Raw genomic sequence first — 142,709 nt, 5'->3', positions numbered from 1 at the left:
ACCCCCCTGCCCCAGACCCGACCCCCTCCTCCTTCTCTCCGAGCGAGCACCCCATACCCCCTCCTGCGCCCCGAAACCCCCTGCCCCCCCCGCTCCGGAGCCAGCACCCCATGCCCCCTCCTGCGCCCCGAAACCCCCTGCCGCCCCGCTCCGGAGCCAGCACCCCATGCCCCCTCCTGCACCCCAAACCCCCCTGCCCCAGTCCCGAACCCCACCTCCCATAGCCAGCACCCCATACCCCCTCCTGCGCCCCGAACCCCCCTGCCCCAGACCCGACCCCCCCTCCCGGAGCCAGCACCCCATACCCCCTCCTGCGCCCCAAAACCCCCTGCCCCCCCCGCTCCGGAGCCAGCACCCCATGCCCCCTCCTGCGCCCCGAACCCCCCCGGCCCCAACTCCCTCCTCCTCCTCCCCGAGCCAGCACCCCATGCCCCGTCCTGCGCCCCGAACCCCCCTGCCCCGTCCCTGACCCCCGCCTCCCGGAGCCAGCACCCCATACCCGCTCCTTCGCCCTGATCACCCCTCCCTGAGCCAGCACCCCATACCCCCTCCTGCACCCCGAACCCCCCTGCCCTGGCCCTGACCCCCCCCTTCTCCCCAAGCCAGCACCCCGTACCCCCTCCTTCGCCCCGAGCCCCCCTGCCCTGGCCCCGACCCCCTCTTCCTCCTCCCCGAGCCAGCACCCCATACCCCCTCCTGCGCCCCGAACCCCCCTGCCCCAGACCCGACCCCCTCCTCCTCCTCTCCGAGCGAGCACCCCATACCCCCTCCTGCGCCTCGAACCCCCCTGCCCCAGACCCGACCCCCTCCTCCTTCTCTCCGAGCGAGCACCCCATACCCCCTCCTGCGCCCCGAAACCCCCTGCCCCCCCTGCTCCGGAGCCAGCACCCCATGCCCCCTCCTGCGCCCCAAACCCCCCTGCCCCGTCCCTGCCCCCCACCTCCCGGAGCCAGCACCCCATACACCCTCCTGCGCCCCGAACCCCCCCGGTCCCAACCCCCTCCTCCTCCTCCCCGAGCCAGCACCCCATGCCCCGTCCTGCGCCCCGAACCCCCCTCCCCTGGCCCCGACCCCCCCCTTCACCCCGAGCCAGCACCCCATGCCCCCTCCTGTGCCCCGAACCCCCCTGCCCCAACCCTGACCCCTACCTCCAGGAGCCAGCACCCCATGCCCCCTCGTGCGCCCCGAACCCCTCTGCCCCGGCCCAACCCTCCCCTTCCCCGAGCCCGCACGCCATGCCGCCTCCTGCACTCTGAGCCCCCCTGCCCCAGCCCCGATCCCCCCTCCCAGAGTCAGCACCCCATACTCCCTCCTTCGCCCCGAGCCCCCCAGCCCCGACCCCCTCCTCCTCCTCCCCAAGCCAGCACCCCATGTCCCCTCCTACACCCTGAACCCCCCTGCCCCGGCCCTTACCCCCGCCTCCTGGAGCCAGCACCCCATGCTCCCTCCTGCGCCCCGAACCTCCCTGTCCCGGCCCCGACCCCCCCCTCCCGGAGCCAGCACCGCATGCCCCCTCCTGCGCCCTGAACCCCCCTGCTCCGGCCCCGACCCCCACGTCCCGGAGCCAGCACCTCATACCCCCTCCTGCGCCCCGAGCCCCCATGTCCCGTCCCTGACCCCCGCCTCCTGGAGCCAGCACCCGATGCCCCTTCCTGCACCCCGAGCCCCCCTGCCCCAGCCCCGACCCCCCTCTTCCCTGAGCCAGCACGCCATGCCCCCTCCTGTACCCCGAACCCCCCTGCCCCAGCCCCGACCCGTGCCTCCAGGAGCCAGCACCCCATACCCCCTCCTGTGCCCCAAGCCCCCCTGCCCCAGCCCCGACCCCCTCCTCCTCCCCGAGTCAGCATCCCATACCCCCTCCTGCGCCCCAAACCCTCCTGCCCCGGCCCCGACCCCCCCCCCCAGAACCAGCACCCCATACCCCCTCCTGTTCCCTGAAACCCCCTGCCCCAGCCCCGACCCCCCCTCCTCTCCGAGCCAGCACCCCATACCCCCTCCTGCGCCCCGAACCCCCCTGTCCCAGTCCCGACCCCCACCTCCCGTAGCCAGCACCCCATGCCCCCTCCTGTGCCCCGAACCCCCCTGCCCCGGCCCCGACCCCCTCCTCCTCCTCCCCAAGCCAGCACCCCATGCCCCCTCCTGCACCCCCGAACCCCACCTCCTGTAGCCAGCACCCCATACCCCCTCCTGCGCCCCGAACCCCCCTGCCCCAGTCCCGACCCCCCCTCCCAGAGCCAGCACCCCATACCCCCTCCTGCGCCCCGAAACCCCCTGCCCCCCCCGCTCCGGAGCCAGCACCCCATGCCCCCTCCTGCGCCCCGAACCCCCCTGCCCCAGACCCAACCCCCCCTCCCGGAGCCAGCACCCCATACCCCCTCCTGAGCCCCGAAACCCCCTGCCCCCCCCGCTCCGGAGCCAGCACCCCATGCCCCCTCCTGCGCCCCGAAGCCCCCCGGCCCCAACTCCCTCCTCCTCCTCCCCGAGCCAGCACCCCATGCCCCGTCCTGCGCCCCGAACCCCCCTGCCCTGGCCCTGACCCCCCCCTTCTCCCCAAGCCAGCACCCCATACCCCCTCCTTCGCCCCGAGCCCCCCTGCCCTGGCCCCGACCCCCTCTTCCTCCTCCCCGAGCCAGCACCCCATACCCCCTCCTGCGCCCCGAACCCCCCTGCCCCAGACCCGACCCCCTCCTCCTCCTCTCCGAGCGAGCACCCCATGCCCCCTCCTGCACCCCGAAACCCCCTGCCTCCCCCGCTCCGGAGCCAGCACCCCATGCCACTTCCTGCACCCCGAACCCCCCTGCCCCAGCCCCAACCCCCTCCTCCTCCTCTCCGAGCGAGCACCCCATGCCCCTTCCTGCGCCCCGAACCCCCCCGGCCCCGACCCCCTCCTCCTCCTCCCCGAGCCAGCACCCCATGCCCCCTCCTGCGCCCCAAACCCCCCTGCCCCGTCCCTGCCCCCCACCTCCCGGAGCCAGCACCCCATGCCCCCTCCTGCGCCCCGAACCCCCCTGCCCCGGCCCCGACCCCCTCCTCTTCCTCCCCGAGCGAGCACCCCATGCCCCCTCCTGCGCCCCAAACCCCCCCGGCCCCAACCCCCTCCTCCTCCTCCCCGAGCCAGCACCCCATGCCCCGTCCTGCGCCCCGAACCTCCCTCCCCTGTCCCTGACCCCCGCCTCCCGGAGCCAGCACCCCATACACCCTCCTGCGCCCTGAACCCCCCTCCCCTGGCCCCGACCCCCCCTTCTCCCCGAGCCAGCACCCCATGCCCCCTCCTGCGCCCCGAACCCCCCTGCCCCAACCCTGACCCCTGCCTCCAGGAGCCAGCACCCCATGCCCCCTCCTGCGCCCCGAACCCCTCTGCCCCGGCCCCAACCCTCCCCTTCCCCGAGCCAGCACGCCATGCCGCCTCCTGCACTCCGAACCCCCGTGCCCCAGCCCCGACCCCCCCTCCCAGAGCCAGCACCCCATACTCCCTCCTTCGCCCCGAGCCCCCCAGCCCCGACCCCCTCCTCCTCCTCCCCAAGCCAGCACCCCATGTCCCCTCCTGCACCCCGAACCCCCCTGCCCCGGCCCTTACCCCCGCCTCCTGGAGCCAGCACCCCATGCCCCCTCCTGCGCCCCGAACCTCCCTGTCCCGGCCCCGACCCCCCCCTCCCGGAGCCAGCACCCCATGCCCCCTCCTGCGCCCTGAACCCCCCTGCTCCGGCCCCGACCCCCACGTCCCGGAGCCAGCACCTCATACCCCATCCTGCGCCCCGAGCCCCCATGCCCCGTCCCTGACCCCCGCCTCCTGGAGCCAGCACCCGATGCCCCTTCCTGCACCCCGAGCCCCCCTGCCCCAGCCCCGACCCCCCTCTTCCCTGAGCCAGCACACCATGCCCCCTCCTGCACCCCGAACCCCCCTGCCCCAGCCCCGACCCGTGCCTCCAGGAGCCAGCACCCCATACCCCCTCCTGTGCCCCAAGCCCCCCTGCCCCAGCCCCGACCCCCTCCTCCTCCCCGAGTCAGCACCCCATACCCCCTCCTGCGCCCCAAACCCTCCTGCCCCAGCCCCGACCCCCCCCTCCCAGAACCAGCACCCTATACCCCCTCCTGTGCCCCGAACCCCCCTTCCGCATCCCTGACCCCTGCCTCCCTGGACCAGCACCCCATACCCCCTCCTGTACCCCAGCCCTCTGCCCCATTCCTGAACCCCCTCCCGGAGCCAGCACCCCATACCTCCTCCTGTACTCCAACCCCCTGCCGCATCCCTGACCCCCCTTCCCAGAGCCATCACCCCATACCTCCTCCTGCACCCTGAACCCCCCTGCTCCATCCCTGACCCCCCTCCCAGAGCCATCACCCCATATCTCGTCTTGCACCCTGAATCCCCCTGCCCCAGCCCTTACCCCCTCCTGCACCCCAAGACTCTGCTGCAGCCCTGAGCCCCCTCCTGCACTCAAACTCCCTCCCAGAGCTTGCACCCCCTCACTCCAACCCCCTGCCCCAGGCTCAGCCCGGAGTCCCCTCCCACATTGCAAACCCCTCAGCCCCAACCCAGAGCCCGCACCCCCTCTCCAACTCCAACCCCAGCCTCGTGAAAGTGAGTGAGGGTGGGGGAGAGTGAGTGATGGAAGCGGGGGATGGAGTGAGCGGGGTGGGGTTTCAGGGAAGGGGCGGGGGCCTCGGGGAAGGGGCGGGGGAGATCCTGGCTTGCCCTTAAATTCAAAAAGTGATCTTGGGCATAAAAGTGTTGGAGACCCCTGGTCTGGATGATACTTAGTCCTGCCATGAGTGCAGGGGCCTGGACTAGGTGACCTCTGGCGATCCCGTCCAGTCCTACACGTCTGTCACTGATATAAAGCGGAGATCTTATCTAGACAGTGAAATCTAAGGTGTTTGTATCACTGTCAGCCACCAGGTACTGGGACATCTGTTTTCAGACACCCAGGATATCAAGCTCCCCAAGACTGTTTTGGGAAGGGAATTCTATTAATTTTCTTTTCCAATGAAAATTCATCCCCCAACGTTTATAGGAATCGTTTATCCCTCAATGATTCCTAGAAAGCCTTCGGTCAAGTGACACTGAAAACACTCACTAATGCAGGGGGTCTCCAAGGCCAGTTTCAAATGCTGCTCACGCCTGCATTTCTTAAACATCTAAACGGCACGGAAGTTTTTAAGGGGCCCTGGGAGAAGAGGAGAGGAGGGTGGAGGGGACACACCCAGGCCTAGACCCTCCACAGGAGCAGTGAGCAGGGCCTTTTCAGCAAAAATAAATGCCCGATGTGTAGTGGCAGGAACTGAAATGAACTTTTCTCCCCATCTCTCACCATTTCCTTTTTGTTCCTCCCCCCCAGAAAAATCCCCTACCCCCCAAAAGTCAAACTCCCCTTCACGCCCAGCTGTCTGTAGCCCGATAAAGGTAGAATATCCAGTGCTGGACTTAGCTAGTGACGTGAACGGTGCTGCAGAACTCAGGTGCTGGCTGTCAGTTTTAAAGGAGAGGGATGCCTAAATGAGGAGAGGGAAATAACTGATGAGGAAGGTCTGGGTTTAAAGGATCAAGCCATGAAAATCGGGACTGAAGCTCCATTCTGTATCCATGGGAAGGTCAGGGTGGCCAAAGAGATGGCAGTGGTGGGATTCGAACCCACGCCTCCAAAGAGACTGGAGCCTTAATCCAGCGCCTTAGACCGCTCGGCCACACTACCTCCTGTAAGCAAAGATGGCTGCCTGCTCCTCTCCCTATGAGGGCTTGTCTTGACAAAATTAGGTCAGCACTGTAGACTGGAGGAGGGACCCCCCAGCAGCTCAGGGGGGTTCTAGTAACAGAAAGAAAAGGAGGACTTGTGGCACCTTAGAGACTAACCAATTTATTTGAGCATAAGCTTTTGTGAGCTACAGCTCACTTCATCGGATGCATGCAGTGGAAAATACAGTGGGGAGATTTATATACACAGAGAACATGAAACAATGAGTGTCACACCGTACACACTGTAACCAGAGTGAGCAGGTAACGTGAGCGATTACTAGTAGGAGAGAAAAAAAACTTTGTGTAGTGATAATCAAGGTGGACCATTTCCAGTTGTTGACAAGAATGTGTGAGGAACAGTAAGGGGCGGGGGGGGGGGAAGTAAACAAGGGAAATAGTTTTACTTTGTGTAATGACACATCCACTCCCAGTCTTTATTCAAGCCTACTTTAACGGTGTCCAGTTTGCAAATTAATTCCAATTCAGCAGTCTCTCGTTGGAGTCTGTTTTTGAAGTTTTTTTGTTGAAGAATTATGACTTTTAGGTCTGTAATTGAGTGACCAGAGAGATTGAAGTGTTCTCCAGCTGGTTTTTGAATGTTATAATTCTTGACGTCTGATTTGCGTCCATTTATTCTTTTACGTAGAGACTGTCCAGTTTGCCCAATGCACATGGCAGAGGGGCATTGCTGGCACATGATGGCATATATCACATTGGTGGATGTGCAGGTGAACGAGCCCCTGATAGTGTGGCTGATGTGATTAGGCCCTATGATGGTGTCCCCTGAATAGATATGTGAGCACAGTTGGCAACGGGCTTTGTTGCAAGGATAGGTTCCTGGGTTAGTGGTTCTGTTGTGTGGTGTGTGGTTGCTGGTGAGTATTTGCTTCAGGTTGCGGGGCTGTCTGTAAGCAAGGACTGGCCTGTCTCCCAAGATCTGTTTGAGAGTGATGGGTCGTCCTTCAGGATAGGTTGTAGATCCTTAATAATGCGTTGGAGAGGTTTTTGTTGGAGGCTGAAGGTGACGGCTAGTGGCGTTCTGTTATTTTCTTTGTTGGGCCTGTCTTGTAGTAGGTGACTTCTGGGTACTCTCCTGGCTCTGTCAATCTGTTTCTTCACTTCCGCAGGTGGGTATTGTAGTTGTAAGAATGCTTGATAGAGATCTTGTAGGTGTTTGTCTCTGTCTGAGGGGTTGGAGCAAATGCGGTTGTATCGCAGAGCTTGGCTGTAGACAATGGATCGTGTGGTGTGTCCTGGATGGAAGCTGGAGGCATGTAGCTAAGTGTAGCGGTCAGTAGGTTTCCGGTATAGGGTGGTGTTTATGTGACCATTGTTTACTAGCACTGTAGTGTCCAGGAAGTGGATCTCTTGTGTGGACTGGTCCAGGCTGAGGTTGATGGTGGGATGGAAATTGTTGAAATCATGGTGGAATTCCTCAAGGGCTTCTTTTCCATGGGTCCAGATGATGAAGATGTCAACTACAATACCCACCTGCTGAAGTGAAGAAACAGATTGACAGAGCCAGAAGAGCACCCAGAAGTCACCTACTACAGGACAGGCCCAACAAAGAAAATAACAGAACGCCACTAGCCATCACCTTCAGCCCCCAACTAAAACCTCTCCAACGCATCCAATGAAGTGAGCTGTAGCTCACGAAAGCTTATGCTCAAATAAATTTGTTAGTCTCTAAGGTGCCACAAGTACTCCTTTTCTTTTTGCAGATACAGACTAACACGGCAGCTACTTTGAAACCTAGTAACAGAAAGAATATCTTACTCGCAAAGATGCAGCAGAGAATCTGATGATTCCAGGAGCCTGGGGAGATGGACCTGGGGAGACAGGTCAGGTTGCTAGGAAGATAACAGGATGCTGACCCCATCAGGAAAGGGATAGATAAGAAGACAGAAAAGATCCAGTTGTCTCTATATCAATCCATGGTACGCTGTAAGGTGTTTGCAGCTGTCCCTCCATCCATCTGGGAGGGAAGCCATGCCCCCTTGCTACAAGTCCTCTGGAAGGGCACAGTTCAGGGGGGAATTAGCACTGGGGTCTCTGCCACTCTGCAGGGTAGCAAAGTACTTAGCGTAGGGGGCCCCAGCCCGCTGACGGGGGGGTGGGAGGGGAGGGCACCAAACAGAGGGCTCTGGCCTACAATCAGGGTAGGTCAGCAGTGTCCATAAGCCCTGGCCCTCAGGCAGGGCGAGGCAGCAAAGTCAGGAGGCTCTGGCCTGTATTCAGGACAGATCAATACTGCGTCTATATGCCTAGACCCTCAAACAGGGCCGGGGGGTTCTGGCTCTGGCAGACTGCCAACAAACACAGGTCTCTTTGCCTATGCTGGAGAGGCTGCCAACCCAGGGGTGGGGTGGCAGGAGTAGGGGGATGCGGGGCCACCCGACTGCACCACATCCCATCCCAGGGCAGGAGGGAGACATCCTTTCCCTCCGGCTGGAGGTACTGCCTTTTATACTTCCAGTTTCTCTGCTGCCCCTCTGCTTGCCTCCGGCAGGTGTGGGTGTCCCGGCTCTGCCCACCGTGGGGGGAGGGCAGCTGGGCGGGAGGCCATGCCCCCTCGCTACAAACACCCACATCTTGAGTATGCATGCAGATGTGGTTACCCCATCTCAAAAAAGATAGATTGGAATTGGGAAAGATACAGAGAAGGGCAACAAAAAATGATGAAGGGCATGGAACAGCTTCCATATGAGGAGAGATTAATAAGACTAAGGGGGGGATATGCTAGAGGTCTGTTAAATCAGGACTGATGTAGAGAAAGTAAATGTGGCAGTGTTATTTACTCCTCATAACACAAGAACTAGGTGTTAGCCAATGAAATTAATAGGCAGCAGGTTTAAAACAAACAGAAGGAAGTATTTCTTCACACAACGCACAGTCAACCTGTGGAACTCCTTGCCAGGGGATGTTGTGCAGGCCAAGACTATAACAGCATTCAAAAAAAGTACTAGAGAAGTTCCTGGAAGACAGGTCCATCAACGGCTATTAGCCAGGATGGGCAGGGATTCAAAACCATGCTCTGAAGTGTCCCTAGCCTCAGTTTGCCAGAAGCTGGGAATGGGTGACAGGGGATGGATCACTTGATAATGACCTGGTTTGTTCATTCTGGCTACTGTCAGAAGACAGGATACTGGGCTAGATGGACCTTTGGTCTGACCCAGTGTGGCCGTTCTTATGTTCTTAGAAAGCGTGTGAGGGGCATTGAGGGTCCAGATGGGGAATGTAGGAGAGGGAGAGGGAGCTGAGCGGGAAGGTCTTGGGGAATTTGGGCTGAAGCAGGAATCACACAAGGGAAGGGTTTGGGGTGCGCAGGACAGGATGGAGCTGGATGGGGAGTGAGTCTGGGGTCCCAGCTCACAGTAATGTCCCAAGCTCCCCAAGTCTCACTGACAGCTGAGCTCTTCCTGCCCATTGAGACCGTGGGTGGTGGGTGAGTTTGTACCCAAATAACTGACAGAGCCAAGCAAGGAGCAAAGAAATGTTTGCTTCAGTCACTAGGTCTCTGTTTCTATTGCTCACTCTCCCCTTCTCTGACATGTGCTGGGGGTGGCTAGGTTTGGAGGACAGATTTAAAGCCATCACAGCACCCTCCAGTGTGACACTGACATGATCAGATTCCGACCTTCCACTGACACTTCACCAACAACCGTTTCCCTGAAGTACGTTGCTGATTATTTCAATGGCTCCGACACTGACACCTGCTGCCCCATCCGGCTGGTTCATTGCGCCCTTTGGAACCTGCACCTAAAATCACCCCCTTCCTGGGCGCAAGATTCAAAACTGCTCAAGGAAACCCCATTGGGTTTCAAGTGCGACACGGGCAGGGAGGTGAGGGGACAGCACTGGGGTCTCTGAGCTCCTCCTTTGTCACAGGGAGTGGGGTCTCGTGGGCTAGAGCAGGGGGGCTGAGTCAGGACTCCTGGGCTCTATTCCTGGTTGTGGGGGTGGAGTGGGGACCACTCGGTTAGAGCAGGGGGGCTGGGAGCCAGGACTCCTGGGTTCTATTCCTGGCTGTGTGTGGGGGAGTGGGGCCTCGGCTAGTGGGTTGTCAGGCCTAGGAGTCAAAGAGAAAACACCTCCCTCTTCAGCATCAATGCACATTGAAGAAGCAAATGACTTCTCATTCCTTAGGTTCTGGCGCCATCATGTGGCCGTTTCATTTCACTTCTTATTGTTAAAAGTTTTGGGTACTTTGCACAGAAACGTTATTTCCTGGGGAGAGACGGAGAAGCTGCACTGATTTAATCCTCCAAAAAATAGAGAAGGATTAAAATATTCCCCAGACAGCTCAGTCCCCCCCGTCCCCCCTCGCTGCTGCCCGTGCAGCTCAGTTCTGCCCCACAGCCCCTGCTGGGTGCAAGCCCTGGGCCTGGTGTGAAGTGAATTTAGGGATGTTGTTTGTTTTTCTCATTTTAAATGTACTTTATTGTTTCCATGGCAAAAATATTTGTATGAGACCATGAAAAAAGGAAGAAACCGGGAAATACCCACAGGAGAGAGGGAGGTTTCTGAAAGGCAGGGTAGAGATGGAGATTTTCATGAAGTGGGGAGTGGCCAAGTAGGGCCTTTAGCTGGAGCAAATGGGGAGGTTTCTTGTGCAGTTTCATTTTATCCAGCCCTCCCCATTCCCTCCCCCTGCATCCTGTAGTCCCTACTGCCCCCTCCCAACATGTGATCTAGAGCCTCCGCACTGGCAAAGCCACCTGAGACAGCCCCACTGGTCTGGCCTTCCTCCCCACTGTAAAACTGCAGCACCCCCAGCACTCCCTCTCCTGGCCGGATCCCCTGGCAGCCAGAGCTCTCTGCAGAACTCCTAGGTGTGTGTGCAAGGACGGCTACTGGCTTCTCCTGAGAATGCAGCTGAGAAATGACTCGCCCTTCCCTAGACTGTCTCCTGTGGGCTCTGAGAAGCAGGCTGGGGCCTGTACGATAAAATCCATGCAACATTCCCCTTTCATCCCAGCCCAGGGATGTCGTTGGTTCCCTGCTGTCCCCTGGCTCCCACTGGCCGCACAAATGAGGCAACCTCAGGCTTTTCCTCTCTCCTCTTCCTGGAATCAAGTTCATGTTTTTACCAAGAGTTAAAGCAGCCCGAACCCCCAGAGTCTGGATTAATGTCACAAGCTCCCAATGTCTCCATGGAAGACAATTTTTAAATCCCAGATTATGATGAAGCGGGACTGTTCTTAATGGTTCCTCTGAATAGTGTGGGGGTGCCTCAGTTTCCCCTATGCAGTTCTTAAGTATCTAGGGGGTGGGGTAAGGGTGTATGATCATTACAGAGCCCTAGAGGGCAGGTGTGTGCAGGGGTCTGGACACAGACTGGCCGACACCCTTTTTCCTGGCAACTGATGGCCTGGGCCCATCCCCCCTGCAAGGTGAGAGCTGAAGGGTTGGAGAACAAAGGAATCAGGTGACCTCCTGGCCAGGGAAAGGAACAAAGCCCAGAAGAGGAGGGGCTGGAGGGAGTTTCAGTCTGGGGCTGGCTGGGACATGGAGTGAAGGGCAGACGTGGTTCTCTGACTCACTGCCCCCCAAAATGGACCCAGCCGAGAGGTCCCATTCTCTGCACCTGCAAGCTCTGTTTTAGACCATGTTCCTGTCGTCTAATAAACCTTCTGTTTTACTGGCTGGCTGAGAGTCACGTCTGACTGCGGAGTTGGGGGGCAGGACCCTCTGGCTTCCCCAGGACCCCGCCTGAGCGGCCTCGCTGTGGGAAGCACACGGAGGGGCAGAGGAGGCTGAATGCTCCGAGGTCAGACCCAGGAAGGTGGAAGCCGGGTGATCTGGGTGTCCTGCAGACAGGCTGCTCACAGAAAGGAGACTGCCCCAGAGTCCTGACTGGCTTCATGGGGAGCAGTTCCAGAGCATCGCCCGGGGACTCCGTGACACAGATATGTAGAGGGGCTATTTCCCGCCTCTCTTTCACACAGAAGCACGATTTCCTTTGCACGGACACAGGAACAGCAAGATCTTTCTCTGTCCCTTGTGCAAAGCAGGGTGTCAAATTCCATCGAAACTTTCTCTTCTGCAACAGAAACAATGGACAAACCAAGAGGGCCAGGGCACCTCCAGCCCTGGCAGCGAGATGGTCACTCCCCGATTGCTTTGTGCCGCTGTTGTTGTTTCATGGAATCTCTCGGGGATGCGGCAAAAAGCTGAGTTCACTCCATGTTGAGGGGAAAAAAGGACTTTGAACACTGTGCCCAATGTCACAAATTGTCTTCCATGGAGACACTGGGAACTTGTGACATTGATCCAGACTCGGGGGCTTAGGGCTGCTTTAACTCTTGGTATTTCTCCTTCTGCCCCATGGCTGGAGCTCCCACAGGGAAACCATGGTGGGTGGCAGCCTCCCTATCAGCACCTCCTCCTCCCTCTGCAACTAGATCCACCTCATGAACCACCGACACAGACGAATCATGCCGCGGACAGAAGAGAAACTGGGAGCGATTCTTTGCTGTCGGCCATAGAAACAGTGACCCGATTCTACCACGTGCATGTGCTGGGGAAAGCTGGGCTTCACAGGCAGGTGGAAATAGGAGGTCCTAGAAACACCTGGAGCGCCCCCCCCCCCATTTCTGCCACCAGGGTCAGGTGTTGAGCTGCTCACAGCACCCCCCACCACCATGACCTTCCAGCGGGGGATTGCAGCACCCCCCACCCAATGCAGGGGAGAGGACTGAGTGTATCTCTGCACCCTGAGTCCAGGGCACACACTCTCTCTGGCCCACACATCAAATCTGGCCCTGCTGCAAAGTGACCCCTATGAACCAGCAACCTCTAGGACAGCAGGACTGGCCCTCAGAGCAGGGAATGTGTCCCCCACGCTGCTGTTGGGCCTTTACAACATCCTCTGGCAAGGAGTTCCACAGGTTGTGTGAAGAAATACTTCCTTTGGTTTGTTTTAAACCTGCTGCCTATTCATTTCATTGGGTGACCCCTTATTCTTGTGTCATCAGGAGTAAATAACACATTCTTATCTACTTTCTCCACAGCAGTCATGATTGTATAGACTTCTATCCTATCCCACCTTAGCCATCTCTTTTCCAAGTTGAAAAGTCCCAGTCTTATTTATTTCCATGTTCAAGAATCTGAGAAAGCTGAGATTTTCTTAGTGTTTTAGAGAGACAAGGAAAAATCTCAGGGCATATTCAATTAGAAATAGCCAACTAGAGAGAAAGTGGGGCAAATGTTTAGGATATTTTATATCAATCTTTGAGATTTGCAGAGAATATGTGTCACAAACGACGCAATTGATAACATGAGAGAAACACACCAAGATCTGAGGGGATTCTATTTTGCTATTAATGAATTAGTAGAAAAGGGGGACAGTTTGACTGGATTTTATATGACTGTCCAATACATAAACAGAAAGTGATGGTTCCCCCCACTGCTGCCACCATTCACATGGGTAGCGGGGAGCCCTTTGAGGAGCTGATAAAGAGGGCAAGGGAGGGGGAGCTGGAAGGCTCCCTGGATGAGGGAAGGGGGCAGCAATGGGCAATGGGCAGGTGACTGGCAACTGAGGGCTGGGGGCAACTGTGTCGGTAGTTCGGGGGCAGCAACTGGGATTGGGAAACCAGGGTCTGAGCAGTCCCCGTGGGGGACACGTGCTCCTCCTTTCCCCGCCCCGGCAGAGAACCGGCATCTCCTCCCACCCCCACTCCAGGGGCAGCCAGGTTTTGGGGAACAATTTCCCACCTGAACAAGGACAAATCTCTGGGGAGAAAATGGGTGGGAAAATCTCCCCCATCGGAGCGATCTGAAATGGACATTTGAGAATTAGGGAGAGACCAGGGGGAATGAGGAGAGATGAGAGAGCGGATCATTTGAGGGGAAAGGGGGGAATCTCCCCGGATTTTATAGCCACGTGTGAGATAACGAGAGAGAAAAGGGGAAGAACCGGAGGGAATTTGTATCAGGGTGTGAGAGGCAAGTTGCACAAACAGGGAAAGGATCCAATTAACAGCCCCCGCCCATCCCACTGACTTCCCCTCCCTTCCTGACACCTCCCCCACACCCTTCTTCCCAGCGTTGCCCCTGCCCCGTCAGGGTTACGATCCCCCTCCAAGTCTGGCCTGCAGAGCCTCTTGGCTGGGGGCATCTCCCTGTGCTGGGCCCGCTGCCCAGGGTCCCCCCTCGCTCTCCCCAGCTGCTCACCGCACCCGGCTCCGGACTGCTCCAGGCCCAGCTCCACCACTCTGCCCCAGCCGGCTGCTGCTGCTGCCTCCAGCTCCCTGGGCTGCTTCGCTGGCCCCTCTGGTCCGGTTGCTGCAGCTCTGCTCCCAGGACAGGTCTGCTCTGCAGGCTGCTTCTGAGACTCTGCTCCCAGCACGGACCTGCTCCCTGGGCTGCTTCTCTGGCCCCTCTGGCCCAGCTCTGCTCCCCAGCCCAGCTCAGGACCCTGCTCTATCCTTAGCTCAGCCCCACTCATCCTGACCCAGGCAATTCCAGCTCACATGGAGGATGGGACCTCCCTGGCCTCCAGACTCCCTGATTAGCCTGTCCGCCTTGTCACTCAGGCTGACCTGGAGCATTGGCCTCTCCCCATTGTTCCTGGGGACTGTCAGTCTCAGGGTCCTGATTCCCCATCGACCCTTCTCCTTTCTTTTGGGACTGAGAGCTAGCAACCAAATCACCCCGACTGAATGTTAGTGTACTCTCTATGCCATTATTTAAGTCATGTTCTCTAGACCTTTCATCATTTTTGTTATTTTTCAATTTTCAATCATTTTTCAAATGATTTTATAATCATTTTTCATCATTTTTGTCCGGACTTTCTCTAATTTCTCCACATCTTTCCTGAGACGTGGCGACCGGAGCTGGACACAGTCCTCCTGTGCAGGCCTAAACAACGTGGAATGGAGCGGAAAAATTACTTCTTGGGTCTTGCTTACAGCACTCCTGCAAATGCAGCCCAGAATGTTCAACAGTTCTACACCGTTGACTCCTATTTAGCTTGTCATCCACGATAACACCCAGACCCCTTTCGGCAGTACTCCTTCTTTGGCAGTCCTGCCCCATTCTGTGTGCATGCAACTGATTGTTCCTTCCTAAATGGTCTACTTTGCATTTCTCTGTGTTGAATTTCGTCCTGTTTACTTCAGACCATTTCTCCAGTTTGGCCAGAGGATTTTAAATTTTAATCCTGTCCTCCAAAGCACTTGCAACCCCTCCCGGCTCGGTATCAGCCACAAACTTTATACGTGTACTCTCTATGCTATTATCTAAATCATGGATGAAGATATTGAACAGACCAGGACCCAGAACTGATCCCTGCAGGACCCCACTTGATATGTCCTTCACACTCATCTGGCATAATCTACCATATGTAAAACCATATTATATTTTATTTGTATTATTGTTTACTTTTATGTCTGTGTGACGGCCCTCACTCAGGGTGGCTGGTAGGGGAGCGTTGCCTAGTGCTCAGGGCTTAGGCCTGTGAAATACAGGTGGGTTGTTGGTAGGGGAGCCCGGGCCCTCCCAATCCACCAGGCTCTGACCCAGGGCCCTTCTAGGGCGATCAGTGCTCTGACAGCCTGGGCTGCTAAGGGGCACTTCCTATCACCTGGCCCTGAAATTCTCCCAAAGTCGCTGTCTGGATTTAGGAGGTATGAGGGTTGTCTCACCAGAAGGCACCTTCTCACATCTGTCTGTAGTGAGGTTGTTCTCCTTTCCTTTCAGGCAGCAACTGCCTCCTCCTAGGATACAGCGCAGCCTCCCTGGGCCAGCAGAGTCCTCGGGTGGTATAGGGGAACCTGGGCCCACCTGCTCCCCTGAATTCAGAGATGGCCCTGGGAGGCTGGTTCGCTTCACTTACCCTTGTGACAGCCTCAAGTCAGCCTCCCTAGGTCACTCCCTACCTCCCTCTGACTCTGGCCAGGACCCTGGCAGAGGGCAGGGCCTCAAGGGGAAGAGAAAGAGAAGGGACCAGGGAGTACTAAAGTCCACATCAGCCCCTCCACTGGGAATAGTCTGGTGCTACCAAAAGGGGCTGGCCAAGCCTGCATGTTGTGTTTCACTACAACACTATCTACAACCACACACAAAGACTTCACAGCTGGAGCCACGAGGGAGGCTCTGTTTAGGGTGAACCCCTGAATCAGGGCAAGCTAAGCACAGTTCTGCTGCTCTTTACTCCTACGATAAGCACAACATTTCATTAGCCCTGCATTCAAACACTCAAGTGATTTGTAACCCAAACCAGCCAAAATTAATAACTTGGGCAAAGCAACGCTCTCTGCTGAGCACCTAGGCAGAGTAGGCGTGCCTATGCAAACATGGTCTGCTCCTGAAGCCTTTGCCCCAGCTCATCACTAGATGTCAGAGGAGAGCTCATTCAGACCCTGCTTGCACTGAGGAATTGACAAGGGGTGCTTGTGATTCAATTATTTCCCGGGATTGAGAAGATGTACTTGGTACAGAGGGCTTCTGTAACGGATGAAATAGTGACCCACCAAAAGATGTTTTTAACACATTAAGAATTGTTTGTTGTTACAGCTAGTAATAATGACAGGGTTACAGATTCCATTTTACTCTTTGATTAGGTAAACCAAGGCCCATCAAAGAAATTCCATCAGTAATTAGGAAAACAGAACTCCTGGGAAAGGACTTTCCCTCCTGTTGCCGGCACCCAGTGCCGAGAGGCTGAACAACAGCTTGAGTGGTTCGTTACCCGGTGTGCTACACCCAATAATCACAACGGGGTGGAGAAGCAGAAAAGTTTATTTGCAGCTGCAAAAAGGTACAGGGAGAATAAAATCTCAAATCCTGCACACAGAGCAGGAAGTTACACAGGCTTTTATACATCCTTTTTCCCAGCATACTTATCCAATAGCAAGCTGCCCCAAGTATCCATATAGCCAGCCAATCCAGTTCCCAGCTAGTTTCCTGATTCTCTGTATCATTTGTTAAACTATACATAAAGCTGCTTTATTCAGCATTGTTCTTCCATATCTCCCCTGTTTGGCCTTGCTTAGTTTCAGGCAGTCTGACTCTGCAACATACTGTTGCAGATTCTCAGCATAACTGCTGCGAGTGCCTCCAGGCGGGGGGGCCAAGGACACTTGGGCCTAGTACGCAGAGCTGCTGCGAGTGCCTCCAGGCAGGAGGGGGGGCCAAGGACACCGGGGCCTAGTGCAAGGGGCATTCATCGACACTCGTGGTCTTCCATCCCCTCGAGTTACCTAGTGGCCATGCCCCAGTGTTCCCAACACTCCCAAAAGAAGTTTCTTTTCCTCACACACTATTAAAGGAAAGAGGATGGGAAGTGTGCCAATGAACACTGCCAGCTTTCCACTAGGTATGGAGGAAGGGGCCAATTTACCTTCTCTTTGCCACTTACAAAGGGTGCTAAAGTATATCTTCTTTTTGTATCGTGTGGTGTTAATCGTCTGTTACTAATCTTTGATTCAGTTGCACTTGAGCCTGTTTGACAATCTTCAATCGTTATATTCAAACGTGGAGCAGCATCTCCAGTCCATTAATATTGAAAGTGGCTAGCAATGGAGGCTTTCAGAGTGAGCTTCATCTGCTGCAAAGCAGATTCATACTCTGCAACATCTGAGCAGCAGTAGGCAGGGCAGCTGCTGTGTATGAATGCAACCGTGACTGCATAGGGGGTGTAGCTCAGGGGCTGGCTGCAGGCTTTGTACGTGTGAGTTCCCAGGTTCAGTTGTTTGCATCACTAGGAGCTGCTTTTGTTTCATTTCCCATCACCAAGCTGGAGGCATTACCTGAACAATTTAGGGCTCTCTTTTGGGTACTCAGAAAGTAAGTGACCCAACTTTACGGCTCTGCGGGCTCAGGGCTAACACCCATTCCCAGTGGACTCAGGGCTCTAAGGATCTGTGGGGTCTTTTCCCAGTGAAAGAGGCTTACACAGTAATATCCTTAACCTCTATTTATTAACAACTGATCAACAGCATACACCTGCTAAACATACAATGTTCATAACTCCCTATAAGGCAGACAAACTTTTCCTGGTGGATAGTCAGCATCAGGTTGTCTGGGGCTCCAGCTTCTGCATGGTATGTGTCAAGGTTCCTTCCCCTCTCTGAACTCTAGGGTACAGATGTGAGGACCTGCATGAAAGACCCCATAAGCTTATTCTTACCAGCTTAGGTTAAAAACTTCCCCAAGGTACAAACTTTGCCTTGTCCTTGAACAGTATGCTGCCACCACCAAGCGTTTTAAACAAAGAGCAGGGAAAGAGACCGCCTGGAGATGTCTTCCCCCCAAATATCCCCCCCCAAGCCCTACACCCCCTTTCCTGGGGAAGGCTTGATAAGAATCCTCACCAATTGGTACAGGTGAACACAGACCCAAACCCTTGGATCTTCTTCAATCAGAAGAATTTTAATTAAAGAGAAGGTAAAAGAATCACCCCTGTAAAATCAGGATGGTAAATACCTTACAGGGTAATCAGATTCAAAACATAGAGAATCCCTCTAGGCAAAACCTTAAGTTACAAAAAGACACAAAAACAGGAATATACATTCCCTCCAGCACAGCTTATTTTACCAATCATTAAACAAAAGCAAATCTAACGCATTTTCTAGCTAGATTACTTACTAACTTAACAAGAGCTGGAATGCTTGCATTTCTGATCTGTTCCCGGCAAAAGCGTCACAAAGATAGACAGAACCCTTTGTTCCCCCCCCCTCCAGATTGGAAAGTATCTTGTCCCCTTATTGGTCATTTTGGTCAGGTGCCAGTGAGGTTACCTGAGCTTCTTAACCCTTTACAGGTGAAAGGGTTTTGCCTCTGGCCAGGAGGGATTTTATAGCACTGTATACAGAAAGGTGGTTACCCTTCCCTTTATATTTATGACAGTATGGTTGGCAGGGTATGATGATTTTGGCAGCTTTGGTCTTGGGCTGCATCCTAGAATTACGTTCCAAAGAATTTGGACCCCAATTTTTATAGTGAAACTTGAATCCTGTCTATTTGTATGTTAGCCAATTATTTTTATGAAATAATTCTTTAGACAATCCTAACCTATTGCGAAACACTTCTTTGACCAATTGTTTCCACCATCTTAGTTGGTTCCAATCTTGCAAAATTAGTTATGCAACCACCAGAATCAAAGTAAAGAATCAGATAGAGACCATGAAGATAAATAATAGGGATGTAGGGCCATAATGCTGAAATACTAGAGAAGTATGGATTTCCCTATCACAACTGTGAATAAATGGTTCCTTGCTGGACAGAATGCTATCAAATAAGGTTTTTTTAAACATCTTAAGATCTGTTACTTTAGCTGATGATGGTGGGTACTATTAGGCAGGCACGCCTTTTTAACAGTCTGATGTTACGTGGTTTTGGGGCAACAGACGGACCGTGAGGATGTGACTCTCTGTGACTGAGTTTATGGTGGCTGTTTTTATGGCAGAAAAGGGCCTCAGGCCTTACAGAGGCTTGCCCTGGGATAGGGAGTGAAAGGGGAGACTATTGGCGCCCCCAAACCACTGCTGCCACCACGATCAGGCAGGGAGATGCTCGCTGCTCTTCCACCACTGCCCTGGGGCAGTGTGCAGGCGGATTGTATCTCTGTATCCTGAGGCCGGGATACAAACCACCCCAACCTCAAACTCTGCTGCGCAGGATTCAGCCCAGCCTCTCTGAGCCAGAAATCCCCCAGGAAAGAACAATCTGGTAGGGAGAGGAGAATGTGTTTTTCCATGTGGCTTTGAGGCCACAGGATGGTCGAGGGACAGCCGAGCTCCGGGTGTAACAGGTATATTAAAAGAAATCACTCTATGAGACTGAATCTCAGCAGAGAGAGTGCATGTTTTGTGTAGCTGAGATCCTAGGTTCAAATCCTGATATCTCCAGTATCTTTTTATCTTTGCCCTCTGCTCAGATGCCGACCAAGTGGTTAAGACATGGCACTTGAGAATCCAGTGGGGTTTCCATGTGTAGGAGGATCAAATCCAGCTCACTCACGGGGGCAAGCTCCAGCACCATGGCAGGTCAGTGGAGTATGTGCTCCAATGACCTGGTGTCACCTTTGGAAAAACCCTACTGGAGGTGCTTCCTGGGATGATGGCTCAGGCTGAAGGAGAAGGGATGAACAGGACGGTTTATTTATCTTCATAAATGATCTGGAGGATGGTGTGGATTGCACTCTCAGCAAATTTGCGGATGATACTAAACTGGGAGGAGTGGTAGATACGCTGGAGGGGAGGGATAGGATACAGAAGGACCTAGACAAATTGGAGGATTGGGCCAAAAGAAATCTGATGAGGTTCAATAAGGATAAGTGCAGGGTCCTGCACTTAGGACGGAAGAACCCAATGCACAGCTACAGACTAGGGACTGAATGGCTAGGCAGCAGTTCTGCGGAAAAGGACCTAGGGGTGACAGTGGACGAGAAGCTGGATATGAGTCAGCAGTGTGCCCTTGTTGCCAAGAAGGCCAATGGCATTTTGGGATGTATAAGTAGGGGCATAGCGAGCAGATCGAGGGACGTGATCGTTCCCCTTTTTTCGACATTGGTGAGGCCTCATCTGGAGTACTGTGTCCAGTTTTGGGCCCCACACTTCAAGAAGGATGTGGATAAATTGGAGAGAGTCCAGCGAAGGGCAACAAAAATGATTAGGGGTCTGGAACACATGAGTTATGAGGAGAGGCTGAGGGAGCTGGGATTGTTTAGCCTGCAGAAGAGAAGAATGAGGGGGGATTTGATAGCTGCTTTCAACTACCTGAAAGGGGGTTCCAAAGAGGATGGCTCTAGACTGTTCTCAGTGGTGGCAGATGACAGAACGAGGAGTAATGGTCTCAAGCTGCAGTGGGGGAGGTTTAGATTGGATATTAGGAAAAACTTTTTCACTAAGAGGGTGGTGAAACACTGGAATGCGTTACCTAGGGAGGTGGTAGAATCTCCTTCCTTAGAGGTTTTTAAGGTCAGGCTTGACAAAGCCCTGGCTGGGATGATTTAACTGGGAATTGGTCCTGCTTCGAGCAGGGGGTTGGACTAGATGACCTTCTGGGGTCCCTTCCAACCCTTATATTCTATGATTCTATGACGGATATAAAGGGACACTCAACTCTTACAGATGAGACACAGGCACCTTAAACATTGCCTCTTTCTGGCAGCAGGAGCCAAATGCAATGTGTTTGGGAAGATGGGGATGAATAGAAACAACGCTAATGGCCACATGATGGTGCCAGAACCTAAAGAATGAAAAGCCCCATGATTCCTTTCCACCCATTGACTGTGAGAAGGGATTTACTTCGAGTCCCTTTTTTTCTGTGGCTGGTGAAATACAAGGACAAATCAATTTCAATGATTGTGACACTGGATTTGAGGATGCCTTAGTCTTATTAAAAACGTAATAATGAGTTTACACCCGGGTGTCCTTGCATTAAACAAGGAAAGAAAACAGAAGTAAGGAACCAGAAGTTAACTATGGACAAAGCATGAATTCACAAGTAGCCTTTTACTAGAGAACGGAAGAGTAAGAAGAGTAATGTGTGATAGGCTGGGAACTGTTGTTGTCTTTATCAGTGTATTTTGTAGCTTCTGGACAGTTAAGGATCTGCACAGGGATCGGTTACAAAAATTAGTAAGGCAATTACAAAGTGGTACAATGTGGAATGTAATGTACATGCATCGGTCGCTGGAGATAATCTTATTGGTATATGCTTGTGGAGCTGTGGTAAATGCCTCTACCCACCCTCCTGCATGTGAGCTTGACCACCTCGGTGTCCTATTGCTGTGTGCTCATAATAAATAAGAAGAAGAATGGTGGTTAAAAAAAGCTCAGTGACAAGTCTGGATTTGAGCTAATCTCTTGGGAAGTGAATGGAAAAGGTCTCAGAGAAAAATCCCAACATACCTGAGTTATTAAAGGTGGTATCTTCCCAAAGGCAATTCCTATTTATTCCTCCAAGAGATGGGTGATATTGGGCTGGAAGGAGTCTCACTAATCTCTGAGCCCCGCTCTCAGTTCTCCTTTGTTTCCACCCCTTCTCCCCTAACAAACAGAACCCACACAAACAGACACACACACACATGCCTCCCCATTATGAATATCTAAGCATGACTCAGAGCCCACCCCCTCATGCTGTCGGGTACAGACCCTGTGTCTCATACAGACTGGTTGTACAGACAAATGTACTAAATGATTCTGTCTCAGAGACTAATGGCTCCTATCTCCTTCTTTCTCCTCAATGCTCTGAGACAGCCACGGTCCAGATGGAGCTTCCCCTGCAGCTGCTCCCTTGTGAGAACCAAACGGTTAATTTAGAGGGAGATGGTTAGGCTCTGACCTAGGCATCTGATCTCCAGCCACATCCTCTATGGCTCTAGCCCATGCTGCGAAAGGAAAAAATGACTTGATATCCCTTTGAGACATTTCATTAAACTAAGAGCCAAAACCAAGAACACACGTCATGAAGGCTGAAGTACTAAACCTCACTAAATTAACTATGGCTTGAACGCACATTTATGAAGTTAAGGCCAACTCAGTAAATCAATGTGTTAACAATGATATTGCATTGGATTGAAGTAATCAATTTAATCAAATCAACAGATACTAAAACCTTATAAATCCTAAAACAGCAATCCAAAGCATGGTCTATCCATTTACTGATAATCCCCAACCACAGCAGAGCAATCCACATGGAGCTGGTTGAATATTTCAACACTGAAACCAAACGATTGTCCATATTTAAACTACAGCCTCAAACATAAACCAACCTTCCTCTTTAGCTTTCACTATTGTGTGGCTAAATCCTTCAGTGTCCCCCTACAACACAGATAAATACTTTACTGATGCTTTAATGAGGCCTGGTCTACACTAGAAAACGAAGTTGGCTTAACTATGTCACTCAGGGATGTGAAAAATCCACCCAGAGTGGCCCAGTTAATCCGATCTAATCCCCAGTGTAGACCACGCTAGGCCAAAGGAAGCATTCTCCCATTGACCAAGCTACCACCTCAAGGGGGGGGGGGGTTCTGCAGTTGTGCTTCTGTAGCATTTGAAATGCTGACAAGCCCTGAGAAATGCTTAACAGCCCTTGATTAGCAATGTGTCATAGAATCATAGAATATCAGGTTTGGAAGAGACTTCAGGAGGTCATTTAGTCCAAGCCCCTGCACAAAGCAGATCCAACCCCAACTAAATCATCCCAACCAGGGCTTTGTCAAGCCTGACCTTAAAAATGTCTAAGGAAGGAGATTCCACCACCTCCCTAGGTAACGCATTCCAGTGCTTCACCACTCTCTAGTGAAATAGTGTTTCCTAATTTCCAACCTAGATCTCCCCCACTGCAACGTGAGACCATTGCTCCTTGTTCTGTCATCTGCCACCACTGGGAACAGCTGAGCTCCATCCTCTTTGGAACCCCCCTTCAGGTAGTTGAAGGCTGCTATCAAATCCCCCCTCATTCTTCTCTTCTGCAGACTAAATAACCCCAGTTCCCTCAGCCTCTCCTCGTAAGTCATGTGTTCCAGCCCCCTAATCATTTTCGTTGCCCTCCGCTGGACTCTCCAATTTGTCCACATCCTTCTTGTAGTGTGGGGCCCAAAACTGGACGCAATACTCCAGGTGTGGCCTCACCAGTGCTGAATAGAGGGAAATAATCACGTCCCTTGATCTGCTGGCGATGCTCCTACTAATCCAGCCCAAAATGCCATTGGCCTTCTTGGCAACAAGGGCACACTGCTGACTCCTATCCAGCTTCTCGTCCACTGTCACCCCTAGGTCTTTTTCTGCAGAACTTCTGCCGAGCCATTCGGTCCCTAGTCTGTAGCGGTGCCTGGGATTCTTCCGTCCTAAGTGCAGGACTCTGCACTTGTCCTTGTTGAACCTCATCGGATTTCTTTTGGCCCAATCCTCCAATTTGTCTAGGTCACTCTGGACCCAATCCCTACCCTCCAGCTCTTGATTCTTTACATGCTTTCAGAGAGTGAAGAGCACATGTTCCATGATTTCATAGGACAGAGTTTTAAGGCTATTTTGAGTCAGGGAACTATGCTATCGGGTGCTTTCCCTGTGTGGATTTGACAGGGGGATCAACACACATGCACACTGTGACCCTTCTCAGGGTGCTGAGGGCTATGACTCTCCTTGTTGCCACCTGCCACTAGTAAGAGGGACTTTTGCCTTTGGCAGCTGGACGTTCGTGACCAAACTCACCCAGCCTGTCAGGCACTCAAGCACCCTTCTCTGAGCTGCATCAGCCCTGCCAGTTGACAATAGAGGCACCCGAACCCCTGAGTTCCTTCAATGTGTCCCCCTCTGGGGTCCAGCCCCGATCACCAGATACTCAGAGAAATCCCAGATCCTCTGTTCCCAAAGCAATGGCGTACCCAAGGTTACCAATTTTACTGTAGACCCAGTGGTCTACATCACACATAGCACTTGAGTACAGTTATCGAACAAAGGGAAATTTATTTAACAAGGGAGAGAGATTTAAACAGAAACAAATGTAAGTGATGGAAACAAAGAGTTACAAACAAAACCAAACCCCAAAACTACACTTTTTAATAGTTACCTTTCAAGTAGATTCTCACCTCACACTTCAGTCTATTGCAGTGATTGCTAGTCCCTAGGAGCCAGGGCCCTGCCTTTCATGACGCACCACTGGTCATCAGGGATTTCCTTGGTGAATGGACCCAGAGTGTTTTTCTCCCCCCTGTTGTAAACTGAATCAGTCTTTTGTCTTTATTCACAGAAAGGACGATCTCCTCATTGTCATATTGTCCTTGTCACTTCCACAGGGTTTTGATGTCTATAGTTTGATAGTTTTCCGTTGGCTTTTCTGGGTTGGTGCAAAGGTTGACAATGGAGCAATATCTCACATAACTGGTTAGCAAGGGACGGGTGACAATTCCCTCCCACTGGAACGGGCCGTCCTCACCAAGACCTAGGATTGGGGTGACTCACTTTCATGACAATACCGTATAGGCGTAATTTTCCATGTACTTACATTACTCCTTAAATATGACTCATACACACCTCTCGCAGTGACTAGGAGTAACAAATATTTACAAGCTTTCAGTAGAGATCTCACTGCTATGCTTCCTGGATAAATATCATAAAATCAGTGTATTCAGTGTGGTGAGTTTCTCAGGTCTGAGACAGGAGTTGCTTGTGAATAACAGTGACCCCTTTGCCAATTGGCACAATGAGCTTTTGTTGCACACGCATGAGCTATACTGAGATATGCAGTCACACCCTGATATAATAGAAAGGCCAGCATGTCTCCTAGCTATTAAAAACAAAAAAGAGGGAAAGGAACAATAAGATACTAAAATGACAATGGTTGGAACTCTCCGTTTCTCTCAGTCTTTGGGTGGATGGGTTCTAAGAGCTGTAGCTACAGTTGATGAACCAGGCGACTGGACAGCTGGCCCAGCCCTCCATACTAGTAGCTTTTTCACACACAGGGAGATGGGTCAAGATCGGAACTGATGTCATGCCTTGCTTCCCATAGGGGATCAATCTCTCTTAGGCTCTGTCTACCCTTCAAACACGGAAGTATTCTTCTGACAACCTAACACTGTCTACACTGGGGCTCAGCTCACAGTAACTACTTCTCTCAGTGGAGTGGATTTTTCACACACCCGAGAGATGTGGCTATGTCAACATAGCTTTTCAGCGTAGACCAGCCTTTAGACGGCTTTTTGACCTGAAAGGCAATGGACTTCAGCCTTTTCCTTGATATTTATGGTTCATGATTGCAGCTTTCCTACCTGTTGGACACATCCTATGACAGATGTCATGCCTCTCCTTTGCAAATTAGAGAAGTGGGGAAGTCAGTGACCCTACAGTCTAAGTGGGCAAAAAGTTATACTACTTGTCTCCTTGAGTAGTTTTCCTTTTAATAGAAATTGACTTTGAAGCTAAGCAAAAGAAGTTCTATTTGAAATACAAAAAATTAAAATCTATACTGGGCCAATATTCTCTTATACACTATTTCTCACACACATTCTCCCATACCAACCTTTGGAGTGAGGTTTTCTACCAGAACTCCTTACACTACAGGGGGTAAATTAGATCAAATGAACTTTTCAAGATTCGCCATCATTTCCTGTACAACTAACAAAAAAAAAACAAGACAACTTTCAGTTTTCCAAAATAATTCAGATCATCACACAATTAGCCTCTTATTCTTTAACCAATAACTTCACCTATACTTTCATTTTCATTGGAACAACAACATATTCCAAGACCACAAATTCTTCTCATATACGTTAGTTTTCTTTTAACCCCCATTGCCAACAACTGAACTTGGCTCAAGTTGTGGTTTGTCCCAACGTAGGTCTGAACCACTTCTGTGAGTTCATATATCTCTGGTTCTTCTGCCATGTGCGTTGGTGGAAGGGGTCTCCTAGGTGGGAATGTTTGCATCATGAGGAAAAATACCTCTCTTTTCACACTTTTTAATCTTTCAAAGTAGGAGGAGGTAGAGGAGAAGTGATGTAAATGAATAAAACACAAGAGAAAACTGACGTCTGGTCTACACTAAAGACATTGATCAGTATTCCTATTTTGCTCAGGGGTGTGAAAAATCCACACCGCTGAGCTACGTAGTTACACAGCCCTAGCCCCTTGTGTAGATAGCGCTACGTCAGCGGGAGAGCTTCTCCTGCCAACACAGCCACCGCCGCTTGCGAGGCCTGGACTAATCAAGTCCGACGGGAGAGATCTCTCTCCTTGGCAGAGAGCATCTGTAATAACAATGCTAGACCAGCACAGCTACAAATCGGTGCAGCTGGGCCAACATCAGCTTTATTGTGTAGCCGTCGCGTCAGACACAAAACCAGAGAATCAGGACTCAGCATGCGAGTATCCGGAACTCTGAAATTGGAGCCTGACACGATCGTTGCCTCATTGGTTTCCATCATTTCTACAGCCTGAAAGTCCTTGTTACCCACTCAGGCAGCCAGTTTGGGATCCACGGGGAAGGAATGTCCTATGAAGCACTCACTCTTTGGATCCAAACAATGAAGGATGATTGTTCTCAGTCTAACCCTGACATCCTTTGGAACGGTAATCAGTGACACTGAACTAGTAAGTGGAGTTGTACAAACAATTTTCCTTGGGTCATTGGTCACCAGAGCTTCCTTTACTGGGATGGAAACGAAGCACTGGGTGTGGACTCTTTCAACTCCAGTTCTTTCCAAACCCTTAGCCTTGGTTAGGGTAAATTTACACTTCTCTGAAGTAGAATCCTTTACAAAACCACTCAAAATCTCAGCAGTGTTAGTAAGGAATGGCTTCCAAAAACATGCCCAGTTTTTCTTTAATTTGGTAGCACAGTTCCCAGCAAGGGTCTGGATATAGGGCTGGATCAGAATCTCCATTAGTTACCAGAGCTGGAGTTTCTATTAAAAATAGCTATTTTTCTGAAGCTATTACATTTCCAACACTGATTTTATGCACATTTTTAGCACCTACAAAGGATAAATTCAACAAAACCCCCACTGCTATTTTCTCAACATCTGTGTCACAAAGGCAGCATCTCCCATACCATAGGATTAGCTAGGAGAGATCTTCTCCATGTCTAGTTGGCAGCCGGTATCAAGTGGAGTGCCCCAAGGGTCGGTCCTGGGGCCGGTTTTGTTCAATATCTTCATAAATGATCTGGAGGATGGTGTGGATTGCACTCTCAGCAAATTTGCGGATGATACTAAACTGGGAGGAGTGGTAGATACGCTGGAGGGGAGGGATAGGATACAGAAGGACCTAGACAAATTGGAGGATTGGGCCAAAAGAAATCTGATGAGGTTCAATAAGGATAAGTGCAGGGTCCTGCACTTAGGACGGAAGAACCCAATGCACAGCTACAGACTAGGGACCGAATGGCTAGGCAGCAGTTCTGCGGAAAAGGACCTAGGGGTGACAGTGGACGAGAAGCTGGATATGAGTCAGCAGTGTGCCCTTGTTGCCAAGAAGGCCAATGGCATTTTGGGATGTATAAGTAGGGGCATAGCGAGCAGATCGAGGGACGTGATCGTTCCCCTCTATTCGACATTGGTGAGGCCTCATCTGGAGTACTGTGTCCAGTTTTGGGCCCCACACTTCAAGAAGGATGTGGATAAATTGGAGAGAGTCCAGCGAAGGGCAACAAAAATGATTAGGGGTCTGGAACACATGAGTTATGAGGAGAGGCTGAGGGAGCTGGGATTGTTTAGCCTGCAGAAGAGAAGAATGAGGGGGGATTTGATAGCTGCTTTCAACTACCTGAAAGGGGGTTCCAAAGAGGATGGCTCGAGACTGTTCTCAATGGTATCAGATGACAGAACGAGGAGTAATGGTCTCAAGCTGCAGTGGGGGAGGTTTAGATTGGATATTAGGAAAAACTTTTTCACTAAGAGGGTGGTGAAACACTGGAATGCGTTACCTAGGGAGGTGGTAGAATCTCCTTCCTTAGAGGTTTTTAAGGTCAGGCTTGACAAAGCCCTGGCTGGGATGATTTAACTGGGAATTGGTCCTGCTTCGAGCAGGGGGTTGGACTAGATGACCTTCTCGGGTCCCTTCCAACCCTTATATTCTATGATTCTATGATTCTGTAGGGCCTGGGTTACAAATGCTTTGGGAATGAAATACATGGGCATTTTGCCTAGTTCAAAATCACTTACCGTGGAATTCTCTCCCCACATCATCTGAGACAACATTGCCTTAAACAATTGAACTACACTTGATTGATCATATGCACTTCCTTTAGTTAGTTCGGGTTCTGCTGTTGTTCACCATTTCTGAGTGGAGATTTTAAATCACGGCTGTTTCTTTGTTAGCATGTCCAGTAAATTGGAGAGTTCTCTCCTGTTGACAGAACTGCACTTGAACTGTCTCCATGGGGATGGGGGAGGGATGGGGAAAAAGGAAAGCTAACGTGAGAAATGATAAATTTAGCAAATGGTCATTTGTCTTAAAAGTCTCCAATAAATCTGGGCTACATCCTGTCAAACTGAATTAATATCCAGTTGGGTGACCAAACAGCCTTCAAAGTCTGCTGCAGTTTCCATGGTATGTATCCGATGAAGTGAGCTGTAGCTCACGAAAGCTCATGCTCAAATAAATTGGTTAGTCTCTAAGGTGCCACAAGTACTCCTTTTCATTAAAGAAATGCTGCTTGAAGGGTTTGTTGAAATATAGTTGTCAGGAAGAGAAACGTTAAGGAGTGTGAGAGAATGGGTCCTCAAACTAATTAACTTAGAGCTCCTACTGAGCTAGGAGATTGGTAAATGTTAGTATGCAAGTAAGATATGTATGTATATTTATCAGTTTCTGCTTCCTTTTGTCTCTTATGTTAAATTGGCTTTCCCTTATCTGTTTAAATAAGTTAGCTTGAGCTTTTGCAGGAGGCTCACATATCTGGGTGCATTGGCAAAGCGCTTTCCTTATAAACAGAGTGGCAAATTTTGTGAGTCTTGAATCTGACTTTGACACTTTTATGCCTCATTCCCTGTAGTCACTTAAAATCTTTTTTAAGTTAACAATCTTGTTTTATTGTTTTATCTAACCAGTGTGTTTGGATTAAAGTGTGTTGGAAACTCCATTTGGGATAACAAGGCTGGTGCATGTCATTTTCCACTGATGAAATGACAGACTTCATATGAGCTGGCGTTGTTCAGTAATGTGCTGGACAGTGCAAGATGCACATTTCTGGGGGAAAGTCTGGGACCAGAGACTTCTCTGGGGTTCTCCTGTGGTGCACGGTAATTTGAGAGTGGCTGACTAGCAGCACGCAATACTGTGTAGCTGGGAGCGAGTTACATGCCGGAGACTGTGTGTTAACTGCCCAGGAGTGGCTGTTCTCACAGTAAAGTAGTGTAAAAGGCACCCCAGCTTGGGGAATCCAGCATGGATTCACCAAGGGAAGGTCATGCCTGACTAATCTAATCGCCTTCTATGATGAGATTACTGGTTCTGTGGATGAAGGGAAAGCAGTGGATGTATTGTTTCTTGACTTTAGCAAAGCTTTTGACACGGTCTCCCACAGTATTCTTGTCAGCAAGTTAAGGAAGTATGGGCTGGATGAATGCACTACAAGGTGGGTAGAAAGCTGGCTAGATTGTCGGGCTCAACGGGTAGTTATCAATGGCTCCATGTCTAGTTGGCAGCCGGTATCAAGTGGAGTGCCCCAAGGGTCGGTCCTGGGGCCGGTTTTGTTCAATATCTTCATAAATGATCTGGAGGATGGTGTGGATTGCACTCTCAGCAAATTTGCGGATGATACTAAACTGGGAGGAGTGGTAGATACGCTGGAGGGGAGAGATAGGATACAGAAGGACCTAGACAAATTGGAGGATTGGGCCAAAAGAAATCTGATGAGGTTCAATAAGGATAAGTGCAGGGTCCTGCACTTAGGACGGAAGAACCCAATGCACAGCTACAGACTAGGGACCGAATGGCTAGGCAGCAGTTCTGCGGAAAAGGACCTAGGGGTGACAGTGGACGAGAAGCTGGATATGAGTCAGCAGTGTGCCCTTGTTGCCAAGAAGGCCAATGGCATTTTGGGATGTATAAGTAGGGGCATAGCGAGCAGATCGAGGGACGTGATCGTTCCCCTCTATTCGACATTGGTGAGGCCTCATCTGGAGTACTGTGTCCAGTTTTGGGCCCCACACTTCAAGAAGGATGTGGATAAATTGGAGAGAGTCCAGCGAAGGGCAACAAAAATGATTAGGGGTCTGGAACACATGAGTTATGAGGAGAGGCTGAGGGAGCTGGGATTGTTTAGCCTGCAGAAGAGAAGAATGAGGGGGGATTTGATAGCTGCTTTCAACTACCTGAAAGGGGGTTCCAAAGAGGATGGCTCTAGACTGTTCTCAATGGTATCAGATGACAGAACGAGGAGTAATGGTCTCAAGCTGCAGTGGGGGAGGTTTAGATTGGATATTAGGAAAAACTTTTTCACTAAGAGGGTGGTGAAACACTGGAATGCGTTACCTAGGGAGGTGGTAGAATCTCCTTCCTTAGAGGTTTTTAAGGTCAGGCTTGACAAAGCCCTGGCTGGGATGATTTAACTGGGAATTGGTCCTGCTTCGAGCAGGGGGTTGGACTAGATGACCTTCTGGGGTCCCTTCCAACCCTTATATTCTATGATTCTATGATTCTATGAACTGAGGGGAAACAGCTATTCAAAAGTCCAGATTGTACTGTGGTTAATTTCACAGACACTCAATTTCAAAGAGTCTCCTAAAACACAGAGAAGTTAAATCCATGTCCCAGAAATCGAAGACTCCAGACAGAGGACAAGTCTCCCTGGCACTGCTTCTTGCTGACAGAGAGGTCTAGAGACAATGAAAGAGACCTGGGGAAGCTGGGAACAGTAAGCATGGGCTGGTGGGGTCAGTGGAGAAAGGGAACAGGAAGAACAGGGGTATCACTGAATGCAGGATCTCAGCAGTCCTAGATGTCAGGATAGCACATAGTGCAGCCCATTGGAAAACATAATCCCAACTATACATACAAAACGATGGGGTCTAAATTAGCTGTTACCACTCAAGAGAGGGATTTTGGAGTCACTGTGGACAGTTCTCTGAAAACATCCACTCAACGTGCAGCGGCAGTCAAAAAGCGAACAGAATGCTGGGAATCATTAAGAAAGGGATAGATAATAAGACAGAAAACATCATACTTTTAGCGGCCTGGAGATCGTGAGGGGGCAGCCAAAGAGCCTGGCGGGCCAGACAGAACTGTTAGATGGGCCGGATCCAGCCCGCATTTTGCCCGCTCCTGGCTCAGAAGCTCCTATAGGAACGGTGCGTATGATCATTGCAATGACACAGCCTGACCTGCAGGGACTGGCTTGGCGGCTGCTGCCCCTTCTCTCCTCCCCGCTCCCTGAGCAGGGAAATGTCCCCAGACGGTCGGCAGATGCCCTCATCCCTTCTCTGGACAACGGCTCTCTCTACCTCTTCTAGCCAGGACAGCAGCCGCTGCTCCTGCTCCTCCAGAAACCCTCGCAGCTCCTGCCACTCCCAGACCACCTTCTGCCTCTTGGCTGCCGTCCGGCTCTGCAGCCACAGGGAGAGGGCGGGTGGGTACCGGGGGAGAACCATAAATGCCCCTCCCGGCGGGTGGGGCAGTTATTTCCCAGAGCACAGGATCTCTTGTGGTGGAGGATGGGAAGGTTATTTACCCCAGGAATGGTGGAGGAATCAGGGCAGGGTGGGGGGATTTTTCTCCCCAAAACCTCATCAGATTGTCCTGGGCCAAACTCTCCATCCCTGCAGCCCACATTTCATCTCCTTCCTCCCCATCCCCCCCAGGTGCTAGAAAGGCTCCCCGGTCACTGTGACACGCAGACAGCCCGTGGGCAGGGGCTCTGGGCTCACACAGACTGACTCTCTCCTGCCCAGCAGCCTCCCGCACCCTAAGGGCATCATGTCACCCCCGTGTCGGACCCTGCCCTCTCCCTGGGCTCCAGTGGGGACGGTTCCCTGGCTGAGGCTGGCAGGCCGGGCCCTGCATTCACCGTCACTCAGGGCCCCGGGATCCCAGGCGAACCTGGGCCCTGGGCACCTACCAGCAGCTCCTCGCTTTGCTGCTGCTCCTCGGCTTTGGCTGCTTCTCTCTCTTTTCCCAGAGGGGCCCGATGCTCTCGTGGGGGCTCCTGGAAGAAGTGGGGGAGGGGGTTACAAACTGCTGCAAACGGCCTCACAACGGCCAGATTTCAGGGCCCATCCCGCCCTGCAGATGCCCGAGCAGAGTCCCTGGGACGCACTGGGACTTTTTCCCCCCAGGCCTTGTTCAGCCTCAGCCAGGAAGCTCTGAGGGGCTGGTGAAACGGGGCCCAGGTTTCCCAGGGAAAACACAGGACCCCTTGGAAAGGTGACGGGGTGCAGCCCAACCCCCAGCGCCCAATGTCCCCTGCGCCCACCCAGCTCCCAAGCAACCAACTTCCGGCATTGCCCCCAACTTCCCCTCTCGAACCCTCCCCACCCACAGCCCTCACCATTAACATCAGTGCCGGATCCGAACATGAACCCCCCCCCCAACCATATAGCCCCAATCCCCAGATCTACCCCCCCAACACACCCCCAATCTCCCAGCTCTGCCCCCCAAACCCCCAGCTCTGCTCTCCCCAGACACCCCCCCAAACTGCCAGTTCTTTCCCCCCACACTGACACCCCCAAACCCCGCAGCTCTGTCCTCCCAACACCCCCAAGGTTTGTATAATTTTTGGTGGTGCCCAGAACGGGTCCAAGTCCTGCCCCCCAAAACCACCTGCCTAAGGCTCTGGGTGGAGTTTGGGTGCAGGAGGGGGTACAGGGAGCTGGCTCTGGGAGAGAATCAGGGTGCGAGCTTGGGCAGGGGGTTGGGGTGCAGGAAGGGTTGCGGGGGGCGGGCTCTGGGAGGGAGTTGGGGTGCGGGGTCTGGGCTGGGGCAGAGGGATGGGGTGCAAGAAGGGGTGTGGGGGTGGGCTCTGGGAGGGAGTTAGGGTGCCGGCTGGGGCAGGAGGGGGTGAGCTCTGGGAGGGAGTTTGGATGCAGGGGGCAGGGTCTGGGTTGGGGTGCAGGAGGGGCTGCGGGGGGCAGGCTCTGGGTGGGAGTTTAGGTGCAGGGTCTGGGCTGGGGCAGGGGTGAAGGAAGGGGTGCAGGCTCTGGGAAGGAGTTAGGGTGCGGGCTGGGGTGGGGGGTTGGGGTGCAGGAAGAGGTGCGGGGAGCGGGCTCTGGGAGGGAGTTTGTGTGTGGGCTGGGGCGGGGGGTTGGGGTGCAGGAGGGAGTTTGGGTGCAGGGGGCGGGGTCTGGGCTGGGGCAGGGGGTTGGGGTGAGGGGTGCAGGACTTTCCTTGGGCAGCTCCCGAAAGCGACCTGCAGCCCCCTCCGGCAGCAGCTTCTAGGCGGGGGGCCGGAGGGGTCTCCACGCGTGCTGCCTGCAGGCACTGCCCCTGCAGCTCCCGTTGGCCGCAGCTCGGGGCAGGGGCACCACGCGGAGAAATTCCCCCCCGGTGCTGCAGGGATGCGCCAACCACTTCCCGAAGTGGAGCGGGCGGGCGGGAAGCCGGGGGTGGCGGCGGGGGCCCTAGGCCCTTTTACATGGTCCGGGGGCAGCAGGCGGGGCCAGGGGGGACACTCTGGGGGAGGCGCGCAGGGGCGGCAGCCGGGGCCGGGGGAGAGAACTGGCTCCGAACTTTGGTGGAGCCGGGCCCCACGGGCCCGTAGCACTCCCCGCCCCTGCCCAGCACCCGTGCTCTGGGCTTGGCAGTTCAGAGACCGGGCACCTCTGGGCTTGCTGCATCAGTCAGGAGTGTAAACGCATTGCTGGAGCCCCGGCACCTCGTTCATTACAAATTAAGGCCTGTGCCCGTTCGCTCCCGCAGCTGGATCGGGCCCGGCATGTGCTCCCAGGGCCCAGCCGCGTGGCTCAGTCCGGCTTCGGGACTCGCGGAGAGCGGGAGGGACAGCCCCTGCCCAGCGAGCGCTGCCTGGGTGTTGCGGACACAAAAATGGGTCGGACGCTGCCCCGCTCCTGGGCTCTGTGAATAGAAGGGGCTGCTGCCTCCGCGGAGCTAGGCTGGGCAGCTGCTGCGCCCCCCATGGGGCTGTGCAGCGGGGAGACCGTCATTAACCCCTCTGTGCCAAGCAAGGGGGATTTTTTCCATATGGAACTAGCCCCACTAGGGCAGTCCCAGGCTCTGCCGACACCAGCCCCTGGGCAGGGCCAGCGTGTCCCTCCGGCTCCTAAGCTTAGGGGCAGCCATGGGGGCTCCATGCGCTGCACCTGCCCTGAGTGCCAGCTCCACAATTCCTGGCCAATGGGAGCTTTGGAGCTGGCGCTTGGGGCGGGGCAGCGTGTGGAGCCCCATGGCCGCCCTTACGCCTAGGAGCTGGAGAGACAGGCTGGCTGCTTCCCGGGAGCCGCCCGAGGTAAGCACCACCTGGAGCCTGCACCCCTCACCTCTTCCTGTACTGCAACTCCCAGCTCTGAGCCCCCTCCCACACCCTGAACCCCTCGGCCCCAGCCCAGAGCCCCCTCCTACACCCCAAACCCCTCATCCCCTGTCCCACCCCTGACCCCCCCTGCTGGAGCCCTCATCTCCTGCACCCTGAACCCCTCATTTCTGGCCCCACCCCAGAGCCTGCAGCCGGTGCCCTCACCCACTCCCGCACCCCAACTCCATCTGCCAGCCCAGTAAAAATGAGCGATGGAGGGAGGGGGGACGGAGTGAGTGGGGGCGGGGCGTCAGGGAAGGGTGGGGCTAGGGTGTTCGGTTTTGTGCTATTAGAAAGTTGGCAACCACTAGACTGTCTCCAGCTGGAACTAGCCCCCTGGGGCAGCCCCGGCCTCTGCCCACATCAGCCCCTGGGGCAGAGACTCCAGGCGACTGAGCGGGACCTGGAGGGGGCAGGAAATGACTCTCTGCACCGGGGGCCCTGGGGGCTCAGATCTGCAGCCCCCGGGAACCTGCTCTCTGGTTCTTAAAAGTGATCGGAGCTAGTTAATGACAGTGAAGCTGCTATTCAACGCCCCTGCCAGGGTCTGCTCTGGGGGCACAACTGGGGAGGGGTGTCGGGGGGATCGAGAGCGGGCCCCAGTGGGGTGTCCCCTGGGTGTGTCTGGGGTGGCGGGCAGGGTCAGGAAGGGAGGAATGAAAAATAAGCCAGAAATGGAGGTGGGAGGAGGCAGGGAGGCTGAACTATCTCTGTGTAGGCAGGAGATTCCAGGGGATTGATGAAATTCTCCCTGGTTTGCCGCTTCCCTGTCAAATCCCGATCAAATTCTCCCCTGTGCTTCCCTTTACTGCGTAACCCTCACATAGGGATGTAAAATCCCCCTACATTCCCCCTTTCTCTCACATTACTGGCCCTTTCCTCATTCTCCTCCTCACACGTTACCCCATTTTCTCTCTGATTTTCAATTAAAAATCTCACGCTGGGGATGTTTTACCACCCATTTTATCTGGGGGAAATTGTCCTTGATTAGGTGGGAAAGCATTGCCCCAAGTCAGCCCCTAACTGGGCAGGGGGTTAGTGGGTGCAGCTTGGGGGACCCCAGAGACATGGCTGCCTCTGGGGTGGGAGTTGGGGCCATGTCGGTCCCAGGAGATGGGAGAGACGGGGCGGGTGAGGGAATATCTTTTATTGGGCCAAATTGTCTCTCTCACCAACAGAAGTTGGTCCAATAAAAGCTAATACCTCACCCACCTCGTATCGACAGTGGGTGGCTGCCTCTGCATGGCGATGGGGTGCTCAGGCCCGGGACAGGCCCAGGCCGGGCTTCATTTGTAAGGAAAGAGGTGCTGGGGCTCATGCCATTTTTTTTTCCTCTCATAACTGACTCACCAAGCACCAGAGCGGCCGCGGCTCTGAACTGCCAGGCCCAGAGTGGCTCAGCCCTGGCAAGTCGTGGCACAAATTAAACACTGGATACAGGAGGGGACCAGAGAAGCAAGTGTACAATCCTTTCAGACTTTCCCACTTTCCCCTCTAGTTGTTTCAGATGGATATAAAATCCCACAGATCTTGCTTTTCTCTCTCTCTCTCTCTCTCTCATTATCAAATAGTTAATCTTCGACTCATTTTCCCACAAAATTTTCAAAGATTGATATAAAATACCCTCAAATTTTGCCCCTTTTTCTCTCAAGTTATCAATAACTATTTTAATATATCCTGAGATTTTCTCTGTCTCTAATTATAAAATATTAACATCAAAACTCCTCTCATTTTGCTCTTTTCTTCAAATTCTGGAATATGGATATAACAGCCTTGCAAACTATGTTCCTTGCTGTCTCTTTATTAAAAATTGAGAAAAAATTAACTGAAAAATTACCTCTATTCATTATTGACTATTGATATAAAATCTTTCCCACTTTCCTCGTTTGCAAACATTGATCCAACATTCCTCAGATTTCCACCTTTCTCCCTTTAGTGACTGAACTAAAGTCAAGTCTCAAGAGTTTGCCTTTTCCAGGTAATTATCAAATGTCAATTACAAACCCTCGCAGCTCAGGGGCTGTTCCCTTCCTCTTTTCTTTACAGCAACTTCTCCTTTTGTGGAGGGAACCGGCTGCCCTGAGTCCACAGTGGAGGTTACAGGGAGTTATATCCCAAATGATCAACTTTCCCCTGTCGGTGGGGACTCATTCCTTTCCCCCTTTATCGCCATTCAAGTGTTTGCTGAAGAAAGAGGCTTGCCCCATATTTAGTAGGTAGCAAAGCCAGAGCCCTCCCCCAGCTTTGGGGCATCAGTGGCTTCCTGCTGCTAACAAGGCAGTTGGCTGGACAATTTTCTATTCCCCATGGGGCAGGGGATGAGGGGCTCACTCCCCCCAGTGCTCAATGTGTAAATGTAAGGGGACTGTTGCCCCCTTACTAACATTCAGTGCAGGGTGTTTTAGTTGCTAGCCCCCAGTACTCAAAGGGGAAGGGTTGATGGGGAATCAGGACCCTGAGACTGACAGCCCCCAGGAACAATGGGGAGAGGCCAATGCTCCAGGCCAGCCTGAATGACAGGGCGGGCAGGCTAATCAGAGAGTCTGGAGGCCAGGGAGGTCCCATCCTCCCTGTGAGCTGGAATTGCCTGGGTCAGACAGAGTGGGGCCGAGCTAAGGAGAGAGCAGGGGCCCGAGCTGAGCTGCGGGGCAGAGCTGGGCCAAAGCCAGAGAGAGCAGAAAAGCAGCTCAGAGAGAGCAGCCCCTGTCCGGGGAGCAGAGCTGCAGCCCCAAAGCCAGAGGCACAGCCCAGAGGGAGCAGACTTGCCCTGGGAGCAGAGCTGCAGCAACCGGAGCCAGAGGGGCCAGAGAAGCAGCCCAGGGAGCTGGAGGCCGAGCAGCAGAGACCGAGTGGTGGGGCTGGGGCTGGGGCTGGAGCAGTCCGGAGCTGGGTGCGGTGAGCAGCTGGGGGGACCGAGGGGGACCCTGGGCAGCGGGCCCAGCACAGGGAGACGCCTCAGCCAAGGGGCTCTGCAGGCCAGGCTTGGATCATAACCCTGACAGGGCGGGGGCGACACTGGGAAGAAGGGTCCTGCCACTTAGAGCCTGAGAGCGTGTGGCCACCGCCAGAGCAAGTGTCCAACCCGCAGCATCCCTGCAGCACGGCCAGGGCTGGAGAAGGGGCCTGGGACTTACAAGGAACAGACTGTGAACGGCCCTGACGTTCCAGAGACACTGTTTGTGATGCTCCCTGCCACAGAGCAGGGTGATGTGTTTCCTTTAACCTTTCCCATTTCCCCTTATCCTTTTTCAAATTAATTGTTGATTAAATAACTTGCATTTGCTTTAACTTGTACGTAATGGTCAGTGGGTCAGAGAAGTGCCCAGTGCAGAGAGAGTACCCCGGAATGGGGACACCCTAGCCCCTGTCCTAGGTGACCACAGCAGGGTTGGGGGTCGAGCCCCCCAGGAATCCTGGGCCCAGCCTTGTTGGGGTTACGAGGACTCTGCCAGACAAGAGAGGGGAAGGGGAGTCCTCAAGGGCAGGGAGGCCACTGGGTAAAGGAAGTGGGAGCAAGGACTCAGATCCTTTCGCTAGCCCACTTCACCGGGGTCGTGCAGAAGCCAGGAAAGTTCCCCACAAGAGCAGGACTATTCCCCCGCTTACATAATCGAGGTCTGGGAATCACCATACTACTGTATTAACCCCTCACATTCCCATCCCCGATTTCGCCAGGAGTAGTCAAACACCCCATGACAGACACTTCCATGAGGGTGTGAGGCAGCAGGGAGGGGGGAGTGTTGACCTGGGAATGTGGCTGGGGAGTTTCACTGGGGATGGGAGACCTGCGAGTCTGTCACCTGAGCCAGGAGGGGGCGGGGGAGGTGACACCTCTGCCCTGGAAACTGGACAAAGGCTGCAGGAGGGAGCCTGCTGGGGGCGGGTGTTGGTTTCAGTTTGGTGTGGGTGGTGGAACGCAGGGAACCCCAGGGCTGGGGTCTGAGCTCCCTGCCCCCCAGAAGGACTTGACTGAGGGGTCCTGGTTGTACCCACAAGCTCAGTTTTAGACTGTGTTCCTGTTGTCCAATAAACCTTCCGCTTTACTGGCTGGCTGAGAGTCACGGTGAATCCCAGGAAGAGGGGTACAGGCCCCAGACTCCCCCAAACTCCATGACAGAGGGGTTATGTCATCCAGTGTTGAGATGTAGCCACCTCTGGGGTGGGTCCCTGGTGACTGCTATTTGCCAGTGACAGGGCATGGAAATTGCCCCTCCATGCCTTACATTCTCCTGTTAAAGAAGCATCCCCCAGAGCTCCCTCTGGCTGTGTGACTGCCCCGGCAGTGGGTGCTGGTAACTTCCTGTCCATTTACCAAATACAGAAACAAACCCATCACTGATTTTCCTTCTCTTCCCCTTCTCAAAACTGCAGGAAGTGTGAAGACAGACACCTGTGTCCATCTGGGATCAGTGGTGCCCAGGGTCAGAGCAGCCTCCTGCAAATCGAAGTCGTGTTTATTTTGCTGTAGAAAAAAAAGGTAAGAGAAAAATGATTCTGAAATAGCAAACCGCCTTCACGCATGGCTGTCTCACCTAAAGGCCCATCCCCTGACAGTCAGCTAGGCAGGCAGACCTTCTTCAGACACCCCAGCAGGGTCCCTGTGTCTACGTGTCTTTCCCCCAACCAATTACCTGAATAGCCACCTCCCTGTCTTGAGGGAGTGCCTTTTTAAGCTGCCCAGTTCTTTTGACCGTCTGGGCCCCAGGCCCTGGCCCGGCTCATCAGACTGAATACTGGAGTGTGTCAGGAGAATATTCAAAGCTAAGAGTTTGGGTGTTGTCTCCTTACAGCCAGAGGTGAAAGTAAGCCGGACTGGACCGGCTTCCCCAGGCCAGCGATTTAAAGGGCCCGGCGCTCCCTGCAGTAGCCGGAGCCCCGGGCCCTTTAAATCGCTGCCTGAGCCCCGCTGCCGGAGCCCTGGGGTAGTCGCGGCAGGGCTCCAGCGGTGATTTAAAGGGCCTGGGGCTCCCAGCCACCGTCACCAGAGTGGAGCCCTGGACCCTTTAAATCACCGCTGGAGCCCCGGGCTGCTGCCGTTATCGGGGGGCTCTGGCAGCAGGGCTCGGGCAGCAATTTAAAGGGCCTGGGGCTCCAGCCGCCTCTGCAGTTGGTAGCTCCAGGGGTGATTTAAAAGGCCCGGGTATTTAAAGGCCCAGCCTCTTCTGGCTGAGGCCATGCCTATTCCGGTTGAGGGCATGCCCCCTGCTCAGGAATTAAGTTTCACCCCGCTTACAGCCCCCTATTAAACTAAACCAAATCAATCATACCATCATCACCCCAAGAGTCCAGACAACACACAGCATTCATCCGTATTACAGAGCAGGGGCAACTCCATCTCAGGGGGGCTGGAGAAACGGGACTAAGGGGAGGTGTGGGGTGGAGTCAGTGGGACATAGGAGAGGGGAGTTGGGCAGGGGGGATCAGGATTGGTGGAGGAATCCCACCCAGTTTACACACAATCCTTGCTGAGGCCCTGCTGGTTTGTAGCCGGCACTCCGTCCATATTGCATTCCACTTTCACGTTATTCTATATATTTTCCCCAAATATTATTATTTTCACTCCTCTTCTCTCTCCCTGACTCAGCGCCTGCCCCGGCCCTGTACAGGGAGATGTCAGCAAACCGGTAAAGTGTCTGAAACCACTATGGCTTATTGCTAAAAACAGCCAAGTGAGCAGGCCGTAAAGTGGCCATGTAGCAAACTCAGCTTGACCAAGGCAGGAGGGGAGGAGGTTTTCAGTGCCATAGAAAGGGCAGCTTGGCTCCGCGTCCTTCCTGATAAGAATTGTGTTGAAGTTGCTGATACATGCATTTTAGAAGAGCAGGATGTGGCCCAGGAATCTCTATTGGGGCCTCAAGGCTGCAAACTCTGGAAAACCCACACCTGGTTAATTGATAATCAGAAGGAGCCTCTTGCTTGACCATTGGAACTGCTTGCTTCACAAGTTTTCTTTAAGGGACATGTCATTCTATTACTAATGTATAAATAAGGGGGGGAAAGTTTGAGGTAGGGGGACTCTTCGGGACGGGACTCTCCCTCTGGATGAAGCTTGTGTCCCCACCGGTAGACAGGCTGCCGCTGTGCCCCTCGAGACCCACACTCAGCTTCGGTAATTATCAAGGGTTGGGGGTGTTGTACTAACCTGTTGTGGACGTGTGTAAGTGCTTGAGACTAAGTAAAGTGTAGCTTTAAGTGAAAGCACTCTTGTGTTGTCCTGTTTGTGCCAGCCATCTATTGGTCGGACGGCCGTGTCTCCCCTGGTTTATTTCCTGACGCCACCTCGCACAGAGTAAAAGTTACCAAGGAGGCCACCTCGGTGCATAACAATGCTGGAATCTGGATTCCTCCCTGGGGAGCACATCCTTTATCTGTCCTTCCTGAACAGCCCCCGTCCTTGGATTACTCTCTGCTGGGAAGAGGAGGGGGGGAAGCAGTTTCTGAGGATTCATTTACCACCATATTTTGTGTTTAGTCATAGATTTCAAAGGCAGACGAGATTGCTATGAACATCTGGTCTGACCTGCTGCATCACAGAATCCTGAAAATTTTACCCAGGGACTCCTACATCCACCTCAACACCTTATGGTTGAACTAGGATGGTTCATTCAGAAAGTCATCATGTTGGGATGAAAAAAACTTGAAATGACAGTCGGAAAACTGGCCCATATTTAAAGTTTAAATTTGGTCATTTCTACCTCTCAATGTAAGGGGACTGTTGGCCCCTTACTAAAACTTAGTGGTTTTTGGTTTGCCCTCTCGCAGTACCAAAAGAACATAAGAACGGCCCTACTGGGTCAGACCAAAGGTCCATCTAGCCCAGTGTCCTGTCATCTGACAGTGGCCAATGCCAGGTGCCCCAGAGGGAATCAACAGAACAGGTCATCATCCAGTGATCCATCCCCTGTCACCCATTCCCAGCTTCTGGCAAACAGAGGCTAGGGATACCATTCCTGCCCATCCTGGCTAATAGCCATTGATGGACCTGTCCTCCATAAACGTATCTAGTTCTTTTTTGAACCCTGTTACAGTTTTCGCCTTCACAACATCCTCTGGCAAGGAGTTCCCCAGGTTGACTGTGCGTTGTGTGAAGAAACACTTCCTTTTGTTTGTTTTAAACCTGCTGCCTATTAATTTCATTGGGTGACCCCTAGTTCTTGTGTTATGAGAAGGAGTAAACAACATTTCCTTATTTACTTTCTCCACACCAGTCATGATTTTATAGACCTCTATCATATTTCCCCTTAGCCGTCTCTTTTCCAAGCTGAAAAGTCCCAATCTTATTAATCTCTCCTCATATGGAAGCTGTTCCATACCCCTAATAATTTTTGTTGACCTTTTCAGAACCTTGTCCAATTCCAACATATCTTTTTCAAAGAAAGGGGACGATTCGATGGGAAACCAGGACTCTGAGACCGACAGTCCTCAAAGGCTATGGGGAGAGGTCAGTGCTCAAGGTCAGCCTGATTGACAGGGCGGGCAGGCTAATGAGGGAGTCAGGAGGCTGGGGGGGTCCCATCCTCCGTGTGAGCTGGAGTTTCCTGGCCCGGAGCAGGGCTGAGTTAAGGAGGGAGCAGGAGCCTGAGCTGAGCTGGGGCGCAGAGCCAGAGGAGCAGCCCAGGGAGCTATGCTGGAGGCATAGCAGCAGCAGCAGGGCTGGGACTCGAGCTGGGCCTGGAGCAGTCCGGAGCCGGGTGCAGTGAGCAGCTGGGGAGGGCGAGGGGGACCCTGGGCAGATGGACCAGTGCAGGGAGATGCCCCAAGCCAAAGGCCTTGCAGGCCAGACTAGGGGGTGGATCGTAACCTAGATGTGGGGGCCGACCCTGGAAAGAAGGGTCCTGCCACCTGGAGCCTGAGGGCATCTGGCACAGCTGGGGCCTGAGAAGGAGCCTGGGATGTGGGCGGGACAGACTGTGAACTGTCCTGACATCCCAGAGACGCTGGTTGTGGTGTCCCTGTGCCACAGAGCGGGGTGACCGGTTTTCCTCTCACCTTTCCCATTTTGTCCTTATTTTTTAAATCGCTTGCTGGTTAATAAATTACGTTTGCTTGAACTGTATGTAATGATCAGTGGGTGCCCAGTGCAGAGAGAGCACCCTGGAGTGGGGACATCCTAGTCCTGTTCTAAGTGACCACAACAAGGTTGTGGGTTGAGCCCCCCAGGAATCCTGGGCCCAGCCTTGTTTGGGTTACAAGGACTCTGCCAGACAGGAGCGTGGAAGGGGAGCCCTCGAGGTCAGGCAGGCCTCTGGGTAAAGGGAGTGGGAGCAAGGACTCAGATCCTTTCGCTAGCCAGTTCCACCAGGGTAGTGTATAAGCCAGGAAAGTTCCCCACAATAGAGGGACCATTTCCCTGCTTACATAAGCTTAAAACTCAGCTCAGCACTCGCCATGAATTAAGCCCGGACCTGCTGGATGGGAGACAAGAATTCTCCCACTGAACCACAAGTGTGCAAAATATGAAAAAGGGACCTATGCATTTATGGCCCCTGCTCGCTACAAGGGCCCCACTCTGCTGCGGGGCACAGGGGTGTGGCTGACACTCCCGGGAGCTCTGTGCTCCTGGTCAGAATGCCATTATTTGGAAATGAATGAATGAATGATATGGGGATCAATGGGTTCTATTTACATGTTCCCTGTGTTTTTAAGGGTTTGGAGCAATGCACCCTAAAGGGCACGGAGCGGGGGAGCAGGGTGTGGTCCCAGATCAGTAATAGTTGTGCTCTGGTGAGACTGCGCAGCTGTGGTGTTTACATGCAGTGATAATGTTTAACAAACCCCCATTTTTAAAACCACCCACGTCTGAGAATGTAAGAGCAGTGCTCTGAGAAAAGGTGTGTCCATAATCTTCAAGAGACTAAATTCAACAGTATTCCCCTATAGGGAGTATAGCTCAGTGGTAGAGCATTTGACTGCAGATCAAGAGGTCCCTGGTTCAAATCCAGGTGCTCCCTAAGAAATTGTCTCTTTTAATGAACATACATCTCCAGTACGTGCACGAGTCCCACAGAACGGGGATGTGAAGTGAATTTAAACATTCAACATCTTTCCTGCATCCGATGAAGTGAGCTGTAGCTCATGAAAGCTTATGCTCAAATAAATTGGTTAGTCTCTAAGGTGCCTCAAGCCCTCCTTTTCTTTTTCCTGTTGAAATGTACAAACACCGAGCAAACGTGTCCATCAGCTGAAATCAATTCCAGTCCTCTGAGGCTCTAGTTTATGTTTTCATAGATTAAACAAAGGTATAATATGATGGACACTTGCAGGTCCGTGTTCTCCAGGGCTGTGCTTTGCAGAACAAGAACCACATGCACTTGGGGCTCAGGAGTCTGACGAGCAAAGACACCTTGGGCAGGCTGAAGTCACCAGCACCTTGGCTCCTTCGCACTCAGCCAGCAGCAGCTGGGCCCTCAGGACAAGGCACAAGAACAAGCCAGTGGCTCTGAGCAGGAAAAGAACCCCCAAGAAGCTGGTCAGAGCTGCCGGGATCCCCAGAAAGGCCACCATGCCCAGGGCTACGAAGAGCCCTAAGAAACTGGTGGCTGCAGCAGGGACCAGAACGGCAAAGAAAAGACCCCAAAAGGTCAAAGTTTGCCAAGCCTCAGAAGGTGGTCAAGAAGCCATCGCAAAGCAAGACAGGAGAGAGCCAGCCTAAAACCAACCCCAAAGCCAGGGCTCAGAAGGTGGCCCCTGAGAAAGGAGTGCAGAGATTTCCATGGGGAAGATTCCTGACCCCCCCCAGTGGCTCTTTTAAGAATCACCATGGACCTCCCAGAGAGCGCCAGGTCCCCGAGGAGAAACCACTCCAAGGAGAGTAAAGTTAATTGGTGACAGCAGGGAGTGTTTCTCTTCCAGAGGGGAAGTGCTGGGTTTTGTGAAACACCTCCCGGGTGAGTGATGCGCTGACAGGGCAGCTGCCCAGAGCTCCCACGTGAGTTCGTTCTCTTTCACAAGTGTGTCGCTGTCACTTCACCAGCTGTGCAATAGGCTGTGTGTGCATCTCCGCTTCGCCTAATCCCAGCTTTTAGCTGATTCCTGTGATGATAATTTCACAGTTACTCTGCCTCATTCTAGCATTCTGGACACATTCAGACACCCTTCAGAACTAAAAATGCCAAGAGAAAGTGGACATGTGGGTAGCTTAAATCATTCAGTTGAGTGTGTGTGTAAAAGGCACAACAAATTAATTTTTAACCACATCTTTCTTAACTTCTTTATCTATTATGTAGCACATCAATTGTACCAAGTGGCTTGCATTGCCCAGAACATATTTTAGAATTATTTAATTCACCCTTCCCGTTGCACGTAAAGGTGTTTGTTTCATTCTGTGAAGTGCGTTGGTAGCTCCAATGATTGTTAACTTTCTCTGTGTGTGGGAAGCACAACGCATTCATTTAGTGATGCTGAAAATGTTCCCTTCTCCCTCCAGCACTGCCGCAGGATCACCTGCCCTTTGTAAATTAATCTGCGCCTGTGTCTCTAGCAGGAAAATAATGTTTTTGTGGGGAAAAAACCCACATTTATTTAATAACAGGGACTGATACTGAATGGCCATACGATGGCACCACATCGGGAATGCAAAGCAACAGGCTCCTGGTTTGCACATTGATGGTGACAAGGGATTGAACTCGACTCCCTTCTGTTCACAGACACATTTGTTTATTTCTCTGGGAGCCAAACATAAGTTTAAATGAATTTCTAGGGCTGATGAAAGGGGGCTTTGGGATTGATGCAGCGTTTAGTGGTATAAATAGCACCATGGGCTGGACAGAGAATGGACATAGACACTGAGCTGCCTGGTAGCAAACCCTGGCTTCCCAGCTGCAGCTGGACCTGCTGCACATTTGGGTTTTTGGGTTTTGTGCCTGGCATGGGGCTGCTGGTAGAAGTGCTGATGCCATGAATGGCTGCACGGTGCTATGGCATGATGCCCACACACTCTATAGCAATGGAGGGGCCATTTGACCCCCAGCTGTGATGCAGGGAGAACAGGAGTTAGCATCAGATGCCTGTTTTCAGGCTGTAATCTGTGGGCATCCTGCTCAGTGGGAGGGATCCTGACAGCTCAGACTCAGGGCTGGAAGAGGCCCCTGATTTAGGGGGTGGCTACAGGGTCTCCAACGCTCTGATGTCTCAGACAATCTGTCTCTCCCAAAGCCTCAGGCCTGCGGCCCCAGGGAAGGCTCCTGCACTGCCTCTGCTCCTTCCATGTTCTGGAGAGCAGCAGCAGTCCAGGCCAGGGCTGAGCCATGGGGCATGAGGTGCTGGGTGGGTGGCAGAGGCTTCAGGAGACCAGACCTGGGGCAGATTCTGTGCTCAGAGAAAGGAGCTGAATGGGAAATGAAGATCAGGCCTCTGGTACCAGCACCTTCATTGTTCCTAGCAACCGCCCCGCTACTCAGTTGGAGTAACAGGTCACCAGGAGTGGATCTTATCACCCAAGAGTTCTGAAGGACCTCAGAAACGTGAAATTGTAGGACTGCGACCTGTGCTTTGGAACCTACCATTTAAATCAGTGACTGGAGGGTAGCTAATGTGACGCCTGTTTTTCAAAAGGGCTCCAAGGGTGACCTCGACAATAACAGGCCAGTAAACCTGACTTCAGTACCGACTTCTGTAAAGAACAGAATTGTCCCATGGTCTGCTCACACACAGCATGTAAGTCAGCCCATTATACTATCTGAGTGCTATGGCCAGACACTCTGAATCACACTGCAGGGCGACACAGTCCCAGACTTTCCCCCAGAAATGTGTGTCTTCTACTGCCTAACACTCTGCTGGATAATACACGCTCATAGAAAGTCCATCATTAATTAATATAAAATGATGTGCACAATCCCACATGGAGTTTTCCAAACACTTCAGTCCAAACACACTGGTCTAGATAAAGCAATAAAACAAGTGGATTAACTACAGAAAGACAGATTTTAAGTGATTAAAAGTAATGAGGGGTAAAAGTCTGAGTTGGTTACAAAGAAATAAAAGTAAAACACAGCTAACACCTAACTCATGTCAAAGTTTGACTCAGACTCACAATTTATCAGACCACTCTGTTTTATTAGCAAAGCTGCTCTGCTAATGCATTTAGAAGTGAGCCCCCCGAGTGGGGCTTGTGTCTTTTAATTTATACAGTTTTTTGGAGAACAAGTTACAGAGAAGTTACAGACAAAAGAAGAAAAAGATTTTAGTCACCACCCTTCGAGATCCCTGAGACCAGTCACGTATCTTCAATTACCTGCCACCCTTAACAATCTCTTTTAACAGCTTCCAGTTAACTAATTGCCCTTCACACCTTCCATTCTGATGCCTGCTTCTTAGACGTGCTGGCTCTATCTTAATTGCTTCTCCATTCAAAAGCTAACTGTCCCTACGTGTGCTCCCTCAGATACTTTGTAACATGTTTTGGCATGCCCTCTCATATACAATGTATCCAGCATGTCCCGTTATACAATGTTATACTTCCACATTCAACAAATGGAGTGAACTACAGTCAAAGTCTCTGGCTATGTCTATACTGTGCACCTTACAACGGCGCAGCTGTGCCGCTACGAGCCTGTTTGGGCAGGAACTTCAAGCTGCTTCTTTGACGAGATGCAGATTTTTGCCCATACCCTCTTTTCTGCTGATGAATGGCCACTTCTTCAGGTCATCTTGTTTTCACCTGGCTGGGGCATTGGCTAGCCTTTTGTCTCTGGACAACTGTTTGCGACCTTCCTTCAAAATTGTCTTAGTCATATCATGCAGTAGAATCTTATAACTTCACATATAACATTGCCAGACATATTTTATCAGGACATAATGATCAGCAAATTATGAGCTTTTAAATGATATCTTACAAGGCATACTTTGCACAAACTTTGACATTGTCCAGTAAAAGGATTAATAGACTGTCACACACACTCCCTGGGGTCACCTCAGGCCCAGTAACTGCTCCTGTCCCCACCTACCAGTGACATCTCCCAGCGGTGACTCCCTCCCAGCCCAGCATGCGGGGAGCAGTTAGATGGCTGGAGTGGAGGGGAAAACCTGCTCCTTTGGCCCTCGCAGATGGGAGTTGGGGATCAGTCACATCTGGGTCCAGAGTCACCATTGCTGTGGCAAGAGGCACAGACTTGGGGTTGGGAAGTGAAGCAGAGCCCTGGGCAGGGGCTGGTCATGTCTTAGTTGCCCCAGCAGTCCTGCTCTGGCGGTGATAATCCCAGGCCCAGAGCAGCTGCTGCTGTGCAGAGAGCCCTATAGCTGCTCCTGCCTGGTTCAGGGGAGGAGCCCGGCTCTGGGCCACAGTGTCCAGCCCCTGCCATCACTGGGGGTGTGTCTATACTATGGGGTTATGCCAACATAGCTACGGTACCATAGCTATAGGCCCTGGAGTGTAGACTTGGCCCTAGTGTTTTTCACAGAAGCTTTATTCCCTAGGGAGAGACCCAGGCTTGGCGGCTGCATTCACTTCATCTACCCCCAAAAGAGCTGAGGCTGGAGATGCTCCCCAGGCCCTTTCCCATCTTTCAGTCAGTCTGGGACTGGGAACCTGTCTGGGCTCAGAGCTGACAGGCTGCCTCCCACCCATCTGTCCTGCCGTGTGGCAGTGAGTCATTTTGCTCGCAGAAGTAGCACCATGGAGAGCATCTCTCAGCAGATGCATTGGTGGTATAGTGGTGAGCATAGCTGCCTTCCAAGCAGTTGACCCGGGTTCGATTCCCGGCCAATGCAGGGATGTGTTTTGCCCTTGTCTGGAATTGGCTTCATTTCAGTCACATTGTCTTCGAATCACATGGTCAACGCAATTGTCAGAGAATTTATGTCCCAAATCCCAGCAGGTCGTTAAACGGGGGGTGGGGGCAGGACTATACGGTGAGCTGTAGGAATCGCCATCGTGTACTATGAGAAAGTCAGAAACGCTGGAACGTGCATCAGGGTGGGGGTCGGGGTCCCCCGGGTGGTTAGATGTTCTCCCTGTGTGCTGCCCCAGCTCTGCGCAGACAGCCGGCACTGCAGACCTCCAGCGAACCGCCCAATGACCACAAGATCCGTTAAGGTGCGAAGGCACCAGGCCATGTTTATTGTCAACAAAACACAGGACTAGTATCCCGCATACTCTACTGGACCCCAAGATGTGTGCCCAGCTCAGTGGACAGTGGGACTTTCCATTCCTCCCTAGGGTAGACAAAGACACTCCCTCTGACATACATCTTTATACCCTGATGCAAACAAGTTATGTACTGCCCCTCTGACACAGTTAGTTACTGCCCCCTGACGTGGCTAGTTATCACCCATCACCTTGTACATGTTGGGTCGATCAAAACATCTCCATGACGTACTGTCATCCTGACCTTATCTTTGAGAAGGGGTCAGTGTGGTCCCGTTATCCTTGGGGAATGTTTTTGTACCATCCTTGATATCGGGATGTTCTGGTACCACTTGATAGCGGGATGTGTTTGCGTGAGCGCTCTGTGCCTAGCACTTCTTAGGAACATGTATTTCTGCAATATCAGCCCTGTTCCTGCCGGATTCTGTGAGCAGGGCCTGCCTCTCGCCCACAGCTTGTCTTTGATTTCTATCAGTAAAGCTTTGACACTACTTTAGTCCAGGCCTCAGGCCTCAGGCCTCATACCAGGCCCCTGATACAAGGGCTTCTGTCTCAGGCTCTCTTCCTACTACACAGGAGAGTCTGTCTTTTGCTGGCGCACAGGGAGAGGTTTTGCCGTTTCATTGTGATCAAGTGAAAAACTCCCCATCTTGCCCCCCTGCTGCTGCCCCAGCTCAGACCCCACTGATACCCCCCAACATGGGACCCACAGCCTCCCTGCTGGCAAAGCCTCCTATAAATGAGAGACAAACTCCCCAGTCTCACCCTTCTCCCAGCTGAAACCACCCTGCAGAGCCCAGAGCAACCCCCTCCCGGCTGGATCTCCTGGCAGTCACAGTACCCCGTCATCCCTGTGGTGCAGGGGCAGCTGCCAGTTCCTACCTCATCAGTACAGTGGTGACTATCCCCACCTGTCACATGGGGGTCTGGGGCATGAGTCCCTGATTGGAGAGCTGTGATTTTGACACTAACTCAGACCCTCTTGCTGATCAGCTCTGAGCCAGTGTCACCTTTGGGTGGCCTAGAGTTTATGTCATGGCCCTTCTCTGGTGCGTAAAGAAAACCCAGAGAAAAACACCTGGAGACCCAGCATGTAGTTTCTAAGGTTTTTCAGCCAGGATAGCACAGGCTCAACCTCCCCACATTCAAGTCCCCAAAAGAGCAAAAGGAATAAACTTAATTCTTAAGTGCCAGCTTTATAAAATCTTACGCTAATGAAACATGAATAATAAACCACTGTAATGTAATTTCTACAACACCAAGTGGCTACTTTATAATCCACCTACATTATCTTCACAGTTATACGTAAACATCAGTACAGAAAACTTCAATCCAAACAGGTCAGTCCCCACAGAAACATAGTGAGAAGAAACTCAGAGTTCCCCCAAACCTTAGGTGGAGTTCATGTGAGTCTCAGAGTCTTTGATCACCAAATCTATACAGTCTGATGAGTCAAAAGCAACATCTTCCCTCCCAATCTTGCTTGGAGAAATCTTCAGTTGGAATCTATGCAAACTTTTCCTCCTCCGAAATCACTAGTTAGCTAGTCAGCTAACCAATTAACCAAACATGCCATTAACTAGATCGATTTTTTTTTAAAAAAGCCTGTGTGATAGGGCAAGGCCAGATGGCTATAGAAAAGTAGTGGGAGGTAGATATATTAGCTCCAGGCTAAACAAACCCCTGGTACCAGGATAAGTGAAATGACACTGCTCCAGGTGAGTTAAGACACCTGTGGCCAATTAAGAACTTTCCAGAAGGCAGGGAGGAGGCTAGGTTGATTGGGACACCTGAAGCCAATCAGGGGCTGGCTGAAACTTGTTAAAAGCCTCCCAGTCAGTTAGGTGGGTGTGCATGTCAGGAGCTGTGGGAGGAAGTTGTGCTGTTGGAGAGGCTGAGTAGTACACACCATATCAGGCACAAGGAAGGAGGCCCTGAGGTAAGGGTGAAGTGGAGCTTGAGGAAGTGAGGGCTGCTGTGGGGGAAGTAGCCCAGGGAATTGTACATGTCATGTTTCTAAAAGGTCAACTGCCATAGCTGATACTAATAGGGTCCCTGGGCTGGAGCCCAGAGTAGAGGGTGGGCCCGGGCTCCCCCCCTTTTGCCCCCGATTAATCACTGAGACTGGGAGACAACAGAGATTGTGTGTCACGGAGTCCCTGGGCGATGCTCTAGAACTGCTCCCTACGAAGCCACAAAGGACTCTGGGGAAGTCTCCTTTCTGTGAGCAGCCTGTCTGCAGGACACACAGCTCACACAGCTTCCACCTTCCTGGGTCTGACCTCAGAGCATGCAGCGTCCTCTGCCCCTCCGTGCGCTTCCCACAGCGAGTCCACCCAGGCGGGGTCCTGGGGAAGCCAGAGCATCCTGCACCCCAACTTCGCAGTCAGACGTGACTCTCAGCCAGCCAGTAAAACAGAGGTTTATTAGACGACAGGAACATGGTCTAAAACAGAGCTTGTAGGTGCAGAGAACTGGACCCCTCAGCTGGGTCCATTTTGGGGGGCAGTGAGCCAGACAACCACGTCTGCCCTTCACTCCATGTCTCCAGCCAGCCCCAAACTGAAACTCCCTCCAGCCCCACCCTGCTCTAGGCTTTGTCCCTTTTCCGGGCCAGGAGGTCACCTGATTCCTTTGTTCTCCAACCCTTTAGCTCTCACCTTGCAGGGGGGAAGGGCCCAGGCCATCAGTTGCCAGGAAACAGGGTGTCGGCCATTCTCTGTGTCCAGACCCCTGCACACACCTGCCCTCTAGGGCTCTGCAACGATCATACACCCTTACCCCAGCATCTAGATACTTAAGAACTCCATAGGGGAAACTGAGGCACCCCCACACTATTCAGATGAAACATTAAGAACAGTCCCACTTTGTCCCACTGTGCAAGGAAGGATAACTTCTCCTCACCTCCCTCGCTGGCTTATGATGAAAATGGCTCAGCAGACTGTGACCCTTGTCTCTAGAGAGAGAAGGGTTACATGGAGGGACACAGTGAGCCTCTGAGGCTAGCGAAATCTGCCAGGAAATGCGGGACCCACGGAGGCAAGGACAGAGCTTTGTCACACCTGATACAAGACAAATACAAAACTGAGAATAGCAAATAAATGAGTCTTTCCCCATTACCACACGTAAGAGAAAAATAGGGGAATCACAGTGGGGATGCAGTGCAAGGTGCTGGGGCTGCTGGAGGGGGCACCTGCGGCAGGGGTACTCACTGGAAGTGTCACTCCCTGTCCCAGTGGCAGGGGCTGGTGCAAGCAGAGGATGCAGCAACAGCCATCCCTGCAGAACCCCCCTCCGCAGGGCTGGGAGCAGGGCCTGGATGGGTGGGATCTGATAGCTGCATATGCAGGGGAATGGACCAATCGGGAACTGGACCTATCAGGGCTCTTTCTGAGCTACATCTGCTTTGTGAAAACCCAGACATTAACTCTTATTGACAATGTCTGGGAAAACCTGGAGGTCTGATAACCCTACCCAGGAGACTCCAGCATGTGATGAAAGGCAGCTCCAGGCCTTTTCTCCCTTCCTGGGGATCAAGGTCACTTTGTTACAGAGAAAAGGAGTACTTGTGGCACCTTAGAGACTAACCAATTTATTTGAGCATAAGCTTTCGTGAGCTACAGCTCACTTCATCGGATGCATCCGATGAAGTGAGCTGTAGCTCACGAAAGCTTATGCTCAAATAAATTGGTTAGTCTCTAAGGTGCCACAAGTCCTCCTTTTCTTTTTGCGAATACAGACTAACACGGCTGTTACTCTAAAACCTTTGTTACAGAGAGATAAAGAAGCCTGAACCCTCCAGGTCTGACTTAATGTCCTGATTTCCCAATGTCTCCTTGGAAGAACCAAATGTCTCCTTAGTCCCAGGTGAATGGGAGAATTCAGTTCTCCCGGGGAGCAGTTCTGAGTCCGTCACGCTCATTTCTTAGCTTACGGTGCCACCGTGTGGCTTTCATTTCCCTCCTCGATTTCATACAGAAACACAGTTTTCTTTGCACAAGTCACTGAATAGCAAAATCTCTCTGTGTCACTTCTCTGACCAGGGGCATTAAATTCCATTGGAACTTTCTCTCCTACAATGCAAATAGCAAATGGGACATGGCTACCTTCTGCCCTGAAAGTGGGATCATGACTCTCCTCTTTCTTCCTGCTGCTGTGGTTATTTCATGGAACATATGGGATGAAAGAAGAGGCTGACTTTACTCCAGGGTGGCAATCCCAGTTCCAAAGGAAAGCCTGGCCCTTGCTATGGAAATCCCTGGTGTGCTGGAGATATGACTGGGAAAGGCACTGTCTGAATGCCCAAGTTGGAGAACTGACAACTATCTACAGCAACGTCACTGACCCCCAACACCCTCTAATCATGCTCTGGACAGAAGGGAACTTGCAAGCCAAGAATCCTTGTTCTTCATAGAATCATAGAAGATCAGGGTCGGAAGGGACCTCAGGAGGTATCTAGTCCAATCCCCTGCTCAAAGCAGGACCACCACCAACTAATAGACACAGTGACGCTGCAAGGCAGCTGGGAATATCAATGGCTAGAAGTGACTTCCCAAGAGAACACAACTGCAGCGTAGTGAGAAAATTGGGTGTCAAGTTCTGGTGGCCAAGTTGCTAAGGCTCCCCTCTTAAAAAAATCCATTTGGGTCTCCCGAAACAGGTTTGAATCCCGCTGACTAAGGAGCATCCAAGTTATTGTTGCTGTGGTTTAGTGTCTGACCATCCGCCACCCCCCCCCCCCGCCCCCACCCCCCCCCCCGCCACTGGACCTGGGTCTACTCTCCCTCCCTAGAGACCCATGAGTATTTTGGTGTGTGCTCGGAAGGGTGAGAGTAAAACACCCACCACAAACACAGAGCTTGAAGTCCCCAAATTTAAAAGCTACAAAAGTCAATTCTTACTAGGCCAGGCAAAAATCAGGACACAGTAACCGATTCCGCTTGAGCAAAGCAGGGTCGGGGGTTGTTCAGTCCTTGGGAAAATGCGTCATTCATTGCTCTAAACAGCAGCAGCAGTGGCCGGGGAAGTGCGAACACAGAGAAATCATGTTGGTATTCTCACCCTTGGGATAGCTACAGAGCGGGAGCCGAGCATGTGACGCCCCCGGCAGCAGGCTTCTGTGCGTGGCGAATGATGATACTAAACTAGGAGGAGTGGTAGATACGCTGGAGGGCAGGGATAGGATACAGAGGGACCTAGACAAATTGGAGGATTGGGCCAAAAGAAATCTGATGAGGTTCAACAAGGACAAATGCAGAGTCCTGCATTTAGGACAGAAGAATCCCAGGCACCGCTACAGACTAGGGACCGAATGGCTCGGCAGCAGTTCTGCGGAAAAGGACCTAGGGGTTACAGTGGACGAGAAGCTGGCTGTGAGTCAGCAGTGTGCCCTTGTTGCCAAGAAGGCCAATGGCATTTTGGGATGTATAAGCAGGGGCATTGCCAGCAGATCGAGGGACGTGATCGTTCCCCTCTGCTCGACATTGGTGAGGCCTCATCCGGAGTACTGTGTCCAGTTTTGGGCCCCACTCTTCAAGAAGGATGTGGATAAATTGGAAAGAGTCCAGCAAAGGGCAACAAAGATGATTAGGGGACTGGAACACATGACTTATGAGGAGAGGCTGAGGGAACTGGGATTGTTTAGCCTGCAGAAGAGAAGAATGAGGGGGGATTTGGTAGCTGCTTTCAACTACCTGAGAGGTGGTTCCAAAGAGGATGGTTCTAGACTATTCTCAGTGGTAGAAGAGGACAGGACAAGGAGAAATGGTCTCAAGTTGCAGTGGGGAAGGTTTAGGTTGGATATTAGGAAAAACTTTTTCACTAGGAGGGTGGTGAAACACTGGAATGCGTTACCTAGGGAGGTGGTAGAATCTCCTTCCTTAGAAGTTTTTAAGGTCAGGCTTGACAAAGCCCTGGCTGGGATGATTTAATTGGGGATTTGTCCTGCTTTGAGCAGGGGGTTGGACTAGACACCTCCTGAGGTCCCTTCCAACCCTGATATTCTATGATTCTATGATGCGAGTAATTAGACTGCAAAGAGGGTTTCCTATGCTGGGTTGAACCTTGTGTTGGGGAGTGGGCTGTTTCGGCTGCCGTTTCTAATCTGCACAGTAAAGCATCCCCAGGGGTCACCAGTTGCTATTAAACAATCAGAAGGGGCCTCTCGCTTTGCCGTGGCCTGTACAGAATTAGTGGCATTAAAGCGCTGCCCAGGCTGGGGAAGGGGGTTGAGATGCTGGCCTGGGGAAAGCCCATGGGGCGCTACGCTGCGTGAAACCTACTGGGAGGGCCGTGTAGCTCGGTGGTGGGGTGCGAGCTCTGCCTACACTAGGCCCTGGATTTAATCCTTCGTGTCTCCAATGTCTTTTGTCCTGCCCAGCTGTGATGATCTACTAGTTACGGCATTGCACTCAATATCTAGTGGGGTTTCCCTGCACAAGCTCAATTCCTGTTCACTGCAGGAGGGACGCGCCAGTCTCATGGAAGGTCAGTGGGGTTTGTGCTCCTAAATCCCCTTGGCTCTATGGAGATTCCTGTGCCCAGTGCCTCTTGGGATGCCGGTTGATGATGGAGAAGGAGGAAAGGTTGCCAAAGCACAGGCTGAATGCCAAGAAAAAGGGGAGTAGTCAGTGGTGCTGGAACAGCTGTTAGTGTGGGGGTGCTGAGTTGCACCCCCCTTACTGCTGTCTGCACCCCTCACTGCCCCCTAAAGCTCGGGCTGGGAGCAGGGCCGTGGCTCCGGGACTGGGGGACACGGACAGGGGTAAGGTGGCCAAGGCTGGGGCCACAGCTGGGGGCAGGTGCAGGGCCAGGAGCGGAGCCCCAGGTCTGGGGGTGGGGGGGGCTGGGATCCCGCTCAAAACATGGGGGATGCGGCAGCACCCGCCGCACCCCTTCTTCCTGCACCTATGGGAGTCGTTCGGTGTTGGAGAGCGGAGCTGCAGGTGATGTTCACACTGCAGAGACACTGCCCCCTTGAGGGGACAGGAGGCAAGTGCAACGGGTTTGGGATGCTGCTGCAGATGGCGAGAAGAAATGCTGGGGTAACAGAAAGCTGAGACCGCATGAGGGGCAGGCGAATGGCAGCTCCACCCAGGGCCATGGTGCTCAGACTAGGGGTGCCGGAACAGGGGAGGCCAAGGGGCCAAGGCCCTCGCACTTTTCAAAGTGGACGGGCTTGGCCCATCCACTTTTTGCCACGGGCCCAGCCCCCTGGCCCCCACTTTTAGGAAGAATCCATGACCCTTGCCCTGGACTGTGCCGGGGAGAGAGCAAAGGCAAACAGGGACCCAGCCCCCTACGATGTCCCTCTGCTGGGAGAAAGCCCCAGGGATAAGTAGGAGCTGGGTCGGGAGTGGGGTGGAGGGTCCCTGGGGGCACAGAGGAGCTGAAGTCCCCCAGAGTTTGGGGAATTAGGCAATGCAGAGTGACAGGGCTTCACACCCTGCCCAGCTGGGGTGGAGGGAATCGGCATCTACTGGGGCCGGAGGGATGGAGCTGCATCGGCGGCCGAATGGGCGGCAGGTTGGGACCGAGGAACCTGGAGAACATTTAAATCTTGATCTTTCTTTGGTTGGTTGGTTGGTTTGGTTTCGCTTGCGGCGATAACACGTCTTTGCAAGATGCTAAAGCTTTATGAAACACAGCATGCACTCGCCGGCGCCAGAACCTAAGGACTGAAAAGCCCCATGATTCCTCTGGGTGCCTGGGCTCTGAAAAGGGATTTGGGTCCACTCACTTTATTGCTGTGGCCAGTAACATAGCCAGACAAAACCATTTCCCTCGTCATCCACTCCCAGCTTCTGGCAGCTAGAGGCTGAGGCCTCTCAGAGCATGGGTCTGCATTCCTGATCATCAATGGCTAATAGCCATCGATGGACCTATCCTGTATGACATTATCAAATTGTTTTCTGAAGCCAGTTATAGTTTTGGCCTTCACAACATCCCCTGGCAAGGAGTTCCACAGGTTGACTGTGCGTTGTGTGACATAGTTTCCCATAAAGGCTCATTTTCTCCTGGTGAGTGGTTATGAACTGGGTCCCATCCCCTCTGACTTGTGCAGATTATAGAATCTCTGGCTTTTCCTAAATGCTGTGGGGCAAGTTCCTGAGAAAGTGCAGGGGAAGAGAGAGCAGGAGGGGAACGGCAGAGAGAGTGAAGGAGAGAAATACCAAGGAAGGGGCAAGAAAGGGACTAGGAGCACAAAGAAACACTCAGTGGCTGAAGCCAAGAGGTTGTCCCAACTCAATCCTGCGCATCACAGGTGTTCAGCAAGAGGGGCAGTAGCAGGTTTCCTATGACATTGATGCCTGACTGGTTTTAATGGTTAATCCTTGCACTGATTGCCAGTTGATCCTGACTAATGAGCTGAGGGTAGTCAGGTTCTTGTCCCTGATTCAGGCTACACAGAACTAAAACCAATGCGTTTGCTTTCTTGTCGGGAACCTCCAGGGGTACGGCGAGGATGCTTGCACTGAGGGCAAAGCCAAGCCGTCGTGATTTTTACTAGAAACAGTAAAAGAGACAGAAAAGCTCCAAACCACAGGCCCAGACAGCAAGAATCCAGGATTGGGGATATTGGGAGTGTCATTCTTTGCATATGAACTTGGACTTACGTACTCACATCCTTCCTTGAGGACCTGGTGGTGAGAGACAAAGGACCAGCCCTGTCTCTGGCCTGCCCAATGAGTCCAACGGTCCAGGTTCCTCAGTGCCCAAGATTGATGGTAGATAACAACAGAGCTGAAGGGTCAGAGGATGCAAAGCAAACACCCTCAACACGGTGGTTTGCCCTATTATAGGGCCTGAACGCTGCCATGAATATTCATTCTCGTGCCCAGCCTTCCATGTCCAAATCTAACTTCCTCGCCCTCGTAAGACTGGGGTGCACCTATTTGATAGGTTAACCTATTAATACATATTAATGCCGTTTAACTCATTATCACCCACACCACCAGTTGCTCAGGCGAGTTGATGGTTTGATATTTGCCAACGATTCTATCCTAAAATGTCCAAGCCCAGGGTCACTTCAGTGTTCCTGCCTGGTACTGTTAGTTCCCAACTTCTGCTGTTGAGTAAGCTATTCCTAGGTCCCCTAAATCTAAGGGTAACTGCCAGGCCATTTATCTATGGCATGCCAAGGGTCACAGGCCTACAATACTTATGCTAATGTCTTACAGGATACAGGCCTGTAGGTGCCCTCTGTTCCTGTTGAATATAATAAAGAGTAAACTAGCCCTATAGGCTACAGCGTAATGGTCTGAACTTTAGTTCTAGCAATCTGAGTTCAACTATAGGTGGGATCCCAACATACCTGAGCTCTTTCTCTCCCCCCTTTCTATTATTATTTTGAAAGGTTTGGCTTAACCTCGTTCTTCTGCTTACCTAATTGTATTACAATTTTTGGTTTATTTTTATTTTTCCTTTACACCCTTTTGTTTACATCCTTATTTTTGTAACACAAGAGAATCTGCAGCACCAAAAATGGACACAAAACGTTATATTTCCACTTTCTCCCCATCGTGCTTGAGCACGAGACAAACACCTCCAGCAGCTGGAATTATAACACTGAAGACAAGTCTCAGAGGGGTAGCCGTGTTACTCTGTATCCACAAAAACAACAAGGAGTCCGGTGGTGCCTTAAAAATGAACAGATTTATTTGGGCATAAACTTTCGTGGGTAAAAAACGCACTTGGCTTGGCACAGGTGCCTGGTGAAGCCCTGCAAATCTGCGGACAATTTTTGCAGATTGTGGATACAAACTGTGTATCTGCACAGGGCTCTAGACACAAGGAAGACTCCTACGGCTTGCTCTATAGTTCCTTGCAACCCCCCACTGTGTCTTTAACGACCTGCTGGGGTTTGGGACAGAAATTCTTTGACAATTGCGTTGACCATGTTATTTGAAGACAATGTGACTGAAATGAAGCCAATTCCAGACAAGGACAAAACACAGCCTTGCATTGGCCGGGAATCGAACCTGGGTCAACTGCTTGGAAGGCAGCTATGCTCACCACTATACCACCAATGCATCTGGCAAAGGAGAGTTGCCCAGGTGTAGCAGGTACTAGCAAAATGACTCATTCCGGCAACTCTAGTGAGCAGGATGGATGGGAAGGAGGCAATCTGTCAGCTCTACGCCGAGACAGGTTCCCAGAGCGGCTGAAATATGGGGAGGGAGGTGCTACATCCCAGGGTAAGGTGGCACCAACCCCACCGCTCCTCTCAGAGAAGGGAAATGAAGACAAATCACCCCAATGACAAACCTTAGCTGAGACAGCTGCTTTTAAAGTCAAGGTTTGTGTTAGCTCGTGCTGCACACGCAAGGGTTTGTTGCTGCTGCGGATTCCAATCCTTGGGGTCTGCGGGGATGAGCCAGCTTGTCTTAAGGGTGTTCGTCTGCCACCTTCTCGGGGTGTTTGCTACACGCAGGCAGCTCCCGCTCCTGGGTCTCTCCCGGGGAAATAAAGTTTTTGTGCAAAATAACAAAACTTTTCACTGATGGCAGGGAAAGGAAAAGGCCACAGGAAAGCGCCAGGACATAAGGAATGTAACAACAGGATTCCTCTAGGCACAGTGACTCTGACAAGTGATTGATCTCCCCTCACTTGTATTTGAAGAGCTGTTTAGTTTTACCCATGGCAACCTACAAGGCTGACACAATTGTATCGATTGTGATGCTATGAAACAAGTGTTTAAAAATAGTCCGAACTTGAGCTGTCTGTTATGAAAGGCTGGTGTCCCCAGTTCAGTTCCAAATGAAACCCCCCTGGGGTCCCCGCACACGGCAGTGGGAGTGAAAGGCTGGTTTTTCAGGGGGTCCATGGGGCTGGGAGGGGGCAAGCTGAGGTCTGTTACCTCTCTGGCCGACAAAAAACTTCTCTCTGCTCAGATCTAGTTTGTCGTAATGCCCCAGCCTTGTCTGATAATTAGCACTGAAGTTCAGCAAACTGGACCTGTCGTTCTTCTGTTCCACCACGGTAGGTTCTCAGCCGGGCCTGGCCAGTGCCTCCAGAACCCAACCAGTCAACTAATGGGGTGGAGCCTACAGACGCTATCCTGTTCATGATGCCAATTATGCAAACGGGGCTTGGTCCTGCTATTGTGGGGAACTTTCCTGGCTTCTGCACGATCCCGGTGGAATCGGATAGGGAAAGGATCTGAGTTCTTGCTCCAATTCCCTTTACCCTGAGTTGTAAGAGACAACAGTCTGTAACCCACTAGTGCCCCTTTGACTGGATTGGCATTAACAGGCCACTTAACACGGAACCGTCTGTTAACGCCTTATGATAAATCTACCCCACCGTGTATTCTGTTGCGAGACTCTCACTGACTGGTAGCAGTCTGGCACTGAAAGTTTCCACAATGTGATCGACACTCCCTTCCCCATTGTCAGTCCCAGTCTCGTTTTCCTGTCCCTGTGCTGGAGGGCTGGGGCGAGTCCGGCACACGGATCCAGGAACGTGGCCTTGTGCATCCGAAAGCTCTGCAGCCACTGGTCATCATCCCAAACCCGCATGACGATGCAATCTCACCAGTTGGTGCTTGTTTCTCGGGCCCACAACCGGAGCTCTGCCATCTGCAGCTGCTCGGTGAATGCCACCATCAAGCTTGCATTGATTGTCGCTGTGTCCCGCAGCAATCTGTTCTGCACGGAGTTGTCATCACCCGCACGTCTATTCCTGCAAACACTGCAGGATTGTGCACCCTGGGCTTGCAAAGCTTGTAACAATAGGGCAGCTGTGCAGGCTCCGGGGGTCTGTCAGAGACGGCAGACAATGAGTGGGGTCTGTGGGATTCAGGGGGAAAGGTGTGAAAATTATGGAAGATGTATAAAATTATGGGATGGTGAACATTGCATTATGGGAAGTTGATCCCATGCTCCCAGTCACTCCTGTGCAACCTGCTTGGGCCCCACCAAGCATTGCCAAAACTTCCCAAAATACAGTGCAGTGGGCAGCGGTGAGTTGCACAGTGGGATACTGTAGCGGGGCAGTTACCCCGCTCCTGGGGGAAAAGGGAGGCTGATTGGGGAGGCAGCCACAGCTGGGGCCGCACCCAATCAGGCCACACCTGGCCCTCATATAAGGGCTCAGGGAGGAGCTGGGTCAGCGTCACTCCAGCCTTGGAGTGGGAAGGACCTGGCTGCCTGTGAGCTGAGGGTACCTGCCGCAGAACAGTGCTGGGGAAAGGCAAGAGGAGCTGGGGAGCTCCAGCCTGGCAGCTCCCCAGGCTGAGGCCTTGGTTAGGGCCTAAGCAGGTCCTGGGGCTACAGAGGTGTAGCCCGGGGATAGGCAGAGGCTGCTGGTCCTACCCCCTTCCCTGTGATGAGTGGCCATTACACTGCAGTCTGCCCCAGAGAATGGGGCTAGATGATGACTGGCAGTAGCCACTGAGGCAAGGTGGGTATAGAGGGTTGGGGGTTCCCCTGGAGGGGAGACCCAGAGTGTGGGGGTACTGCTGTGGGCAGAACCCTGAGGTAAAGGGCGCCGGGGTCCAGGAGGGACACGGGGCCAGCAGCAGGCGAGACACCGTCCGAGGCTGGAAATAGCTAATTTCCAGACGACCAGCAGGAGGCGCCATGGCGGGCAGTGCTCGATCTGCTACAGATACCTACCCACAATGTACCACATTCTGCATCAGTACACAGGCTCCTGGTGAGTGCACTCACCGTTGGCCCAAGGAGCCAAGTGGGCACAAGCCCAAGTAACACACTAACTGCAGAGACTGGACGCTGACGGGACAGGAATGAACGTAGGTTTGTAGTGCAGATATGGCCTTCGGTACATGAATAAACGTGGGGAGGCAACAGGAAATGTCCGAGGATAGGCCAAGGTTCCCCCAGGGGTTGAGGCTGCTACTCTGGGCGTCCTGCACCCAAAAGGCTCTGGAACAAAAAAGGCACCTAAAAAGAACTGAGTATCATTTCTTTCTTTTCTTTTTTTTAAATGTCGTGACTTGGGGGTGTATAACTCAGGAGTTTTGCATTCTTCTGGTCATCGAGCCATCTTACGGTTATAGATGTTCATTAGGCCAAAACTAGAACTGGGTTCAAAAAAGAATTTGATAAGTTCCTGGAAGATAAGTCCATTGATGGCAATTAGCCAAGATGATCCAGGATGCAACCCCATGCTCTGGCTGCCAGAAGCTGGGAATGGGTGACAGGGGATGGATCACTGGATGATGACCTGTTCTGTTCATTCCCTCCAAAGCACCAGCATTGACCGCGGTTGGAAGACAGGACACTGGGCTAGATGGACCGTTAGTCTGACCCAATATGGCCGTTCTTATGTTCAGTAAAAGTTATAGTAGATTTTTGCCTTTGAGAAGGAGATCGTATATGGCCCTTAGTGAATATTTGGGAACCAAGTTCCACACACAAGCAGTGACGTGTGAAAAAACACTAAGGGCTGGACTGAAAGGCAAAATAACAGTGGAGAACGGCAATCCCCATTGGTGCATCAAATGCAAAAGAAGAAGTTTTGACACCAGGCCAGGAAATCAGCCTGACGGGAAGTCACATGATCCCACAGAATAAACATCTGCTATGAAAGTACAAAGAAAAATGTAGAATTAAAAATTCCAAATTAAAAGTCACAGTAAAAACATGGGAACACAGGTGCCAACTTTTGTCGGCCCCGGTGAGTGCTCGCGTCCCCCCCACCCCAACTCCACTCCTCCCTGTCCCTATTGGATCCCTCCCCGAAGCGCGCCGCTGGGTCCTGCTTCTCCCCCCTCCCGCCCAGGCTTGCCACACAAAACAGCTGTTTTGTGGCACAAGCGCTGGGAGGGAGGGGGGAGAAGCAGGACCCAGCAGCGTGCTCAAGGGAGGAGGCGGAGCGGAGGCAGAGGTGAGCTAGAGTGTGGGGGCAGGGTGGGGAGCTGCTGGTGGGTGCTGAGCACCCACCAATTTTTCCCCATGGGTGCTCCAGCCGGGGAGCACCCACGGAGTCGGTGCCTATGTGTGGGAAGTGCTATACTAGAAACATAGATGTCATTGCTAAAGCTACGACCAACTATTTACTTATGCATATTTTCAATGATTATTTGCTATTAAAATATAAATTAAATAGCACAGTGACATCCCTCTGCACAAAGGTAAATGATGAAGTGCTAAGAATAATAAGAGTCATAAAAATATCATTTTAAAAAGTAAACAGAACGATCAAAACTATATTTAAAATGGAGTCCAAGGAAGGGAGTGCCATTCAGGGAATGCCAGCAGTAGCAAAGATACATTTGTGACCTGCTAGGAGACTTCATGCAGACACATAAACTGGGATTAAAAAGAAAGAACGAGGAGGACTTGTGGCACCTTAGAGACTAACAAATTTATTTGGGCATAAGCTTTCATGGGCTAAACCCACTTCATCAGATGCTGCATCTAATGAAGTGGGTTTAGCCCATGAAAGCTTATGCCCAAATAAATTTGTCTCTAAGGTGCCACAAGTCCTCCTCGTTCTTTTTGCTGATACAGACTAACACGGCTTCCACTCTGAAAACTGGGATAAGGGATTCTTTTAAACACTCAAAATATGTGACACAATTTTGGGGGCTGTATGTAAAATATTTCATTGAATCAAGTCTCCCATGTTATGGGATTGGCACCCTTAACTGTCGTCTGCTGCCTGCAGCTACAGGGGCTGGTACGTACAACCTGCTGGAAACCCCCCCCCCCGCACCCCCCAGTGGATGGGGAGTCTGTGAAGATATGGCAAGGGATCCAGGACTCTCACCCACTGGGATCCAGGACTCTCACCCAGGACTCCCACCCACCCTAGTCAAGGAGGGGGAGCATCTGCTCTGGCCTCCAATCACAGCCCCAGCTTCTCTTGACACGGGCCAATCAGTGACCAGGGCATGCACATTTAAACGCCCTTCCCCGGTGGAAACGGGTGGCTCAAGAGCAATAGGGGGAGGTGAGATGTTCCCTTGCACACCAATCGGAGAACGGAGCTGGTGTGATGGGCACGTGGGAGCACCAATCAGGCGGTGGAGAGCGGCTCAGCGTATCTATTTGGAGACCACTCTGGGGCCATGGCTAATGGTACCTGCCCTGACAGGTGCTGGAGGGGGAGGGTGGGTGATGGAGAGCCCAAGGGGGTGTAGAAGCTGTGTGAGTCAGGGAGGGGGGGTCTGGATAGGGGCAGGGTGTGCAGGTAGCGGCGGTAGGCTGTTAGTGGGCAGAGTGGAGGGGACAGGGCGTGGATGGGTTGGCCGAGGTGCGAGGGGCACTTGAGTTCTTCTGAGGGGGGCTGAAGGGTGGGTGGGTATGAATGGAACTGGGGTTCTTGTGGGGATGGGGGCTACATAAAGGGTGGGTGTGTATGGAGGGCTGGGTGCTGGTGGGTGGTAATGGGGGTGTGAATGCATGTGACTTGGGTGTGTACGGAGGGCTGGGTGCTGGTGGGTGGTAATGGGGGTGTGGATGGGTGTGACGTGGGTGTGTATGGAGGGCTGGGTGCTTGTGGGTAGTAATGTGGGTGTGTATGGAGGGCTGGGTGCTGGTGGATGGTAATGGGGATGTGTGGGGTGGATGTTTTAGGATAGTGGAGGTGTGATTGGGTGGCCTGGGACATATTTTGGGAGTCCATGAGGCATGTTTTGCAGTGGGGAGGGAATCGGACACCTGCTCCCTAAGGCCAGGCTGGCTTGTTCCCTCTGCCCCTGCCCTTTTCTCCCCGGGGGCAGTGTGCCCTTGGCAGCAGGTGTGGGGTTTGCGGGTGTGCACTGGGCCGAGCCCCATAGGGGCTGGGTTGCCTCGGCTTCCCTCGCTGAGCCCTTCAGACATGGGCTCCGGCTGCTGCTGGAGACTGAAGCGGGCAGCCAGGCCGGGCATGGCTCTGACCCCCCATCCCTGCTCTCTCTCAGGCAAGAACGTGTCCAAGCCCCCAGGAAGGCAAAGCAGAGGAGGCAGATCTGGGGAGCACCGAGCAGAGGGGGACCCGGCTGCGGTATGTTGACTTGTATTTTTTAAACGGGGGAGGGAGTCAGGGACAGGAGCCCCTGGGGCCTGGCAGTGGGGTGGGCTGGGGGAGTGGGAGACTGAATGGGGGAGAGCCCAGCGGTGGTGCTGATGGTGGGGGGAGAATTGGATACACAATCTGGTTAGCTGGGCGTGGGGAACGCTGTGGGGAGGGTTTTCAGGGGGGTAGATCTCAGGAGTGAGGAGCAGGGCCGGCCTTGGGGGTGGGTGGGCTGGGCGACTGCTCAGGGTGGGTCCCCCCAAGCTCCCACCCTCACACTGCCTCTTCCTCCCAAACACCCCACCCTCACACCTCCTCTTTCCCCCAAAGTCCCCCCCACTCACTCCTCCCCACCCCCTTTCCCTCTTTGCTCACCCTTGCAGCCAGTAAGAAGTGATTGTGCCCCCTGGTGTCTGGCACCCCTGCTCCTGCCTCCTCCCCCCACTTGGAGCTGCCCCTGGGAGCCTCCTGTGTGCTGAGTGGAGAAGGGGGGCTGATCTTGGCTCACCCCATTAGCTAAACCCATAACTGTAGAGACTCTGCAGATGAAGGCTGCTTATTTTCAAATTGTATTTTTAGTTATATCTGTAAAATACCTGAGAATTCCTATGAAACCTAAACGCCAAAATAATTAAACAAATAAATTCCTGTTCATAATAAAGAGAAAAAAAACCCCTTAATCACGTATGTTAAAACTAAGTAAATACATTTTTAGTGGAGTGAAAAACAACTGACTAAAATAGAGGTGGTAATGGCAGTAACCCAGGGTGTGCCTGTTCGAGAAAGCAAGCAGGTTTTCAGCAGATTCTATTTATTTTCATTGATCTCTACTAAAGAGTGTACAAGGTATCAAACTGGTGTTCCTGAGATCTGCGTTAAAGAAGCGTTAAACGAGCTAAAAGCCAATTAACAACCCCCAGTTTTTCCCTTTCCCCTCTGTACCTGATGACATGCCGGGTGGGGAATTCCATACCACCCTGGATGCATATCACCAAGAAGTGTCCAGGCACTGCAGACATTGGATTGCACTTTGCTTGGGAGCTGGATAGGGGAAAAGGCAGCGTCTGAGGCTTAATTTAGCACCGTATTTTGTGTTTATTCATAGATTTTAAAGGCAGGTTAAATCTCTGTGAACATCTGATCTGACCTGCTACATAACTGTCCAGAGAATTTTACCCTGTGAGTCTTACATGGACCCCCAACACCTTCCCGTTGAACTAGGACAGATCACTCAGAAAGTCATCGTGTTTGGATGTAAAGATGTGAAATGCTACGGGGGAAAACTGGCCCGTGTTTCAGGCTTAAATTCTGCAATTTCTACATCTAAGCATAAAACTCAGGTCCACCCTGGCCATGAATTCAGCCCAGACCTGCTGGATGGGAGACAAGAATTCTCCCACTGAACCACAAGTGTGCAAAATATTAAAAGTGACCTGTGCACTGCCTACTGCCAGAGCCCCTCTCTGCTACATGGCGCAGGAGTGTGGCTGATCCTCTCTGCTGCTGGTCAGACTGGAATTCTTTGGGAATTAAGTCATTAATGATATAGAGATTAACGGGTTGAAGTTACATGTGCCCTGTGCCTTTAAGGGATTGGAGCTAACAGTGAAGAGGTTACAGGCCACAGAGCTGGGTAGCTGGGTGTGGTCCCTCAGAAGTTGATGTGCGTTGGTGAGATGGCGTAGGTGTGGGGATTGTGCAAGGTGTGGTGTTTACATGCACATCTAATGTTTAACAAAATGCCATTTTTAAAACCACCCATGTCTGGGCATGGAACAGAAGCTCTTTGAGATGGGGTGTGTCCTTCGTAATCCTCAAGAAATGAGATCCAACAAGACAGTGTTACAGGGAGTATAGCTCAGTGGTAGAGCATTTGACTGCAGATCAAGAGGTCCCTGGTTCAAATCCAGGTGCTCCCTTGGAATTTTTTATTTTTTAAAAATGGAAATATATTTTCATCTCCATCTCCGCTATGTTCAGGAATTCCACTGAATGGGGATGCTTGAAAAGAATTGGGACACTTAACATTTCCCTGTGGAAATGTATAAAAACTTAGCAAATCCATCCATCAGCTGAAATTAATTCCAGTCCTCTGAGACTCTAGTTTATGTTTTCATGGATTAAACAAAGGTATAATATGATGCATATTTGCAGGTCCTTGTTCTGCAGGGACTATGCTGTGCAGAAGAACAAGAACCACAGCCATTTGGGGCTCAGGAGTCTGACGAGCAAAGGGACCTTTGTGCAGGCTCCTTCACATTCATCCAGCAGCAGCTGGGCCCCCAGGACAAGGCACAAGTACAAGCCAGTGGCTCTGAGCAGGAAAAGAGCCCCCAAGAAGCTGGTCAGAGCTGCCAGGATCCCCAGAAAGGCCACCATGTCCATATCCAGGAATAGTCCGAAGAAAGTGGAGGCTGCAGTAGGGACAAAAAAAAGCAGAGAATAGCCCCCAAAAGGTCAAAGCTGCCAAGCCCCAGAAGGTGGTCAAGAAGCCACCGGAAAGCAAGACAGGAGAGAGCCAGGCTAAAACCAACCCCAAAGCCAAGGCTAAGAAGGTGGCCCTGAGAAAGGAGTGAAGAGATTTCCAGGGGGAAGATTTCTGCTCCCCAGATGCTCTTGTAAGAATGACCATGGACCTCCCAGAAAGAGCCAGATCCCCCAGGACGAGCCACCCCATGGAGAGTAAAGCAAGGTGGTGGCAACGGGGTGTGTGAGAGGCAGGTGTTTGTCTCCCAGAGGGGAGGCGCTGTGTTTAGTGAAACACCTCCCAGGTGAGTGAAGCACTGACGAGGTAGCCTGCCCATAGCTCCTGCATGAGTTTGTGATCTGCTTCTGCTGTCCAAGAGGGACACTCTCTATTTGAGGCACGTGGGACACCTCTGTGAGGATGATCGGTTACAAAACGCTGGGTTCAATGAAAGATGGGACCATAGGAGGGGAAGGTGAATGGCAGCACCACACAGGGTCATAATATTCAGACCTGGGGCCTCACTTTCACTTCCCCTCTGATTTCCATCACTCATTCCCTAGCAAACAGACCCTCCACACACGCACACAGAGTCACGCCCCCTCTCCCTTTCCCTCACACACTCCATTGGATACAGTCTCTCGGTGACTCCCCCAGATGGGGGCTTGTCTCTGCATCTCCCCAGCAGGGAAGGAGGGAGGCTGAAGGACCACAGGAGATAGGTGGGGCTAGACAGGAATGGAAAAGACACTTCCTCCACCTCTTCTTAAAAGACACCCTAATCTTACCCTTGAAGAGTTCCAGCACTGGGTGGGCTCAAACCACCCACCTCCCCATAAACAGCTGGTCGCAGGAACCAGCGTTACAGCAGAAGGATGGCCACCCACTACTGTTGCTGTCTTCCTGGGGACTTGAACATGAATTTGTTGTAGCTCATGCAAACACCCCCCCCCCCCCCCAAATCCATCCATGAGACAAAGGCCCAAATGTGGGCTGCAGTAGTGCAATTGGTTAACGCACAGTACTTATGGAGCAGTGCTGGGGGAGCGAGGCTGAGGTTGAAGTTGTGAGGACGGAGGAAAGGAGACATCAAGGTCTGTCCCTTTCACTTGTTACTTTGTCCGCAGCAGTGGTTGTCAACCTATTTGCCATTGTGGGCCACATATGCAACTCTCTGAGTATTATGTGGGCCACATCCACACAATATATATACTACTTGTATGTCGCTGAGGATGTCACATGGGCCGCACGTGTGCTGATTGGGCCGCAAGTGGCCAATGGGCCCCAGGTGGAGAACCACAGAGTGCCGGGCAGAATCTACAGCTTTATGATACTCTGCTGTTCACCAACCCTCTGGGTCACAATGACTCAAGCAGAGCACTGCCCATCCTGAGAGTCTTGACCCCCTGACCCACGCCCCCATCTACTCCTGGGGGAATTCTGCGCCACTGCGCACAAGCAGAATTCAAGTCTGGCACAGAATTTTTCCCCCTCAGAAAATACGTTCTGGCCAAGAAATGCTGCTGTTCTGCCTTTTGCCCATCAGAAGCTGCGTTGGCACAGAACGGCCAGCAGTAGGAACTTCACTCCTGGGGCAATTCTGCGGCACTGCACATGTGCAGAATTCATGGGCCGTGCCATAAACGTACAGCTCAGTGTAGCATAAAATCCCTGCTTTACCTGTAAAGGGTTAAGAAGCTCAGATAACCTGGTTGGCATCTGACCAAAAGGACCAATAAGGGGAGAAGATACTTTCAAATCTGTGGGGGGAAGGGTTTGGCTTTGGCTCTTTGTGTGTGTTCTCTCAGGAGACGAAGAGAGAGACCAAGCAAGTAATCTAGCCCGTACTGAATGACACATCTAAACTTACAGAAATAGTAAGTAATAGCAAGGAAATGCGTTCGAGTATCTTTTCTTTTAGCTTGTGAATTTTCCCTGTGCTAAGATGGAGGTTTATCCCTATTTTTTGTAACTTTAAAGTTTTGCCTAGAGGGGAATCCTCTGTGTTTTGAATCTGATTACCCTATAAAATTACCTTCCATCCTGATCTTACCGAGGTGCTTCTTTTTTTTTTTTTATAATAAAATTCTGTTGTTAAGAACCTGATTGGTTTTTAGGAGCCTAAAAACCCAAGGGCCTGGTTTGGTGCTCACCTTGTTTACCTATCTGGTTGGTAGATTATTCTCAAGCCTCCCCAGGAAAAGGGGTGAAGGGCTTGGGGGGTTGGGATATTTTAGGGAAACAGGAACTCCAAGTGGTCCTTTTCCTGAATCTTTGTTTAACTCACTTGGTGGTGGCAGCAGTACCCATCCAAGGACAAGGAAGGATTTGTGCCTTGGGGAAGTTTTTAACCTAAGCTGGTAAGAATAAGCTTAGGGGGGTCTTTCATGCGGGTCCCCGCATCTGTACCCCAGAGTTCAGAGTGGGGAGAGAACCCTGACAGGCCACACAGAATTTTTTTTTCTCTGCAGAAAATACAACTTGCTGGAAATGTGCTACAGTTCTACCTTTAGCCAACAGGGGCTGCTGTCCTGCCAGAACAGAGAGCAGCCATTCTCAAGCTTCAGCCGCAGATAGCCTAGAGAAGAAGCTGGGATCCTCACAGTGCCCTGCCTGTGGGACCAGGTCAAGAGGCATGGGATATGGGGGTTGGACATCACGGGGCACATGGGGCTGTTGGGTGTCACAGATTGGGGTTCAGAAGAGCTCATGGAGGGGGGATAGACTGGGGTGGAGGCTGAATGGGAATGGAGGTGCAGGGACACATGGGGAAGGGGGGAGGAGGGTTGGCTGAGTGGGGGTGCAGGGACACATAGGGACAGAGGGAGGGGGTGCAGGGATATGGGGAGAGAGGGTGGCTGAGTGGGGGTGCTGGGATACATGTGGACGATGGTGCAGAGACACATGGGGACAAGGGCAGATGTGCCTGACTGATTGGGAGAGGCTTGGGGTTAGCCAGGGTCTGCATGGGAGAGGCTCCCCATCTCCCTAACAATCCCACCCTTGACCCCCGCCACCCCCCCAAAAAAAAGCCTGTTCCATACTTCTCCCACTCACATCCAACAACCTTCCAGGTTCACCCCAGGCTACTTCCCTCTCCCTCTGTTCCTCTGTTACCCCTGACTCCCACAAGCCTTTGCACTGCTTCTGATGGGTGCAGGAAATACAGTTCTGCACTTGTAATTTCAATGAATTACTCATTGTTCTCTATCAATATGCCTAGTAAGGAACCTATTTGTCAAAAAAAATTACCAGAATATTTTTTTGTCTGTATTGTTACAGAAATACTTGCTGACAGATATTTTTAAATATATTTCCAGAATAATTGAAATTGGCATGATTATACTGAGTTATTTTGACATATAAGTGCACAGAATTTTTATTTTTTTGGCACCAAATTCCCCTGGGAGTATCAATCTTTGCTCCCCAAACCACCCTCCTGCACTCCCCCTAGGCTGTGAGGCCCAAAACCTGCCTGGCTTTCTGTATGTTGATGGGTTTGGGGTGTTTTTTTTGTCTGCTGTCTTGATGTGTATGTGGATCCTGTGTGATTTTGTGGATGTGTTGCATAGTTCTCTCTCTCTCTCTCTCTCTCTCTCTCTCTCTGTGTATATGATTTTTGCATGTGAATTGTTTTTTGTATGGTGTAACTTGGTATTCTTTTATTTTGTGGTTTTTGAGCTTTCTTGTGTGCTTTTTCTGTGTTTTTGGGGTGGATTTGTTATATGCATGTTTTGTGTGGCTTTGCTTTATGTGCATACGGCTCTGAGTACTGTTTGGTTATGTGTGTGTGTGGTTTTTGTTTATGTCTGTGCACTATGTGGTTTTCTCTAGGTTTGTGTGTGTGTGTGTGTTTATATCTTCATGTGAAAATTCACTGTAACTTTTCAAAAAATCCACACATTTGCCTATTTTCACCAGGAATTTTTCTCCATCAACAAATTCTCCAACGTTCCCTACCAAAGAATTCGCTCTTGGATGGCATCAAATTAACCTATGAAATTCTGAGGTTAAAAACTTCATCCCCTATCAGGGATTCTTCCTTAGACTCAGTGGATCAAGAGTTGGAAAATTAACCTAATTCAGTTTAAAGGCAAAACTTCACTGAGAGTTGAACTTCCACGCCCTGGTTTACAAAATGAGAAACAGAGCCAGGAAAAGTACAACTTCTTTTTGATTCCTGGAATGAATAAAGAGAGTGTTATTTAAGGGTTTCTTTCACACATTTTAAAACCAGACAGGATCTTTGCAACACCCAGTCTGACCTCCTGTCTAACACAGGCCAGAGAACTGCCCCCAAAGAATTCCTTTTCAACTAGAACACATTTTTAAAAAAAAATCCAATTTTGATTTGAAAATTGCCAGGAATGGAGAATCCACCAGGACTCTGGGTAAGATTTTCAATGGTTAATTCCCTTCCCTGTCAGAAAGCACACCTAATTTCCAATCTGAATTTGTCTAGCCTCACTTCCAGCCATCGGCTGATGTTATACATTTGTCTTCTAGATTGAAGAACCTGTTACAAAGTATTTGTTTCCCATGTAGGTACTTCTGGACTGGGATCGTCACCCTCTAACCTTTTCTGAGCGCTTTGTGTCTGTCACGACAAGGCCGTGTTTCGAAGCCTGGCATCCTTCTCGTGGCTCTGCTGACTCCTCTCAAGTTTTTCATCCTCCTTCTTGACTATTGACCTCAGAACTGGACCCACGATTTCAGCAGTGGACCCCTCCAGCACCTCCATGTAGGGGCAGCCAGGGGGCTCTGCTCTCGTGCTGCCCCTGCCCCAAGTGCAGACCCCGCAGCTCCCATTGGCCGGGCACCATGGCCAATGGGAACTGCAGGGGTGGTGCCTGCAGATGGGGCAGCGTGCAGAGCTGCCTGTCTGCGCCTCTCCGTAGGAGCCAGAGAAGGGACATGCTACTTCTTCTGGGAGTCCCTTGAGGTAAGCACTGCCTGGAGCCTGCAGCCCTGAGCTTCCCCCTGTGCCACAAACCCCTGCCCCAGCCCTGATCCTCCTCCCAGCCTCCAAACCCCTCAGTCCCAGCCCAGAGCACCCTCCTATACCCCAAACGCCTGATCCCCAGCCCCCCTGCGAGCCCTCACCCCCCCCGTCCCAGCCCGGATCCCCTCCCACAGCGTGAACTCCTCATTTCTGGCCCCACCCCGGAGCCCGCACCCCCAGCCAGAGTCCTCATCCCAACCTGAATTTTGTGAGCATTCATGGCCCGCCACACAATTTCTATTCCCAGATGTGGCTGTGAGGCCAAAAAAGCTCAACCACCCCGGTCTACTCCACAGTGCTAGAGCAGGGTAATGGCAACATTTTAAGTGCAGGCGGCCTAAGAGCAAGACCAGATCTGGCCCAGGCACTAAGACAACAGCATCGACAACACACCAGTGCTTCCATAGTTGGCAGGATTCAAACCTGCGCAGGGAGACCCCAATGGATTTCTAGTCCATCGCCTTAACCACTCGGCCACAACTACTTGATGGATGTTTGCTTCCTGACACTGTGATTCTGTTCTCACTGAATTGTCACTTCAAATTGTTTGCTCAGACCAGCTTCCCCAGCACACTCGTGGCTGTGCGGTTGTGTAAGTGTGTCCATGGCTGAACAGCGAGAATTCCTGCCCATTTCCCTTCCAGCTGGAGCGGGATTCGAGTGTGTTTGTGTTAACGACATTGCTGTAGATTGTTGTTTGTTCCCCACTCTGACAATTCAAATCTTTCCTATTTAAATCTCCAGCACATCATTCCAATAGCCGGGGCCAGGATTTCTTTGGGGCACTGTCAGGGCAGAAGGTGGCCACGTCCCCTCTGTCTGACCACTGCCATTGCAGGGGAGACGGGTTCACTGGAATTGAATGCCCTGGCTCAGACAAGAGACACAGGGAGGTTTTGCTGTACATGGATCTGTGCAAAGGAAATTGTGTCTCTGTGTGAAATTGAGGCGGGAAATGAGACATCCCCATGGTGGCCCAATGCCCTAAGGAATGTGGGTGAAGGACTTGGGCTGAGAAATTATTTAACAGAGAAATCCTGACCCCCTGCTCTGGGAACAGGAACGGGACTGTCTGAATTGTCAGAGTGGGGAACAAACAACAATCTACAGCGATGTCGTTAACACAAACACACTCCGATCATGCTCCAGCTGGAAGGGAAATGGGCAGGAACTCTCGCTGTTCAGCCATGGACACACTTACACAACCGCACAGCCACGAGTGTGCTGGGGAAGCTGGTCTGAGTAAACAATTTGAAGTGACAATTCAGTGAGAACAGAATCGTAGTGTCAGGAAGTAACCATCCATCAAGTAGTTGTGGCTGAGTGGTTAAGGGATGGACTAGAAATCCATTGGGGTCTCCCTGCGCAGGTTCAAATCTTCCTGACTCCGGAAGCACCGGTGTGTTGTCATTGCTGTTGTCACAGTGCTAACTGGGGCCAGATCTCGTCTCAGTCTTAGGCTGCTTATGCTTGTGACATGGCTCTAGCACCCTGGAGTAGACCAGGGGTGGGTGAGTTTTTGTTCCCGGCCAATGGGAGCCGCAGAGGTGGCGCTTGGGGTGGGGGCAGCATGCAGAGCAGAGCCCCCTGGCTGCCCCTATGAGTAGGAGCTGGTGGGGTCCATCCCACTGCTTCCAGGAGCCATATGGAGCATACGAGTAGGAGCCAGTGGGGTCCATCCCACTGCTTCCAGGCCACCGACCCTGTTCCTGGATGGAGCACTGGAGCGGGGCAAGCCCCAGGCCCCGTTCCCCAGCAGGAGCTCGAGGACCAGATTAAAACAGCTGGTGGGCTGGATCCAGCCCATGGGCCATAGTTTGCCCACCCCTAGCCTAAGGAATGTGGGTGAAGGACTCGGGCTGAGAAATGATTTAACGGGTTTGTATCAATTTCTTGCCCTGATTAAAATCTATGGCTAAAAGGCAGCCGCTGTTGTTAGTACGTGTACCGGTGGGTGTCAAGTCCGTGGCCTTAACCAGGGGTAGTCGATTATTTTATCAAGATCCAAATTTCCTAGTCAAGGTATAGTGAAGTTTTAGTGGGGGAGCTCTAGGTGGGAAACACTATTTCACGAGGAGGGTAGTGAAGCACTGGAATGGGTTCCCTAGGGAGGTGGTGGAATCTCCCTCCTTAGAGGTTTTTAAGATTGGCCTGGCTGGGATGATTTAGTTGGGGTTGGTCCTGTTTTGAGCAGGGGGTTGGATTAGATACCTCCTGAGGTCCCTTCCAACCCTAATCTTCTATGATTGTAAGGTCTAGACTCCAGAGAAAATAATACACTGATGATAATAAGAAGTATATAAAAAGATTTTGCAGTCACTCGGGGCTTAACTATGCTGACTGTGTCGTGTTTCAGTCCTTATATCTGGTGCCACCATCTTTCCCTTTAGCCTGGTCGTTTACCAAGGGTAAAACTAAACAGCTCTTCAGACACAAGGGAGTGTTTGTGTTCATTCCTGTGAGCTACACAGGGGTTTGATGTTGCTGCCTTCAATCCTCTGGCTCTGCCAGAATAAGGAACAATTCAGGCTGTCACTGAACTGAAGGAGGGAGATGATTTTTTGACTGGGCGGCACCCATCCTCTTAAAGGTGTTTGTCCAGCAGGCAGCCCTGGTTCCCAGGTCTCTCCTGAGGGAAGAAAGTTTTGATGCAAAAGACTAAAACTTTTAAGGGAGAGGAGGGAAAGGTGATGGCCACATGATGGGGCAGGTCTGAACCACAACATGGTTCTGTTATGTGGGATGACTCTGCACACTGACTGATCTCCACGCCCTTGGATTTGAAGAGATGTTTAATTTAGCCCTTGGAAAACTACAAGACTAAAGCAATTCTGTGTGTGGTTACACTAGGACTGAAGGATTAGTTAGTGCTCTAATGAATTGTAAAAAAACCAAACCCAGTTAATTTAAATGTGAGCTGCCTGGTGTTAACGGCTGGTTTCCCCAGGTCAGTTCCAAACGTTCTAGAAACACCCTGGGTTCCCTCACGCCTCGGTGGGAAGTAAAGGGAATCGTCCTGGGCTGCCCTTGGCTCCAGGCTGATTTATCCGGGGAGGGGACGTGGAATTGATTTGTTTGCTATTGAGAAGGGAGCCAGGCCAGTTTTGGGGGAACAAGAACTCCCAGCATCTTCCCAGCCCACCCAGGCTTCTGGGGGCCTGGCATGTCTGACTCTGGAGTGTGGAGAAGGAACAATTGAGGCAGAGGACAGACAGGGCTGGGCAGATGCCAGGAGCTCAGCACCAGAGGCCTGTACTGGCTCCCTCCTCAGCAGGAAACAATCAGTCCCCACCCTCGGGACAGCAGCGTGGGGTTAAGGGCAGCACCCAGTGGGGCGTTCTCGTCTTGCTCCCACTGGGGTGAGCAGGGACCTGGGGGTGTTTCTAGCAGAGCAGTTGGAACTGATTTGGGAAACCAGTTTTTAATAACAGGCAGCTCACGTTCAGACTAAATTTTGTGACAATTTTCTTTATAATATAAGAGAATTCACACGTAACCAGGCAGAAGTTATTGGGACTCTTTTCTCCTAGTGTTCCCGGCCATAAAAAGAAACGGCTTTCTGGCTTTTCATGATCCGGGAGTCAGGAGACAGGAACACGGTCTGACACAGAGTTTCTAGGTGCAGAGAACGGGACCCCTCAGCCGGGTCCATTCTGGGGGGCAGTGAGCCAGACAACCACGTCTGCACTTCACTCCATGTCCCAGCCAGCTCCCAACTGAAACTCTCCCCAGACCCTCCTGCTCTGGGCTTTGTCCCTTTCCCGGGCCAGGAGAAATTCCTTTGTTTCCTTTGATTCCTTTGTTCTCCAACCCTTTAGCTCTCACCTTGCAGGAGGGAAGGGCCCAGGCCATCAGTTGCCAGGAAACAGGGTGTTGGCCATCCTCTGTGTCCAGACCCCTGCACACACCTGCCCTCTAGGGCTCTGCAACAATCATACACCCTTACCCCACCACCTAGATACTTAAGAACTGCAGAGGGGAAACTGAGACACCCCCACAATATTCAGAGAAAACATTAAGAACAGTCCCTCTTCATCATGTCAGGCCCTTAGGGTGTAAAGTTAAAATTTCAGCACTGGGCAGTATGTGGGAGCAACAGGGTGTGTGGATTATGGTGAAAGGAGCCCCAAGAACAGCCTGGAAGTCCCTGCTTCGGACACAGGCAGGTTTCTTGTGCATTTAATGTCCCCTTCCAACCTGCGTTTGGGGTTTGATGGGTTTAAAGGATGCCTGGTCAAAGGGAATTTTCATTGCTCTCTTTCTAAGAGTTTACGCCTGGAGTTGGCTTTGCTAGCTGGTTAATATCTAGGTGGCAGCCAGAGCCTATCCGCTTTATATTGATTAAATACTCCTGGGGGAATTCTGCACCACTGCACCATGCAGAATTTTGCAGAATTCCCTGTCTTCCCTGTGGAATTTCTGGCCACTAGGGTGGACTCTTCCGGCTCGTAGGGCCTGGGAGACCCTGCCACACCATGTCTCCCGATGGGACAGTAAAGAAGTTGCAGGAAGTAAAGACTCTGGGGGTGCTGGTGTTTGGGCCGGGGGCTGCCCCATGACTGGGCTCTGTGGGGAGGGGACTGCTGGTGTCTGGGGGCTGCCCCGTGGCTGGACTCTGCAGGGAGCGGGTTCTGGTTTCTGGGCTGGGGGATGCCCCGCAGCTGGGCTCTGGGGGGATGGGAGTGCAGGTGTCTGGGCTCTGGGGGCCCCACACAACCCCTCCAACACCCCCACTCCTGGGGGAATCATTTTTTGCTGTTGTCTGTGTTTGTTGAAAGGTATTTTGAAATAAATTACCAAAATAATTGAAACGGGAGGGATTATATTGTGTTATTTTGACAAATCAAATATACAGAATTTTTAATTTTTTGGCACAGAATTCCCCTCAGAGTAATTAAAGGGCAAAAAAACCTCATTAATGCAGAGTTAAGGTTACCCAGTGGAATGTTGTCTGCCTTCAGAACCTCAGCTTCTGAAAAACTCACACATCTGAAAACTAGGAAACTCAAAGTTAAGGTTGCCCACACAACCTTAACTCTAGGTTTCAGAGTAACAGCCGTGTTAGTCTGTATTCGCAAAAAGAAAAGGAGTACTTGTGGCACCTTAGAGACTAACCAATTTATTTGAGCATAAGCTTTCGTGAGCTACAGCTACATCGGAGCTGTTGCATCCGATGAAGTGAGCTGTAGCTCACGAAAGCTCATGCTCAAATAAATTGGTTAGTCTCTATGGTGCCACAAGTACTCCTTTTCTTTTAACCTTAACTCTGCCCTCTTTCAGTCATTCCCAAATGTTCCCCTCAAACACAAACATCTTCACTCTGCCAACACCACAATGGCTGAAAGGCACAATCTTCTTACCTCCATTTACAACCCTCCGAACTAGACCCCCAACTTCAGCTGGGCCTGAGCAGACACAACCCCAAGCCAGGGCAAGCCAGATGGCAGTGGTGACTGGCCCTGACCATTACAGTGAAAGCAGAGAAATCTACATCCAATCCATCCCTACTTAGAGATACCCCCCATTCCACGAACCCCTCATGAGGCAAACACAGCCTCAGCCCACCTCTCCCCTCCCAGCTCCCTACTCCTGAAAGCCTGCATAGGGGAGCTCACTTACGATGCTCTGAGCCCCCGAAGATGCAGTGGGAGCCGAGATGGGTTCTCTCCCCACCCCCCCAGCTGCTCTGTGAGAACCAAAGGGTTAACACAGAGGGAGCTGATAAGGCTCTGACTTGGACTGGCTGATCTCCACCCAGATGCTCTATGGTTCTGAGCCGGGAGCTTATTGAAAGACATGATTTGCTATACATTTTAATGAAATGTATAAAACAAATAAAATGAAGAAGCTCACTAAACCTAAACCTATTTTTAACACCACTCAGCTAGCTCTGTATAAGTCACTTTCAGTTTCATATAAAATTAAATTCTAGGTTCCGTCTGATTAATCAAAAAGCAGGAGAGGAGATTCCCCCGTCGCTTTCTCCTCTGATCCATTCAAACCTGCCTCACTCCACAGCACTTCATTGTTATGGAATTGTGTTACTGACAAAAAACAACAGCATTGTCGTAATAGGGGAAAACTACCAAACTTCTCCTGTGCAAACGATCCCAGCTCAGCAGGAAAAAGCCCAGAAGGGGCTCTGTCAACAGACAGAAACTGGGATTTAAATGGGGAATGATTGCACTGTGTTTGGGATCCATTGGAATTTCTGATCCAGGTCTGGGACACTTTCATCTCCAGCCCTAACGAATTGGATTTAGGATCAAATTGCTATGAAGTGCAGAGACTCTTTGGGAGGTGGAGGGGTAGAATATAGGTGGATAAGCTCCACTGTGGCTCAAACAGACCCCAGCGCTGCTGGAGTGAGGGGGCCTAGTGACGATGATGGGGAAGGAGGGAATCCCGCTGACTCACCCCATTTCCTTCCGGTGTCGTAGAGGCCGAAATGATACATTTGTCCCACTCCTGCTCCTCCTCTTTATTATATTGAAATAGATTTTCAATAAGGGAAATGGTAAAAAAACAAAAAAAACAAAAAACAACCTGCTGCCCAGCACAACCTGGACCAGCGTGAGGACGACTGGGAATGAAACAATCTGTCACCAGAGGGGGAACTTGGTGACTCTAACACTCGCTCTGCTAGAGCGGGGCCAGTATAAAGGTGCTGCTCAGGGTCTGTCTAGACTATGAAATTGGCGTCGATTAGGACAGGTCAAAGGGGAAGGTGCGAGCTAACCCCAGCCTGGGCTGTATCAGCACGGCACATACAGCGGGGTGTTGGCACTGGGATCGCCACCTCCAGCAGGCCGAGCCCATGGAAAATCCTAGCGGAGACAAAGCCCAGGTTGATTTTCGCTCAGTGTAGCTACTTGAGGTCACCCCTATTTCCCCCACCTGGGGCTGACGGACACTCCTGGCAGGAGGGACACACTCCCATGATGACTCTCAGGAGAAGGGAGTTGGTAGAAAGGACCACGGGATTCACCCCAGAGAAGGGCGACCTGCAAAACAAAAAGCAGGCAACTCACCTGGGGGAACTGAGAGAACAGAGTGACTCAAATGGTGCAAACAGCCCTAAAAAGTCGCTATGTGGGAATTAGCAAAGGTCTTTAAAAAAATCTTTTCTCTGCCTACACAAAGTTTTATGGTGTGTCTCTATCCTGTGAAATCGCTGAAGTCTATTAAGGTGTGAGCTCCGGATCAAACTTTTCCCGCACTCACAGGCTGCTCTCGTGTGTGGATCCTCCGATGAATAATAAGACTTGAGCTCTGAGTGAACTTTTTACCACACTCACAGCATTCATAGGGGTGCTCTCCCGTGTGCATTCTCCGATGATTAATAAGGTCCGATCTAAAAGTGAAGCTTTTCCCACACTCAAAGCATTCATGGCGTCTCTCTCCCGTGTGGATCCCCTGATGTCTAATAAGGGATGAGCTCTCAGTGAAACTTTTCCCGCACTCGGAGCACTCATAGGGTTTCTCTCCTGTGTGGATCCTCCGATGTTTAATAAGGCCTGAGCTCTGAGTGAACTTTTTCCCACACTCGCAGCATGTATAGGGGCGCTCTCCTGTGTGGATTCTCTGGTGATTAATAAGGCCTGAGCGCTGAGTGAACTTTTTCCCGCACTCGCAGCACTCATAGGGTCTCTCTCCTGTGTGGTCTGCCTCACGTTTAAGAACGTTTGATTTCTCACTGAACTGTTTCCCCCACTCACAGCATTCATAGGGGCGCTCTCCCGGGTGGATTCTCTGGTGATTAATAAGGCTTGAGAGCTGAGTGAACTTTTTCCCGCACTCACGGCACTCATAGGGACTCTGTTCTGTGTGGCCTCTCTGATGTGCCCTAAGGTTTGATTTCTGACTGAACTGTTTTCCGCACTCGCGGCATTCATAGGGGCGCTCTCCCGTGTGGACCCTCTGATGTTTATTAACGTCTGATTTGAAAGCAAAGCTTTTCCCACACTCACAGCATTTATACGGTCTCTCTCCTGTGTGGATCCTCTGATGTCTTATGAGGGATGAGCTCCGAGCGAAGCTTTTCCCGCACTCACTACACTCATAGGGTCTCTCATCTGTGTGGCTTGCCTGATGTTTAGTAAGGCTTGATTTCTCACTGAACTGTTTCCCGCACTGACAACATTCATAGGGTCTCTCTCCTGTGTGGCTTGTCTGATGTTTCATAAATTTTGATTTCTCAATGAATTGTTTCCCGCACTCAGAGCATTCATAGGGGCGCTCTCCTGTGTGGATCTTCTCATGCTTAAACAGGGCTGAGCTCTGAGCGAATGTTTGCCCACACTCACAGCATGTATAGGGGCGCTCTCCTGTGTGCATTCGCTGGTGATTAATAAGGACTGAGCTCTGAGTGAACTTTTTTCCGCACTCACGGCACTCATAGGGTCTGTCTCCTGTATGGATTCTCTGATGTCTAGTAAGGGTTGAACTCCGAGTGAAGCTTTTCCCGCACTCACAGCACTCATAGGGTCTCTCCCCTATATGGATTCTTTGATGTCTAATAAGGGTTGAACTCCGAGTGAAGCTTTTCCCGCACTCACAGCACTCATAGGGTCTCTCTCTTGTGTGGCTTGTCTGATGTGTAATAAGGTTTGATTTCTCACTGAACTGTTTCCCGCACTCACAGCATTGGTAGGGGTGCTCCTCTGTGTGGATCCTCTGATGTCTAACGAGGGTGGAGTACAGAGTGAAGTGTTTCCCACACTCAGTGCATGTGTTTTTTCTCTCTCCTGTAGGTATTCCCTGCTGGGCTGTGATTTCCTTGGAGTCCTGGTGAGTCCCCTGACAATTAATGGATTTACCCACTTTCTCCCTGGGCTGGTTTCCCTGCGGCCTCTGTGGCCTGTGCTGGTTCTCACAGACTTTCCCCTTCACACAACACCTGGACACATTCCCTTTCGATCCTTGCGATAATCCCCCGCGCGCTTCCACTTGCTCAGCATCTTCCTGCTCAGGATTCTGCTCCTCGTTCTCATTCACCATCCCAGCACCTGTCAGGACAGAGAGAGAAACCTCAGAAACAGGGGTGGAAAAGAAGGAAACAAACTGAAATTAGAGCTTGAGAGACAGGGAAAAAAAAACCCTGGTAGTGAATTCTCCTAAACTTTTCTCCACAGCGGCGAGAAGAGAGGATGTGGAGGCAGAACTGTATCCGTCAGGGAGGGAGCTGCTGCCGGGTGTCACTCAGGATGGGTAGGAAGCCATGAGCGATAGCTGCCCATAAGGTGCAAGGCCTCCTGGGGATACTCCTGAACTCCGAGAGCTCCCAAGGCCTTTTTAGGGAGTCGCAGGTATTTCTTTCAGCCACGGAGCGTTTTTGAATTGATTTAAGGATCCCTCACCTGCGCAGGCACCTCTCGGGATCTCTCCTTCCTCAGAGCCCTGGAGATCCAGGCCCCACGGCTCCTCCCCTCGTTCCAGCTGGGAGATCATGTCAGGTTTGGGAACGGGAAACCCTGCTCAGGGGATAGAAAACAAAGGAGATCAGGGGAGTTCATGGGACATTTCTCACCGAGAAGAGTCTATCGGTTTTACCCCAGCCCATTTTAAAGTACTCAAATCCTGGAGGCAGCTCCCCAGGGGCAGGACATTTTTCTTGCTTTTTGCAGAAGTTCCTCTTGGAAGTTTTCTCTCTGATACTAACATGTTTGCGTTAAAAGTAATAGTTTAAAGTGCTCTGAAATCCACATGCAGACTCTTGCTCGGTCTGTACTTAAAAGTTTTCCAGCGTAGCTGTGTCAGTTACGGGCGTGAAAAATCACACCACTAACCAATGTTCCCTCGAATATTTTCCATCCACGTGCGGGTTGAATTTTGTTATGTGCTCCACCAGCATTGAGGTAATGTGTGGGTGCGCGCTACCAGTTCAAACAAAACCCTAGATAGAATATATATTCTTAAACAGTTCCTAGGTATGGAGGAAGAAGAAAAAATATTAAAACAAGGGATAATTATCAAGGTGCACTGCTTAAGATGTGTATTTAATATGAAATCAAATAAAAAGAAAATGGACACTGCCCTTGGAGTACATGTATTTTATCATCCTTTCTAACAACTCAAGCTAGTAAACACACCCAAATGTGGCCTACTGAAAACAGCTATAGAAATAAAACAAAGCCATGGGCACTTAGTAAAAGCATAAGAAGTATGCACCGGAGACCCAATTTAATAACCTCTTCCTACCATACAGCCTGATCACTAAATCTTCAGGGAAAGCTGCTCTCAAAAAATGAAGCATCTGCCAAAACACTAGCATGCTACCGACTTTCGCAGTTCCCCAAACTATCCCTCTTGCATGCATATTATCTGCGCACACAGCCCAGCTTTAAGATGCTAAACAAATCTATGAGTCAACTAGAAACAGTCATGCTCTCATCGCAAATATTAATACAATATTGTCTGATACTGGAAAGGAGAGTAGAAGGTATTCACTCAGGCTTATACCATTTCTATGGGATGTCAATTCTTAATTTGGTGAATACTTCACACACGTAGAACAGGAAAAATAAGTAATAAAGCAACACACAGCAAACAAAATCCCAAACAAACAAGTGACAACACTGAGAATACAAAGGGAAGTAAAACAGCAACTGGCTGGTGATGGGTATTTTAAATGAGTGTCCAGTACCCACACTGTGCAAGTGCAACAGAGCCCTGCAGAAACAGGCAAAGTTCTCCTGTTTTCATATTGTGTGTGTGTGTGTGTGTGTCACCAACTCAGAAACTCAGAGCAGAAGCCCTGGAGCAGACTGACACATGGCTTCGGAGTTTACAGACAGATCCCTGCTTCAGAGAGCTTGCAAGTAAGGTCTTCATCCTACAAAACACCTATTCCTACTTCTGAGTCAATGGGAGTACTCTGACATGCCAGAACTATACCAGATGGAAAGCATTAAGGCCAGATCTTTGCTAATACCTCTCCCCAGACAAATTCAAAAACTTAATGGGAATCACTTCTCTGAAATCCAACTCTAATTGAAATGCCAAACAGCATCCATGGTAAAGTTCTTCCAGTTTTAACAATTTCCCATGTATTGATTAGTAACACAGGATATTTTTTAAAAAATCATTAAGATCTCAGTGTTCAGATACCTCCCAAGAATTATGTTGTAAAAGAATCCTTTTTTCTTTTTCTTTCTTACCTTAAGCCATTAACACCCATGTAAACTTTGTTTGAAATGTAACCATGCCAATGTCACGAGCTAGGCCTAGCCAGGTGCTTTTGCTCCAATATTTATTCACTAAAGCCCCAATCCCGCAAACGCCTATGTATGGATGCCCTCCAGAGGCACAACTGTTTGCAGGATCAGTACCTAAGAGAGAGTAAATAGCATGAAAGCAGCTTCTTAAAGCGACACTGTGCCCACAAGGGCTGGGGGGGGGGGGGGGGGAAGATATCAGCGAAAGGAGGACACTCAAGCCTAAGAATAGTAAACTATGCTTTATTGAAGGAAGGAAGAACTTACGCTCCAATCTGCGCGGGGAGCCCCTAGGACGCGTGGAGGGACTGTAGGGGACTCTGGCCGTTCGGGACAGCTGACCAGGCAGGACTCCACCAGTGGGGAGTCCTCTGTGGCGCTATATTCTCCACACTTATCTCGGGGTTACATGCGGTCAACAGCTGGCTACATTCTTATATGTACAATTTATGCTTGTTACATAAACTGATTCGTTTACAGGCAAAAATATGCTGAGCTAGGCTACAATATCTTTTGGCAGGATCTGTCGGACAAAGTTCATTGAAACCGCCTGCATCCTCCACTTACATCCAGTCACATACTCAGTCGACCACTTAGCTCCTCGCCAATCTTCCGCAACCTTGCCCCTGCAGACACCAATCAAAATAAAAATTACAGATCTATTTCTTTTAACCTTGGATTGCTGTACTTTACCCATCAGATCACTACGACAGAAAGATCAAAGTGTTTTTTCAGTTTAAAGAAAAGGAGTACTCGTGGCACCTTAGAGACTAACCAATTTATTTGAGCATAAGCTTTCGTGAGCTAAATTGGTTAGTCTCTAAGGTGCCACGAGTACTCCTTTTCTTTTTGTGAATACAGACTAACACGGCTGTTACTCTGAAACCTTTTTTCAGTTTGTTCAGTGTGTGGACTGGACAGCAGTTTAGAGCCTGATCCTGCACTTATTGAGACCTCACTGCAACCTAATCTGCAGTCTGCACTCTTTAAAAATACTCATATAACCTCCTCAGAACACTAGGAAGAGGACAGATTAATTACACGTATCTACAAAAGCAGCCTAAAGGCTTTACAATAAAAAAAACACCAGTAAAAGTCAGATTCTGCATTAAGATCTGCTAATGCAGAATCCCTCCGCCCTCTTTACTGCTCTGCTCTGGATCTGTCTCCCTCCAGTCAAACTAAATCTTAGCCCAGTCTTTCTCACATCTCTGGCAGATGTCCACCAGCTGTCAACTGAATGCAACATGGCCCAAAGCAAGCTGTTAGGATATAGATATTCAGGCCTGTCTGTAAAGGCCTATACTCTAAGAATTTAGGTGTATTCTTATCACTTGGCTAGTGATAGAGGTATAAAAGAAAGAATCAAAACCACTGTCTGCCAGTGTAAGGGCCTTCTCTTACTGTGACAGTTTGTGGCCCTGTGCTTAGGCTCAGGCCTTTGGCTAAGCAGCAGAGGCAGCCATAAGCTGGGAAGCGAACAGTCACATCCTCACATTCCAAACTAGTCACACTGAAATCAGGTGCTACTGGGCTGTTAGGCACTATCAGGACAGGATGGTATTCCTATCACCTCCAGAGAAAGGGAAGTGCCTAGAAAATGTAAAAGGAAACTTAGTTTGATAGCATCCTGTCTGGCAAGAACTCACTTATCAATAGCTGGGATGTGAAATCCTCACTTCTGTATTGTTTTGTCATTATAGTTCCCACTTTGCTGTTGTTTGTCTGTATAATCTCTGTCTGGTTCTGTGATTGTTCCTGTCTGCTGTATAATTAATTTTGCTGGGTGTAAACTAATTGAGGTGGTGGGATATAATTGGTAACATAATCATGTTACAATATGTTAGGATTGGTTAGTTAAATTTCAGGAAAATGATTGGTTAAGGTATAGCTAAGCAGAACTCAAGTTTTACTATATAATCTGTAGTCAATGAGGAAGTGACTGGGTGTGGGTGGGCATGTGGGTGTGTGAGATGGGAACAGGGAATGGGGGTAAGAAAATTGGAATCATGTTTTGCTAAAGGGGGAGATGGGAACAGGGAATGGGGGTAAGAAAATTGGAATCATGTTTTGCTAAAGGGGGAAATAGGAACAGGGAATGGGAGTAAGGAAGTTGGAATCATGTTTGGCTAAGGGTAGGAATGGGAACAGGGACACAGGCGTAAGGCTCTGTGGTGTCAGAGCTGGGAAGGAGGATACTAAGGAAGGAAACTGGAATCATGCTTGCTGGAAGTTCACCCCAATAAACATCGAATTGTTTGCACCTTTGGACTTCGGGTATTGTTGCTCTCTGTTCATGCGAGAAGGACCAGGGAAGTAAGTGGGTGAAGGAATAAGCCCCCTAACATCTTGGTGCCGGTGACTCGGATGCATCGCATTGGATAGGTGAGTGGCAGCCTGTAAGTCCCCCTCCCCAACAGTCCGCGCAGCTGCTTGGAGGGGGTATCGCGAACTCTCGTGATGGTAGTTGCGGGTTCTGGCAAGCCAGGGTAAAGGATTTTTTGGATAAATGGATAAGGGAGGACCAGGGCCCATACCAGGTACAGGGGTCAACCTGGGATAAGATTAAAAAGGAAATGGAGGAAGTGTTAGGGGACCCAGAGGTATGGGGGGTGGCTGAGGAGCCCACCCTCCTTGGTATATGGGTAGGGGAAGAAGGTCCCTGCCCATGGGGACTGAATGCCTCCCAGGGAAAAGAGGCACTTCAGTCTGCTTGAGAGGTTTGAAGTAAGGGCAGCATTATGGGAAGCTGCCAGTAATCTTTCAAGTTTGGTGCTGCTTCAGCAAGGGCTGCTGAAGGGTTGTAAATTAGTTAGGGGTAGTGAAAGATGATTTGGCACAAAAGGGTTTAAGGTCAAAAGCAGAGTTAACGAACCACCTTTAGAGACTGGATCTGAGACTTGGTCCTGGGGGAGTAGAGGAAAAAAAAAAAAAGTTTCAAAGTGCAGCCTGCCTTTCCACACTCTTGTTTTTCTGAAGTTTTAATGGAGGGTACTTTGGATACTTATGTGAGATGTCAAGAAGGAAGTTTTTGTTTAATGATAAAACCCAGTTATATAAATGTCACTGTATGTGCAACTCTGTGCAGTCACATTGGATGGAAACTTGATCATTAAATTTTCCAAGGGGGTCAGGTAGAGTGGCTACTATCACCACTACACTTCTGTCCCCAGAAGCCTTTATAGCTATTCTGAGGGAAAATGGGCCCTTTTCCCACAGAAATGGTCTATAAGGGACTGCTGCAAGCAGCAAGCAGAGAGAGAATCTGAGCAAAATTATTTGACTATTGGGTAATGTAATCAAAATCACTAAAGGATGGAAGAGGTTTCTTTTGGAACTTAACTTGGCTGCCCCTAGTTGTGTCTAGTTGTACAAGATGGAAGTGTAATCGGGGTACAGTTGTGTAAAAAAGAGTAATCACAGTGCAAGGGATGTTAGGCAAAACAGAATTTTGTGTGTGCGCGCACAGGTAAAAGAAAAGGAAAAGGGGAGGAATGATGGGAACACTGAGCCTTGGGATGGCTCTGGGGGATTAGATTGTTGCTTTGGTGGGTTCTGCATGAAAACTCTGTAGGCATGGGGGAGGCAGTTATACCTTGTGTAAAATTAATTTGGCTAATATGATGTTATGGAGGTTAAACTATATGGAAGGAATTTGCATTTTCCCAGGACATGTGCAGTGTATATTGGAAAAGGAGTAAAAGAAATGCAAATAAAACATGGTACTTCATTAAAATCCTAATAGGGCTCCAAAAGGAGCCACAATAGGTTGTGCTTTCTTTTTCAGATTGCTGTGTTTTGGAGCAGGAGATGAAAGTGGAAAGTAATCAGAACTCTGGTGGAAGTAAAACGCTTCCCTTTTAAGACAGTGTCTGAGCTGCTAACAGCTTTGGATCCAAAAGCAAGCTAGTAAGCCTCTGTGTGTAAATGCAAATTACCTAGCTGATGGGCACAAAGGAGCTGCAAATAACTGAATACATCTGGTCAGCAAACAAGCTACTAGAAGACTCAGATTATGGCCCTTCAGGAAAGGGAGGTGAAAAAAACAAGTCAAGCCTGAAAATAAGGGGGACAGGTTAACCTTAAGGGGTGTGTGTGTACAGTGCTAAAATCTGAAGCTGTGTCGCAGCTATTACCTGAGAATAAACAAAGCTTGGTACAGCAGAGAAACTATTGCAAACTTGGTCTGTTGTACAAGAGGGGAAACTGAGGTACACCATCTCATGAATTTCATAAATGACCAGTTGTGACGAAGTGGGACTGTTCTTAATGTTTCCTCTGAATAGTGTGGGGGTGCCTCAGTTTCCCCCAGGCAGTTCTTAAGTATCTAGGGGGTGGAGTAAGGGTGTATGATCATTGCAGAGCCCTAGAGGGCATGTGTGTGCAGGAGTCTGGACACAGAGAATGGCCGACACCCTGTTTCCTGGCAACTGATGGCCTGGGCCCTTCCCCCCCTGCAAGGTGAGAGCTGAAGGGTTGGAGAACAAAGGAATCAGGTGACCACCTGGCCCGGGAAAGGAACAAAGCCCAGAGGAGGAGGGGCTGGAGGGAGTTTCAGTTTGGGGCTGGCTGGGACATGGAGTGAAGTGCAGACGTGGTTGTCTGGCTCACTACCCCCCAAAATGGACCCAGCTGAGGGGTCCCGTTCTCTGCACCTGCAAGCTCTGTGTTAGACCATGTTCCTGTCGTCTAATAAACCTTCTGTTTTACTGGCTGGCTGAGAGTCACGTCTGACTGCGAAGTTGGGGTGCAGGACCCTCTGGCTTCCCCAGGAGCCCCGCCTGAGCGGACTCGCTGTGGGAAGCGCACGGAGGGGCAGAGGATGCTGAATGCTCCGAGGTCAGACCCAGGAAGGTGGAAGCTGTGTGAGCTGTGTGTCCTGAAGACAGGCTGCTCACAGAAAGGCGACTGCCCCAGAGTCCTGACTGGCTTCATGGGGAGCAGTTCCAGAGCATCGCCCAGGGACTCCGTGACACCAGTGAATGAGGTAATTCACTAGCCTGACTATAGAACAAAATAAGGACAGTCTGGAGGTAATTCTTCTGTTTTTCCTGCAAGTAGCAAGGACATTTGTAAAAGAAAGTGGTATTATTATTAAGCAGTAATCTGTCCCCACCATGGGGAAGGAAATTGTTTCTTTTGTTTTTCAGACACTCTACAAGCAAGCTGGCGCCAGCGGGAAAAATAACCCAGAATACCATGGATCTATGTTTTGTGTTGTTTGTCTGTGGTGTTTGTCTTGTTGCTAGCATTGTTGTGTTTTAATGAACAGAAAACCTCATGATGTGGGTGGGGGATGGCTTCCAAAGGCTGGCCCTGGGGGGGAAGATGTGTATGGGAATGCAAATTCTCAACTAGGAGGCCAGCACCTGTGTAATAGCTACCGTGGTACCTGGAAATGGAATGGCAACTAAGGTGGCCCCCACAAGCCCTATGGAAATAATGAAAAGGGGAGGAGCTCACTGGGAATTAATGGAGGGGTGTGTAAAATAGTGTAAATCAATAGAAGATGTTTGGATGTGCCCCTCTCCTATGACTATAGAGGAGCAGGATCAATGGCCTATGCAAGGGGTGGACAATTGGATGTACTGTGTATAAGGTGTTTTGCTGGGAATGTACATATTACTGGGGGCACAATTACACCAGCCCATAACCAAACTACACCCATCTACATGCTGCTATCTGGACTTTGGTGCACAAATGGATCTGTGAATCTTATTGCTGTGAATAAGCCAGGGCTTACTGCCTGATTCCATACCAAGTGGTCAAGCTGGTTTGGACAATATCCCATTTCTCTGTGAACATTCAATGGACTTATGATATGGACAAAAGCATACAAAACTTGAAGGAGCAGCTTGTTGCAACTGCCAGCAACTGGACACAAGATCGTGACCTCATCGAAGGAGGAGAGGCAGTATTTTGGGGGTGTCTCGGATGTTGGACCATACTGCAGTGGTCAGGACTCGGTGTTGCTGTGGATTTTGTATTGTTAACTGTACTTGTGTTACGTTACATAGGGAGATAACCTATTAGGAATGTAATAAGCCCTCCAAACCCTGCAGTGTACTAGACAACCCGGACCCAACCTTCTCAGGCCCACTCTAATGGGAAGTCTGGAACACTAATTGGAATAGGTGTGGTATGCCCGTATGAGAGAAGGTGCAGGGCAAAATACTACACAAGGGGCAGTGGGACAAATGGAATATCGACACCTTCCACCTTGATGCCTGACCCTATCAGGAAATGTGTCGCCATATGTCCTATGCTTTTCCAGGGATACCTGGGCAGGAGGATCCCAAAAGAAAAAGAAATAAAAAGGGGTGGAGTGTTAGGATATAGATATTCAGGCCTGTCTGTAAAGGCCTATACTCTAAGAATTTAGGTGTATTCTTATCACTTGGCTAGTGATAGAGGTATAAAAGAAAGAATCAAAATCACTGTCTGCTGGTGTAAGAGCCTTCTCTTACTGTGACAGTTTGTGGCCCTGTGCTTAGGCTCAGGCCTTTGGCTAAGCAGCAGAGGCAGCCATAAGCTGGGAAGCGAACGGTCACATCCTCACATTCCAAACTAGTCACATTGAAATAAGGTGCTATTGGGCTGTTAGGCACTATCAGGACAGGATGGTATTCCTATCACCTCCAGAGAAAGGGAAGTGCCTAGAAAATGTAAAAGGAAACTTAGTTTGATAGCATCCTTTCTGGCAAGAACTCACTTATCAATAGCTGGGATGTGAAATCCTCACTTCTGTATTGTTTTGTCATTATAGTTCCCACTTTGCTGTTGTTTGTCTGTATAATCTCTGTCTGGTTCTGTGATTGTTCCTGTCTGCTGTATAATTAATTTTGCTGGGTGTAAACTAATTGAGGTGGTGGGATATAATTGGTAACATAATCATGTTACAATATGTTAGGATTGGTTAGTTAAATTTCAGGAAAATGATTGGTTAAGGTATAGCTAAGCAGAACTCAAGTTTTACTATCCGATGAAGTGAGCTGTAGCTCACGAAAGCTCATGCTCAAATAAATTGGTTAGTCTCTAAGGTGCCACAAGTACTCCTTTTCTTTTTGCGAATACAGACTAACACGGCTGTTACTCTGAAAACTATATAATCTGTAGTTAATGAGGAAGTGACTGGGGGTGGGCATGTGGGTGTGTGAGATGGGAACAGGGAATGGGGGTAAGAAAATTGGAATCATGTTTTGCTAAAGGGGGAGATGGGAACAGGGAATGGGGGTAAGGAAGTTGGAATCATGTTTGGCTAAGGGTAGGAATAGGAACAGGGACACAGGTGAAAGGCTCTGTGGTGTCAGAGCTGGGAAGGAGGATACTAAGGAAGGAAACTGGAATCATGCTTGCTGGAAGTTCACCCCAATAAACATCGAATTGTTTGCACCTTTGGACTTCGGCTATTGTTGCTCTCTGTTCATGCGAGAAGGACCAGGGAAGTAAGTGGGTGAAGGAATAAGCCCCCTAACACAAGCTCTTCATCTTTCCCTGCTAATACTAAGTGGAAAATATTTTGGTTTAGAACCGCAGAGGATTCACTGGTTTGTGTTTGCTCCCTAATTCTAACAGGGGAAAACAGTGGGGGTGCCACATTATTCCTTCCCCATCAGATTATTCCTGGCATATTTCAGATCTCGTAATTATATCAACAATCAGGTGGTAATTAATACCAGCTCCTCACCCTAGCCTTATAGTTACCTCAACAACAAGAAAAGGCAAGATGTGCTTGAACTGATCTTGCTCTGATGCATTAATCAGACAATGGAGTTTCCCCAGCACCCCACCTCCCATGTAGCCACATCCCCCGCATGCCCCAAAATGCCAGCAACCCGCCCAAAACCTTAGCACCCCAACCCACGTGCAGCCTACTCCCACCAGCCCCTCCACCCCCCGACCCGTGCAGCCTGCTCCCCCAGCCCAGCTGGGAGTTGGGACACCCTAAACTCCCCTCCCCAACCTCACTCCACCCACCCCCTATTTCCCCCCCATAACCTCACCTTTTTCCATGTCCTGTCCAGGGGCACCTAATTAGTGGAGCCATGCATGTGCGGCACATCTAATTAGGTGCGTGGCCCTTCATTCTCTCATGGGCAGCTGCCCAGGGGTGCACCTTAGAGAGAACTATACCGCTAACCATCGTAGCTAGGACGGCAAAAGCTCTAGGGTACACACAGTCATAGTGGCAAAAAACAAACAAACAAACACTGAACAAAAATGACAGTAATGAAATGCCCATAAACTACATTAATGCAGAGTTACAGTGGCCCAGTGCTTCCTCCTGCCCTCCCAGCATGTGGATGGGAGCTAAAGTTAAACCTCTGAAAACTAGGAAATGAAGAGTTAAAGTACATGTCCTAACTGCAACACAACCTTAACTCTGCCCCTTCCCTATCCCTGGAGTTGGCACTCGCCACTGGGAATGGTTCAGGAAGGCTGGTGCAAAGGTTTACAAATTACCAGGGAAGTGACAGCTTCAACATCTCAGGAAGTCTTTGAGTCAAGACTAGATGCCTTTCTGGAAGATGCTTTAATCCAAAACAAGGCATTCAGCTCAACTGGGAAGCCAATGGACGAAATTTTCTTGCCTGTGTTATAGAAGAGGTCAGACTAGATGACCTAATCGTCACATTTGGCCATAAAAACCCATGAATCTACCATAGATACAAGGAAGGACTAAGAGAACATGCCACTGTTTGTGTTGTGTTGCACAGACGGGAATACCGGCATTTACCTGCATGCCCTCCAGCTGTGTGCACTCCGTCATCTCTAGCTAGAATTTGTTGCTGGAGGGATTACTGGGAGCAGCTTGGCAGAGCTGTGACTGGGATATGAAGGGGGGTGCGTGTGAAACTTGGGGCACCAAGTCTGCCTCATTTCCATGCTGAGTGTTGTAGGTTGTGTCAGTGAAGGTGCACAAGGATCTGTTCTTGTCACATAGACGGTCAGCAGCCTGGTGGCGTATGTGTAAAGAGAAGTTGTTAGACTTTGTGCTGTACTGCTCCTGTTTCCAAAGTGTTGTGTAGCAGGGGAGGGCAGAGGGTGTCACTGTGTGTGTCACTGGCATGTCGGGGTGATGCTGAAACAGGACAGAGCAGAGGTGGCATTCTGGGGCTGGTGTGAACCTTAACTCTGCATTTCCCCTTCCAAGAACCGAGGGGACAGGAATCCTTACCCAGCGAGGTCACACTCTCATAGTTCTCCTGCATGACGTCTCCGCAGAGGGCTCTCTGAGCGGGGTCCAGCAGAGCCCCCTCTTCCCTGGTGAAATACACAGCCACCTCCTCGAAGGTCACCGGTCCCTGAAAGAGCAAGAGTCCAACACTCAGGACCTGCTGCCCCACTCACAACCCCACTATTCGTGGGGGAGAGGAGCCAATCAAATTGGAGCTCTGGGAGGCTCGCTGTCAAAAGAGTTTCAACCCCCCACAAGGCTCCGAGCATCCAGGAAACACCAGGGTGAGGGGATGAAGAGAGAGTTCCTCGTCTCTCCCAGCAGATCCATCACACAGACTAACCAGAGACATGCAGGAGATGGGGCCCCGAGCAGGGTCTAGGGAGAGCTGCCTGGTAGGAAGAGAATGGAGCGTCAATCATTTTAAGAGAAATAGGGGAAGGATCTCCTTGGAATTGATGAGCCACATGGGATAATGAGAGAGAAAAGGGGAAGAACTAGAGAGAATTTGGAGCAGTGTGACAGAGCGAAGTGGCACAAATAGGGAAAGGGTGCAATGAACTCATCCCCCTCCCCCCCACTTCTCCTCCTCGGATTTCCTGGCTGCACAGAGACAGTTCAAACGCCCCCGCCCGACCGACCTCCCCCCGCCCTGCACCTCCGGTTTTTCCCCTTCCCCACACCCCAGGGGAACCCCGCCAGGCCGCAGTCTCTCTCCCCCCCCCCCCCATCCCAGCCGTGCCGGGGCCTACCCCCGGGGGCTGCAGCGTCTGGGGCCCCCCGGGGCAGAGAGTCACTTTCCTGCCCGGCCCCAGCGCTTCCCCCGGGGGCTCTCGGGCACCTGGAGTCTCTGGCTCCGGAGCGGACGGGGGCAGAGCCCGGGGCTGGCTCCCCGCGGGGAACGGACCTGCCCCGGGCCCGATCTCCGGGCTTTGTTCTCCTGCTTCCTCCAGCCCGCCCCGCTCCCGGCTGCTCCTGCCCCTTCCTGTGGGTCCTGCAGACGCCGGGCCCCGGCGTGCCTGTGAGTCGCGGAGCCGCTGCAGGGGCTGAGCCCGGGGCCTGGCCGGGCCGGGGGAGGCGGCGGGAGGGTCGGTGCAGGCGGGACCTTGCTGCGGGGGGGTCGGTGCATCCGTCGCCTTTTTTCGGGCTGCGGGGGGGCGGGGCTCCTCCATCCCCGCGAGCTTTGGGCGAGCCTGCGGGGGGCGGGTCGGCTGCTCCAAGCGCCCCAGCCGGTCCCCGCGGGGCTTGTGCGGCTCTGAGCCTCCGGCCCTGGCGCCAGACCGCGGGCGGCTGGTCCCGGGGGCTGCGAAGGGCGCCCCAGCCCCGCGGGGCCAGGGGGAGGCTGCAGCGGGGCCCGAGTGCGCAGGCGAGGGGGATCCGGCCGAACCCGCCAGGCTGAATCCTCCGGGCGGACTGCGGGACCCCACCCCTTTACCTCTTAACGGTTTCACGCCCTCTTGAACTCTCTCCTCAAAGTTCTTTTCAACTTTACTTGTTGACTATCGGTCTGGTGCCAGCCTGGGGGCGTGTAGTGTGGAAATCTCTGATTTGGCTACTTAGGGGGCACGGAGCATGCTCAGTAACATCTGCGGAAGCCGCTGCCCTTCTGCCTGCCCTTCCTTGGCCCCCGGTTCTCCGGCTGCCCTTCACCGGGCTCAGAAAGGGGCCAGGGGGCAGATCGGAGCGGGGGGCAGCCGGGGTCTGAGCGGGGGGGCGGGAATTGACAGGTCGGGGCAGGAGATCAAGCAGCTGGAGGCAGGGTTAGGAGGGGGCTGAGGGCAAAATCGTGGGGGGAGGAACCGGGCGTAAGCTGCGGGGTGAGGCCTGCCTGAGGGTAAGGGGGGCAAAAGCCCGGCACAGGCAGAGGGGGGCCAGTTACACTCCAGTGCGACACCAGTGTTTGCAATGGGGGGGGCAGAGGGGCTTCTTTATTTCCCCTCCCCCAGACAGCACCTCCCAGCATGGGCTTCCCAGGGCTGGTGCTTCAAGGCCCAGGCGGGGCACGGCCCAGTCGCGGTAGCGTCTCCCTGGCTGGTGAAGGAAGAGCAGGGAGGCCTTGTGGCACCTTAGAGGCTAACACATGTATTTGGGCAGAAGCTTTCGTGGGCTGGACCCCACTTTGGTCATCTCTAAGGTGCCACGAGGACTCCTCGTTCTGTTTGCCGATGCAGACTAACCCGGCGACCCCTCTGATCTCTGTCTGATGTTACCTACCGGGGGCTGCGGGAGACTTGATTCAGTGAAATGTTTGACCTACACCCCCTCACCCCACCTGACTCATCAGTAACTGCTCCTGTTAGCACATTAAGACAGAGAGCAATTTTTTACACTGGGGGGGACTGAGCCGTCTCTGTGCAGCCAGGAATTTCCAGGGGGAGAAGCGGGGGGCAGGGGTGCATTAATTGCACCCTTTCCCTGTTTGTGCCACTTCTCTCTAAAGTAAACTGGGAGGAGTGGTAGATACACTGGAGGGTAGGGATAGGATACAGAGGGACCTAGACAAATTGGAGGATTGGGCCAAAAGAAATCGGATGAGGTTCAACAAGGACAAGTGCAGAGTCCTGCACTTAGGACGGAAGAATCCCATGCACCGCTACAGACTAGGGACCGAATGGCTAGGCAGCAGTTCTGCAGAAAAGGACCTAGGGGTTACAGTGGATGAGAAGCTGGATATGAGTCAACACTGTGCCCTTGTTGCCAAGAAGGCCAATGGCATTTTGGGATGTATAAGCAGGGGCGTTGCCAGCAGATCGAGGGACGTGATCGTTCCCCTCTATTCGACATTGGTGAGGCCTCATCTGGAGTACTGTGTCCAGTTTTGGGCCCCACACTACAAGAAGGATGTGGAAAAATTGGGAAGAGTCCAGCGGAGGGCAACAAAAATGATTAGGGGTCTGGAACACATGACTTATGAGGAGAGGCTGAGGGAACTGGGATTGTTTAGTCTGCAGAAGAGAAGAATGAGGGGGGATTTGATAGCTGCTTTCAACTACCTGAAAGGGGGTTCCAAAGAGGATGGATCTAGACTGTTCTCAGTGGCAGCTGATGACAGAACAAGGAGAAATGGTCTCAAGTTGCAGTGGGGGAGATTTAGGTTGGATATTAGAAAAAACTTTGTCACTAGGAGGGTGGTGAAACACTGGAATGCGTTGCCTAGGGAGGTGGTGGAATCTCCTTCCTTAGACGTTTTTAAGGTCAGGCTTGACAAAGCCCTGGCTGGGATGATTTAATTGGGGATCGGTCCTGCTTTGAGCAGGGGGTTGGACTGGATGGCTTCCTGAGGTCCCTTCCAACCCTGATATTCTATGATTCTCTCACTCACTGATACAAATCGTCTCTAGTTCTTCCCCTTTTCTCTCTGCTGGGCCCTTCTCAGAGAGCCCTCTGCAGAGATGTCATGCAGGAGAACTATGAGAATGTGACCTCGCTGGGTAAGGATTCCTGTCCCCTCGGTTCTTGGAAGGGGAAATGCAGAGTTAAGGTTCACAACACCCCACAATACAGCCTCTACGCTGCCCTGTTTCAGCATCACCCCGACATGCCAGTGACACACACAGTGACACCCTCTGCCCTCCCCTGCTACACAACACTTTGGGAACAGGAGCAGTACAGCACAAAGTCTAACAACTTCTCTTTACACATACGCCACCAGGCTGCTGACCGTCTATGTGACAAGAACAGATCCTTGTGCACCTTCACTGACACAACCTACAACACTCAGCATGGAAATGAGACAGACTTGGTGCCCCAAGTTTCACACGCACCCCCCTTTCATATCTCAGTCACAGCTCTGCCAAGCTGCTCCAGTAATCCCTCCAGCAACAAATTCTAGCTAGAGATGACGGAGTGCACACAGCTGGAGGGCATGCAGGTAAATGCCGGTATTCCCGTCTGTGCAACACAACACAAACAGTGGCATGTTCTCTTAGTCCTTCCTTGTATCTATGGTAGATTCATGGGTTTTTATGGCCAGATGTGACGATTAGATCATCTAGTCTGACCTCTTCTATACCACAGGCCACAGAATTTTATCCATTTGCTGCCGAGTTGAGCTGAGTACCTGGTGTTTGACTAAATCATCTTCCAGAAAGGCATCTAGTCTTGACCTGAAGACTCCCTGAGATGGAGCATTCTCCGCCTCCCTTCATAGTTTGTAAACCTTTGCACCAGCCCTACTGAACCACTCCCAGTGGCGAGTGCCAACTCCAGGGACAGGGGAGGGGCAGAGTTAAGGTCGTCTGGTGGTTATGGCATGTACTTTAACTCTTCATTTCCTAGTTTTCAGAGGTTTAACTTTAGCTCCCATCCACATGCTGGGAGGGCAGGAGGAAGCACTGGGCCACTGTTACTCTGCATTAATGTAGTTTATGGGCATTTAATTACCTTGATTTTATTCAGTGGTTTTTTTTTGCCACTATGACTGTGTGTACCTAGAGCTTTTCCCTGCCGATGGGTCTGTCCACCCATGCTCTGTCCATTCTTCTACTGTCTGTCTCCTCGGATCCCTTCACAGGGTGGAGGGTTTAATGCCCAGATCTGTGGGCTACACGTTTTCAAAGTCTCCCATCAGTTTCAAAAACCCAAGAAGAGCCAAGCAGCCCCCAGCCTCTCCTGCCCCCTCTCTCTGGGCAGCTCAGCTGGGCCCAGACCCATCCCTCACCTGGCTCACAAAGGGACTGTGGGTTTCCCTGGCATCTAGGTAAGTAGATAGTGAACCCCATGCCAGGGGCCTGGCCTGAGCCTGCCAGCCCTTTGAGAGAGGAGCCACCCCCAGGTCCTGCTGGGTGTCCTGAATCTAAGGATCACCGGCACTGGGGAGCTGTCTGGGGACCAAGCAGCCTGTGTCTCTGAGACAAGCTCGCTGGGGCTGGCTGAAGAAGGAGCAATGCAGAGGGGTTACTGCAGGCTGAGAGAGGAGTCTTTGTGCTCATTGCACGTCCAGCACCGAGCCATCACGTGGCTGGTTCTTGGTAAGAGACAGCGGCCTTTTCTTCCTGCCCAGAGAATCCCGCACAGAAAAGGTGCCAGGACATTTTTTGTGTCCTTTCCTAGAATTTTAAAGCTCACAACCTGAACAAAGGGGATTGCACCATGGGGAGCCGTTATGACCTCCCCACGGGTCATCAGCAGAACAGGGCCATTCAATCCACCGCATACAGACCTCTGCGCCTTGAGCGAGTCGTGTAACTGAGAGCTGTAGGCTGTCCTGCATGTGGGCCAGCCACTAGAGGGGGATCCTCTACCACCGAGATGACAAAACGTTTAGCCTGAACAGGGAAGTGAGCTGGTTCAATGGGACATGAGGGAAATAGAGAAGTTGTCACCACTGGAGTAAAAGACGTTTACATCGGCTGAGGTTCTGGCCCATTTACTCCAGTGGAGCCAGGGTGATTAACATCAGCTGGGGATCTGGCCCATCTGCTCGTCTTTTCCCCAATCCTGCTCGCAGACCCTACCAGCTGCTGCTGCCCCTCAGTCCCGGCTGTGAGGGGTGTGAAGCCCGTTCATTGTGCAGTGCCTAGTTCCCAGATATCTGAGGGACTTCAGCTGCCCTCTCTCCCCAGGGCCCCCCACTCCCAATCCAGCTCCTACTGCTCCAAGGGGCCTTCTGCCAGGAGAGGAGCATGGCGGGGGGATGGGTCCCTGTTTGCCAGTTCTCTCTAGCTAGGACAGTCAGGGTGCCCAGCACTGGGGTCTCTGAGCACTGTGGTCCTGTGTGGGCTGCCACTCGCCTTCCCCTCCTTTGGTCTCATCGTGCATTGAATCCAGCCTTTTTTCTCTCCACCACCATCATCCTAAACATGCTGCACTTGCCTCCTGCTCCCTGTTGTGTGTAAAGAGTCTTCTCTGTAACCTCTGCCTGCTTCCCCCACCCCATTTCCTCACCATTCAGTCTGTGTTGATGTGGCTCTTTCTCTCCGGGATCCCCCCCTTCTCCTTCGGCATTGAGCATCCTCCCGGGAAGCCCACGAGGTTGGATTCTGAGAAGCACCAAGGTGACCTAGGAGCACAAACCCCCACTGCCCTTCCATGGGACTGGTGCTTGGCCCTTTGCTGTGAGCAGGATTTGAACCTGTGCAGGCAAAGCTCATGGGATTGGGGGAACCAGAGTCAGGCTGGGGCAGAATATGCCGTTTGACACCCCCCCCCCTCGGATAGGTTCGTGCTTTGGTGACCCTGTGATTCCATTCCCAGATCACAGAACCCCACAAAGGGGAGATCTACAGATTAATGGGGTGGGGACTTGTGCTGAGCGAAGGCTGTTGTAACCACAGAAAAAGCCATAGTGGGGTTTGAAGGACAAATCCCCAACCAGAGCCCTTGCTGGAGCTGGGGTGATCTCTGGTTCTTTCCTTGTTTTTAATGCTTTCCCCTGAAGAATAAACGTGCTTGCACCAAAGAGCTGGGTGGGTATCAGTGTTGGCCGTGACACTGCCCTTAGTCACTGCAGAGACAGCAAAGGGCAGGCGCTGGCCGTTTAGGACTTCTTGAGAGCTAGTACAGTGTAAACAGGGCTGGTGCAGCCTGGAAATATGCTGTTCAGGAGAGGGAGAGACACGTGTCTCTGCCCAAGAGAGGTGACATCTGGGAAGTCTAAGGGTGGGTGTCACTAGTGGACCACGGAGGGGGAATCCAGGTGCAGTTGCCCTGGAGGTTACAGCGGGACCCTGGAGCCAGCACGGCCAGCTCCAGTCACCCACTGGCCTGAAGTGCCATGCAGTGTTTTTAACACAACCTCGAGATCTCCTGCAGCTGAGGAAGGAAGGGAGCTGGAGACATGGGTAAAGGGTTTCCCCTCCCTCCAGGGGCAGGGGAGGGAGAGCAGTCATCTGCCATGGAGTCAGTACCTTCCCCCCCCCCAATAATGTGACAGGGGGGATGTGTGATGAGGCGTACACACTGCACACTGGGCCAGAAGGAGTTAACCCCACACTGCGGGCGAAGGAATTCCCGCCTCTCAGACCGTACTGGGCATGCTCCAGGTGTTATACTCAGTATAAAAAGGGAGCAGCCTGGGCTGACCACTGGAGAAGAAGGATCTCTGCGGGAGGTGCCCGCTGGAGAGCTGGACCAGAGATCTGGTGCCATCAGGAGCCTGGAGACCCCGATGCCTCATGAACTGCAGCTGCAGGAAGCGACAGCAGGCGGGTGAGCGAGTGGTGTCTCCCACCTGCGTGAGGTCAGCATGTTTCGGTGGGATTCCCCGCTGACAGACCACTCTAGGGCCCTGGGTTGGGGCCTGGTGGAGTCGGGTGCCCCTCTACCTGGACCAACAACCCCTGGTGGTGGCTCCCCTGGGTATCGGCCACTAGGCCGCGCTGTCCTGAATTCAAGGGCCGCAGTATTGATGCTGGCCTCTAGGCCATGCTGCCCTGTACCTGAGGGCTGCCATGCGACCCTGATCTCTGAATCTCATCACGACAAGACCCAGTACAGTCTGGTAGGCTGTAACTGTGGTAACCGCATGCTCCTTGCCCACCCTGCCAGGGGCCAGGGTGTACATGTACACCCTGGCCCCTGGCACAGTGTATATATACACTGTGACAAGGACAGTCTGCCCCTCCCAGTAGAGACGATTTGTACCTGTGATACTAGAAGGGCGCAATGTAAAGGGGTGGGGGAGGACATGAGCTCCCCCTGTGTCACCTCTGGGAGGAACCTTCCAGCCCCACATCCCTGGCTCAGGGAGACTCACAGCATCAGTGTCTCCCTGGAGCTCCTGTGCACGCCTGGGCACTTCAGCAGGGTGAGGGGGGCAGGAAATGTCCCTAAGTAGGCTGAGCAGAAAGACCCTGCTCCGGGCACATATGGGGAGCAGAGGGGATGGGACGGAGCCACTTCTCCCACCGGCTGAGATACCCCCTTCCACCAACCTCTCAGCATGCAGACAGACACGCTACCCCTGGCCCACGCCCACCCTCACTACTCCTGAAAGTCTGCGCTGGGAGCTCATTTTCCCTTGTGTGAGCCCCCTAGGATGAGATGCGTGTGGCCTCCCCCAGCTGGTCCCATCTGAGAACCTAAGAGTTAATATTGAGGAAGTTGATAAGGCTCCGAGTCGGGCTGGCTGATCTCTACGATTCTGGCCATGTAGCTTAGTGGAAGACAAGACTCAATATCCCTTTTATACATTTCATTAAAATGAACAAACAAAATGAACACCACATCTAACTAAACCTAAACTATTATTAACACCACTCAGCTAACTCTGGGGCACACAGTACTGGGATCTCGATCAGGCCAGATCTGGAAATCACTCAGTTAACAATTATCTTGCTTTGGAATCAAATCATCAGTTCAGCCAAATCATCAGAATTATAAAGCAGAAAATCAGCCCTTATAAACCCTGAAACAGGAACCCAAGGAGGCAGCTGTCCACATTGTTCACATTTAAGCCACAACTTTGGAGCGTCCATCTTAGACCTCACCAGCATATCGCTAACCTCCCGGTGGCTTCTACAGATTAAAAACCTTAAAATAGACACAGACCTTTATGCACAGAGTTTTAACGGTATGTATCCGCCAGCTCAGGTTCTCTGACCACTTTCATGGAACGAGGAGCACATGTTCAACCATTTTCTAGGGCAGCATTTTAGGGTTATTTAGATTTGGGAATTGTTTTTAGCTCCTTCCTTGAGTGGCTGCGACAGGTTTCACACACACACCTGCACGCAATGCAGTAGAATAGAAAGGATGGGATAGTTCCCACTTGATAAAAACAAAGCATGAAAAATAGAACAAGTAACCATCTGAGATTGAAACTGACAAGTGATTCCAACTCTGCAGCTCTTTCGACTCCCCTGGAGTAGGAGCTAGAGCTGCAGTCAAGGAACCAGGCGATGGAGTCGCCTACTCAGTACTCCACATTCGCAAGCTGTGTCAGGTACGAGGAGACAAGTCAAGGCTGGCACAGCCTGGTGTTGAGGTTACAACTTCCTTCCCCAGAGGGGATCTGTCTGGGAGTCCTGGAATGTCCATCTTTCTTAGGCAGGTGCTGGTGCAAAAGGGCTTCCACCTTTACCTTGGTCTTTATGGTTGAGGATTCCAGCTCACCCAACATTGCGGTCACTCCCCTGAAGTCTCCAGGCATGTGAGGAGTGAAGGACGCCTTGGTTACAGACACCATGGTCTGATCCAAACTGACGATAGCCCAAAGTCTGCCTCATGGAAGAGTCCGAATTAACCCAGCAGTTTTCTTAAAATATCGGTTGCTCCGAACTACAGGCACTGTTGAGGTTTGAACCCCAAAGATCTCCAAAGTGAAAACACCAAGGAAAGTTTTGGGGAGGTTTCCGTAGCCCGGCTTGAGGGTTAAAAGTCTGAGCTGTGACAATGGGCTTTGTTAAAAAAGGAAAAGGGGTCTCGGCTCCCATAAAAATAATGGATAGCCAACCCCCCCCCCACCAAAAAAAAAACCCCAAAAAATCCAAACCAAGCTACCTATTTCCTCATGCATCCATTGCCATTCATAAAAAGCACCGTGGGCCTCTCCTGACAGACGTTCTACATCTTTGCTTTGCAGAGAAGCGAGGAACTCAGTGACCCGTATAGTCTAATTGAGTAAAAGTTTACACAACTTGTCTCCTTCAGTAATTTTACTTTAGAGCTTGTCAAAACAAATTCCATTTGAAATAACTGAAGCTTGGGTCGGTGTTCTCCTATACACTATTTCTCTTTCACATTCCCCCCACCTCAGCCTTGGAGTGATATTGTACTTCAGAATCTATTTGTCAAAAAAAAATCACCAGAATTTTTTTTTGGGGTCTGTATTGTTAGAGACATACTTGCTGACAGATAATTGGAAATAAATTACCAAAATAATTGAAGCTGGCATGATTACATTGTCTTATTTTGACAAATAAAATATGCAGAATTTTAAACTATTGTGTGCAGAATTTTCAATTTTTGGTGCAGAATTCCCCCAAGAATAATATACAGCTGCAGCAGAATCCCTATAAGTCACCAAAGGAGCAGAATATATATAAAAAAAGACAGTGTGTAGCTACTGATTTCACTGTAATGAATATTTGCAGCATCTCCCAAGTGCAAGTTTGCCAAAAATTCCACTTTTGTTTTCTCCACATCAACACAGGCAGGGACAGCGTTTCCCAAATCATAGGCCACACGCACTCAGTTATTTCAGTTAGTTGCACAATCTGGGGTGTGCTGTTGTTCACCATTTTGGAGCAGAGCCCTAAACCCACTACTGTTTCCTTGTTAGCAAGCCGGATGGCTCGGAGCATCCTCTCCTGGTGAGTGAACACCACTTGAGCTTCTTCCATGTCCTCATGCAGCCGTGGGGAAAAGACAAAAATAAAATAAGACAGTACTTGTTTAGCAAACAGTCATTTCTCCAAAAGTCCCTGATAAATCTGAGCTACAAAACTAATATTCAGATATGTGACCAAATGGCCTCCAGGAGAGAGAGAAAAACCTGCAACACAGAGCGGTATAAGTCACTTTCTTGTTCATACAACATGAAATTCCAGAGCAGGTTACATTTGATTACTCAGAAATCAAGACAGCCGATTTCCCCATCGCTTTCTCCACTGATCCATTCACACCTGCTTCACTCAACAGCCCTTCATTATTATAGAGTTGTGTTATTGAGGAAAAAAGCATCGTAATAGGGAAAAACTGCTGACCTTCTCATCTGCAAATGAGCCCAGCTCAAGAGGGAAAAAGCCCAGGAGTGGCTTTGTCAATAGACAGAAACTGGGATTTAAACTGGGAATGATCGCATGGTGTTTGGGATCCATTGGAATTCCCCAGCCAGGTCTGGGACACTTTCATCTTTCATCTCCATAACGAGTCAGATTTAGGATCAAATCGGTGCTATTAAGTTTGGGAGGTGGAGGGGTAGAATATAGGTGGATAAGCTCCTTTGTGGCTCAGACAGACCCCAGCGCTGCTGGAGTGAGCGGGCCTAGTGACGGTGATGGGGAAGGAGGGAATCCCGTCGACTCACCCCATTTCCTGCCAGTGTTGCAAAGACTGAAATGATACATTTGTCCCACTCCTGCTCCTCCTCTTTGTGATATTGAAATAGATTTTCAATAAGAAAAATGGTAAAAAGAAAAATACCTGCTGCCCAGCACAACCTGGATCAGCGTGAGAACAACTGGGGATGAGACAATCTGTCGCCAAAGGGGGAACTTGGTGACTAAGACTCGCTCTGCTAGAGCGGGGCCAGTATAAAGGTGATGGTCAGGGCCTTTCCAGAGCAGGAACATTGGTGTCGATTAGGACAGGTCAAAGGGGAAGGTGCAAGCTAACCCCAGCCCCTGGGCTATGTCAGCACGGCACATACAGCAGGGTGTTTACATGAGGATTGCTACCTCCAGCAGGCTGGAAAATCCTAGAGGAGACAAAGCCCAGGTTGATTTTCGCTCAGTGTAGCTACTTGAGGTCACTCCTATTTCCCTCACCTGGGGCTGATGGAAACTCCTGGCCAGAGGGACACACGCTCCCAAGACTCCTGGGAGAAAGGAGTTGGTAGAAAGGACCACGGGAGTCACCCCAGAGAAGGGCGATCTGTGAAAAGGCAAAAGAGGGCAACTAACCTGGGGGAGCTGAGAGAACAGGGTGATGGAAATGGTGCAAACAAACCAAAAGGTTGCTGTGTGGGAATTAGCAAATATGGTTAAAAAAACCACCACCAAACAAAAAAAACTTCTCAGCCCTACACAAAGTTTTTGTGCTGTCTCTCTCTCCTGTGGAGACTCTGATGTCTATTCAGGTGTGAGCTGCGGATGAAACCTTTCCCGCACACCGAGCAGCGATAAGGTCTCTCACCCGTGTGAATCCTCTGATGTATGATGAGGGCAGAGCTCACACTGAAGCCTTTCCCACACTCACAGCATTGATAAGGTGTCTCGCCTGTGTGGCTTGTCTGATGAGCGCTAAGGTTTGATTTCTGACTGAACTGTTTCCCACACTCACAGCACTCATAGGGGCGCTCTCCTGTGTGGATCCTCTGATGTCTAGTAAGGTCTGACTTGACAGTGAATTTTTTCCTGCACTCACGGCATTCATAGGGTCTCTCTCCTGTGTGGATCCTCCCATGTGTAACAAGGGCTGACCTCTGCGTGAAAGTTTTCCCGCACTCAGAGCATTTATAGGGGATCTTTCCCATGTGGATTCTCTGATGTCCAATAAGATCTGACTTGACAAAGAAGCTTTTCCCGCACTCACAACATTTATACGGTCGCTCCCCTGTGTGGATCCTCTGATGTCTAATAAGGGCTGAGCTCTGAGTGAAGCTTTTCCCGCACTCACAGCATTCATGGGGCCTCTCTCCTGTGTGGATCCTCTGATGATTAATTAGGTCTGAGTTGACAGTGAAGCTTTTCCCGCACTCGCAGCATTCATAGGGTCGCTCTCCTGTGTGGATCCTCTGATGTATAATAAGACCTGAGCTCCGAGTGAACTTTTTCCCGCACTCGCAGCATGTATAGGGGCGCTCTCCTGTGTGGGTCCTCTGGTGATTAATAAGAGCTGAGCTGTCAGTGAAGGTTTTCCCGCACTCACAGCACTGATAGGGTCGCTCTCCCGTGTGGATCCTCTGATGTCTAATAAGGGCAGAACTCAGAGTGAAGTTTTTCCCGCACTTGCCGCACTCGTGAGGTCTCTCTCCTGAGTGGATCCTGTGATGCCGAATAAGGTGAGAGCTCTGGCTGAAGCTTTTCCCACACACACCGCATCCATAGGGCCTCTCTCCCGTGTGGATTCGCTTGTGTTTCATAAGGTCTGAGTGGCTACTGAAGTGTTTCCCACACTCAGTGCATGTGTGTTTTCTTGTAGGTATTCTCTGCTCGGCTGTGATTTCCTTGGAGTCCTGGTGAGTCCCCTGACAATTAATGGATTTACCCACTTTCTCCCTGGGCTGGTTTCCCTGCTGCCTCTCTGGCCTGGGCTGGCTCTCACAGGCTTTCCCCCTCACACAACACCTGGACACATTCCCTTTCGATCCTTGCGATAATTCCCCGCGCGCTTCCACTTGCTCAGCATCTTCCTGCTCAGGATTCAGCTCCTCGTTCTCATTCACCATCCAAGCACCTGCTAGGACAAAGAGAGAAACCTCAGAAACAGGGGTGGAAAAGGGGAAAACAAATCAAAATTAGAGCTGGAGAGACAGAAAAAAATCTAGTAGCTGAATTCTCCAAAACTCTTCTCCTTAGGGGAGAGAGGAGGGGAACAATTCTGCCTCCACATCCCATCAGGGAGGGAGCTGCTGCTGGGTGTCAGTCAGGATGGGTAGGAAGCCATGAGCGATAGCTGCCCATAGGGTACAAGGCCTCCTGGGGATACTCCTGAACTCCGAGAGCTCCCAAGGCCTTTTTAGCGAGTCCCAGGTATTTCCTTCAGCCACAGAGTGTATTTGAATTGGTTTAATGATCCCTCACCTGCGCAGGCGCCTCTCGGGATCTCTCCTTCCTCAAAGCCCTGGAGATCCAGGACCCATGGCTCCTCCCCTCGTTCCAGCTGGGAGATCACATCAGGTTTGGAAACGGGAAACCCTGCTCAGGGGATAGAAAACAAGGGAGATCAGGGGAGTTCATGGGACATTTGTCACAAAGAGTCTATTACTTTAACCTCAGCCCATTTTAAAACAGTCAATCCTGGGGGCAGCTCCTCAGGTGCTCAAAGGTGCAGGACGCTCTGCGTATGAGGGATTTAACCATCCCCATCTCTGCTGGGAACACACACAGCCAGACACTGCTCATAGAATCACAGGGTTGGCAGAGACCTCAGGAGGTCACCTAGTCCAACCCCCTGCTCAAAGCAGGACCAACCCCCACTAAACCATCCCAGCCAGGGCTTTGTCAAGCTGGGCCTTAAAAACCTCTAAGGAAGGAGATTCCACCACCCCCCTGGGGAACCCATTCCAGTGCTTCACCACCCTCCTCGTGAAATAGTTTTTCCTAATATCCAACCTAAACCTCCCCCACTGCAACTTGAGACCACTGCTCCTTGTTCTGTCATCTGCTACCACTGAGAACAGCCGAGCTCCATCCTCTTTGGGACCCCCCTTCTGGTAGTTGCAGGCTGCTATCAAATCCCCCCTCATTCTTCTCTTCTGCAGACTAAATAACCCCAGTTCCCTCAGCCTCTCCTCGTAAGTCCTGTGCCCCAGCCCCCTAATCATTTTCGTTGCCCTCCGCTGGACTCTCTCCAATGTGTCCACATCCCTTCTGTAGTGGGGGGCCCAAAACTGGACGCAATACTCCAGATGTGGCCTAACCAGTGATGAGTAGAGGGGAATAATCACTTCCCTCCATCTGCTGGCGATGCTCCTACTAATGCAGCCCAATATGCCGTTGGCCATCTTGGCAATGCAGCTCCTAAAACACAGAGTCAGTAACTCCCTGTTCCAGGAATTAAAGACTCCAGCCAGAGGGGAAGTCATCCTGGATCTGCTTTTGAATCACAGAGAGAAACCCAGAGACAATGGGAGAGGTGTAGGAAAGCCAGGACTGGTGAGCATGGACTGGAGGGATTCAGTGCAGTCAGGAAAAGGAGGGACTGGGGGTGTCACTGAATGTCGTATCCCAGGGCTTGTCTACACCTGAGACCCTGCGACTGTCTTGCTATGGTGCGTCAGTGTAGACACTCACTACAGCAATGGAAAAGGTTCTCCCATCAGCGTAGGCCATCCACCTCCGCGAGAGGCAGCAGCTCGATGGAAGCATTATTTTCTGTTTAAAGACCAACTATTCGAACTACCCTGAATTCCACATGTGTATTTGGAGTCTCTTGAAATTAGCAGGGCACATTTTTCATAGGCATTCAGGGAAGGGTTAGTGGTTCAACTTGGGGGAGATCTGTTAAAGAGATACCTAAGATACAGGCCCTCCCATCCCCTTTGGCAGCTGTTTTACAAAATCATCTTCCTCTTGTCATAGTTTCTTACCCACAGCTGGGGCTGAAACGACGGTTCTCACTGTCCCTGGACTGATTTCTTTCACTTGGCATTTATCTCAGGTAGTACGTAGCCCCCACTGCCTCTTTGAGTTGGCTCAAGAGGGTTTATGCTGCGGCCTTTGAACCTAAACCACACCCATGAATTTGAGATGGAGCCCGACCGCTGATAGTTTCAGACAATGTGTGTTGTGCCTTTTTCTTGCATTCTGCAGAAGTTCCTCTTGGAAGTTTTCCCCTCTGACTCCAAAATATGTGGGTTCAGAGTTCTATTTTAAAGTGCTCTAAAGTCCACATGCAGAGTTTTGCCCGGTCTGTACTTACAAGTTTTGCCAGCGTAGCACTGGCAGTTAGGGGTGTAAAAATCACACCGCTAACCATCACAGCCGTGCCAGGAAAAGGTGTAAGGTAGACACAGTTATAGTGGCAAAAAGTCCATTTAAAAAAAAAAATCCGGGTAGAATACCCATAAAGTACATTAATGCAGAGTTAAGGTTGCCCAGTGCGGCCTCATGTCCTTCCAGCATGTGGATGAGAGCAAAACTTAAACCTCTGAAAACTAGAAAACGATGCCATACCTGCAACACAACCTTAACTCTGCCCTTCTCTAATCCTTGAGTAGGCACTAGCCACTGGAAACAGTTCAGTAAGATTGGTGCAAAGGTTTACAAACTACGAAGGTCAGTGGCATCTTCTCCATCTCAGGAAGTCTTCAGGTCAAGACTGGATGCCTTTCCGGAAGACGATTTAATCAAACACAAGGGATTCAGCTCAGCTTGGCAGTATCTGGATGAAATTCTGTGGCCTGTGTTATACAGCAGGCCAAATTAGATGTTCCAATAGTCCTTTCTGGCCACAAAACCCATGAATCTACAATAGACACAAGGAAGGACTAAGAGAACCTGTCAGGGTTTGTGTTGTGTTGCACAGACGGGAATACCGGCATTTATCCGCATGCCCTCCAGCTGTGTGCAGCATAGCCGTAATTGAAAGGTGGAGGGATTAGTTGGAGCATCTTGGCAGAGCTGTGACTGTGGGATGAAGAGAGGTACATGTGAACCCTGAGGGACCAAGCGTGCCTCATTTCCGCGCTGTGTTTGTAGGTTGTGTCAGTGAAGGTGCACCAGGGCACGTTCTTGTCACGGAGATTGCCAGCAGCCTGGGGGCATACTTCTAGAAGACTCCAAGGTTGATCAATGGCAAAGTGAAGACAATGACTCAGAAGGAAACCTCACGGTGAGGGGAGGGGAGTGTGTAGCGAGGAGGCCTGGCCTCCCTCAGAGCTAGACCTGGAAGGACCATAACCCACCCTTTGGGCTTCAGAATCAGGAAAGCCATGCCCACCCCACCGGACGTGGAGGGGCAGGACAGGAAGCGGAAGTACAAAAGGATGGCCGTTATTTGCGCTGGAGCTGCCAAGGGAGATGGACGCTTCCCCCCTGTTGCCGGAGCAGGACGTTGATGGGGAGCTCCCAGGATGCCTGGCCAGAGCTCCCAGGGCCGCTGGCTGAGCAAGGTGCTGACAAACGCCTGGGGCTACCGCTGACCACCCATCCCGGGGAGACAGAGGACACCTACAGCATGGAGGTACCGGACTATGGGGAGGTAGGAAGTAGCCCAGGGAAACTACACGACCGTCTGGTTGGGCCTTGGCCTGACAGGTTGGCGTGTTGTGGGTGGATCCCCGCTGACGCGGTGGTGCAACACTCCGCCACTGTTAGGGCCCTGGGCTGGGACCCGGTGGAGCAGGGTTGGCCTGGGTCCCCCTACCACCTCACCCCTGGGGTGGCAGCCTCCCCACATTTGGCCAGAGGCCTGTGTCTGGTGCTTACCCTTGCCAGAGCCCCTAACTGCCTGCTAGCCCACCCTGACTAAGGGCCTGGGCTCATAGACTGTGGTCCTCTGCCCTGTTTGCAAGCCAGAGCCCCTAACTGCTTGCTGCCCCGCTCTGCCTGAGGGCAGGTGTTCACAGACTCACTGTTGCTCAGCCAGGATCAAGTGGACTGAGCAGTCTAAAGACTGCTAATTCCCCACTAATTGATTGCAGTGCTAAGGGCTGGACAGTGCGGAAACATGGCCTCCCCCAGGGCTAGACCCAGAGAGACCGGGCTTGCACAGTGGTATTGGTTTGCAAGTCTGAGCTGGTGAGTGTGGAGTAGGCTCAGTGTTTGAGTGCGGAAGCTTCGGTTTGTTACGCTGGACCTAAATCCTTATTTGGCTTTAGCAAAGAGACGTTGTTAGACTTTGTGCAGTACCCACAGTGTTCTGTAGCAGGGAAGTACATGTTAGTGTGTGTGTTATTGTGGGGTGTTGTGAACCTTAACTCTGCATTTCCCCCTCTAAGAACTGAGGGGACAGGAATCCTTACCCAGCGAGGTCACATTCCCATAGGTCTCCCGCATGACGTCTCTGTAGAGGGCTCTCTGAGCGGGGTCCAGCAGAGCCCCCTCTTCCCTGGTGAAATACACAGCCACCTCCTCGAAGGTCACCGGTCCCTGAAAGAGCAAGAGTCCAACACTCAGTGCCTGCTGCCCCACTCACAGCCCCACTAGTTGTGGGGGAGAGGAGCATAAGAACAGCCATACTGGGCCAGGCCAAAGGTCCATCTAGCCCAGTGTCCTGCCTTCCGACAGTGGCCAATGCCAGGTGCCCCAGAGGGAATGAACAGAACAGGTCATCAGCAAGTGATCCATCCCATGTTGCCCATTCCCAGCTTCCGGCAAACAGAGCTAGAGACACCGTCCCTGCCCATCCTGGCTAATAGCCACTGATGGACCTGTCCTCCATGAACTTATCTAGTTCTTTTTAGAAACCTGTTATAGCCTTGGCCTTCACAACATCCTCTGGCAAAGAGTTCCACAGGTTGACTGCGCGTTGTGTGAAGAAATACTTCCTTTTGTCTGTTTTAAACCTGCTGCCTATTGATTTCATTGGGTGACCCCTAGTTCTTGTGTTATGAGAAGGCGTAAATAACACTTCCTTATATACTTTCTATATACCAATCATGATTTTATAGACCTTTATCATATCTCCCCTTAGCCATCTCTTTTCCAAGCTGAAAAGTCCCAGTCTTATCATCATAGAATCATAGAATATCAGGGTTGGAAGGGACCTCAGGAGGTCATCTAGTCCAACCCCCTACTCAAAGCAGGACCAATCCCCAATTAAATCATCCCAGCCAGGGCTTAGTCAAGCCTGACCTTAAAAACTTCTAAGGAAGGAGAAAAGGAGTACTTGTGGCACCTTAGAGACTAACCAATTTATTTGAGCATGAGCTTTCGTGAGCTACAGCTCACTTCATCGGATGAAGTGTAGCTCACGAAAGCTCATGCTCAAATAAATTGGTTAGTCTCTAAGGTGCCACAAGTACTCCTTTTCTTTTTGCGAATACAGACTAACACGGCTGTTACTCTGAAACCTAAGGAAGGAGATTCCACCACCTCCCTAGGTAACGCATTCCAGAGTTTCACCACCCTCCTAGTGAAAAAGTTTTTCCTAATATCCAACCTAAATCTCCCCCACTGCAACTTGAGACCATTACTCCTTGTTCTGTCATCAGCTACCACTGAGAACAGTCTAGATCCATCCTCTTTGGAACCCCCTTTCAGGTAGTTGAAAGCAGCTATCAAATCCCCCCTCATTCTTCTTTTCCGCGGACTAACAAATCCCAGTTCCCTCAGCCTCTCCTCATAAGTCATGTGTTCCAGTCCCCTAATCATTTTTATTGCCCTCCGCTGGACTCTTTCCAATTTTTCCACATCCTTCTTGTAGCGTGGGGCCCAAAACTGGACACAGTACTCCGGATGAGGCCCCACCAATGTCGAGCAGAGGGGAACGATCACGTCCCTCGATCTCCTGGCAATGCCCCTACATATACATCCCAAAATGCCATTGGCCTTCTTGGCAACAAGGGCACAGTGTTGACTCATATCCAGCTTCTCATCCACTGTAACCCCTAGGTCCTTTTCTGCAGAACTGCTGCCGAGCCATTCAGTCCCTAGTCTGTAGCGGTGCATGGGATTCTTCCGTCCTAAGTGCAGGACTGTGCATTTGTCCTTGTTGAACCTCATCAGATTTCTTTTGGCCCAATCCTCCAATTTGTCTAGGGCCCTCTGTATCCTATCCCTGCCCTCCAGCGTATCTACCTCTCCTCCCAGTTTAGTGTCATCTGCAAACTTGCTGAGGGTGCAATCCACACCATCCTCCAGATCATTTATGAAGATATTGAACAAAACTGGCCCCAGGACTGACCCTTGGGGCACTCCACTTGACACCGGCTGCCAACTAGACATGGAGCCATTGATCACTACCCATTGATCCCGACAATCTAGCCAACTTTCTACCCACCTTATAGCCCATTCATCCAGCCCATACTTCTTTAACTTGCTGGCAAGAATACTGTGGGAGACCGTGTCAAAAGCTTTGCTAAAGTCAAGGAATAACATGTCCACTGCTTTCCCGTCATCCACAGAGCCAGTTATCTCGTCATAGAAGGCAATTAGATTCGTCAGGCATGACTTGCCCTTGGTGAATCCATGCTGACTGTTCCTGATCATTTTCCTCTCCTCTAAATGCTTCAGAATTGATTTCTTGAGGACCTGCTCCATGATTTTTCCAGGGACTGAGGTGAGGCTAACTGGCCTGTAGTTCCCAGGATCCTCCTTCTTCCCTTTTTTAAAGATGGGCACTACATTAGCCTTTTTCCAGTCATCTGGGACTTCCCCCAGTCGCCATGAGTTTTCAAAGATAATGGCCAATGGCTCTGCAATCACATCCGCCAACTCCTTTAGCACTCTCGGATGCAGCACATCCTCATACTGAAGCTGTTCCATACCCCTAATAATTTTTGTTGCCCTTTTCTGAACCTTTCCCAATTCCAATAGATCTTTTTTGAGATGTGGCAACCACATCTGCATGTAGTATTCAAGGTGTGGGCGTACCATGGATTTATATAGAGACAACATGATATTTTCTGCCTTATTATCTATCCCTTTCCTAATGATTCCCAACGTCGGTTGGCTTCTTTGACTGCCGCTGCACATTGAGTGGATGTTTTCAGAGAACTATCCACCATGACTCCAAGATCTCTTTCTTGAGTGGTAACAGCTAATTTAGACCCCGTCATTGTATATGTATAGTTGGGATTATGTTTTCCAATGTGCATTACTTTGTTTTTATCAATATTGAATGTCATCTGCCATTTTGTTGCCCAGTCACCCAGTTTTGAGAGAGCCCTTTGTAGCTCTTCACAGTTTGCCTGGGTCTTAACTATCTTGAGTATCATAGAATCATAGAATATCAGGGTTGGAAGGGACCCCTGAAGGTCATCTAGTCCAACCCCCTGCTCGAAGCAGGACCAATTCCCAGTTAAATCATCCCAGCCAGGGCTTTGTCAAGCCTGACCTTAAAAACCTCTAAGGAAGGAGATTCTCCCACCTCCCTAGGTAACGCGTTCCAGTGTTTCACCACCCTCTTAGTGAAAAAGTTTTTCCTAATATCCAATCTAAACCTCCCCCACCGCAACTTGAACCTCCCCCACTGCAACTTGAGTAGTTTTGTATCATTTGCAAATTTTGCCACCTCACTGTTTACAACTTTTCCCAGATCATTTATGAATATGTTGAATAGGACCGGTCCCACAACAGACCCCTTGGGGACACCACTATTTACCTCTCTCAATTCTGAAAACTGACCATTTATACTACCCTTTGTTTCCTATCTTTTAACCAGTTACCGATCCATGAGAGGACCTTCCCTCCTATCCCATGACAGCTTACTTTGTGTAAGAGCCTTTGGTGAGGGACCTTGTCAACAGCTTTCTGAAAATCTAAGCACATTATATCCACTGGATCCCCTTGGTCCACATGCTTGTTGACCCCCTCAAAGAATTCTAGCAGATTGGTGAGGCGTGATTTCCCTTTACTAAAACCATGTTGACTCTTCCCCAACAAAATTATGTTCATCTGTGTCTGACAATTTTATTCTTTTACTAGAGTTTCAACCACTTTGCCTGGTACTGATATCGGGCTTACCAGCCTGTAATTGCCAGGATCACCTCCTTTTTTAAAAATTGGCGTCACATTAGCTACCCTCCAGTCATTTGGTCCAGAAGCTGATTTAAATGACAGGTCACAGACTACAATTAGCAGTTCTGCAATTTCACATTTGAGTCCTTCAGAACTTTTGGGTGAAAACCATCTGGTCCTGGTGACTTATTTACTGTTTAGTTTATCAATTTGTTCCAAAACCTCCCTTAATGACACCTCAATCTGGGACAGTTCCTCAGATTTGTCACCTAAAAAGAATGGCTCAGGTTTGGGAATCTCCCTCACATCCTCAGCCGTGAAGACCAATCCAAAGAATTCATTTACTTTCTCCGCAATGGCCTTATCGTCCTGGAGTGCTCCTTTAGCACCTTGATTGTCCAGTGGCCCCATGGGTTGTTTAGCAGCCTTCCTGCTTCTGATGTACTTAAAGAAATATTTACTATTACTTTTTGAGGCTTTGTCTAGCTGTTCTTCAAATTCTTTTTTGGCCTTCCTAATTATATTTGTACACTTCACTTGCCAGAGTTTATGCTTCTTTCTGTTTTCCTCACTAGGATTTCACTTCCACTTTTTAAAGGATGCCTTTTTCCCCTCTCACTGCTTCTTTTACTTGGTTGTTTAGCCACGGTGGCTCTTTTTTGGTTCTTTTACTATGTTTTTTAAATTTGGGGTGTACATTGAAGTTGAGCCTCTATGATGGGGTCTTTAAAAAAGTTTCCATGCAGCTTGCAGGGATTTCACTTTTGGCACCGTACCCTTTAATTTCTGTTTCACTAACCTCCTCATTTTTGTGTCGTCCCCCTTTCTGAAATTAAATGCTACAGTGTTGGGCTGCTGAGGTGTTTCCCCCACCACAGGAATGTTAAATGTAATTATATTATGGTCACTATTACCAAAGAGTCCAGCTATATTCACCTCTTGCACCAGATCCTGTGCTTCACTTAGGACTAAATCAAGAATTGCCTCTTCTCTGGCGGGTTCCAGGACCAGCTGCTCCAAGAAGCAGTCATTTAAGGTGTCAAGAAACTTTATCTCTGCATCCCGTCCTGAGGTGACAGGTACCCAGTCAATATGGGGATAACTGAAACCCCCCATTATTATTATTGAGTTTATTTTAATAGCCTCTCCAATCTCCCTGAGCATTTCACAGTCACTATCATGATCCTGGTCAGGTGGTCGGTGACATGTCCCTACCGCTATATTCTCATTACTCGAGCATGGAATTACTATCCATAGAGATTCTATGGTACAGTTTGGTTCACTTAAGATTTTTACTTCATTTGATTCTATGCTTTCTTTCACATCTAGTGCCACTCCCCCACCCGCACGACCTGTTCTGTCCTTCCGATATATTTTGTACCCTGGTATTATTGTGTCCCATTGATTATCCTCATTCCACCAAGTTTCAGTGATGCCTGTTATATCAATATCCTCATTTAGTACAAGGCACTCTACTTCACCCATCTTATTATTTAGACTCCTAGCACTGGTATATAAGCACTTTAAAAACGTGTCACTTTTTAGCTGTCTGCCATTATATGATGTAATTGAAAGGGTCTCTTTTTTTTCATTTGACTCTTTCTCATCAGATCCTACCTGTATTTTATTACCTTCCATCCTCTCCTCCTTATTAGGACATAGAGAATCTCCATTAATAGATCCTCCCCTAAGGGATGTCTCTGTCCCACCACATACTCAGAGCATCCAGGAAACACCAGCGTGAGGGGACGAAGAGAGAGCCCCTCCTCTCTCCCAGCAGATCCATCACACGACGACTAGCCACAGACTGATACAGGAGATGGAGCCCCTAGCAGGGTCCAGGGAGAGCTCCCTGGTAAGGAGCCCAACACCCTCTGCATTGTATGGAGCTGGATATGAAGGGAGGGGAAGCTCCCCAAACCTGACTAGTGGGGGCCCCCTTCATAAGTCACGGCACCCGCTGGTTAGTCGGGTCAGGCTCCAGCACTGGGAGTCTGGTCAGTTTTCCTAGCCCCATGTAGGTGGGTTATTTCCTGTTCCACAAATCAGGGCATTTCCACCTCCGAACTCATGGGTCTGTTCCTAGAATCTAGGCCACTTATTAAACTAGTCCTGGCAGCTTTGCCACTCCTTGGCCTCCTCCCTTTCTTCACCCTGTGCATTTCCTGCCCCGCTCCAACCCAGACGGTGCAAACCTTCCCCTCTCCGGGGTATTTGCTGTCCCTCTCCCTCCTGCAGGACCCCACCAGCAACCCCCCAATAATCCCTACCTGAACGGGCTCCTCTGCAGCCATTTCTCTCCCCTGTCCCGTGGGAGTACGGGATGAACTGGAGGGAAACATGGATGTCATTCTGCCTGGCTGGATGAGAAGGGGGTTTCAGAACAGGCATTAGTGAATTTCACATCAGGCTTCCCCCAGGCCCTTTCCCTGCAGACAGACATCCTACATTCTGCCATGCTGGTAAAATACTTGATCTCTTTATTCCAGTGTAGACCTGGCCCCTCCTGCCAGGCTAAACCCACAGAGAGATTTTTCAGCCTCCCCAGTAACAAATTCTCTGAATTAAATGCTAGAAAAGAGCAGAACCAAAGGGACTGGGCAGGCTCCATGGGGGACACTGGCTCCTCCCTTCCCCCCCTCCCCACCCCGGCCCTGTTGCTGGCAGAGAAGGGACACCCCATCCCCACCCCAGAGTCAGCCTGTCTCAGGGCTCCCCACACAGCCCCCGATCCCTGACCCAGGGCAACGATCTCCCACGTAAACAAACACAAATTAGTGCAGAAAAAAGGGGTGGGAAACCCCCCCCCCCAAATGGGAGGAGATTTTAAATGGACATTTGAGAATTAGGGAGAGACGGGGGGGATGAGGAGAGACGAGAGAGCGGATCATTTGAGGGAAAGGGGGGGAATCGCCCCGGAGTTTGCAGCCACGTGTGAGATGCTGAGAGAGAAAAGGGGACGAGCCGGAGGGAATTTGTATCGGGGGCTGAGAGGCGAGTGGCACAAACAGGGACAGGATCCAATTAACTCCCCCCCTTCCCCCGCCCCCCACTTCCCCCCCGGGAATTTCCTGGCTGCACAGAGACAGTTCAACCCCCCCGCAACTCCAGCTTCTCCCCCCCCGCCCGACACCCCCCAGGGGACCCCCCCGCCGGGCCCCAGTCTCTGCCCCCCCATCCCAGCGGGGCCGGGGGCAGATCCTGGCGGCGGCTCCGCTGGGGCTGAGGCAGCCCCGAGGCTTCTCCCCGGTTCCCGGGGGCAGAGAGTCGCTTCCCCCCCCCCCCGGGGTCTCTCACTCACCGGGGGGCTCCGGCTGGGGGCGGGGGCGGGCAGAGCCCGGCGCTGCCCGGGGTCTGGTCCCGGCTGGAGAACCCCCCCCGGCCGGGCACGGAGGGGTTAATGACGGGCCCCCCCGCAGGGACCCCGGGGGGGAGCAGCCGCTGCCCAGCCCGGGCTCCCGGGCCCCACGGAGACAGCAGCAGCGTCTGGTCCGGGCCCGAGCCCCGCCCCCAGGAGCTGCCCCGCCCCCGGGCCGGGCCCGAGCCCCGCCCCCAGGAGCTGCCCCGCCCCCGGGCTCTGAGCTTTGTTCTCCCGGCCCCGCCCCCCCAGCTGTTCCGGCGCGGCCCGGGCCTGGGGCGGGGCGAGCGGAGCCAGGCGACCAGGGCGGAGCCGCAGATTGGCCGGGCTCCAGATACAAAATGTCTCTGCGGCCGGAACAATGGGGCGGCGCGGGATCGGGCCCGGGGTCTCCAGCCCCTCCCCCCGCAGGATCGGGCCCGGGGACCCAGGCTCCTCTCCCCCCAGGATCGGGCCCGGGGACTCCAGCCCCTGCCCCTCCCCCTGCAGGATCGGGCCCGGGGACCCCTGCCCCTCTCCCCCCAGGATCGGGCCCGGGGACTCCGGCCCCTCCCCCTGCAGGATCGGGCCCGGGGACCCCTGCCCCTCTCCCCCCAGGATCGGGCCCGGGGACTCCTGCCGGAGCAGGGTCAGCCTCACACACGTGCTCAGTCAGCTCTGCCCTGGCCAGGGGAGGATGAAAATCTGTTCACCGCCCCCGAGCTGAATTCCAGCGGATCCAGTGCGCAGAAGGGTCTGGCTTGTTCCCCACCGGGAGCTGGGAGCCTTGGGCTGTGCTGCTTGACGCCTGAGGGTGACTTTCCGCCAGGGGCTCCTCTGAACCCAGGTTTAGCGTGGGTGCACCCAGCTAGATGGATAATCCAGCCAACTGATGCTCCTGGCTCTGTTCCTGGACCTCCCCTGAAGCCGTGTGCCAATGCATCTCGGTCATTCTTTGACGTTTCTGTGACAACCTCTGGCTTTTTTCTAACATGAGAAATAATTTGTCAGGTCCTAACTTTTCACTTTGGGCCGGTCTGCAGGCCGGCTGTATTCTCCACCCCTCGCCGTCTTCATAAATCCAGCCTGGATATCTTCTAAAAGAGATCGTCTAGCCTAGGCTGACGTTCTGGGTTCGACGGAGATATTATTGGGTGTGGTACTACGGCCCGCGTTAGACACAAGGTCAGACTAGATGAGTGTAATGGTTAGAGATTTACACGGGTGCAAAATTTCTGTCCACGTCCGAGCCGCAGAAATGGTCCGTGGATATCAAGCGGATAGCTGCAGATTGGCAGGGCTCTAGATACAAAGTTTGATTCCGCATCCGAGCCGCGAACATCAGCGTTAGGGAAGTTGTGCGTTCCCTGCTGCCAGGCCCCTTTTGTGCCGCCCGCGGGGTTGGCACCATCTGATCCACTTACGGTTTGCAGACTCGGGCCGGCTCCCACCAGTGCGACGTGCCAGGCTGGGCATGCCGCGATGGCTGGCTGCTGGCGTGGCTCCTAATGTGCCCTGCTGACTGGGGGATGCAGTGGCCACCCCAGTGGCAAAGCCCAGCCCAGTCCCAGGGCCCCGGATGCACTGACAGAGACATGCCCCAAACTACACTAGCCTACAGGCCCCTCCTGCAGGGTGGGACTGGCTTGGGTTGGCTGCTGTGTCCCACTTGCCGGGAGCTGATGTGGGTGGTCGTGTCCACACCGCGATTGAAGCTGGCTGTCCCCATCCGCTGACAGGCTCGCTGTGGGGCTGTGTCTGGGCCAGCTGAGCCCCAAGCTCTGAGAACCCCGAGGGGGGAGGGACTCAGAGACCCACATGTTACAGCCCCCGGCTGCCAAGCCGGGCCAGCAAAGCATTTAATTGCAGTGTAGACGTACCCCAGAGAGCTCAGCGGGGCTGATGAGGAGGCTCCAAGGTAGGGACTACTGGGGACGGGAGCCGCAAATTGGGAGCATCTCCACCTGACCCCCTCCTCCCCAAGCAGCCACTTGTGGGGGGAAGGGCCACCTAGGTGGGGCAGCTGCTAGGATCAGCGGGAGGGTCTCTGGGGCTGGGGGTATGGGAGGGAGTTAGGGGTGCAGGAGTGAAGTACAGATTGGGGGGCAGGGGACTGGGGTGCAGGAGGGGGTGGACGGCTCCGGCTGGGGGTGTGGGCTCTGGGGTGGGGCCAGGGATTAGGGGTCCAGGAGGGGGCTCTGCTGTGGGGAGTGGGACCAAGAGGTTTGGAGTGTGAGAGGAGGCTCCAGGCTGGGGCTGGGAGTTGTGGTGCGGGAGGGGGTACAGGCTGTGGGTGCAGGCTCTGGCATGGGGTCAGAAATGAGGGATTCAGGGTGCAGGAGGGGGCTCCGGGCTGGCGCTGAGTAATTTGGAGTGCGGGAGGGGTTAGGGTTAGGGACCCTAGAGGCTACAAAGCTGGCTGTAGATCCTGATTAGACCTGAGAGGCACAGCATTTAGGTGGTAGTTTGTCTTCACAGCAGACTTCGCCCAGGTTTTCACCTGGGTGTTGCTCTAGAATCATAGAATATCAGGGTTGGAAGGGACCTCAGGAGGTATCTAGTCCCACCCCCTGCTCAAAGCAGGACCAATCCCCAATTTTTGCCCCAAATGGCCCCCTCAAGGATTGAACTGACAACCCTGGGTTTAGCAGGCCAATCCATGCTCAAACCACTGAGCTACCCCTCCCCCAGGGTTGGAAGGGACCTCAGGAGGTATCTAGTCCAGCCCCCTGCTCAAAGCAGGACCAACCCCAACTAAATCATCCCAGCCAGGGCTTTGTCAAGCCTGACCTTAAAAACTGCTAAGCAAGGAGTTTCCACCCCGTCCTTAACGGGACGCTAAAGATGATGCTGAAAACCTTTATGAACCAGCACCCACAGGATTGGGACAAGTACTTACCTCACCTGCTGTTCGCGTACAGGGAGGTGCCACAGGAGTCTACCGGATTTTCGCCTTTCGAACTGTTATATGGAAGGAGGGTGAGGGGCCCCCTGGACCTGATGAGAGACGAGTGGGAAGGGAAGGCCACTCCCGATGGAGAGTCAGTGGTGGAGTATGTCCTGATCTTCCGAGAGAGACTTGCTGAACTCATGGGCCTGGCCAGGGAGAATCTGGCCAGAGCCCAGAAGAAGCAGAAGGTCTGGTATGACCGCACGGCAAGGGCCCGTGCCTACGCCACTGGGGATCCGGTGATGGTTCTCATCCCAGTGAGAAAGAACAAACTACAGGCCGCCTGGGAGGGCCCTTTCAAGGTCGTCAAGCAGCTCAATGAGGTAAACTATGTGGTGGAGCTGTCGAACCGGGCGCACCACCGCCGGGTGTACCATGTGAATATGATGAAGCCATATTATGCCAGGGGGAATGTGGTGTTGGCCGTGTGTGGACAGTGGGAAGAGCAGGGAGATGACCCTTTAGTAGATCTATTCCCTGGGACCAGAGCTGGTTCCCCCCTGGAAACAATTCCCCTCTCGGATCAGCTAACCCCTGCCCAGCAAGCTGAGGTCAGGGAGGTGCTGCATCCGTACCGACAGCTGTTTTCCAACCAGCCTGGACGCACTAATCTGACTGTCCACCGGGTGCAGACCGGGTCGCACCCGCCGATAAGATGCTCCCCCTTCCGAGTCACAGGGAAAACTGCTCAGGACCTGGAAAGAGAGGTCCGGGACATGCTGGCTTTGGGGGTGATCCAGCCATCTGCCAGCCCTTGGGCCTCGCCGGTGGTGCTGGTCCCCAAAAAGGACGGGTCGGTCCGGTTCTGTGTGGACTATCGGAAGCTCAATGCCATCACTGTATCTGATGCCTACCCCATGCCCAGGCCGGACGAGCTCCTAGACAAGCTGGGAGGAGCTCGGTACCTCACCACCATGGACCTTACAAAGGGCTACTGGCAAGTGCCGCTGGATGCAGATGCCCGGCTGAAATCGGCCTTTATCACCCCTCTGGGGCTCTATGAGTTCCTGACCCTGCCTTTCGGCCTCAAGGGAGCGCCGGCCACCTTCCAGCGCCTGGTGGACCAGCTCCTGAGGGGGATGGAGAGTTTTGCCGTGGCGTATATCGATGACATCTGTGTCTTTAGCCAGACCTGGGAGGACCACGTGTCCCAGGTTAGACAAGTGCTGGACCGACTCCAGGGGGCTGGGCTGACTGTAAAAGCGGAGAAGTGCAAGGTGGGGATGGCGGAAGTGTCTTACCTGGGCCATCGGGTGGGGAGCGGCCGCCTAAAGCCGGAACCAGCCAAGGTGGAGGTGATCAGAGACTGGCCCGCTCCCCACACCAAAAAGCAGGTCCAAGCCTTTATTGGGATGGCAGGATACTACCGAAGATTTGTGCCCCACTTTAGCGCCATAGCCACCCCCATCACTGAGCTATGCAAGAAGGGGAAGCCAGACAAGGTGGTCTGGACCGAGCAGTGCCAGGAGGCTTTCCGGGCGCTGAAGGAGGCTCTGGTCAGTGGCCCAGTTCTGGCAAACCCAGACTTTGACAAGCCCTTTGTGGTGTTCACCGACGCCTCCGACACGGGACTGGGGGCGGTGTTAATGCAGGAGGATGAAAAGGGGGAGAGACACCCCATCGTGTACCTGAGCAAGAAGTTGCTACCCCGGGAGCAACACTACGCGGCCATCGAGAAGGAGTGCCTGGCCATGGTGTGGGCCCTCAAGAAACTAGAGCCCTATCTCTTCGGGCGGCACTTCACCGTGTACACCGACCACTCTCCCCTGACCTGGCTGCACCAGATGAAAGGAGCCAACGCCAAACTCCTGAGATGGAGCCTGCTCCTGCAGGATTACGACATGGACGTGGTCCACGTGAAGGGAAGTGCCAACCTGATAGCGGATGCGCTGTCCCGGAGAGGGGGCCCCGAACTTCCCCAGGTCACTGGTCACAGTGACCCCGCTCAGTTCAGTCTCGAAGGGGGGAGAGATGTGACGATGTGACTCAGCAGGGAGGGGGGAGTGTTGACCTGGGAATGTGCCCTGGGGATGGGAGACCTGAGAGCCTGTCACCTGAGCCAGGAGGGGGAGGGGGAGGTGACACCTCTGCCCAGGAATGTGAACAGAGGCTGCAGCAGGGAACCTGCTGGGTGGGGTTAGTTGGCAGTTTGGAGGCTGGGGGGGAGGAACACAGGGAACCCCAGGGCTGGGGTCTAAGCTCCCTGCTCCCCCAGAAGGACGTGATTGAGGGGTCCTGGTTGTACCCACAAGCTCTGTTGTGGACTGTGTTCCTGTTGTCCAATAAACCTTCTGTTTTACTGGCTGGCTGAGAGTCTCAGTGGATCCCAGGAAGAGGGGTGCAGGGCCTGGACTCCCCCACACTCCGTGACAACTGTCCCCGGGGAGCCCCTTCCAGCGCTTCCCCACCCTCCTGACCCGCCTCCTGTCCACAGATTACATGCTGCCAGCTGGGCTTGGTGGGGCTTTAAATCCCGGTGCCTGGCCTCGCTCGGGGGTGAGAATCCTGGTGCAGGGAACCCCCCTGCCCCCTCCCCCAACACACGCACACACTTCGCAAGGAGAATGCAGGCTAAACCACTCGGTTGCTCTCAGCCCCCCAAGTGCCTTCCCACGACTCCCCCTGCACCCTCATGACCGTAGCCTCCCTTTTCTCCCCCTCTGGTGCACACGGGAGACAGCAGTGCCATGCCCCGAATGTGGAGTCACACCATTTCCAACCCATCATGCCCAGCAGGGAGAGACAAGGTCTCCCTCGGTCCACTGAGACGGACTCACCCCATGGTACAGCACAGAGAACTGGGGGATCTTCCCCCCATATGCCCTAGAGACACAAACGGGAGGGCACAGCACCAGTAAGCTGAGTCTGGATTTGCAGTGTGGCCACTCGCACCCAGGCTAGGCTAAACAGAGTGCCGATCACCCCAGCCAACTGCAAGCAAGGCATACCAGTGCTGACTAGAATATGGTGGCTAGCATATAACTATAACTCATATTAATAGTATGTATTATCCGCACCATATATATGTATTAAGCACTAATAACATTATGTACAAATATTATATCAGTGATCTTACCCAAACTGGCCTAATACCATAATCCTGTTCACTGATGCTAAGTATCCCATAACACCTTGCATCTGGTGAAGTAAATGTTTGTCACAGACGGGAAAATTGTCAAAAATCAAGATACATTCATTCTCTGTCTTTCTACAAGCTAGGGAATTATCTTCATGGATCAGTGCCTGGAATATTAGCATCCCAAACAAAGACGAGGAAGGAACAGGAAAACAAGCTAGTGAATTATCTTCAGTGCTGGGAATGCTAGCATCCCGGACAAAGAAATGAACAGAACAAGAAGTTAGAGAACTGGAATGACCTGGTAGATTGGATTTTTGTGACGTGCAAAGAGATGTGTAACTTGTAAAATCACAGAAATGATACCAGCTGAAATGTGTAAATTGGGGAGCGCACCGTCTGCATGAGGTGAACGTAACATCACTGCACGGGATGGCTCCTCGGAGGTTGGTAGTGTACAGAACCGTTTTCCTGTACCATATCAACAAACCTGACTGACATTGGGTATTTGGTCTCTTGAGTATATTTCATAATGAACCAAAGTGGGGTCAAGCAATTGACTATACAATTTAGCAGCAACAGATTTAACACAAGCCAACCAACCTTGACTTACTCATAAGAACGGCCACACTGGGTCAGACCAATGGGCCGTCTAGCCCAGTATCCTGTCTGCCAACAGTGGCCAATGCCAGGTGCTTCAGAGGGAATGAACAGCACGGGCAATCACCGAGTGGGCCATATGCTGCCGTCCACCGCCGGCTTCTGGCACTCCGAGGCTAGGGACACCCAGAACATGGGGTTGTGTCCCTGCCTATCTTGGTTAACAGCCACTGATGGACTTACCACCTCCCTCGTGTCAGGCGGCACCGTGGCCGGTGCCGTGCTGCAGAATGGGCAGAGTTGCCATATTGCCCTGTGCAAGGGGGCGGCTGAGGCTTCAGGGGGGCACGTCTCACGGACTGTAGCACCACAGCAAGCTGAGCCCCCCGTGCGAATGCTCATGCAGTGCATTGTGGGAGCGCTCGCCCTTCTACAGCGGGTTTCCCTCAGGGGCCCGCAGGCTCGACAGTCCATACTCCCCAAAATGCCTTGAGGGGTGGTAGCTGACTCACAGTGCGAGGGCAGGGAACAGACCCTGCCTGGTGTATCACGGGAACGGGCCAGCCAGTGGCCAGCAGGCCTAGCAGGCAAGTAGCAGATGGTCAAGCCCTAGAGTTCTCCCGAACAGGTGGTGGAGAGGGGTAGGGGGACCTGGGTCTCCTGCTCCACTGGGTCCGGGCCCAGGGCCCAAGAGGGAGAGGTGTGAAATGTCTCACTTACCTCTTAGTGATGTGAGTGACTAGTCTCCTATCTCCCTGTTTTGGGGCGTGGGCGCAGCCCCCCACAATGGAGAGCTCCCACTCAGCCTCAGCCATGTGAGTTTTTCCCAGGCCCCGTCCTTGGGACCGGTTATCTTCCCTCAGCAGAGAGTGGGGGAGGGAAAAGGGGCAGGCCGCTGCCCTCCAGGTTGGGTTCAGATGCTTTCCTGTGCACCACGTCAGGCCCAGAAGCTGCAAACTGGCTCCCACCCTGCGGAGAGCGTCTCCCTCACTCTCTCCCCCGCTTGACCCTCAGCGGCCCCTTTCGAGCAGCTCCTCCCTTCGGAGGATGCGCCGCAGCTGCCGAGGGGCAGAGCCCTCTCAGACCAGTGATGCGCTGTCCCTTCCCCACTCTCTGTCTCGGGACTGTCCTAGGGGTGAGGTGGGGAAATTTCACCACGTCATAGAGTTTAAGGCCAGAAGGGGACATTGGATCATCTCCTCTGACCTCCTGGCTAGCACCGTGTGTGTCTGTGTGTGTGTGGGGTGTGTGACAGAGAACGCAAACTGTGACCAGAGGAGAACGGAACGAGAGACAGAGGCAAAAAAGCCAGAAAACCAAACATGGCCTGGATGCCTACACCGCAGTGTAACCCTGGGGCGGTGGGACCATGGTTTATGGACTTGGTGGGCCCTAGCCCATGCCGGAGCATCTGCACTGCGTTGTAAACCTGGTTGACAATTCCTGGCCCCAGGTCTCAGCCATGCCAGCGCATCCATAGACCCACAGGGCTAAAAGGGACCGCAAGGGTCATCGAGTCAAACCCCCGCCGAGCTGCAGCATTTATTGTGTCTACACCAGCTATGACAGATGGCTACCCAGCCTCCAGCCCACATTGCACTACACAAACCTTCTGACTCGGGCCTGCGGCTTGAGCTGCGTCCACACTGCCCAATGACAGGGCTTGGATCTGACTCACAGCAGGACTCGGGCTCTGACCTACCCCACCAGCGAAGTCCTAGGATCTGGGTCCTGACTCAAGTCAGATTGGTCTGTGTGTGGATGACAGGGGGGCTTGGGTTCAAACCTGAGTTACACCCCGGGCTTCATGTGCCATGTAGACATACCCAGTGTGTCCCTGGGAAAAGCTAGAAAGAGAGGGATCTTTGGGGACTGTTCACTAAGGAAGCCTGGGTTCTTCCTACATTTGGAGAAGCAGCCTTTATCCATTCCTGGTAAATAAATCAGACTGCATCAAAAGGAATACCAGACTCCATCGATTTCTGCATCGACCTGGAACGTACCGATGGCTCTGAAATTTGACTAGCCAACTGGATCAAAAACATGCAACACTGTGAACCTAGAAGTAGTGGTGCAGCATCAACGTCTTCATGGGCCCAGAGCGGGACAACCCACCTCGCCCTGAGGTGGCTTGGGCTCAATGCAAGGGACTTCCTGTGTGACCCGGGGGAAATCACTCAGACGGGTGCTGGGTAGGTCTGTTCCCCAGATGGGTCACCCCATGCAATTGGGCTGGTAGGTTTTTAAGGCCAGGAGGAACAGAGTGAGCCATACGCTGCCGTCCACTCCCAGCTTCTGGCACTCTGAGGCTAGGGACACCCAGCTCCTAGTCTGACCTGCCTAGCACAGTGATCCCTGAATGGAGGCCAACAACCTCTGGAGGGGCTAGAACCAGATGCACGATCCTGGGTAAAGGTCTTAAAGGTCCATAACTGAATTACCCACCCAGCTAAAACTGGGCACTTTACTTCCAGTTTAGAGTCAATGGGGCCAGACCCCAGCTAGTGTCAATGGGTGTCTCTCCATTGGAGTCAATGGGGCCAGATCCCAGTTGGTGTCAATGGGTGTCTCTCCAATGGAGTCAATGAGGCCAGACCCTGGCTGGTGTCAATGGGCGTCTCTCATTGGAGTCAATGGGTCCAGATCCCAGTTGGTGTCAATGGGTGTCTCTCCAATGGAGTCAATGAGGCCAGATCCTGGCTGGTGTCAGTGGGCGTCTCTCCAATGGAGTCAATGAGGCCAGACCCCGGCTGGTGTCAATGGGCGTCTCTCATTGGAGTCAATGGGGCCAGATCCCAGCTGCTGTAAATGGGCGTCTCTCATTGGAGTCCACGGGGACAGATCCCAGCCGGTGTCAATGGGCGTCTCTCCATTGGAGTCAATGGGGCCAGACCCCAGCTGCTGTCAATGGAGTGACACTGATTTTCCTGCCCTCTGGACCAGTGCAGAGATCCACCCGCCAAATCAGCTGAACTTCCCAGGGTGCCAAAGAGGGGAGGGAATCTGCACAGCAGCATATTTTAGGACTATTCAAACCCAGCTCCCCCAGTCTCTCCCCTACCTGCCTGCTGTTGACAGCGGCATGCTGGGCCAAGCTCCAGTAGTTGATCATGGCGAGGAACTTGATAAGCTCAGCTCTGGTCTGCAGTGTGGAGGGGACACCTGATGAGCGGAGAACATGAGACAAGCAGTGAGCTAACACCTAGCATCATCTCTGCCCTGGGGAACAACACACGTCTACACACACACCCACCCACAAACAGCTGCCTCAATCCCCCCTTCCCATGCACCGCTAAAAGCTGGGGACTGAATGGCTAAGCAGCAGGTCTGCAGAAAAGGACCTGGGGATTACAGTGGAGGAGAAGTTGGATATGAGTCAGCAGTGTGCCTTTGTGGCTAAGAAGGTCAATGGCATATTGGGCTGTATTAGTAGGAGCATTGCCAGCAGATGGAGGGAAGTGATTATTCCCTGTACACATCACTGGTGAGGCCACATCTGGAGTACTGCGTCCAGTTTTGGACCCCCCACTACAGAAGGGATGTGGACAAATTGGAGAGAGTCCAGTGGAGGGCAACGAAAATGTTTAGGAGGCTGGAGCACAGGACTTATGAGGAGAGGCTGAGGGAACTGGGATTATTTAGTCTGCAGAAGAGAAGAATGAGGGGGGATTTGATAGCAGCCTTCAACTGCCTGAAGGGGGGTTCCAAAGAGGATGGAGCTCGGCTGGTCTCAGTGGTGGCAGATGACAGAACAAGGAGTACTGGTCTCAAGTTGCAGTGGGGGAGGTCTAGGTTGGATATTAGGAAACACTATTTCACGAGGAGGGTGGTGAAGCACTGGAATGCGTTACCTAGGGAGGTGGTGGAATCTCCTTCCTTAGACGTTTTTAAGGTCCAGCTTGACAGAGCCCTGGCTGGGATGATTTAGTGTGGGTTGGTCCTGCTTTGAGCAGGGGGTTGGACTAGATGACCTCATAAGGTCTCTTCCAACCCTAATCTATGATTCTACGATTCCCCGCAACGAGGAATGGGGAAAATAATGGAGTTTTTGGTTCACAGGCCATACAAGGGGGAAAAAATAATTCCAGGTCCATCCAAAACTGAAATTTTTCATGAACTGAAAGATCATAATGAAAATCAAAATGTTTCCTTTGGAGATGAAATGGAACATTTCCTAGATGCTAAAGCCACTGTGACAATCTACTCTGACCTGTGTAACTTCCCGGAGTTAATTCCTGGTTCAGCTAGAGCAGAGCCTTCAGAAAAACATCCACTCTTGAGCTAAAAATTAGCAGTGGTGGAGAACCCACTGCAGCCCTTGAGAAGTTATTCCAATGGTTGATTCCCTTCCCTGGTAAAAATTTACACCTTCATTCCAGTGGGAATTTGTTTGGCTTCAACTTCCAGCCACTGGATCTTCCTCTGCTAGATCGAAAAGCCTGTCATCAAATTTTTGTTCCCCACGTGGGTCCTTATACACTGGTTTGGCCTCCACCCGGAGCAGCGAGACCACAAGGAGAGGCCTGCACGGTTCCTTCCCTGGGCAGTGCGGCCACACCTTTAGGCCGCACACAGCCCTAAGTGGGCTCTAACCAGACCCCACTGGCTACACTGCAGAGAGTGAGCAAGGGGGTGGAGGACGGTACCGGACGACTTCCTGCCCATAAACCCTTCGGTGAAGATCTCGGCCACCCAGGCCTGCCGCTCGGAGTCCTTCTCGACAGTGGCGTCGATCTGGTAGTGCAGCCCAGTGATGCCAGAGACAAAGCTGTAGGGGTCAAAGGAGAAACCAGTGAGCCAGGTCGCATGCAATGGGGTTACTCCGGGGTCACGCCGGGGTGAGCGAGAGGGGAACCAGCCCTAGTAACTCCAGTGGAGTTACTCCTCATTTACACAAGGGGGCAGTGAGAAAGGAATCAAACCCCAATGAAATAATAAATGACAGAGAATGAAGTGCTATGGGACAGTCACTAGATGGTGCCACAGGACTAGGAATACATATTGTACATTTCCTAACAGAGTTTCAGTTGTGAGCTGTTTGCCTCACACAGGGATTCCACACCGAGATTTTTGTCTCGGTGGCAGGATGCTGCTAACAGCACTGAGGTGATTTCAGTGATTCCTGGAAGTTAACCCCACTCCGGTCACCTATACTGACCTCCCTGCCCAACACAGACATCAAAATGTCACCCGGCAAGTCCTCGGTGAGGGGTAACAGGGTATCTCGCAGTTCTGGGAGTCCTGATCAAGATGTCAGACCTGCACTGCTACCAATAGAACAATGCTGATTTACCAGCTGGGGTCTGGCCCCATTGACTCCAAGGGAGAGACGCCCATTGACACCAGCCGGGATCTGGCCCCATTGACTCCAAGGGAGAGACGCCCATTGACACCAGCCAGGATCTGGCCCCATTGACTCCAATGGAGAGACGCCCATTGACACCAGCCGGGATCTGGCCCCATTGACTCCAAGGGAGAGACGCCCATTGACACCAGCCGGGATCTGGCCCCATTGACTCCAAGGGAGAGACGCCCATTGACACCAGCCGGGATCTGGCCCCATTAACTCCAATGGAGAGACGCCCATTGACACCAGCCGGGATCTGGCCCCATTAACTGCAATGGAGAGACGCCCATTGACACCGGCTGGGATCTGGCCCCATTGACTCCAATGGAGAGATGCCCATTGACACCAGCCGGGAGCTGGCCCCATTAACTCCAATGGAGAGACGCCCATTGACACCAGCCAGGAGCTGGCCCCATTGACTCCAATGGAGAGACACCCATTGACACCAGCCAGGGTCTGGCCCCATTGACTCTAATGGAGAGACGCCCATTGACACCAGCCGGGATCTGGCCCCATTAACTCCAATGGAGAGACGCCCATTGACACCAGCTGGGATCTGGCCCCATTGACTCCAGTGGAGAGACGCCCATTGACACCAGCTGGGATCTGGCCCCATTGACTCCAGTGGAGAGACGCCCATTGACACCAGCTGGGATCTGGCCCCATTGACTCCAATGGAGAGAAGCCCATTGACACCAGCCAGGGTCTGGCCCCATTGACTCTAATGGAGAGACGCCCATTGACACCAGCCGGGATCTGGCCCCATTGACTCCAATGGAGAGACGCCCATTGACACCAGCCGGGATCTGGCCCCATTGACTCCAATGGAGAGACGCCCATTGACACCAGCCGGGAGCTGGCCCCATTGACTCCAATGGAGAGATGCCCATTGACACCAGCTGGGGATCTGGTGGGCATAAGAAGACCCATGGGATCAGGCCCCACATTAAAAACAGCAACCAGCTCTGAAAGGCTTGTGTCCCCTGATGGCCTAGTAGTTTGTGTCAATGGGTGTCTCTCCATTGTAGTCAATGGTGCCAGATCCCGGCCGGTGTCAATGGGCTTCTCTCCATTGCAGTCAACGGGGCCAGATCCGGCCGGTGTCAATGGGCTTCTCTCCATTGCAGTCAACGGGGCCAGATCCCGGCTGGTGACAATGGGCGTCTCTCCACTGGAGTCAATGGGGCCAGATCCCCATCTTTTGTTAATCGGCTGTAGCTCCATTGGCTCAGTGCCGGCTGACAGCAGAGGGGTTAATAAATTATGCCTGAGCAAGAGCAGCTGACATGCCAGAGGCTGTGCATGACCAGCCCAGGAGTGGGGGTGGTTCTCACAGCAGAGCAGGGTCAGGCCAGCTCCCAGAGTCAAGGACTGGAGAGGCCCAGCAGATCACCGGTCCAGATAACACCAGAGGGGAACGTCACATCCACCCAGGAGGGCCCCACTCCTGAATGAGTACTTGGAGCTGGAAAGGGGAAACCAGAGCCCTCCAATTTGACGTCCGCTCCATCTGTCCATCCATCCCTCCTGTCGAGTCCCGCAGTCCATCGATCCATGGGTGTGGCCTCTGTGGGTGCTCTGGGGCTCAAGCACCCACAGAAAAAAATAGGGGATGCACAGCACCCACCGGCCACAGCGGGGCAGCAGATCAGCTGTTGGCGGCTGGCAGACGGCACTTGGGGGAGAGTGGAGAGCAGCGAGTGGTGGGTGGGCGGGGAACCTCGGGGGAGGGTGTGGAGAAGGGCAGAGCAAGAACGGGGCCTCACGGTGGGAACAGAGTCAGGGCAGGGCTGCTTGATAGAGTCAGGGGGGCGGGGCTCAGGGCCGAACAGGCAAGGAGCACTCACCGGGAAAAATAAAAGTCAGTGACAGTGCATCCATCTGTCCCTCCCCTCCATCCCTCCCACCCATTTCTCCATCCCTCCCATCCATCCTTCCCATCCCTCTGGTCTCCTCAGCCCACTCACCCTCCCATTCATCCTTCCCGTCCCTCTGCTCTCCTCGGCCCATTCGTCCTCCCGTCCGTCCTTCCCGTCCCTCTGCTCTCCTCGGCCCATTCATCCTCCCGTCCGTCCTCCCGTCCCTCTGCTCTCCTCGGACCATTCGCCCTCCCGTCCATCCTCCCGTCCCTCTGCTCTCCTCGGCCCATTCGTCCTCCCGTCCGTCCTCCCGTCCCTCTGCTGTCCTCGGCCCATTTGTCCTCCCGTCCATCCTTCCCGTCCCTCTGCTGTCCTCAGCCCATTCGTCCTCCTGTCCGTCCTCCCGTCCCTCTGATCTCCTCGGCCCATTCGTCCTCCCGTCTGTCCTCCCGTCCCTCTGCTCTCCTCGGCCCATTCACCCTCCCGTCCCATTGGTCTCCTCGGCCCATCCATCCAGCTCTCCGTCTGTCTGGCCTTCCTGCACAGTTGTAAAACAGTTTTTTTAAAAAGGGTGAAAAGTGGATTTTCTCCTTTCCCAGCCCCTGTTTAGGAGGCTTTCTGTCTTTTTCTTCTTCTTTTTTTAATGTTACAGTGGTGAAAAATGCAGAAGGGAAAAGAGAAAACAATGAATTAAAAGGAAAGGAAAAGGGGGAGTAACCCCCCCCGTCCAACTTTTTTCACTTTCTGAACTAACCCATTCTTTTGATGCTTCCTGTTTGGATCCAGTAACAGAAACACACTGTCGAAATTACCCTGCATGGGAGGATCCATGTTGGAGGGTTTCTGATGGGAAAATATTTCACCCCCCAAATTTTGAGGTTCCCTAGTGGACAGGCTGTTACGGAACTGCTCACTAGGAGGGACCCACTGATCTGGATCAGGGAGGCAATTCCTCTGTTCTGGATTAGCCTGGCAGGGCCAAAGGGCTCCCTGGGCTGTTGTGAACACCAGGCAGAGGCCGGGCACCCTCATTACCTGGATGGCCAAGGGCATGACCTGCCCGCCAGGTGTCAGTGCAACAGGCAGAGCGGCACGGCCAGGTACTGCTGTTCCCCTTTCAGCTGGGTGGTGGGGATCCCCTCCAGGATCTTGTAATCCGTCAGGAAGATGTTCCCTTTCTGCAAGATGGAGAGAGGGGTTCATCTCTCACACGAAGCAGGCTGCTGGGTTTTCTTCCGGGGACCCACAGAACTCAGCCCTGCAAACGGCTTTCGGGAGGCTGGTAGGATCGTCTTATCTTGAGCTCGTCCCGTAGGGTGGTGCCCTCCCCCAGGGAGCCGGCCACCAGCTCCTCCATCACGGGGAAGTTCTCTGGGAGCGATGTGCATTTCCGCATCACCACCAGGATGACCCCGTTCAGGAACTGGTACCCGAAGAAAGCATGTTCCTGCCAGAGCTCAAAGACGTACTTTGGGGACACAGATATACACATGTGAGTCAATGGATCCAGACCCCCAGCTGGTGTCAATGGGCATGTCTCCACTGGAGTCGATGGGGCCAGTTCCCAAGCTGGTGTCAATGAGAGTCTCTCCATTGGACTCAATGGGGTCAGACACCAACCTGGTGTCAATAGGCATCAACAGTCAACATGGATTCACCAAGGGCAAGTCATGCCTGACCAACCTTCTGTGATGAGATAACTGGCTCTGTGGATATGGGGAAAGTGGTGGATGTGATAGATCTTGACTTTAGCAAAGCCTTTGATACGGTCTCCCACAGTATTCTTGCCAGCAAGTTAAAGAAGTGTGGATTGGATGAATGAACTATAGAGCGAATAGAAAACTGGCTAGATCATAGGGCTCAATGGGTGGTGACCAATGGCTCGATGTCTAGGTGGCAAGCGGAGTGCCCCAGGGCTTGGTCCTGGGGCCGGTTTTGTTCAATATCTTTATTAATGATCTGGATGATGGAATGAATTGCACCCTCAGCAAGTTTGCAGATGACACTAAGCTCGGGGGAGAGGTAGATACACTGGAGGGTAGGGATAGGGTCCAGAGAGACCTAGACAAATTAGAGGATTGGGCCAAAAGAAATCTGATGAGGTTCAACAAGGAAAGTGCAGAGTCCTGCACTTAGGATGGAAGAATCCCATGCACCGCTACAGGCTGGGGACCGACTGGCTAAGCAGCAGGTCTGCAGAAAAGGACCTAGGGGTGACAGTGGACGAGAAGCTGGATATGAGTCAGCAGCGTGCCCTTGTTGCCAAGAAGGCCAACGGCATATTGGGCTGTATTAGTAGAAGCAGATCAAGGGAAGTGATTATTCCCTGTACACATCACTGGTGAGGCCACATCTGGAGTATTGCATCCAGTTTTGGGCCCCCCACTACAGAAGGGATGTGGACACATTGGAGAGAGTCTAGCGGAGGGCAACGAAAATTATTAGGGGTCTGGGGCACTTGATTTATGAGGAGAGGCTGAGGGAACTGGGGTTATTTAGTCTGCAGAAGAGAAGAGTGAGGGGGGATTTGATACCAGACTTCAACTGCCTGAAGGGGGGTTCTAAAGAGGACGGAGCTTGGCTGGTCTCAGTGGTCAGATGACAGAAAAAGGAGCAAAGGTCTCAAGTTGCAGCGGGGGAGGTCTAGGTTAGACATTAGGAAACACTATTTCACAAGGAGGGTGGTGAAGCACTGGAATGGGTGCTCTAGGGAGATGGAATCTCCTTCCTTAGAGGTTTTTAAGGCCTGGCTTGACAAAGCCCTGGCTGGGATGATTTACTTGGGGTTGGTCCTGCTTTGAGCAGGGGATTGGACTAGATGACCTCCTAAAGTTTCTTCCAACCCTAATTGTCTATGATTCTATGATTCTATGATTGGAGTCAATGGGGCCAGACCCCAGCTGGTGTCAATGGGCATCTCTCCATTGGAGACAATAGATGTGGGAGCATGAGCCTCATCTAGCTATGAGAGATATGGTGGGATCCCCAACTAGCTGCTGGGTCGGGGGCACATCTTGATGCAAGCCAGAGCTGCCCTCCAGTCTCCCATGAGGATGGAACCGGAGAGGCTGCAGAGGGCTCACAAAGCCCATTTTTCCTTCACCCTCCAGCCCCAGTGCTGAGGTCAGCCCAGGTGGAACAATGAGTCTCAGCCCTTAGGCCTGCCCAGCGGGCATGGTGGAGCCAGCAGGGCCATCTCACCCCATGTGTGTGGGCACAGGGTCAGAGTGTGTTGGGGGCCTGGGGCAGGACATGCCCCTGCACCCTGGGGGGTCACGGACCTGAAGTGGGGTTCTTGTTACACCAGAATATCTTCTGGATGTCTTTCAGCTTCTCCCAGGAGCTTGTGCATAAGAAGAAACCCTTCAGCTTCAGCTCCAGCTCCCTGGGGACAAGAGGGACACTTGGAGGAGAGACCAATAGACCCCGGCAGTCAAGACGAAGGGGGCGCGGCCAGATACCCAACTGAAGGAAGGGTATTGCCAGGGCCCCATGACCACAGCACAGTGTGTGCCAACCATGGCCCCAATCCATCCCCTATGGGCACTGGGGGGCAGGGAATAGCCACAGTGCAGAGCTATCTGAGCATGTCCTCAATCTGCTAGATAGATAGATGGGGTATGGGGATAGATAGATTAGATTAGATTAGATTAGATTAGATTAGATTAGATTAGATTAGATTAGATTAGATTAGATAGAGTGGTTTTCTGTTGCTTGGTCACTTGGGAGCCATGATTTCTACTCCTACCACTGTGCAGCTGGTGACCTGAGGTGAGTCTCTTCCCTCCTCTCTGACTTAGTTTCCCTTCCGACTCTCTGTTTAGACCAGGACTTTGGGGCATGCGCTGTCTCTCACTGTGGGTCACCAGTGCCTGGCATAACATAGAGACCGAGAGGAATGGATGAGGAAGTGTGACGTTATCTGATTAAAATATGACCATATAGATCATTGTTGCAACCACTGTTATATATTTGCAGCAAATCTTGTCCAAAGGTTGTCGAGTGAGGTGTCTATGAAACGGTTACAATTTGATGGTTGTGATTATGCTGTCTAGATGAATGTATCATTTCTGTATGTGAAGTTACAAGTATTGGCTCTATACCTGGATTTCAAATGTTGGCTCCTGGGGTACTGCCCACAAGGTAGCTACCCAGCACATCTTGGAGGGACTGTTCAAATTAAGCGGCTCATCAAGAAACACTTGGTTGACAATGGACCATGGGAGACGCCCATCTATACTGAGTGGACTGTCCTGTAAACATACTGACTGGAGTGTAGGTAACGGTTTCCTGCAATGACTGAGGGAAATTGGACATGAACATGTGACTTGCCCATGTGACTCCAAACTCCATCTCGTTTCTGTAATTTTCCACAGTAAGAACAATGGGATGCCCTCCACATGGCAAAAGCTATAAAAGGCCCTGGAAACACCTCCATTCGGTCTTCAATCCTGCTTCTTACCTCTGGAGGAACTTTGCTACAAACGGAAGCTCTGAACAAAGGACTGAATGACCCATCCCAGCTGGGGATGTTCTCCAGAGACGTGACTTAAGCCAGAAGTTTATTCCATCACTGGTATAAGCCTGAACCAAGAACTTTGCCATTATTGTATGGAATTGATTCCATTTAACCAATTTTAACTCTCACCTTTCTTTCTTTCTTTTTATAAATAAACCTTTAGATTTTAGATACTACAGGATTCGCATCAGCGTGATTTTTGGGTAAGATCTAAGTTATATACTGACCTCGGTGTGTGGCTGGTCCTTTGGGATCAGAAAAACCTATTATTTGATGAGACAGGTTGTAAAGGACCACTCATCTCTGAACCCAGTGTTTTTGGTGGTGATATAAGAACTGGAATGCCTGAGGAAACTGCCTTTATGTTTTCTTGTTAGCCAGCGTGGGGAAACAGTTTACTTTTGACAGGTTTCAGAGTAACAGCCGTGTTAGTCTGTATTCGCAAAAAGAACAGGAGGACTTGTGGCACCTTAGAGACTAACCAATTTATTTGAGCATGAGCTTTCGTGAGCTACAGCTCACTTCATCGGATGCATACTGTGGAAAGTGGAAATGGCCCAACTTGATTATCATACACATTGTAAGGAGGGTGATCACTTTAGATAAGCTATTACCAGCAGGAGAATGGGGTGGGGGGAGAGAAAACCTTTTGTAGTGGTAAACACCCATTTTTTCATGCTTTGTGTGTATAAAAAGATCTTCTATACTTTCCACGGTATGCATCCGATGAAGTGAGCTGTAGCTCACGAAAGCTTATGCTCAAATAAATTTGTTAGTCTCTAAGGTGCCACAAGTACTCCTTTTCAGTTTACTTTTGTGGCTGGTTTGGTCTGTCTTATAAAGGAATAGACACCAGTATTGGGTTGTGTTTGCCCTATTTCTCAGCAATTTGTCCTGAATTTGGCATGATCATTTTTGTGACCCACTAAGGCACGGTTACAGGATGTCAGCTACAGAGGCGGCCGTGAGCCCTGGCCTGGGGGAAGGATCTGAGTTAGAAGATGGCCCCTTTGGAGTGACCCTCAGATCAGCCCATCCCCACTGGGGTATCTGGGGTGGGGGTTGATCCCCTTTGAGCCCTCCCCAAATCCCCACTGCCCCAGTGCCCCAGACTGCTCTGCTCGGGGCTGGCCCCAGGGTGAGCATCCCCACCCCACACTCACGTTTTGATGGTGCGCAGCATGAAGATGGTGGTCTTGGTCACACTATACTTATTGTTGGAGTCCAGCTCTTCCACACTCGCCACGTCCAGGCACCTCGGCCACCCGAGGGCGTATTCCTTCCAGCTGCTGGGAGACACACGTAGGCTCACCATCCCACGCCTGAGAGAGGGCAGGCACGGGCCCCACCAGAGACCTACTCTGCCTCACGCAAGGCTTGGCTGGAGGCTTCCCAAGGGCAAAGAAATCCCTCTCCTGCTCAGCTTCCAAGCAAAAATAAGACCATCTGCAGCTTTGTAGTTACAGAGGAACCATGCAAAATGGGCAGCCAGCATGACCACCTCCAACCGAAAGCCTAAGGTGTACCATATTAATTCTCTAAAGCCCTTTTATTCCAGAGAATTAAAGGTTTGTCAGTTTACAGCCCAGGGAGGAGATGATGCTGAGTGGCTTGAAGGTGTCTACTATGAAGGGAAAAGTGCTGGTGGTGTGGAAGAGGTGAACCTCTCCATGACCCTTGGGCATATGCAGCGACAGCAGATCCAGGAGCTGTGCACTAGCTACGTGCCGACGTTCTCAGCCACCCCAGGACTGACTGAACGGGCATACCACTCCATTGACACAGGTAATGCTCACCCAATTAGGGTCCAACCTTACCGGGTGTCTCCTCAAGCTAAAACTGCTATAGAACGGGAGATCCAGGATATGTTACAGATGGGGGTAATCCGCCCCTCTGAAAGTGCATGGGCATCTCCAGGGGTTCTAGTTCCCAAACCAGATGGGGAGATATGTTTTTGGGTGGACTACCGTAAGCTAAATGCTGTAACTCGCCCAGACAACTATCCAATGCCACGCACAGATGAACTATTAGAGAAACTGGGACGGGCCCAGTTCATCTCTACCTTGGACTTAACCAAGGGGTACTGGCAGGTACCGCTAGATGAATCCGCCAAGGAAAGGTCAGCCTTCACCACACATCTTGGGCTGTATGAATTTAATGTACTCCCTTTCGGGCTGCGGAATGCACCCGCCACCTTCCAAAGACTTGTAGATGGTCTCCTAGTGGGATTGGAAGAATATGCAGTCACCTACCTTGACGATGTGGCCATATTTTTGGATTCCTGGGCAGAACACCTGGAACATCTACAAAAAGTCTTCGAGCGCATAAGGGAGGCAGGACTAACTGTTAAGGCTAAGAACAGGTTTCAGAGTAACAGCCGTGTTAGTCTGTATTCGCAAAAAGAAAAGGAGTACTTGTGGCACCTTAGAGACTAGCCAATTTATTTGAGCATAAGCTTTCGTGAGCTACAGCTCACTTCATCGGATGCATACTGTGGAAAGTGTAGAAGATCTTTTTATGCATACAATAGCTATTACCAGCAGGAGAGTGGGGTGGGGGGAGGTATTTTTTCATGCTTTGTGTGTATAAAAATGTCTTCTACACTTTCCACAGTATGCATCCGATGTAGTGAGCTTTAGCTCACGAAAGCTTATGCTCAAATAAATTGGTTAGTCTCTAAGGTGCCACAAGTACTCCTTTTCTTAAGGCTAAGAAGTGTCAAATAGGCCTAAACAGAGTGACTTACCTTGGACACCCAGTGGGTCAAGGAACTATGAACCCGTCAGGAACAGTATCCCCCATAATGTCACTGCAAACCTGGTGGCTGAACTTTGTGACTTTGTCCTTACCCATAACTATTTCACATTTGGGGACAATGTATACCTTCAAATCAGCGGCACTGCTATGGGTACCCGCATGGCCCCACTGTATGTCAACATTTTTATGGCTGACTTAGAACAACGCTTCCCCAGCTCTCATCCCCTAACGCCCCTACTCTACTTGTGCTATATTGATGATATCTTCATCATCTGGACCCATGGAAAAGAAGCCCTTGAGGAATTCCACCATGATTTCAACAATTTCCACCCCATCATCAACCTCAGCCTGGACAGTCCACACAAGAGATCCACTTCCTGGACACTACGGTGCTAATAAACGATGGTCACATAAACACCACCCTATACCGGAAACCTACTGACCGCTATTCCTACCTACATGCCTCCAGCTTTCACCCTGACCACACCACACAATCCATTGTTTACAGCCAAGCTCTACGATACAACTACATTTGCTCCAACCCCTCAGACAAAGACAAACACCTACAAGATCTCTATCAAGCATTCTTACAACTACAATACCCACCTGCGGAAGTGAAGAAACAGATTGACAGAGCCAGATGAGTACCGAGAAGTCACCTACTACAGGACAGGACTAACAAAGAAAATAACAGAACGCCACTAGCCGTCACCTTCAGCCCCCAACTAAAACCCCTCCAACGCATTATCAAGGATCTACAACCTATCCTGAAGGACGACCCATCACTCTCACAGATCTTGAGAGACACGCCAGTCCTTGTCTACAGACAGCCCCCCAACCTGAAGCAAATGCTCACCAGCAACCACATACCACACAACAGAACCACTAACCCAGGAACCTATCCTTGCAACAAAGCCCGTTGCCAACTGTGCCCACATATCTATTCAGGGGACACCATCATCGGGTCTAATCACGTCAGCCACAGCATCAGAGGCTTGTTCACCTGCACATCTATGAATGTGATATATGCCATTGTGTGCCAGCAATGCCCCTCTGCCGTGTACATTGGTCAAACTGGACAGTCTCTACGTAAAAGAGTAAATGGACACAAATCAGATGTCAAGAATTATAACATTCAAAAACCAGTCGGAGAACACTTCAATCTCTCTGGTCACTTGATCTCTGACCTAAAAGTCGCAATATCACAACAAAAAGACTTCAAAAACAGACTCCAACGAGAGACTGCTGAATTGGAATTAATTTGCAAACTGGATACAATTAACTCAGGCTTGAACAGAGACTGGGAGTGGATGGGTCATTACACAAAGTAAAACTATTTCCCCATGTTTATTCCCCCCGCCCCACACTGTTCCTCAGATGTTCTTGTTAACTGCTGGAAATGGCCCACCTTGATTATCACTACAAAAGGTTTTCTTCCCTCCCCCCGCCCCACTCTCCTGCTGGTAATAGCTCCTCTTAAGTGATCACTCTCCTTACAGTGTGTACGGTAACACCCATTGTTTCATGTTCTCTATGTATATAAATCTCCCCACTGTATTTTCCACTGAATGAATCCGATGAAGTGAGCTGTAGCTCACTAAAGCTTATGCTCAAATAAATTTGTTTAGTCTCTAAGGTGCCACAAGTCCTCCTTTTCTTTTTGCGAATACAGACTAACACGGCTGCTACTCTGAAACCTATATGCCAAAGTGGATGCTATCCAAAAGTGGCCTGTCCAAAAATCAAAGAAACAGGTTCAATCCTTCTTAGGCTTGGCCGGTTATTACAGACGATTTGTACCGCACTACAGCCAAATGGCTGCCCCACTGACAGACCTAACCAAAAAGAAACAGCCAAATGCCGTTCAGTGGACCCAAGAGTGTCAGAAGGCCTTTAACCAGCTTAAAGCGACACTCATGTCTGACCCTGTACTAAGGGCCCCAGACTTTGACAAACCGTTCCTAGTAACCACAGATGCGTCCGAGCGTGGCGTGGGAGGAGTTTTAATGCAGAAAGGACCAGATCAAGAATTCCACCCTGTAGTGTTTCTCAGCAAGAAGCTGTCTCAGAGGGAAAGCAACTGGTCAGTCAGTGAAAAAGCATGTTACGCTATTGTCTACGCTCTGGAAAAGCTACACCCATATGTTTGGGGATGGCGTTTCCACCTGCGAACCGACCATGCTGCGCTACGGTGGCTTCATACCGCCATGAGAAATAACAAAAAACTTATTTGGTGGAGTTTAGCGCTCCAAGATTTTGATTTTGACATCCAACACATCTCAGGAGCTTCTAACAAAGTGGCTGATGCACTCTCCCGTGAAAGTTTCCCAGAATCAACTGGTTAAAATCATCCTTGAGATGTGGAAAATATTGTTAGTCTTTATATACTTGGTAGTATATTTAGAGGTACATGTGTCTTATTAACTCTGTTCTTTCCTAGAGCTCCAGGAAGAAATCCCAGCCAGCGTTTCACCCTATCAGTGATTTGGGAGGCATGTCATAAATATCAAGGGAAAGGTAAACCCCTTTAAAATCCCTCCTGGCCAGAGGAAAAGCCCTTTCACCTGTAAAGGGTTAAGAAGCTAGGATAACCTCGCTGGCACCTGACCAAAATGACCCATGAGGAGACAAGATACTTTCAAAGCTGGAGGGGGGAGATACAAAGGGTCTGGGTCTGTCTGTGTGATGCTTTGCCGGGGACAGAACAGGAATGGAGTCTTAGAACTTAGTAAGTAATCTAGCTAGAGATGCGTTAGATTATGATTTCTTTAAATGGCTGAGAAAATAAGTTGTGCTGAATGGAATGTAGATTCCTGTCTGTGTGTCTTTTTGTAACTTAAGGTTTTGCCGAGAGGGATTCTCTATGTTTTGAATCTAATTACCCTGTAAGGTATTTACCATCCTGATTTTATAGAGGTGATTCCTTTACTTCTATTAAAAGTCTTCTTGTAAGAAACTGAATGCTTTTTTCATTGTTCTTAAGATCCAAGGGTTTGGGTCTGTGGTCACCTATGCAAATTGGTGAGGATTTTTACCAAACCTTCCCCAGGAAGGAGGGTGCAAGGTTTTGGTGAGGATTTTGGGGGGAAAGACGTTTCCAAACGACTCTTTCCCAATAATAAACCGATTAGACGTTTGGTGGTGGCAGCGATAAGGTCCAAGGGCAAAAGGTAAAATAATTTGTACCTTGGGGAAGTTTTAACCTAAGCTGGTAAAAGTAAGCTTAGGAGGTTTTCATGCAGGTCCCCACGTCTGTACCCTAGAGTTCAGAGTGGGGAAGAAACCTTGACACAGTTTACAGACAGTTTACTTCAAACTGACATATAGACAATGACATTATTTCACCCAGACGTGAATATTCCCTATTGATCTCTGAATTAACAGAAAACAGCACTACACAGGAACCGTTTGGTTACATTGTTAACGACTAACAAGCTGTAGGCAAACAGAGACTGCTACAATCACTGTCTTTTTCCCATTCTTTAATAATACAAGTTTACAGTTCAAAGCTGTAGCCTATCTAACAGGGAATGGCCCTAATTCCCCATACTTTTCTAACACGTCTCTAAGCCTTGAATCTGGGTCAATTAGCCTGTAAGTTGCTTAACCCTTTTTGGCTCTGTGTCACAGTTGCAAAAGATCGATCATGTCTTGCCATATTGTGCAACGTAGTCTTTCGAAGCCCAGAGATTGCGTTCATCATTCTTCTTCCTAAAGAAGCTCACACGAGCCAACTCGCACGAATTTCTCACAAGAGACATGATTTTGGAGCAAAATGAAGCCTCGCTCATGATCTTATGATAGAACTCTCAAGTCTCTGGATTTTTTTCCTGACTGGTGTGAGTTGCATGAAGTTTCTCATGTTGGAAAAGGAAAATCCAAGTAAGCGGCACCACTATAGGCAGGAGCAGTGGGGGAGGGATAGCTCAGTGGTTTGAGCATTGGCCTGCTAAACCCAGGGTTGTGAGTTCAATCCTTGAGGGGGCCATGTAGGGATCTGGGGCAAAAATTGGGGATTGGTCCTGCTTTGAGCAGGGGGTTGGACTAGATGACCTCCTGAGGTCTCTTCCAACCCTGAGATTCTATGATTCTAAGAGAAGGAAAAGTGAGGGGGGAGGGGATGTACTGTGGCCCCACCCCCTTCTCCCAAGACCCCGTCTCTTCTTCTGAGGCCCCACTTCTGCGCCTACCATGTCCTTGGTCTTCCTCTTGCTTCTAATGTATTTGTAGAATGTTTTCTTGTTACCCTTTGTCTCTAGCTAATTTCATCTCGTTTTGTGCCTTGGTCTTTCTAATTTGTCCCTACATACTTGTGTTATTTGTTTATATTCATCCTTTGTAATTTGACCTAGTTTCCACTTTTTCTAGGACTCTTTCTTGATTTTTAGATCACTGAAGGTCTCCTGGTTGAGCCACAGTGGTCTCTTGCCATACTTCCTATCTTTCCTACCTGTCAGAGCTGATTCCCCACTCCGGCACTTCGAGTGCAGAAGGTGGGGGCCCGCCAGGATTCTAACAATTCATACTGGCCGCTCCAGGCTGGTGTTAAACTCCCACAGTTGCAGCTTCTCTCTGACCTTGGCTTGGTAAACGCTCCCACCACCCAAGTGAAAAACTGCCTCTTGCAAATCCTGGAAAAACTCACTGGGGAAGCTTTCCCTGAGACCCCGCGGCTTTTTTACCCCTCCCTTGGGGAAGCCAAGAAAGAAACAAACAAAAAGGAAACCCAGCAGTTGCCACCAGCTAA

The 142,709-nt window shown here is 51.5% G+C and overlaps 1 protein-coding gene, 1 long non-coding RNA gene and 6 other non-coding genes across 8 annotated transcripts; 4 read left to right on the top strand and 4 right to left on the bottom strand.

Annotated features, from left to right (window-relative positions):
* Positions 1 to 5,611: 5,611 nt before the first annotated feature.
* Positions 5,612 to 5,693, bottom strand: TRNAL-AAG (transfer RNA leucine (anticodon AAG)). Its single transcript has one exon. It is a non-coding gene; the product is annotated as a tRNA-Leu (tRNA).
* A 34,969-nt stretch (positions 5,694 to 40,662) lies between these two features.
* LOC142070373 (uncharacterized) lies at positions 40,663 to 44,945 on the top strand. The gene is made up of 3 exons (XR_012666331.1): positions 40,663 to 40,766; positions 41,999 to 42,098; positions 43,921 to 44,945. It is a non-coding gene; the product is annotated as an uncharacterized LOC142070373 (long non-coding RNA).
* Positions 43,537 to 43,608, top strand: TRNAC-GCA (transfer RNA cysteine (anticodon GCA)). Its single transcript has one exon. It is a non-coding gene; the product is annotated as a tRNA-Cys (tRNA).
* Positions 44,946 to 48,292: 3,347 nt separating the features above from the next.
* On the top strand, positions 48,293 to 48,364 carry TRNAG-UCC (transfer RNA glycine (anticodon UCC)). Its single transcript has one exon. It is a non-coding gene; the product is annotated as a tRNA-Gly (tRNA).
* Positions 48,365 to 58,699: 10,335 nt separating this feature from the next.
* TRNAG-UCC (transfer RNA glycine (anticodon UCC)) lies at positions 58,700 to 58,771 on the bottom strand. Its single transcript has one exon. It is a non-coding gene; the product is annotated as a tRNA-Gly (tRNA).
* A 7,782-nt stretch (positions 58,772 to 66,553) lies between these two features.
* TRNAC-GCA (transfer RNA cysteine (anticodon GCA)) lies at positions 66,554 to 66,625 on the top strand. The gene has a single exon. It is a non-coding gene; the product is annotated as a tRNA-Cys (tRNA).
* A 5,952-nt stretch (positions 66,626 to 72,577) lies between these two features.
* Positions 72,578 to 72,659, bottom strand: TRNAS-AGA (transfer RNA serine (anticodon AGA)). The gene has a single exon. It is a non-coding gene; the product is annotated as a tRNA-Ser (tRNA).
* Positions 72,660 to 79,043: 6,384 nt separating this feature from the next.
* LOC125628631 (uncharacterized) lies at positions 79,044 to 117,033 on the bottom strand. The gene is given in 8 exon segments (XM_075124093.1): positions 79,044 to 79,399; positions 79,402 to 81,183; positions 81,535 to 81,648; positions 104,765 to 105,631; positions 105,976 to 106,089; positions 109,860 to 109,986; positions 115,788 to 115,877; positions 116,819 to 117,033. Coding segments are annotated over 7 exon segments (3,210 nt in total). The 5' UTR covers positions 115,869 to 115,877; positions 116,819 to 117,033; the 3' UTR covers positions 79,044 to 79,274.
* Positions 117,034 to 142,709: the final 25,676 nt, after the last annotated feature.

The sequence above is a fragment of the Caretta caretta genome, chromosome 28 (assembly GCF_965140235.1).
Source record: "Caretta caretta isolate rCarCar2 chromosome 28, rCarCar1.hap1, whole genome shotgun sequence".
Classification (NCBI taxonomy): domain Eukaryota; kingdom Metazoa; phylum Chordata; order Testudines; family Cheloniidae; genus Caretta; species Caretta caretta.
Note: the sequence above shows the minus strand (reverse complement) of the source record. Positions and strands in the feature narration are given on the sequence as shown.